Raw genomic sequence first — 142978 nt, forward strand, 5'->3', positions numbered from 1 at the left:
CGAACCAGTGTTTCCCAGTGCTGCCAGCTATTTACTCGATATCTTCCTGTGCGTGCAGTTTTTTCTGTTTCTGGTGTACCATCATCATATTATTGCCTGTTTGTCATGTTTTTGGACATGTATCATTGAGGGTGATTTATTATTCTTACATTATACCTTCCTCTCAGTGTTGTTGTCATGTTTTTGAACTAGTATCAGAGAGGTTGAACCCTTGAGCGTTTTATACACTCTCTTTTTAGTGTACAATATTAGTGATGACATGTTTTTACACATGTATTGTTGGGGGTGATCCTTTGTAAGCCCTATGAAGTTTTTCCTGCCATTGAATATTTAGGTTTAACTTTATCCCTTCTGTCAAATGACCTCGGTCTCGCTCCGAAGTCATCGAAAATCAAACAAGTGGGCATCACAAACCAATGAAAAAGGCGTCCTTTTACGCCGGCATGATACATGGCCGGCTGCCATTATACTTTACACACACCTGGCCGCGTCAGGGGTTAATGTGGGGGGACAAGGATGAAAGTTAAGGCAGCAAAAGTCCAAATAGGGTGGATGAGAGGGGTGGTGGATGGGTCAAACAAGCATCGACTTTCACCCAAGAGAGTGGTGTTTGTGTCCTGTATGATTCTAAAACCAAACTCTATTCTTTTTCCTAAACCTAACCATGTATGTTTGTTGTTGAAGGAAAAAAAACATAATTTTGCGGTGTTTTACTGATGTAGTGCTTTTATTTTGAAAGAGACTGTATGTTAACTTTACATTTCTGGTGATAACAGTCTATTTTAAGTTAGTGTATTTTGAAAGAAGACAATGCATGTAACAGGCAGAACTTGACACGGAGTCCCAGAACATCAACAACCAACGCACCCAGGGTACCTTGCACGCCTTATCTGGACGTGGAAAGTCCATGACCAAATGTCAATTTGTGATGAGGTCAGTGTGAGAATGTGTTGGTCAAATTCTTTTGTTAGTTATTATGAGTTTGCTGTCCAAACACACGTATTGTTGTTTGTCCTCGTCATGCATATCTTGTGTGTCACAATATATAACAATTCTTATTTTATTTCATTGTTGTTTTCTCTCTATTTATTTGGCATTGAACCTTTTTCTCTTGTCACTAAGTATGTTAATAATTAATAGTTAACATTTATGTCATTTTCATTTGCATTTTCTGTCAATGTGTTTTATTGTCTAGTAGGGCTACACTAATAAATCATATGACCTGTGTCACATGATTCACATGAGCTCTTAAATTGCACACTTGTTTCCAATGCATTTTACACCCTGATGAAGACTCTCAATGCACTGGTTTAACCATCTATTAATAAAGGATTTTAACTGGATGTTTTTTAGGACTGTCTGCCTGTACTATGGACTCCTACACTGAGTGAGCTGGCCAGTTGTTCTTTTCTTTATCTGCCAGCTATTTGTTTGTTCTGTTATTTGAAGGACCCCCATTAGGTGATGCCAAGGCAATCAGCTAATCTTTCTGTTGTCCAAACCTGTGTGTACAGTACGTAACACATTACATCATGGGAAGGTCTGGTTGTATAAGCCTGTGGCTTCTTGACCTCTCCTGACACATTTCTTATTTTTTTCTTTTTTTACTATTTGGATTTAATGCAGTTTAATGTGTGTGCAAATAAAAAAACACCCCAGACATTACTTATAACAATAATAATGTATTTTATTCATAGACACCTTTCCAAGCACTCAAGGACACTTTACGAGACACAGTTAAAAACAAACAAGCAGCAATGTATCCATAGATCATAAAGTCAAACAGAACAGCTGAAGGCTCTATAACCCATGGAAGTCAAGCGGGCATTATTGCATTAATACACATGAAATTACATTCATACACAAATCAAAGCCAGTTAAGCCCTGAATGTCCTCAAAATCTTAAAAACACCCCTGCGACACCTGGTCTGTGCAGGGCTGCTGGATCTGGATTTGCCTCTTGGCAAAGATGAGTAAGGACATGTGAGCAAACGCCAAAAGGTTGAAAGAAAGCAATTCATTTATTACACATAAATACCATTATTGTTCATTTATTACTGACCCCTGACCTCCTGTCACTTTGCAAAAGTGGAGTATCTCTGCACTAAAGCAACAAATGCTTCACAGCTGAACATATATCCTCAACATATCTATGATTTACTCCTTTTTAAGTAATGTTCAATAAAAACTACAGTGCCCAGCTGTAGGACAAACTATCTGAGAAATAATGACATTGAAATAACTAACATGGTTAACATTATGCCTCTAAAAATAAGCATGTTTTGGCAATATGAGCATGAACATAAAAAATTATCTCACTAGCTTTAGCTTGTGTTTGAGGGTTATAGATTGGGTGGTGAAATGGAGACCTTTGTGTAGAATTTGTTGACAATACCAAAATTATAAACCACATACTTGAGTATATCATTAACATAACATTAAGGTGTTTGTGGCGTGTCCTGAGCATCTGGCGCCCATCACTGCTCCTTGATTGATTTTCATATCAATTATAGGAGAAAAGGACGATAAGTGAGCAGAGAGGACCAGAGCAACAAAAACAGACCATGTCCTCTGCTTTGAATTGATGCATTCCAGCATCAGATTCTCTCTTGTCATGTCTCTTGTGTCCTCAAATGTTTTACCTCCTGTTTTTCAGACCTGAAGGTTTTCCTTCTTCAACAGGAAAATAAATACAATAAGAAGAGCAGTGTAAAAGCCTTATGTGACTGTCGTGTTATGTTTACACTAAACCCAGTGATCTCAAATATGATGTCCTCCCACCCTCCTTGTGCTCTGATCACCATGGGGACAAACTCTTTCATGATGCTGTTGCCATAGAGCCTATTGTGATGCTGCGTCTGTGCAGGCTTTTCATTTTCACTCTTTGAATATCAAACACACACACACACACACACACACACACACACACACACACACACACACACACCTTGTGAAGACGTTTTGTGACACAGACAGAACTCCTCTAACTTAAAAACTAAGAACATTCACCTTAGCGGTGTCGGCGATGCAACAAGTCACGGCTGCTTTGCAACATCTGAACACTGAAGTTTTAAATGTCTTTTTATAATCTGTGTGTTTTAGTGGCAGCTGACATGATGCTGAGATGTTTGGAGTCTGATCTGATTCTCCTGACCCTCCAGGCATCAGGGGCCCTCAATCTGGAACTGGAGTCCAGAATGAACTGGTTGGTTGGTTGGTGGAGGAGGGGGGGTTGGGGGTGCTGCTGGCGTGCCCCATTATGCCGTGGATTACCCCCTCCTCTCCACAGCAACTGTTAAACTGTTATCCCCCCTTTTGTGGGGCTAAGCCCAACTGTGTGAAGTGGGACGGGCGGGGGGCACACTGGAACCCGCTGGCGTGGGGAGTTTTCAGCCCCCTCCGCCCAGAGTGCTGACACTGACACAATTTCACACACACACAGAAATATACACACACTTGTACAAAGTGCCAGCTAAGGGATTTGAGGGAGCGACAGAGGGCACAGAGAGATGCGCTAAAACATTATATACTTTTTATTTTATTCTGAGTGTGTACTTTTTTCTGTTGTCTTTACATGCTTTGATTTAAGTGTTAGATTAGCCTGTAAGTGTGTGAATGTGTTGCACTTGAGTCTCCGTCACTGTAGAGCAGCTGGCAGTGATGGCAGGATGTTCCCAGCAGCATGTGCCTCAGACAGGACTCTCCACGGAGCTGCGGAGCCCCGCCCAAACACTTCAGCATATTTCCATCATGGTCAAGGGCTCTTTTTTCACTCTTAAAGGAGCTGCATACAACATTCACAGCACATCTATGATTGAGAGTCTGAGCTGGAATTGTCTGCACATGGCTCTCAACATGGAGGTGGCTGAGCTGGCAGCTAGCAGCAATGATGCTAACAGCACAAACTGAGCTAACAGCAGCAACAGTGCTGACACAGCTAACGGTGTTAACTTGGGGAGAACCAGAGGGTAGGTGTAAGGCTTTGGTGATGACGCTGTTGCCGTTAACAACAGCAACTTCCCGTAATCACCGTATGATCACAGTACAGAGCAGCGGCAATTAGCTAGCCAGCAGGAAACACACACAGAAGGACTCATATGCACTCACAGGCACGCATAGCCAGACTGTCTACCAAAACACGTCACAGCTTGGATTACAACCATAGACTGTATATGAAGATGGACAACTTAACAGCTCCCCAGAAATGAAGCCAACCTCTTGATCTCCCCCTGGTGGCTGGTTGCAGTATAGGTCATAAACCCCTCCCCCTCCAAAGTACATGTAATTTTAAATTGTACCCCAAAGTACAGTCTCTCTCCTGTTAAGTAGTTCTAATTATGCATGATGTATGTTTAAGTGTTAACTCCTCTGATAAGTTTGGTTTTAATTAGTCAGTTGATGTTATAAAAAGGGGTGTGGCATCATGATTGACAGCTGTATGTCACTCAGTGTGGTCTCGACTAAGTCAGGTAGGTGTACAGGTGGGACCTTGATACCACAGCTCCACTGCCTGATCACTACTGCGCAGACTCTGGCTCCAAATTACGTCATCAGCACAAGATGGCGGTGCCCATATCCTGAGTATTCTGGCTTCATTTTTGTGCAGTAGGAGGAAGAGGAGACACATGGTCCATCCTTATTTACAGAGTCTATGTTATTACACTACACACAGAGGTAGGATGCCATCACTTCACTGTATCTTTACATAGCAAATAGTTGTTTGCTGTTATATTAATTAAAGCTCTGAATGTCATTTACAGCTCCTTTAAATGTGCCATACTGCAGTGTGCTTATCTTGTGATGTACAGTGAGATTTAATAGAGGTAAGCAGGTAGCATGTAAAGAGGGTGTTTGTGGCTATTTGACAAAAGTTCATCTGCCAATAAGTCCAGAGGTGTTTAAACAGTGTGAACTTCTTTTCAGGTATGCTGCTGCTGAATCTAATGCAATTACATAATTAACAGGAATATTAAAGAACCTGTCAGCCTGCTGTGAATACATAAACTTCACTCTCATAAAGGGTTTACAAATGCAAGTGTTAAATTTAAATCAGTAAATGGCACTGTTTCTCTACTTCAACATAATGTTAGAGGTTCTCATTCATTTCCATATCTAGGGCTGCATTTTCATAATTCACCAATCTTATTTTCTCAGTTGATTGTTTATGCTGCGTTCACATGCCTTTTTGGATGGCAAAAAAAAAAAAAAAAAAAAAAAACAGTCCGACTTAACGGCAGGACAGTAAAATTAAACACGCCTGACAATATGTTGTGATGATGATGTTCACAAAGAATGGCATAAAATATATTAAATAAAATGATAACTGTCCAGATCACCTGTGTTTTCCCTTGACAGTGGAGACAATCAGATTTGGTGTTAGCTCTGAAAACAAGGACTTTGTTCTTAATACTGTCTTATTAGAGGGGACATTTTTTCATTCATAAATGTATTTACTTTAAGACTGAACCCAATTTGAACCATTGGAAGAATGAGGAAGAAGTGAATAATACTTGACGCCATATTTCTCAGAGTCTATCTTGATGCCTTTAAATGGCTTGTTTTGTCAGTCTGACTGACAAAACCAGAAAATGTTTAATTTACAATCATGTGTCTCAAAAAAGATAATCACATAGAATAGCTGAAACCAGCTAGTTTTTAGCAATTTTACTTGAGAAATACATAATTTCAAAATGATTAATTGACTAATATGTAAAATTAAAAAAAAAAAAAAGTAGATTTAGCCATTATTATTATTTGTGCAATCTTGTTTAAAATCAGGAAGTCAGGAGGGACTGAAACCAGCATGCACTACACAGATAAATCCACAATTTGGTCGCCATATAATCAAACCTGCATGTCTCTAGACTGTGGCAGGAAACAAGAACACTCAGTGTAGGAGTCCATAGTACAGGTAGACAGTCCAAAAATGTATCTAGTTAAAATCCTTAATTAGTACATGGTTGAACACAAAATATTCAGATATAAGACCAGAGGAAAAAAATACTCTCTACTAGATGTGGTTTTTATTCAACTCACAGTACATTCTACAGATGCACACGTGTTACATCACCTTAATACAACAGAGTCTTGTAATACCTCCTCTTAAAAATGATGAATTGGTCCTAAAAATATAAAGGAACAAATTTAAAGTCACCAAAACTGTACATTATTAAAAATTCACTTAACACCACATTTGGTTTTCATGTCTTTTTTTTTCTTTTTTGAAAAAACGTCTTGTCCCTTTAAGTGTAACAAGGAACATCAAAGTTTATTTTCCTATCAACGGATTTGAGTTCAGTGTAAGAAACACGTTTAAATAAAACCAAGACTGTGGAGTCATCCTGTCGCCTTCATAGTACACCGACCATGCCGCGCAACATCGTACATTGGCCCTTGTTCAGCAAAAATAAAAAGGAATGTAAGACAGAAAACCGGGCGGGAACGCGCCCAGTACCTCACTATCAGAGCTCCTTTGCAGTTCTAGTCTTTAAAATGGGAGGAGGATGTTCGCCTCGCACATAACCACCTTTCAATGTTTTCATCTGGTCAGACGAGCTACAGACAAACAGTACGTTTTCAACATGGATCAGTTGCTGCAAACACCATGTTGTCTTAGAGCAATTTCATAGTGTAAAAGAGAAACATTGCAGCCATGTGTTGCAGTAGCATCCTTTCAGTCGTACAGAGATCAGGTGAAACTAGCTGATAATTTACTCGTAACAAGAGGGACAGTGAACTATAAGAGCCTAAGCCCAGACTGACTGACCAACGCTAAAAAATCCCCCAGTTTCAGAACCCAGTGTCTTTCACACAGCAGCAGGAGGTGGGTATGTGTGTGAAACTGTGTGTATGTTAATGTGTGTGTCAGTGACTGAGAAGTGTGTGTGTGTGTGTGTGTGTGTGTGTGTGTGGCGTGCAAGACTTTAAGTGGAGGTTATACAACGTCTACTCGTGACAGTCCAAGAACAGATTCCTTTGAGTTTAACTGGCCTTTTCGGAAATCGTCTAGACATCTCTATAAGGTAATCTGTACACATTCACTACAAGCTATTGCTATTAAATAATCCCAGCTATTGTAATCTTTATATATATTTATATATAGAATATATAATAAAAATATATTGAGCAAAAAAATTACTTCTAGGCATAAGACCACGTTACATTACATTTCCATTGAACAGGTAAGAAATGGCCCAAGCTCAGTGAAGAGTTTTGATCCATTTAGTCGTCGAGCGGCGCTAAGCAGGTCCAGTATGCAGCAGTTAGGCTGCGATAGTGTGATCAGTCCCTGACCTTCAGTACGAGTCCGAGAACCAAAATACTCAGGGCCTGAGACCGTGTCATCGCCCCACAAGCAGGGCTTGACCGAAGGCCTCGCTACGACATGGGGCTCGTGAGAGGACGTGACAGGAGAACGCCAACAGGAGATGAGGTGCTGAGGTGAAGATGAGGAGACATAAAGGGAGGAAGGAAAAGTGAAGAGAGATGTGTTCTCACTCTGTGAGGGGAATGGGTACGAGTTCAAGCCAGTTCAGCTGTGGGCCTGGAAAAGAGTCAGCCGGTAGAGGAAACAATAACAGACAAATAGCCAAAATCTATACATATATACCTATACATGAGAGAGTACGCAGAGCTGGAGGAAACTCCAGACAGTCTTAGCAGTAATGGAAAGAGTGTGACTGGGACGGTGACAGCACCAACAGTTTGCAGCCCCACTACCAGGGGGAACGGCGTAGGCTCCTATTTGTCCTTGTTTGAGTAGAACTCCGCCCAGCGGCTCTCAAAGAAATGTCTCATGGCGTGTCCAGCCATTCCCACCTCCGACGTGTCCTCGTTGAACAGCTCACAGTTGTTGAAGATGAGCTGAGCGTCTGCCGCAAACTCCTCACAGCTGCAGTACCTGAGACAAGAAAATGACAGGAAGGAAAAAATAATGTCAGAACGCACAAGAGACAGAATAAGTACTAATGGAGAGGACTAAATGACCGAAAATCCTCTTTGGTGGGGCATGTGTATTTCTTTTACAAGATAACTAAATACAGAACAGTCTGGCGTAGGGGAGTTGGAGCAAATTCTCCTTAACTTGGTCAATCAAATAAGTGGATTGTAGATAAAGGTCAGACTAACAACTGACTCAATTAACATACTTTAGATCCAAGTCCTGCACAGGTCTGATTTTCAAGACCTGCTCCTGAACCAGAACCTGAACTGTGGCATAGATTATAACACCTGCCCCACTACCTGTAGATAAGATGAATAAATAACATAACCGACCCAACCCATCAACACAAGATCCTGATTCAAAACCACTATAATAACTCTGCGCAATTTAAATAATTTGGTTGTGATCAGGAGTGGTCATTTTGGGCCATTTCATTCAAGTGAAACTGAGGTAATATATTCTGAAACAAAGGTAATTCAGGAAATACAATTCAAAAGAACATGTTTTGCCTATTCTTATCATACAGAACATCACATCTTCACAGTTAACCTTGACTCTCATATGCCAGAGCTGTTACACAATGTCAGCAGACTTTAAATTAAATCGTGATTACTTTCATTTTATTTTTATATATCTATTATCCCACACTTGTAATCCGACCTGCATGTTCTTTGTTTAACCCAGAACCGAATGCTGAAATAAAATTTAGAGGGAAACAAGCTCCCGAAAAATTTGCATTTCTGTGTGTTACCTATCAGGTACTTGCCCTAAATAAGGACTTAGCTTTAGGTTATTCTGGCTACCCATAGCCTTTTTTATATATTTAGCTTAAATGCTTTATTAAAATACAATAGCGGAAAAATACACAACATCACATGATTTTAATGATAGCATTTTAATATAATTGACTTTAAAAAGATTTTGAAGATCCTAGAGGTATTTTGTGGGTCTGGTTATGAAAGCATTTTCTATCATTTTTCTTCACTTGCATTGATTTGTTCTAGTAAGTTGTGTTGAGATTGTCTGTAATTGTGTACTTAACTTTGTCCTATTTATTATCATTATTTTAGAATTAATGTTTCCTTTTTATTCTGCAGTTATACAGACCCTTTTAGGGCTGCCAGCTAGCATCTAGATAATGTCCGTGGAGAATTGTTTTGCCTTCAGCTAAGCCCCACCCACCAAAAACCGTCACACAGTAAAAGGGTCTATAGTCAGTATCACCCTCTATTCTGTGGACAATTTGTTTTGTGCAAGCTTAGTGTTAGGCCCACTGTTTCCTGTTTGCCCAGTAATAACTGTTTTATTGAGTATAGTCTGATCTGGCCTTACCCTCCCTGTAGCAGTCTTTCTCTCATAGTGAGGAAGTCCATGGGGTTTTTGATGATGCGGCGGTAGCCCGGCACCAGTCTGGGGTTGACAGGTTCAAGGAATGGCCAGGCGTCTGCGTGAGCCTCCATCTCCATTAGAATGATCCTGGCAGGAAAAAACAATTAATCATCACTCAAAACAAACATCACTCTGTAGACTTAAAAATGAGTTAAAATCCTGTAGTGGAACATTTATAACAACACTGTGCATGTGATGGAGGCAGGACTCACTCGCAGAAGGTGAGGTCAGGCTGGTTGCGGGTTGTCATGCGACGACGTTTAGCGCCACTTCCTTCTCCAGAGTAGCGGGAAGATGAGGGGGGTGTCACTGACTCCTTGTACCGCGTCGCCATGCCGCCAGTACTACGTCGTGCTGGCTTCTCATCTTCAGAGCTGTCGTCTTCATATCTTCTCTTCTTCACCCTGGTCCTCTTTTTGCACGCGCGCGGTGACTCGCCCTCCTCCTGAGAGACAGAGCGTATAAGAAGGCAGGTTGAGCTGTAAATTACTGTATTTTTAAGTTTGTGATTCTTGACTTTTCTAGGACAGACACCAAAACACTGAGTGTATGTGGAACCCTACTTGGCAGTAAACCTGTTTCTGATGCTCTTAGATTCAAAACAGCCCTAACTTCTTTCTGTACGTTTTCTGAAGTTGTTTCTTAGTCAAGAATCACAGGACGGGTTCTGACCTGGATGATGCAGGCAGGACAAAACCAGTCTCCCTCTGGCACCTGGGTGATTTTGGGCCTCAGACAGTACATGTGGCAGCCTCGATCACAGCTATCACACAGCAACAGGCAATCATCATTGTCTCCCTTTCTGCAAACCTGGCAAGTCTGCGATCACAGAGAGGAAACCCTCATGGTTAAAATGACAACAAATTTGAATTTGGTGTCGTTTTTTGTGTGACTTTGTGCAGCATGCTCCCAAAAAGTCAGCCCGTCAGAGCCCAACAACAATCTGAAGTTACTTACCACTTTAGTCACCGATCTCTCCCAAGCGATGGCCTTCTCCAGCTGAAGTAAACACAGACAGACCTGGGGAGCGCTGCGGCAGCGATCCAAAGCCTGTCGCCATGTTCGTAGTCGAGATGTGATCTCACTTTCCAAACTGGAACGCAAGAAAATTTCTAATAAGCATAAAATATAAAACAAATTCATCCTCTGCATTTTAAAGAAAGCCTGTTCTTCTCACCTGATGACATCCATAGGATGCTCTTCTCCTGGGGTCGGGGTGAGAGGAGCGAGGCGCATCACTTCAGCCGGGTTCCACAGCGGCTCCTTCAGGTAGCGCCTCTCAATGTTTCGCTCAAGGTTGGCCAGCCGCAACACGGCCAAGTCCAGCGGGTGCGTGGCGATACGTGGAAGGCCAGACCACTCCTTCTTGGTTCGCACAATCCAGTCATCACGTGGGTCGGCGTCATGTTCGTAGTACTGGAGGTCTTCACGTGTGGAGTCTGGATCTGGGATCGTGTAGGGCTGTAAGAGGAGGCAGAGTTGAGAGAGGGATGGTTAAAGTATCAGCAAAGGAGATAATGAAACAGGAGTCATGTGTATTTATAACTAAAGACTGAAGTATTGTGACGAAACATTTTATCAAGAGTTTTAATGGTTACCTGAAATTCTGCCATAGGTGTCTCTGTGTTAGACTCAGTCTCATTCACTGCGCTCTGAGGAGGCGCCTGGAGGAAACACAAAAAGCAGATGTAATGAGTTGTTACTGCTTCCTAGATGTTCAAATAGTGTTTTAAATGAAAATGGGGGAAAAAAGGGATGATAAAAAATACATTTTTGGGACAGTCATGAGATAACAGCGATGCCTTAAAATAATAAAAAAATAATAAAATAGAATACAACTGCAAAAAATACAGCGTTATTCTCTCATAAAGTTGTCAGAGTGAGGTAGAGTGAGGTGACGTCTTACCTTGAGAAGCAGGTCAGCTGCAATGACCCGCTGCTCCAGGTCCTCCACCCACTGTAGGGAACTGATGTCAGTCTCCATTGCTTTTTCCTGTACTTGCCAGGGCTGCTGCAGAGCCTCCATTAGCACGTCCTTCACCTCCACCTTCGACTCAAAGATAGGGTCTAACCAACAAGAACACAAGTGTGAGGAGAACATGGGGCGACGGGGGACACATACACATAAGCTGAGTGATAAATTTCACTACACAACTAAGATGATCCATTTACCAACAAGACTCACCGTCGATTGGTTTGGTGCACATCTCGGCTAAACTCTCCATGTGTTTGGCTAAATGCTTATGGAGCACCTTCTCCCTGACGCCCCTTGGATGGAGGGCCTGTAAGGTGCTGTACAGCTCCTCTGGATCCTTGATCCACCACCAGCCACGCACCATTGCTGCAAAAGAAACATGTATTACTCATCACAAATAAATAAGACACAGATGCTACTTGTGTTGTTCATGAAGAATGATTAATGTTTCCTGTTCATCCTAGTCCTAAACATTTATATCAACTGTATTATACTGCAGGAATTGTTAAATGTGACAGCAGTCAAACAAACCGGACACTACTTACATGCTGGTATGGGCTTGACCACCAGTTGTGTGAAGTACTGCTGCTCAAGCTCCTGGAACACAGAGTTGGGAGGGCGGCCACGGCGCTTGGCTGCAGCTCCTCTTGACCCCCTGCGGGCGGGACTGCTCCCTCTGCTACCTCTCCTCCGCCTGCGACCCGGCCTGGCGGGAGTGGTGAGAGCAGGTGCGGCAAGAGGCAGAGGAGCTGGAAGAAGCTGTGGGAGAGGTGGTACTGGGGCACCGGCAGGAACAGGTAGCATGGAGGGAATGTCCTGTGGTGGTGCTGGGGTCGCTGGGTCAGCTGGAGTCAGGCCAGGCAAGAGCGGGTCAGGCTGAGAGGAGGGGAGAGATTATTTATTTATTTATTTAACCACCACACAAAAGACTCAAACTGCATTATTACAGCATGATTTGATCTATTTATAGTTGTGATTGTGGTGGCAAACCTGCATGAGTGGAGCAGCGAGTGCAGGCAGGGCGCTCGGAATCTGAGGAAGGAGTTTAGGGGGCGAGCTGGGTGAGGTGGGCGTCTGGGGCTCGGTCAGAGAGTTATCGTCACATGGCTGTTTGGGGAGCAGGTTGAACCACTGTCCTTGTTTCTCTGCCATCTCCTTCACACTCTCCTCTGGTCGATTACCCTCTGGAGCATCCCCCGCTGCTGAGCATGTGCCGTTGGTCACCGCTTCCTGTGATTGGCTGAGCCAGCTCTGGAAAGCGGCCTGTGTGAGGTCGTGCATGCCACCGTTCGGCGATCCCGGCCCTTCTTCACCTGCCGACCTGGCACTACTTCGACGCCGGCGGCGAATCTTTGCGGTGCGGAGGTGAAGCTCCACTTCTGGTTTGATTTTTCGGGGGCGTCCTCGTCCTCTCGGCCTGCTCATGAGGGACGCAGTGCCGGGGAGGGGGTCCTCCTCTAGAGGCAAAGTCTCGGGCAAGGGCTGTGGCTGGGGCTGTGGCTGTGGCTGTGGCTGTGGCTGTGGCTGGGCAGGGGTAGCAGAGGAAGGAGAGGACGGGACAGTAGAAGGGGGAGGAGGAGTGGTGGGCATGGGGGTCTCCTCGACTTTGGGCTCCTTTTTGAGAAAGGTGACAGGAACCTCGGCTACAAGGACTTCTCCAGAAGCTGCATGATAGAAACATGAGGAAAATTTAGATGAAGACGGACGAGCCAGGGCTTTGTAAAGTCTACAAATGCAAGTGATAACATTTCTTCAAGACTTATTTTCAGACTCACTCAGCAGCTCCTCTGGCCCTTCGACCAGAACTCCTCCGAGGTGAGGTAGAGCCAAGTATCTGCGCTGGTAACGGTCCTGGCCGAGCAATACAGCCCGCATGGAATGAGACGACTGTAGCAGCTTTTTACGGAAAAACGCTTGGCGCTGTGGAGATCCGAAAAGAGAGGAATATTTGATATAAAGCAACATAAATGTATAAAGAACTGTGTCTGTGTAGCATCAAGCTTACCTTAGTTAGCTTATCTATCTGCCTTTCAAGCTCTGGAATGCTGGCATTGGTAGGACTTTCACTCTGTAACACAAAAGATCAAAATTAAAATAAAGGAATGATCTCTTTCTGATCCTGAAAACACACAACAGCAGATACAGTACGTACATCACTGAGTTTAGGCTCTTCTTTGCGTGCACGGCGGTTGCCTCTCTCCGGGATGAGGCCACTTTCCTCCAGACTGAGGTTCTCTTCCTCGGCCACTCTGGCACTGCGCCTCCTCTCCTCAAAACAGAGCTCTTCCTCTGAGCGTCCTGTACGACGCGCTAGTGCCGCCTTCAGTCTGCATGGCAGTAAAACAGTCAGGGTCAACATGTTGTGCGGCTCTGTGCTGCACTGACACAAAAGATCTGATTGACGTGGATTTTTCTGTATTTGAAGAGAGAAAATCTTACTTGCGTAGCTTCCCCTCAATGATCCACTTGTTCTTCCTGTAAGTTGCCATGTTTTCTAATGTGTTGTCAATGTCACTGAAATATAAAATGCATACGTTAATAAAGTAACAGAAATGAAGTGGTAACAAACTTTTAGGATCAAGAGCATCCCACAGATTAAATAATACGTCCTTGTTCTGACCTTGTGACAACGTTGCTGCTGTTAAGCTCGTCCACGATGAAACCCAAGATGGCTGCCTTGGTGTCAGGAGGCAGGGCGTGAAATGTTTTGGTCCTCAGCGTGTTGCACACTTCTGCCTCGTAACCATGGCATTCCAAGAAGATGCGGAGGACTTCAGAGACCGTGCTGCGGTTCAGCTCCAACTCCACCAGCTTGTCCCCGAGGATCTTTACTGACTGAAGGTTGGGGTGGAGAGGAAAACGTAGAGTGCAATGTTAATGTTGTTCCAACTTTTTATCAAAAAGAAAAGGTCACTAACTAGGGTTGGATATCAGCACCAGCCACCAGCCAAATACTTACAAAATAAGCATATGACTCTAGATTTGCTTCACTTACCAGCCAGAAATTAATGGTAATCTATTGAGTGGGGGGGTAGATTGATAAACAACCAAATGAAGGACAGTATATGTTTGAGATCACCCAGCGGATGGGACACTTGATGGTCACAGAACGAGGCTAGCCACAACAGCTAGTGTTGGCATCAAATTTGGTTTCTGATTAGTTTATGTACTGTGTAGTTTTCATTAACTCCCTTAGACATTCTTTGCCAGGTGAGATTTTTGTTGTGTGGAGTGGACATGGACGCTATTTAGGAGGGAATGCACTGGACCACATTCACGTTACCTATTTATTTATTTATTTTTTGAAGAAAATGGAACATGGGAATGCTGATAATTCACACCAGACCTGTTTTTTCAGATGTCATGTGGTGCAGGGATATGGAGAGTCTGCACACCGAATCTCCATATATCTACACCACACACGCATGTTTGCATCACACTGGTGACAAACAGCTTTTATGATTCTTTATCAGGAACTGTATTCATGGAGAAAAATGCTCTCACTGTGTCACACACCTGATAGAATGATGGCAGGCCTGGATCATGGAGTGCAGCCTCCATCAGCTTTATCAGTAGATCCTGGACCTCTCCTTGGCTGTCGCCCAAGCCCAAGAGGCCCTCCTGCAGGGTAGCAAGGCTGGGGATGTCCTTGGGTATATTGAGACCGATGATCTTTCCATAGCCATGCAGGAACTCGACCACAGCCAGGCAGTGTGCAAACGCTTTGCCAGAGAGAACCAAACCAGGGATACGGGACAGCTCTGGCAGCGGCTGATGGAGACAAAGTTTAAAGGTCACGATTAAAATCCCCTGCAATCACAGTGCTAATGAAGTAGACTTAAGGAATTACAAAACTCACTTTGTGGTCAGTGAGACACATGTCCTCTGTCGGCTTCTTCAGCTCCTCTGCAATCAACTGCTGCCTCTTCCGCTCCTCCAGACGTCTCTGGGCCTGCGCTCTCCTCTCTGCTGTCCTTTTAGCTGCCAGAGCAGCCCGAGCTGCCGCCTCCGCCTCGGCCTGGGCTTTAGCCAGAGCCTTGGCTTTACTCCGAGCACCCAGCACCCTCTTACCCTGCGCAATCCGCTCCTCGTCGGTCTGCTGTACAGGCGGAGGAGCCTCGACCTTGACTGCCCTCCTGCGGCCAGGCTTTTTGGGCTCTGCAGCGGACCCTGATGTTGGCTGTGTGGCGTGAGGGGCTGTCGGGTCAGCCTGTTCAGCCTGGGCCTTGGCCTCTTGTTCAAGCTGAACCCACAGAGGAAAGAAAGAACAGGTGGAGGTGAGGAAGAGGTGGCGCTGCGGAGTAAAATGCTGATAGATCATGTTGTGTTGAGAGTTTGTCTGTACCTTGGCTTTCTTCTTTTCGTCTCTAATCTTCTTGAGCTTGGCATTCTCCCTTCTCTTCATTCTTGCCTAAATAATAAACAGCAGCAACAAAATCAGGATGAAAGGTCGACAGGATCAACAGCTCAATATTACAGACCACATTCACTCAGCTACGTACCTTTCTCTTCATTTTCTTTTTGATTTTTGCAAGTTTCTCCTTTTCCTCCTCCGTGAGAGCTTCTAAAAATGGGAATACAAACAGTTAGCTACAGGACAAACTTCTTCATGTTATGTGCTGAGAGACTCATCTGGCTTTAAGACTAAACTACTACCTATAAACAAATCCCTGTACACTCATGCCTCCTCCGGTCTACATCCACTTACCCTTTGCTTCAAGTCGCTTCAACAGCTTGGCGTCCACTTTGCTAAGGAGGTCAATCATCTTGGGTTTGGGAGGTCTACCAGGGCGGCGGCCTTGCCCACCCCTTACGCCGCGAACCCTGCGGGGTTTCTCTTTATCAGGGTTTGGAGGTCGACCTCGCCGGCCAGTGATGGCCATGATCATTGAAGGAACCTCCTCATTGGCCAAGAGGACCCACTGCTTACCCTGTGACATATTGTAGAGAATGATGAGTCTTCAAAAATGTCTTCTACACATTTCTGTTTAACTGTGCATCAGTTTTGATCTTGTTATCCCTTCTTGCTCTTTGTACTGCAGAGTACTCAGTAAGAAGATCAATATACAGACCTCAGAGGTTTCTCTTTCTTCATAAAAATCTCCAACAGGCATGCGTGGGCTGAAGCTGAAGTGTTCTCTGCTGACCACACTGTCCGTGTGTCTCTTCAAGTACTGGAAGGAGCAATTGGAACAGGCAAGAGAGTAGGAAAATAATTAGTGTTGACGTTATCAATATCAATCTGTTTTTGATTTGCCTTAAGAAACTATGATTTTAATAAATTAAGACATTTATAATGTTGGATAGCCAGATAAAAGTTACCTTGACTATTTCTGGGAACTGCTTCATCCGCCTTCCACAAGGTGTGTAGTACCAGGTTTCACCCTTCATGCGGTTCTCCATTTTCCTCACACGAATCTCCCTCCTCCAACTACAGTGAAGAGAGTTCATTATTAAAACAGGACCATAGCGAACAAACTTCTCAAAGCTAAATAAAAAACACACAGCTCAGAGACCTCAAACTAGATGTGTTAAAGAGCGAAGCCCAACTTCTCTTTGGTGGCATCTAGTGGTGAGGCTGCACATTGCAATCAAATGAATACCCATCCTCTCACCTCTCCTTTTCCAAGCATGTAGTAGAACCTACTGTAACTTTCAGGTAATGTAAACAATGCAAATGGCCCTCCATAGAGCCAGTGTTAGGTTTGTCTGTTCTGGGCTACTGTAGGACAACATGGCAGACTCTCCACACTAGAATATGATTTGGCAACTCCTTCTATCACACCTTTCACAAAGAATTCTCCAATTGTACCCTATACTTTCACACTGTTTCACCATAATCATGAGTTCATAAGCGAGAGAGGGGTAGGGGACAGGGGAACAGAAGAGGTTTAGGTAGATAAGGAAAACTAAGGGGAAGGATCAAGAAAGGGAATCACTGTTTCCAGGCTCACTTATCTGAGTTAGGCTTAATATTCAATTCTATTCTAATCCCAAAATACAACCCTGTCTTCTACATCATCTTTTATTTTTTAACTTATTGTTTCAGAACTCTCTTATGTGAATTGAAATGAGCGTTGAAATAATATGATGTACTTAAATTTCCTCTTTGGATCAATAAAAATATTTGGAAAAAAATAAAAAATTTTATATTAAATCAGGCTTGAAGAAAAAAAAAATTCAACAGTGTAGATGCTGAAATTTTATGATTTTATGACAGTCCTCGAACACCTCGGTTTGCACACACTTTGCTTTACAAAAATATTTTTACATCTTTAGGGGCCGTACACATGCCGCATCTTTAACTGCCTGGAAAACTTGAGGTCAGGCGCTGGGACCTACTCATGCGTTTTCTGTGCCAGCTTTCACAAGCGTGGTGGCAGGTTGCATCTAAGGTTGCTAAGCAGCTTCAATAAGTACCATATCATAGCCTATTCACCTGAAATCCTGAGTGCAGAGTTGATCTTCTGAGACATATATAAAGCTCTGACAGCCATGCACTAACATGATCAGAAGAAGAAGGGAAAGATGTCTGCCGGCTGTGATTGGTTGTTCCTCATCACATGACATGTGGTGCATGCTGTTGTGCTCCAAAAGTTGAACTTTGTTTATGTCAGGGCGCAGCTGTTGCTCACTGAAAAAGAGTTTTCAGGAACGCGTGCACGCATTGACAGCATCGCTCTGGCGTTTGAGTGTGTCTGCTGTGAGTCTACATTGAAAAAAATTATTTGCCACGCAAAAAATGCAGCATGTGTACGTACCCTTAGTCAACAGTGATTTTTATTTGAAGTGTAAATTGATGGAATAATGGTAGGATGAACAAAACTCCACAAGGGAACATTACCCATGGCGCATTGGGAATTGAACCTGCTCTTCAGTTGCAACCCTCCTCTGTCTGCCGGATTCACCTGTTCAAGAAAAATGCACACAACCACATTTAACATTAGACTGTTAGATTGTGATATCATGTCTCGACAAAACACCATTACATTATGTGGAACAGCCCCTCACAAAAACATTACTAAACCTCTTCGTTACCTGCCATGGAGCTGTCATCATCATTTTCTTCAGCATCATCAGCAGCAGCTGTTTCGCCATCTTGTTTAAGTGTTTTTGCCACATTTCCGTCTTGGTCTTGTTTCCTGGACCTTCTTGCCTTCTTGGGTTTTTCCACTGCAGCCTTAATAGCTGAAGCCAGAACAGCTTCAATTGTGGCGGTGATGGGATCAACCTCCTCTGCGGGAGGCCCAGCCTCTCCACATGCATCTGACGCTTCTTTAGCATCCTCCTTAAGAGGCTTCTTCCTCTTCCTGCCCCTGGTTACCTCCTCTTTATTGCCTCCTTCTTCTTCAGTCTTAGGCTTCTCCACTTTAGGGGTTCGAACCCGAGGCTTTCGCTGGGCCTCGTCAGGAGCTTAAAAGACAAACAGAAATGTTTTGAATTAAACCCAATAATTTAACATTTATATTCTGTTGAATTCAGAATGTTTAAATACCTGGGGTTTTAATCCATATTGCCTTTGGAGTTCGAGGTTTGCGTGGTTTCCCTGGGGTTTTCAGAGGTCTACCAGCAGCTGGCACAGGTGGATCAGTTACTGGTTGGAGTGGGTGTACAGCAGGGCTCTCTGCTGGGGTACTGAAAGCGATGAAGTTCTCATCTCTCATCTTGAAACTTGGGGGGGTCATTGCTTCATTAACAGTGGTCTTAATGCTAATGCGTCCAGCTGAGTCTGGTGTGTCGTGTCCTCTGGGCTCCCACTCTGCTTCAGGTTCTGAGATGAAACAACAAGAAAATGAATTTGTGTAGGAATAATTCAGAAATAAAGAATGACATACAACACAGAAAGACGAGTAATCTGTTTTGGAAATAGATCTATCTCTATTTGGTGACAATGAAAGCAATGTCTATCCATGATCATGAACTTTAAGAATGTACCTTGAGGACCTGGCTGAGATGGCACAAAGGAGCGTGAGTTGGACACATCACTTGAGTCGACAGATGGCTCCTCCATCTGAGAAGTGTTGTTCAGAGAAGACTCCAGCATGGATTCTTCTGTGATATGACAGCTGTCCTTGGTCTCTTCTGCCTCAGATGTTTCTCCTTCCCTGGTGGAGTCCAGCGTGTCATTTCTGGAGTCCTCCACAGAATAGTTGCTATCTCTAGTGGTCTCAAACGCAGTCGATGGTTCCTCATCTGCATGGGAAGTGCTGTCAAACTGAGAAGTGTCCTTTCTCAGGTGAAAGCTGCTGTCAAAGTGAGTGGAGTCATCTACGCTTGAGCTGTCACCATCTAGAAGAGAGGTCTTTTCAAAGACAGAGCTGGCGTCGATTCTAGAGGGGGTGTCGAATGTTGAATTGCCATCAAAGCGAGAAGCTGTATGTGAAGAGTTAGCGAAACTTTCTTCATCAGTCAAATGTTCTTCCCTTGTGCTGTGAAGATGTGAAGACTTTCCAAGTGGAGACTGCTCCACCATAGTGTCCTTAGCTTCACAGCTTCGCATGTGGTGCTTTTCAGAAGCTGTCTGTTTATTCATGGGCTTTTGATCAGGAGCGACTGTGGTCTGCAAAGGTTTCTCAGGAAGATCAGTGAGGGGTTTGAGCGAGCAAATGTCAGACTTATTAGTATCAGTAGCGTCCACCCTCTGCGATGTCCTTATTGTGCCCAAATCAAGCTGAGGGAGGTGTTCCTGTGGTTCCCCATTTCTTTTATTGGCCAAGGCTTTCCTATCCTCACTATGACCATGGTGCTCTGGCTTGGGAGACAAAGGCTTCAGCGCATGAGGAGGAGTGGTGTCCGGAGGATGCTGCCCAGAGTCAAAATGTTGGACCACTCCAGAGGACGTACCCTTTGCAGAGGGCACAGACACCAAGGCAGGAGGGGTGGACAAGGGTGCAGTCCTGGAGGCTTGAGTGGTTAGAAGAGGTAGGGTAGACAGAGGTCGAACTGTAAGACTTTCATGGGCTGCTAGGGAGGGTAAGTTCACCGCCCCTGGTGGCGATGATGATGCAGAAGCAGTGGAAAGACCACGGTCAGCAGGCGGAGGAGTGTATGTCTGACGCTGGGGTGTGGGGTCGCAAAGTTTACTGACAACTGAGGGAGTTTTGGACACAGACATGAGAGAAGCAGATGTTGATATACAAGAGCCAGGTGGTGTTAAGGTTGAGGATATTAGAGGTGGAGCCACACCAGCAGATGAGGATTTTGCACCCACTGACGAAGCGGAAAACATTAATTTTGGGGGTCCAGGCTTTTCATGCTGAGCTCCAGAAGTATCAGGAAAGCAAGACTTCATCAGAGGTGGCTTGGACCCTTGAACCATCTGCTGAAGGGATGAGATGGGTGCAGTTGTAACAGTTAAAGGAGGCAATGAAGACTTGGCCTGATGAGCTACAGACTGCAATGAAGAAGAGACTGGAGGGACTGAAGAATATGCTGCAGGTCTAGACACAATATCAGCTGAAGCAAGAGGTGTAGACAACTTCTGAGGTGATGCAGGCAGAGGGGAGGAAGAGGACCCCACTGACAGATGCTTGGATACAGCAGGGGACGTCTCAGTCACAGCAGAAGTGGGAGGCCTGAGGCCTTGCTTCATTAGAGGAGGTGAGGAAAGTCTTGGAGGAGCAGCTGGAGAATGAGCAGAGGACACACTAGGGGGCGTTGAGACTTGTGGTGGAGCAGATTCTACGTCAGGGGATGATACTATAGGCGGCCCAGGGGCGGATGTGGGAAACTCAGAGACAGCAGGAGCCGCAGAGACCCGAGGAGGTGTTGAGGCCTTGCTGGACTCAGAGAGCTGAGATGACACAGACTGGGGAGGTGTATTAACGGCTGTCTCTCTAACAGGGGAAGCCATTTCTGGACGCTGAGGTGCTGGCTGTTCAGAATGCTGACGGTAATCAGGTCCCACGTGGGCTGCACTTTTGGGTAGCCTGTGAGCAACAGGTGCCCTTTCCATGCCATTATAGCTTGTGTCTACCTCCTTTACAGACTCTCTCGTGTGCCCTGAAAGAAAGAGAAAACACACACACAAAAAAAATCAATAAAAAATAAGGCTGTTTACTGTTTTTATAAGCTGAATTTGCAGTGAGCGTATTATGCATTGAAGCATTTGGTCACTGTTTTTCTTAATCAAACAGTGGCACCTGCTGGCTGAATCTCGGCACTATCCCACAGCTGTGCACCAGCAGTAAGACCGGCCCAACACCAGACATTCATGTGCAAGAAATAACTAGCAGAGCTGCAACTTAACAGTATCTTTCATTCTGATTCATTTGCTGAATCTGTTCTCAACTAAAAGTGGCCTTTACAGTTTCCCAGAGCCAAAAGTGGCCCATTTAAGCATCTGTTTTCATCTGACCAAAAGTACAAAACCCTAAAATGTTCAGTTTTATATTAAGTAAGATAAATAGATGATATTATAGCATAATGTGTAGGAGCCACTGAAGCACATGTTTAGATTTGGTGACAATCTGTATTGATGTAGCATATTATAAAGCTTCTGATGTTATTTAAGTTTACACAACAGTTTTTGTATATTTTAGTGCACATGACAAAAAGATTGTTACAACGTCCGCGTAGGTTTGGATTGTAAAAGGTTTTTGACCGTGTTATGCAATGTTTTAGTATGTAATGACATGTATCAAGTCTGTAGTGTACTAGACAAGAAGTGATTTTGGAAGGACTCTGCCTGCATTTTTTGTTTGTTTTGTTTCTCTATCCTCAAATAAACCTGGTTCAAGTTTTTCCTGCCTCATGTGAGTATCTTAGTTCTTCACAAAGGGAACTGGAACATGAGTCAAAACTGAGATACCTTGCAAACTAAGTGGAACTTGGGTATGTTAAAATGGCCACTATATGATGGAAATGATACTAAAATGAAAAAAAAAACCAAACAAATCTTCACATGCAGGAAGCAGGAGCCAGAAATTATTGGCATTTCTGCTTGAAAAATGACTAAAATGGTTAACCAGTAATGGAAAATAGTACTGTTATATACAGATGTATGTCATAGGAAACTAACGCAAGCAGGGAGTGTCATGTTTTAATACGATCAGCAGCTGGGATAGCTAGGCCAAGCATTGCCAAAGAGGAAGAAGACCATATGACTGTACTGACTATGTAGTATCACTCAACTGGTGGCATTAAAGCAGGAAATGCAAAGCAAAGGAGACATTTTAATTAATGGGGAAATAAAAGTTTGACAGATACCACAAATACACAGTAGCACCAAAATTCCAGGCACAAATGTGAAAGTAATTACTTTTTATGGGAACTAAAGAAACATAGACTACTATATATATAACTGTAAAGAAAAAGTGTAAAGTGGTCACCTTGCATGACGGCAGACAATCCCACATTGCTCGCATGAGGGCTCCGCTCCCTGCTGTGGCTCTTGGGTGATCCACTATCCTGCACTGTTGACGGTGACATCATTGGTGTTGAGGACATCCCCACAGGGAGAGGGCTGCCAGTGCCCCCTCTGCCTAAACTGTGGTGCTGTGGGCTGCCACGTGGAGGAGTAAAATTCTGGGCAGCTGGGGGCATCATCTGAGCCTGACCCTGGGGCTGAGACTGCTGTGACGGCTGCTGCTGGGGAGACGGCAGGGGCGGGTGCTGGGGTTGATGCTGGTAGTAGGGCATCCCATTAGGCATGAGGCCATAATGCTGTGGTTGCTGGTGCTGCTGGTGGTGGTGGTGTGGGTGACGATGGGAGTGGAGGTGCTGCTGTGACGGTTGATGTGGGGCCGGTTGTAAGGACTGCTGCTGGTGATGCTGTGACGGTGTAATTCCAGGATGTGCCTGACTCTGGTAGGTCCCATACATACTGTGGGAATTATAACTAATCTGCTGTGGGCCAGGGTTACTCCTGTTCCAGTACTGACTCCCAGTAAGAGGCATGTTCGGTGGGCCTGACACAGGGGGCTGGTGGGAGCTTTCAATGCCCCCGTTCAGCTGGTACTGTCCGTGACCCTGGAAGTGGTGCTGTGACTGAGGCTGCACCATCCCAGGTGTAGGCTGCTTCTGGTGCATCCCGTGCCCAGGAGAGGTGCCCATGGCTGGACTATACTGAGGGTGTCCTCCCCACAAGTAGTCGTAGCCCATGCTGCTCTGGTGGTGGTTGCTCATGTGTGGGTAAGGAGCTGTTGGTGGGTGGGAGCCAGGCACACCGGACCCGAGTACAGTAGTGACGCCATTCACATTCATTTCGCCATTCATATCTGTTACACACAAGAACATCAGTCGAGTTAAAAAATGAAAGAGAAAGGGAAGTGTTGCTCTTTAAAGTGATACAAATTTTCAAAATAAAGCTCAGTGCAATGGCTGAAAATACTCACTCTTCCCCTGCTGAGGAAAACTCATGGAGGACCCGTTAGTATAAAGAGAATCCCCTGAGGAGAGTTTCAGTCCTGAGTTTGCTGAGGAGTGGGTGCCATAGTTGAAATGATTATTTGACTCCATCTGGAAACCAAAGAGAGCAGAAAGAATAAACACACAGATTTACAATCTACTACCCAATGTTCATTCAGTAAAATGTGTAGAAGAAGACTGCTTAACGTGGCTTAAGTGCACGCCATGCATCGCCACATGAATCACAATTTTATTCTTTAATTCATCCCCGTGCAGCTTTGAAGACGCTACGTAATATGTACGACATTTCTTTCCCAAATGATTTTGGCAACTGCATCTTGTGACAGCACCATTTCGCTCCAACAACAACAACCGTCAAAATGTCGCAGCCAGCAACAGCAGATGCCAGGCCTCAGCGAGCCGTAATGGACAAACGGAATATTACGATAGAAGCTCATCACTGCCGCTGATGAGGCGCTGCTAATGTGAGCACATCCTCCTCGATCTACCATGATACGTTCACGGCCCAGGCAGCCACAGCCACACAGACTGTACCCAACACCCGGCGGCCTCGGCCAAGTAACAATGGAGATTAGCGGCGATATTTTACAGTCACTCCGAGGCCTGAAGCACTCTTACCACACCACTCGCTGTTCAACACTTCCACACCATTGTAACACCAAAGTAGCCCTCAATGGATACTTGATTTCCTAATTCAACAAGGCCGTCGCAAAAGCAGGCGCCGCGTTAGCTAAGTCGCGCTAGCTGCGTTCTCAAATGAACAATTCACTTTAAAGCGCTGCTAGCCGGGCTAACAACTCGTACTGTAAACGTTAAATATACGTTAAACTCATTAATAGGTTGGACATAAATGTTTACTTTACCGTGAAACATCGGGTAAAAATACCCCCCGCTCCTGCTCCAAGGTTATTTAGCTAAATCATCACAATAGAACCTAGCTAACACACGCTAGCTAGGTAGCTAACTGATAGCATCATCTACGTTAAGTACGGTACAGAAGCTGCGATGTTAGCTAACAGCCAGGTAGAAGGTACCGCAGCCACGCTGCTGTGGATCCATGATGCCCATCAGCGATAGAGAGCCCCGCGGATGGGAATAAATATCAGCCGGTGTCTTGATAACGACTCACGTTAACTCAGTCAGACTCGCTTGTTAACAGATGGGAGGCGTGCTCCCTTTTGTTCACGGGCTAACGTTAGCTAGCAGCCAGATGAAGTTACATTGTTTACGCTGCACGCACACAGACAATTTTTTTGCAGAGCATCATCCTCCCACACTGCCACCATCAAAAGTTTCTCTCGTAATTCAGTCAAAGCTATCCAACCTTTCAGTCCTTGGATTTCGGAGGCGTAGATGCCTCTAAACCTTCGTGTAAGCGGTTATGCGGGTGAAGATGGCACAGCGGTAAATAATAAACAACTATTCCCTAACCTTTGGGTTTTAAATTAGCAAACATGGCTGGTGTGGTCCAGTGCAGCCATGATCACAGAACAGAGCGAACAGTAGGAGTGTAAACGTCCCAACAACAAGCACACACACTTCCGGTCACATTACTTCACGAGACTTCACAAGAAAATACACAACAACAACAATAATAACAAGAAACACATATTTTTAAAAATAAAATATATTAATAATAATAATAATAATAATTTTAATAATAATTAGTTACCCCAAATAACGGTTAAAAAAAGTATAGAAAATGTTTTTAAAATACCAAAATAAAAATGCCTGTCAGTTTTTAATCATACAATATTGCATTATTAATACTGATGCATTAATATAACTTACTGTGGTACTTGTTTATATATGTGTGTGTATCTACAGTGTTAGTTTGTAATAACGCATCGTATTTTCAGTGGTCGGTCGGTTAGTTTTGACATGTAATAGGATACAGATTACTAGTTACCCTGTTGAAAATGTAATGTTACTGTAGCTATTTTCATTTCTTTATCAAAGTAAAGTCACTTATTAAAATGAAAAATGTCCAGAAATAGGCCATGCCAAAAAGAGATATTCCTGCACGGCGAAAAAATGCAAAGTAAAATAATGAATGTTATATTCTACATATAAATTTCACTTTTATTTTATTTTTTTTTACCATAGAGAATATATTAAGATGTAACCCCTTTGTAATCACCAACCTTTTAATTAGCAACTGGATTTTTTTTTTTATTTTAATTACATGTAACTATATGTAACTAGTTACTCCCCAATACTGTGTATTATGCTGATTATATATTAATATAAGTAGGTAACAACAGTCAAATTAATATACAAATAAATAATAGAGTTAAGAGTACAATCTCAAATGCAGCATTGACTATAAATACTCAAGTAATGTAGCCTACAAAACCTCAGAACTGTCTTTAAGTACTTGAGTACTTATACTTTCACCCACTGTTACACTTACTAAGGTGGTTAATTGTTTATGGCTATTCAACTAAGTTCAAGTGTGTTCTTTTTTTAATTAAATTTTCAAAATTATTTTTTTAAATTAGTTGTTTGACCAAGTAAGAGTATCATTAAAGAAGCTGGTTTGAATAAAAAGTTTAAAGTTTAAAGTATGTAATTATAATCCAATCATCAGTTTTCCTCTTCCAGGTAGAAAATGCCCATCAAATTACGCTTTTATTTTAATGTACTTCATAGTGAGAACAGGAAACTAGTAGTGCAAATTACAGTCGCCTTCTCGGAAACGACAGTGAGGAAATCAGGCCTGTAGAGGAAGTATGCTAATATTCTGGGCCAAGGAGCCTGCAGGTTTCTGGGTCCTAGCACCGAAACACGAGTTACAGTAGCATAAAAATCATACTCTAGTAAATACTGTATTATAAATATTAATAAATACTATAAATTCAAAAAGCTAACTATGTTTCAAAACCTACTTTTGATTTTGGACAACATAAATATGGGCTGTATTGAATCTTAAAATCAATTTCGTTAATATATAATATCAAACAATCCCTCCACAATATGCTGATTCTCTCTAAAGGTCACCAAAAATGTTGCTCAGTTGCTTCCACAATATGCCAAATAATTATGTATTATGTCCAAAATTAACAAATACAAAAAAACCCACTTTGTATTAAAGGAAAATTAATAAAAAACAAGTCAAATATCATTTAAGAACAAAGCATTTAAATGATTCTTAAACAGTTTATTAGAAAGATGTAGACAATAAAAAAAGAATTTCCACTGTAATTCAACATCATTTGTCTCCCCTTACATTTTATTGACAGTGCAAATATAATTTGGTCATTACATGTCGCCATTTCGTTCTGACACGCGCTCACTGAGAAGGGAGGATCATTCTTGATGAACAAACGGAAAGAACCTGGAGAATAGCAACAAACCACATGACGCTGAGGCTCCACCAAGCTTCAAGCCTCGCCATCAGCTGTGAAACATTTCACCTTGCTTCTGCAGTCTAACGTGAGTGTGTGTGTGTTAGTTGGGTATGGAGAGAGGAGCTGTTAAGATACTAAATATGTGGAACCCGTTCAGATTGCCAAAGTGGGTGATAAACTGGGAAGATGCTGCAATGATTTCAGAATATTCCAATTTTACGAACATTAAACAAGGAGTAAAGGGAAACATGTAAGCTGGAAGGTTAAGCCACAGAAACATAAGACTGGCTTCTGGATATCTAATTCACAGCACATGGAAGGCTTTAGAGGAACCCAATCAGTAAATTTATCTAATTCTCATGATGTACATAGCTAGTGTCTTTAAAATCAAGAGATTAACTACACTGGTCGACTTACTTAAAACCACGACATTGGGAATGGGTGGGCCTAATCCGTTTAAACCACATTTTATTTGAAAACAAATTGTAAATCTGTTAACACATATTGCTCAGTTGAGGACAACTATACAGCTTTTCCAACAAATAATGTGTGCTTACTTGTAATATTTAACAGTAAAACAAGATACCCAAAAGGTGCAGTACAGCAAATGGAAGTGGAGATAGCTGCTCTGTACAATACCATGCATATCAACCTTCAGTGTACTGATCGGTCAAGAGTTTTGGAGCTGAGGCTATGGATTTAAATATGGCTACTGACTCATATGTACAGTTGTTTGTCACTGCCTTCAATTTCAAGATATACATTTGTTATGATTCCTCTTGCCCACTGTTCTTCCATTTTCTGTCCAGAGTCTTACAGTCTTCTATTCCAAGTCTGGCAATTCTGAAACACAAAAGGAGAAATAACATTAACATGGTTCATACAGATTAAGGCATTTATTTAATGTTTACTTGTATGGGGACAAGTATGTAGAATACATAAATGGCCCACACCAGCATTTATAGCCTAAGCTAACTTGCAATGCCCGTCCCTAGCTGGACCTTGAAATACAAAAGACTCAGCAACAAGAACACAAGTGACAGTGCAAGGTACAAACAGGAATAAGTTCACACAGAACAATACACAGGCACAAACTGCAATACATAATTAGCACCATAGAATAGGAAGCGCCAAATTAGCAATGGCTGCATAACTGATTCCTCTTCAAAAACAGTTTCAGTTTGAGCTTAAAGTGATCGAAATCAGGATCCAGTTTAAGTTCTGTAGGTAAAGAATTCCACGTGTTAACTCCAAGGACAGAAAAAGCTGTTAGTCCAAATGAGGATTTACAAAGTGACCAACACTGAAGGAAACCAACATGTGATACTTTGGGTTAGGGCTATATTTGGCCCAAACTTCTTATATGTAACATAAAACATTTTTGATCAAGTTAGATGATCTACTTTTAATACTGACAATTTTATTTTTATTACTTGTATATCTCATATTAGTATAAACGTATCCATGTAGGTTGCCTTGGAAAAATAAAAAAACAACAACAAAAAAAAAAGGCCTGTAATTTGTCATTTGATGGGATGTAATGTATGAGTGTTGTTGGCTCCTCCATCCTAAGGGTGGGCGACCTGCAGCTCAGGAGCCACATCCGTCTCGAGTCCCTCTCTAATGGCTCCCTGTGACTTTGACAAAACATTATATGGAAATGAACAAACAGTTATATTTCAACATTTTATTTTTTATTCATCATTGTTGCAGCCCTAAAGTGATTCTTACATTTTTCAACTGTATAAATATGTAACCTATACACTCTTAAAAAAAAAAGTTTTAACATCTTGTCAGCTATGTGCATTAGACATCTACAGCCTGGCGCTTTTTCCTAAATTTGCCAAATCTTAATAGCAATGGCTGAGCTCGAGTCTTCTGAGTGAGGCTAGCTATTGATTTCAAATCCAAAAAAGAAAACGTTTCAGAGGAAAACAGAGAATTTCATAGTCAGTGGACAGATTTGTTTGCTTTCACTACTAACACTGCATTGTCCAAGTACCAAATAATCATCAGCCCACTGTAGAGCAGCTATTTTGTTGTGAGACATATTAATGAATGGCCATTTAGACCTATTAGGAATGTTTAAAGGCTAATTTAGATTAAACAGGCTGCGTTGCCATCACTATAAAGGCACAAATATGTATTGTGGCTCCAGACAGATTTTTAAAAATTTCTTTTTTGAGAGTTTGTTGACCCCTGATCTGTTAGATATTAATGCGAGAGACATTCAGTAAATTATTTAAAAAAAACAGATATAACCATTTTTTTAAGATTCTACAATGCAACTTAAGAAGAAAAACATTCATAAAATCCTACTTCCAAAATCTTAGAATTTTTAAGATGATTAAAAGATTGATTTAAGATATTTTAATACCAATTAAAGCCTTATTTTTAGATTAATAATTTCACTGCCTTTCAAAACTTTTTAGGGACCCACGGGACCGTGATGAAACCTCAAATCACAACAAAGGTATTACCCAAAAATCCATCATAAACAGATGTAATAATGTTGTTACAAAGGCTCATGGATACTTACTCTCATCATCGCTATCTGCAGAATCATCCTACAAAGACAAAAAGCATATAAGGTTAAATAATGTTACACATTAAACCTGATTTATTAGTTCTCTACAATGAGACAACAGCCTTCATCCTACAGACACTCATTAAAATCTGCTCAATGATCAGTTTTTATTTCTGCAAACAAACTTCTATAATGCTTAGAAATGAAGTCAAAGAAAAAAATATTCTTACATCATCTGCACCGTCTAGATCATGCAGGTCATCCTCACCCCCCATGTTGTTCATCATCTGTAAATATATCAAACCACAATCATTAACTATTAAAGTACTCATTGTTAAATGAGTGGAGAACAATATAACATTTGTAAAATCCCCCCCCTCAGTTTAAGTTTGGTTTATACATCAGTCTAATTTTTCAAAGTGGTACCAGAAATGATTCAATCACACAACTGTAGAGTTTAATTTTCCTACAGCACTTAGAGGAACACCACTTAAATTAAGAATTCCAATACCATATTTCCACGACCTAGGAAAGTTAATTTTTTTTTGACTAACAGAATGTATGTTTTCCTTTTTCTACCAAAATGAGCTTTATTCTATTGTAGTGTTCTCAGTTATAAATCAGAAAATATACTCATATACTCAGAACATTCCCCCTCAGTGTCATCTGTAACATCTTTCCCAATTTATAGTCTAAAGAGCAGTTCCAGACTTAATATGACATCACAAATTTGAGTTTTAGCACTCTAGTTTTTGGATTTTGGAGAGAGTTGTTCATGTTTACATATATTCTTGGACTGTTTAGATCATAGGAATAATATGTATGAATTCTGAAAATGGGCGACAACGGACATTGTAGAGATGCAATGTTCCTACAACGCTGCAGTTAACCATATTCCAGCCAGCGAGCGGCAGTTGGCTCCTGGGGATGGACAGTGTGGGAGGTGGGCAGTATGTTGGTGGATTAATGGAGTGGAGGATGAAGTTGTTGGAGGGTAAAAATTACACACGACAGGCTTTTTGGTTCGCTGCCAGGGGTCGACAAGCTAATGACTATAAGGGCTGTGCCTCTTTCACTCAAAAAGTGTAGCTGCAGGCTACTGGTAAACTATTCTATACTGTCTTTCAAGTGAAGTTGCTTTTTTCTTCAGACTAGAAGAAGAAGAAAGTGGGTGTGGAGAGGAAAAAAGAAGAATCACTGCCCCCAAGTCTTATAATTGTTGGGAAAACCCTGCTGTTTGTTCTGGCATCATGTTGACATACACATCTACATACACATACAGTACAGGCCAAAAGTTTGGACACACCTTCTCATTCAATGCGTTTTCTTTATTTTCATGACTATTTACATTGTAGATTCTCACTGAAGGCATCAAAACTATGAATGAACACATGTGGAGTTATGTACTTAACAAAAAAAGGTGAAATAACTGAAAACATGTTTTATATTCTAGTTTCTTCAAAATAGCCACCCTTTGCTCTGATTACTGCTTTGCACACTCTTGGCATTCTCTCCATGAGCTTCAAGAGGTAGTCACCTGAAATGGTTTTCCAACAGTCTTGAAGGAGTTCCCAGAGGTGTTTAGCACTTGTTGGCCCCTTTGCCTTCACTCTGCGGTCCAGCTCACCCCAAACCATCTCGATTGGGTTCAGGTCCGGTGACTGTGGAGGCCAGGTCATCTGCTGCAGCACTCCATCACTCTCCTTCTTGGTCAAATAGCCCTTACACAGCCTGGAGGTGTGTTTGGGGTCATTGTCCTGTTGAAAAATAAATGATGGTCCAACTAAACGCAAACCGGATGGGATGGCATGTCGCTGCAGGATGCTGTGGTAGCCATGCTGGTTCAGTGTGCCTTCAATTTTGAATAAATCCCCAACAGTGTCACCAGCAAAACACCCCCACACCATCACACCTCCTCCTCCATGCTTCACAGTGGGAACCAGGCATGTGGAATCCATCCGTTCACCTTTTCTGCGTCTCACAAAGACACGGCGGTTGGAACCAAAGATCTCAAATTTGGACTCATCAGACCAAAGCACAGATTTCCACTGGTCTAATGTCCATTCCTTGTGTTTCTTGGCCCAAACAAATCTCTTCTGCTTGTTGCCTCTCCTTAGCACTGGTTTCCTAGCAGCTATTTGACCATGAAGGCCTGATTCGCGCAGTCTCCTCTTAACAGGTGTTCTAGAGATGGGTCTGCTGCTAGAACTCTGTGTGGCATTCATCTGGTCTCTGATCTGAGCTGCTGTTAACTTGCGATTTCTGAGGCTGGTGACTCGGATGAACTTATCCTCAGAAGCAGAGGTGACTCTTGGTCTTCCTTTCCTGGGTCGGTCCTCATGTGTGCCAGTTTCGTTGTAGCGCTTGATGGTTTTTGCGACTCCACTTGGGGACACATTTAAAGTTTTTGCAATTTTCCGGACTGACTGACCTTCATTACTTAAAGTAATGATGGCCACTCGTTTTTCTTTAGTTAGCTGATTGGTTCTTGCCATAATATGAATTTTAACAGTTGTCCAATAGGGCTGTCGGCTGTGTATTAACCTGACTTCTGCACAACACAGCTGATGGTCCCAACCCCATTGATAAAGCAAGAAATTCCACTAATTAACCCTGATAAGGCACACCTGTGAAGTGGAAACCATTTCAGGTGACTACCTCTTGAAGCTCATGGAGAGAATGCCAAGAGTGTGCAAAGCAGTAATCAGAGCAAAGGGTGGCTATTTTGAAGAAACTAGAATATAAAACATGTTTTAAGTTATTTCACCTTTTTTTGTTAAGTACATAACTCCACATGTGTTCATTCATAGTTTTGATGCCTTCAGTGAGAATCTACAATGTAAATAGTCATGAAAATAAAGAAAACGCATTGAATGAGAAGGTGTGTCCAAACTTTTGGCCTGTACTGTACATCTAAACACAGTGGGCCATATCGGACCATTTATGGTACGATAAGTTGATCACATAATTATCATTACAGGCCTAACTCAAGGTATTGGCAAAAATCAAGTGCCAATTAAACACCAGTGCCATTTTCTTTTCTCTTTATTTTCTCTAATAATATTTTTTCATCCCATCAGATAGAGATAGAGAAAATGAGGTGAGAGAAAGGTGGGAAACTACGTGCAACTATTATTCTTGGTTGGACACCAATCCATTTTTACTTAAATTCTCTATCTAACTAGAGTTGTATACCAAGTGTAAAATATTCATGTGTTATATTGGAAAAAAAAATATAAATATCTTATTGCTTCTCTGTATCAGCAGATTATATTAAATGATCTATTCAAAAACACATTCCTAGGAGGAAAGACCTATAAAAATTCTTCAAACTCATTTTTTAAATAGACAATGTATTCATTATGTCATCTTCTACCCACGTTCTTTTAAGCATACATTTTGGATAGGCTGATTTGACTCTCACTGTATTTTAAGCTGATACAACAATTTGGGAAAAGCTTTTAATTGTTCCAGACACTGACCTCCTAAGGCCAGTCATGACTCACCCATACTAATCAATGCACAGTGTACTGACCTCTGAGAATTGATCGAAGTTGCCCATCTCCTCATCTGAGTCATCCTCCCAGTCCTTCCAGTTGTTGAAGTCAACACTGAGCCAACTCAGCTGTGAACACACAGGAAAGTGATTTCTCATTTATGACATTCTGATGCTGTTAACTGTTTCAGACCCTTGACGTACACTGTCTTTTACATTTAATGACTGTGTTTGTTTGTGTGAGACTGACCTTAGTCTTCTCTTTTGTTAGCCTCGGCCATGGCTTCCCTGGCTGTGCTTTTCTTAAATAGCACAACACTGAACGATCTGTGCGTTTATGTTTGGATTCCTGCGTTGAGGTGGGAAGAAAATAAAGAAACAGACAGTCAGTTTTAGTCTGCATTTTGTACAATGCAATCTGCAATACAGTTCTAATATTCTTAAGTAACATCCAGTGTGACTTACATTTTCATCGATGGCTTCAAAAAGGTCTATTTCATTCTCATGTTTGACATTGTCAGTTCCTCCAAGACAACTGTGCAAAAAGGGGAAATAACACTTTACTCATTTCTGGGAAAAATAAAACAAACACATCATCAAAAATAGATGTTAAAAGCACAACCAAGAACAATATATTTAAAATAAATTCATGGTTAAAATACAACTTAAGGTTTTTACTGACAACCAACATGAGACAAACGTACCTGAAACCACACTTTGTTTTATCAAAATTGATTTTAACATCTTTGCTGTCAGCTACACAGAACTCTATAAAAACGGAGTCCCTCCTATCGTACCACTTGGCAGTTGCTGGATGCCTGTGAAAAAACAGAGGACATCAAAACATCAACACCTGCAAAGAGTTTAAATAGGGAGTAGTTTCTATTAGGGCTGCCACAAATGATTATTTTCATTGTCGACTAATCTGTCGATTATTTCTTCAATTAGTCGACTAATCATTTCATCAAAAAATGTGTTAAAATGTTTAAAAGTGTCGGTCTGTCTCTGCCAAACCCCAAAATTATGTCATCTAATGTCTTGTTTCATACTCACGCCGAAGGGTTTTAGTTCACTGCCACGGGAGAGTGTGTAAAGCTGCCAATATCTGAACGTAAGAAGCTGCAGTAAGAGTAGTTTGGGGTACTTTTATAGTACTTTTCTATGAAAAATGACTCAAACCGATTAGTCGACTACTAAAATATTTCACCATGCCTCTTACAGCTCTTACAGCTCATACAGCTCTTTCTACCTTCAGACAGAGCTTTCAACAAAATGTTAAGATCCAGGCAATAAAAATTGCCAACTTTTCCAACTTGTTGTTTGGTAGTACAACTCATCAGCCCCACAACTTGCATAAAAAATACATAATACAGGGTACAAGTGCTGGGACAGGTGGGTAAGACTTCAGGCATCAAAAAGCCTATGTATCAGGTTTCCTCACAGCATCTAGTTACACAGTGAGCTCTTGTATCAAGAGGCTGCCAAAGCCAACGTTAAACACCTGTGCATGCAAAACATTAACAGTAAGATTAAAAAGATGTTTGGGATTGGATAATGGCAGGTTTCTCTATGTAACCAGTGGACTCTAGTGTTGTCTGCATTGTGTTGGTATGAGGAGGCCCAGACCATGGGTATCTTTGGAGGCAATCTCCGTTTATTCCTGACAACTGACAGCAAGAGGTAAAAACAAAGTCATATAAACTCCCCTCTCCCACAGCAACAGCAAAAGGGCGGCCATGTTGCATTCAATTCACTACAATAAAACACAGAAATTATACCTGACGGGAAGAGAGGGGAAGAGGGGAGAGATAAGGCAGGAGACACCATTTTAAAGGTGGGGTATCCCCAAAGGTGAACATAGGGGTACAGGATCTGAGTATCAAACCTTCCACATATTAACTATGGAGGCCTAAGCGTGTCTTGGAATAACACTTTTTGTGGACACATATTACTGCTGTATAATTGACACTATTACATCTATACACTATTGTAACCCCTTTGCCTTGTAGTTGTAAAGGTTATAATCATGCGCAATTAATTTCAAGAAGTCCTGTATTAGACTAATATCTCATGTTCACCATTATATAATTAGTGATGCTTAATTTAATCCAGTTTAATCTTTACAAGTGTAGTTGCAAGAGAAGAAGATGGAGGGATACGTTGTGTTTTACCACATTAGACACCAAAAACGTATTAAATGATGTGTAACTGTCCCCAGCTATTACATATGTACCGTGAACTACTCGTGTGGGACATGGACTTGGACTACAGATAACCGTTACATGCCAGTGGTTACCACTAACGTTAATGAATAACGACCTGTGTTTATCAGTTAATATATTTTCTACATGATCTACAGGAGTGTTAACGTTGGTGATTTCTTCATCTACATGTTTACCGACACGATATTGCTCTTGGCATTAAACTGATGCACTCATTAGCCAAATCCTCTTACACATTAACGTGGACCAACCGGGGCAGTGCTCAGGAGCTAGCGTTAAATACAAACGTTGATTAATCGTTGCTCACTCTTTTTAGCGATTAAGCCGCCGCCTATGCGTATGGCTGGTTTGTGGATTTAACACACAAATCTCACGTTTTCATTTCAGTGCTTGAATCATGCCTCCCATCACAGAGCTGATGCTAATCTAACGGTAGCCTCTTCACGGAGCCGTTCAATGACCACTCAGCTAGCCAGGCTAACACCGCTGACGTTAGCCACTACGTTAGTTAAGCCATGCGGTGCACCTGGTGTCATGCTAACGGCAAAAGTAACCGTTATTTTCAGCAAATACCGGGACACCGCTTTCAGCTGTAATAACTGTCAATGTATATTTCCTTCTTTTGCTCAAGTCTGTAAGGTTCAAGCTAGGTCACGAGTCACGGTTAGCTCACAGTTCATGGAGGCAAGGCCAACCTCCCGCCTTTGCAAAAGCATGTTGTCAGACGGCTAACGTTAGCTAGCTAAGCAGGTTGTACGTTACTATCGCACTTTCCCTCCGCCGCACCCTCACGTTTACTTTACACAACTTACATGTCTCGACGTGAATTGAGTTTCTTCTTCGCGGATAAAACAGCCTCCTCAGAAGAAAGGTAATGCCTGCAGAAAGAAGGAGTGCTGCCCACAAACAAGCAGTGCAAACGCCTCTAGCCTGTGGACTCTACTCCGGATCTTCTTGCGTATCCCAGGACGAGAATGGCAGTAGTGACGCAGATGCAGCGTAGTAGACGTTTCTAGAGTTTTCAGCCACAGCTGCGGGTGATGTGAAGGAGGCACTGTGAAATCTGATGTGGATCTACTTTAATGTGATTTGCTTTGGTTTCCGTACCACCCAGTACGATCACCCAAAATATCCGTGATTATGAGAGAAGAATTTACAGATGGAAATGGTAGGATATAAGGTTAGAGGGAAATACACGTATTTACACGGTCATTTGCAGGCACTATCTGAATAGGTGCGGTTACACATAGCACAAATAATAACACAAAAGAATGGAAGACAGAATATTAAAGATGAGATAAGCCTTTATTGATCCCTAGAAGGAAAAAATAGGTACAGCAACACAGGGACAGAAATAAATTCAGATATATTGAGGAGGTAAAAACAACAATAACAGCACATAAAACTAAATTAAGAATAGAAATAAAATTAAAAAAAAAATAAAGAAAGAAGAGGGCAGTACAACAAATCAAGCACATTTATGTTAATATAATTTTTTTTATGGTAAACAAGTAAATAAAATTATGTTAATATAATTTTATTTACTTGTTTACCATAAAACTTCAATTAGTAGCCTGGGCTATTATTTGCTTAAGTCATTAAACTCAACAGCCTTATATTAAGAACAGGTGTCTATATGGGACAGGCCTTTAATTCAGGAAATACAATCAAATTGTTTATGTAAACCAGTACGAATATTACTTGTATAAAAATTATGCTTTGAATAACATGGCAGTTATCTTATGACATTTGTTTCACAGCACCTGAGGAGGCCACCATTTTAATTCTGTTATAACAATATTCATAACTCTAATTGTTATGAAAAACATCTTTGATTGATTTTATGACAGCTTCAGAATAAGGAAGTCACCCAGTATTTTTTCGTCATGTTAGTAAATCTGAACGAATTAGTCTTCTCTAGCGCTCATGGTTTCAGTAAAATTAAATCAACCGAGCTAACAATGTGTAGCATCTCCACATTGACAAAAGTTTTAAAATTTATAATTGTATGTGCGGTCAAAGCAGCTAACCAATGTCAGCTCAAGTGGGTAGTCAACAATCCAGTTTTATACATCCAAAAAACTTCTATAAAAATAATCTGCATGGCAAACAGACCAGGTGTCTAATTGAGACAGGCCTTTATTTGTTAAAATGTGTAGCCACCTGGGGCTAGTAAAAGGGACTGGGTGTTTAATTGGGACTAGGCTTTTAATTGAAGATTTACAGTATCTGACGTGGACAAATCCATAAGACATAACTTCATATGAAAAATATAAAGTAGATGCGATGCATACAGGCTTTAAGATTACTTAGCATGGAGTAATTCCATGCAATTATACAACACAACATATACAGTAAAATACGAGCAAAGACCAAGTCAAAGAAAAGACCACAAGACAAAAAATAAATAAATAATTAAAAGCATCAATGATGAAAAGAAACTGTTAAAATGTAGAACACTAATCAGGTAAAACAGGGAGACCTAGAAGTAAAATATGACACAGTTAAAGATTTAAATGTTCCTATGGATAAAAATGAGGAAAGCTTTAAATTGTTTTGCGTTTTGTTCCACGTCGCAGGTGCACAATATGAAAAACTGGATTTTCCAGGTTCAGTAAAAACAGCCGGCACCTGGAGTCCAATCACTAGACCGAGTTTGGTACGAGCCCATACTAAAAAAAAGTATTGAATGTTTTGAGGGCCACCCAACTTTAGCATACAAATCACAGTGATGGGTGTTATAGATATCTCCAGTGATGTGAAAACAGCCCTCTAGTGTCAAACATCTGAGTCAACAATAAGCGAACATGTTTTTGGGTGGAGGGTGGCTATAAACTTTGTCCTCAGATTTATGGTGTTTATGCTTTTCATCCTCTCAGCAGTTGTGGCGGTCACATTTTAAAAGTGTATGTGTCTTTACAGTCACTGCTGTAGCTCCATTTTCCATCTGTTCAAATGCCACAATAAAAAGGACAGGTGGGCAGAGGGGTATTTAGTTGGTTGCAATCTACAACTTCACCACTAGATGCTGCTAAATCCTCCACACTGCTATTTCAACTTATTCAATTAAAAATTAAGTTATATTTTTTGCTCCTCTCCCCTGCCAACATGTGTCCAGCTGCGAGCGAGCGCAGACTGTCACTGCTTGCATACCTGTGACATCTCCAGAGTAGCCAGGATTTGCTAGGGTGTGGCATGAAGCAGCTCCCTGCACACCCACACAGGTGTTTTCAGTTTTTCTTTCTGATTGGGTGGACGTTCAGTGGCGCCATGCTGGGAGTTTGACAAGGTAATTAAACTCCAAACAACAGTAGTTATAAAACTCATAACCATACAAGCTGTCACACCTTAACAAGTGCAACAAAACCACATTCAAAGAGGCAACCAACCTAAATAAAGATGGGCGTGTAGTGCCTCTGAAGCGTCTTTAAAGGGCATATATGAGTCATCAGCCTGCCAAAACAGTGGGAGTGTCTTCTGTAGGTCTCGAAGGAGCTTTGTCAAACCTGATAGAGCAACTTAAGTAATATCACCTTGGTTCTCTGTTTACTTCCTGTCAGCTACTGTATTAACAACCTTTCCAACAGGATGTACAAAGGGACCAAATTAGAATGTTCGTGTTGTCACCTCAGTAAAGGTCTATCTCAACATGGACTTAGGGATTGCAAATTCTAACTGAAAGCCAGCTGGGGGTATGGAGGTTGAAATGGTTGCATCATAGGAAGTGTACGATCCGATTTCTTTAATTAGCTCAGCCCATACTATGGACCAAAAGTCAGGGGATTTTGGGCCCTGCTGCATCACTGCTGGAATGCATGTTTCTATGTCTCACTGAGTGACTCAACATCAGAGAATTGTGATACAAAATGGAGTTCTGAGTATTCATTCATAGTCTGCTTACAATGCAGCCAACACTAAAATGGCTGACTATCCTCATTCCTTCCTCTTAATTAGGTAACTGAGCTTTGGCATTTATTTTGGTCTTGATAGAGGGGCGAACTGGCATCTTTTTGTGAACAAAGTTTGTTTTACATTCAGTTAACTCACCAGAATGCATTAATTATATATACTTGATTAATTTTTGTGGTCAAAAGGACATGCTGAATTGCAGCAGCCTGGGTTCGACTCAGGCCTGTGGCCCTTTGCTGCATGACAATCCCTCTCTCTTCCCCCTTCTCGCTTGGCTTTCCTATCAATTAAAGGCAAAAATGCCCCCCCAAAAAATCTTAAAAAAAAAAAAAAATGCTGAATCTTATTTCCTTCCTCATATATTTTAAAACCAGCACTTTTTACACGCTTGTTCAACAGCTTGTAGTCCTCTTCTTCACTGTCTTTACTGACACATGGCTGCCTATCATGGGGTGTTGCAGCCACCTAGTGATCAGTGGAGTATTGTGACACCATCGATAGGACTGTGTAAGCGTCAAACACGTGCATACATGCCCAGAAAGTAAACCAGACAGACCAACTCATAAAGACAGCTCAATAGGCCACTGGAGGTCAAACTCCACAGGAAACCCTTAAGTACAACTTTGAGGTATTCATACTTTAGTTGAGTATTTCCATTCAATGCTACTTTATATTTCTTCTGCACTATAGTTCAGGGGTAAATCTTGTTCCTCCACTATTTATCTGACAACTGTAGTTACCAATTACTTTTCAGATAAAGATTGACATAAAAAAACCTTATATAATACAACAGAATAAATTATTGGGTCTCATTCCCAACCTTTATTAGCTTGTGACCTCTGAAAAACTGTCTAGCTGAAGCTGCTCGACACATTTCAGGTTTGTCTTAAAGCAGCTTGAACAATGATCTCTTCTAAAAACTTTTCAGTTTTATATTTTGACAAAAAACTAATCAACTCTGGATGAGAAAAATGTCTATTTATCTCTGCCCAGTGCGCTTATGGTCAAGTCTAATTCAAGACAATAAGCCTTGTCGCCCACATGCAGTTTTAAATTCATATTTGACACAGTTAAGCACTGTCACAGACTCAAATCTCAGTTTTAGTCTGAACCCTTGGTCTTCGTATGAGCTGTTGATCCAGTTCTGCAACCAGTTATTAGAAATATGTGAGAACAGAAAATAGATGGAATTATCTATATTAGAAATCAACATTTCTAGTGATTTCAGTCTCTCGTTTACAGATACCTGCCGTACTCCAGCCTGGACGAGGCTTCAAATAAATCCCAAACCAAACAATAACAACATGCCCCCCCCCCCATTTTCCCAATGAAGTGCAGAAACATCAAATTTTCATTTTATCAAGCCACAACTTTATTTCCATCTTGGGTATAAATTGTATAAATGAGCTTAAATCAGCAACCTTTCTTCAACCCTTTGTTGCCAGGGTCTCCCTTACATTGTCAACTCCTGCAAAAAGGAAGAAAATATATTGTTAATATGTGCTTTAATTAGTTTTTCCCACACTTAAAAGCATTTCTCTTCTCAGGACAGAAATGTTGGCTTCAGTGAACTCAGAAGAACGAAAGTCACTGTGTTAATCATCACTGAAGAGTTTATCTACAGAGATCTGAGCAAACATTTAGAAAATTAGTGAAAACTTACCATAATAGCATTGACAATGTCGTTGTTGTTGTTTTTCAGGGCGCGTACAGCCTTCGCCCGCGACACGTTGGCTTGTGACATGACGAGTTCAATATCCTTGACCTCAACTCCGGTCTCATCAACCTATAAAAGTAGTAAGGGCAATAGTTTGTTATATGATACGATAAAACAAAGAGTGCATATTCATTATGTGTCCATCTTCACTTGAACAGAACTGCATCTTACCTCTTCTTCTTCGCTCTCCTCCTGTACTGTTGGCGTCTGTGTGTTTTCCTGGATATTTGATACGGCTTCTCCCTGTACCTTGAACTTTTCTGCGGCAGCCAGCTGGGCTTGCTGGGACAGATCTTCGATCTAGAGAACAAAGAGTGAAATGAGATATCAATACAACTGTATTAGGCAGAAAATTATCAGACAGGAGCCTTTAAACCAGCAGGACAAGTGTAATCATTAGACTTGAAGACTAAGGCCCCATCCACACTACATTTCCGTTTTGTCTGGTGTCCACACCACGGGTATTTAGAAGCCCTAAAATGGAGACCTTTTAAAATGCCAATATAGTTTAAAAACTCTGGGGCTGTGTTTTACTTTGGACAGGCGGAAACAGACACTTTTGAGAACAAAGGCAAAGAAACCCTCATTTGCTTCTGGATTGGGTTTTATCAGTCAGTACGCATCCAGTACTACATACCTTAGCTTCACCGAAGACGATGTATGTGTCTGATGCAGGGCTCTTGTAGACGTCTGGTTTGGTGATGACAAACAGGATGTTCTTTGACTTGCGAATGGTGACCCTGGTGACCCCTGTTACCTGCCTGAGACCAAGCTTTGACATTGCCTGCAAGAAAGAAGTCATTTTTAAATAAATGTGGCCTTCACAAAGAAAGCAGAAAAGTGCCAGTTACATAAATCAAACACTGTGGGGTCATTACCTTTCGTGCCTTCTTTTCACTGCGGCTCTGTTTGGCTTTGCTGACAGGTTCCTCGTCTATTTCGGCAGCTGCTGCAAGCTGTGAGAGACGGAATATCCATCCACAATTAATATCAAGTAGTAAATGTAAACCGAGGAATTAGGCGAGTTTTATGTAATGGTAGTCATTGTGTTAACACTTTCTCTTCTCAGGACAGAAAGAATGGCTTCAGGAGGCTCAGAAGAACGAAAGTCACTGTATTAATCATCACCGAAGAGTCAAGGACAGTATCTGTTCAAAGTGTTTTACATTGTGGACACAATATTAAAGACCAGACTGAACTCTCACCTGAGCTTGCTGTGTCTGTGTCTGTGCAGAGTCCTGTTCCTCCAGCTCAGGGACTGAGTCATCGCTGTCTGACTCAGTACCGGATCCTACAGAGACCACCGACAGAGACCAAAATTTAGTTACAACATTCCAACTATGAATATAAGCAACAATACTTCCAAGTCATTGTGCATCAATCCTGGGGAATAAAATAGGAAGGTTAATAATTATCCAGAATACATTTGTTGTTATCTGAAATGAACAGACACCCACCTAACACACTGAAAATATTCATGAACTTAATTTTGCAAGTGTCACTGTGATTGGAGCTACTTGACTTTAAATATTAAATAATGTGTACTCTTAAGTTTGTTAGACATTGCCTTCCTATCCAATACCACATCTTCACTGACAAAATAAAACATGACTGCTAGACATCTTATAATTGCACACATAAAACTGCAAAACATGGCTGACAGTATGCAACAACAGAACTGACTGTCTCCAATAAGAAAAGCATCCAAGTCAACAACTAGGTAGCATCTTTAAGAAAGGATAGTTGAAAGTTTTTAATAGAGTGACATATCTAAGCATCTGAGCAGTTCCCAAACAACCCAGTGACAGTTGGGAAAATAGATGATACAAAAAGAAAGAAAGAAAGAAGAAAATACCCTTGTCGTTCTTGATCACAGGCTCCAGCTTGACTGGGGTTTTAGCGGGTGTGGGTGCAGGTTTGGGTGGTGAGATGGGCTCAGAGGGAGCTGTGCTGATTACTACAGGTTTAACAGGAGCTGGTTTTGCAACTGCCTCAGCAAATGTGAGTTTGTGGGGAGGTGGGGCAGGAACAGCAGGCTCAACTGGAGCTGGTTTTAAGGGAGTAGATGAGGGCTCAGCTGCTGGTTTGGCAGGCTTGGGGACCTCAGCAGGTGCCTCCTTAACCTCAGCCAATTTGGCCTCAACAGCTGGCGGTTTGGCCTCAGCAGCTGGCTTAGCAGCCTCAACTGGAGCAGGCTTGGCCTCAGCAGTGGGCTTAGCAGCCTCAACAGGAGCAGGCTTGGCCTCAGCAGCGGGCTTAGCAGCCTCAACAGGAGCAGGTTCAGCCTCAGCAGCTGGTTTAGCAGCCTCAACAGGAGCAGGTTTGGCCTCAGCGGCTGGCTTAGCAGCTTCAACAGGAGCAGGTTTGGCCTCAGTGGCTGGCTTAGCAGCCTCAACAGGAGCAGGTTTGGCCTCAGTGGCTGGCTTAGCAGCCTCAACAGGAGCAGGTTTGGCCTCAATAACTGGCTTAGCAGCCTCAACAGGAGCAGGTTTGGCCTCAGCAGCTGGCTTAGCAGCCTCAACAGGAGCAGGTTTGGACTCTACAGCTAGCTTAACTTCAACAGGAGCAGGTTTGGCCTCAGCAGCAGGTTTAGCAACCTCAACAGGAGCAGGTTTGGCTTCAGCAGCTAGCTTAACTTCAACCGGAGCAGGTTTGGCCTCAACAGCTTCAACCGGTGTAGGTTTGGCTTCAGCAGCAGGCTTAATAATCTCAATGGGAGCAGGTTTGCTTGGGGGGGCCTCCATAATGGCCTCAATTTTGGCTGGGGACATTTTAGGAGCTTCAATGGGAGCTGGTTTAGCAGCCTCAACAGACACAGACTTGGGCTCTACAGGGGGTACTGGTTCTGGCATTTTAACTGGTTTCTCAGGTGGGATGAGGGGAGGCAGATCATCATCAGTAGCTGCAATAACAGGAGCAGCTTTTGGTGAAGATGCCTTAAATTCAAATGACGAGGGAGGGCTGGAGGCAAGAGTATCTGAAAATGAAACTGGAGCTGCCACAGCAGGCTTTGAGGTAACTTTAAAAGCAGCTGGAGCTGCAATAGGCTTTGCAGCGGCTGGGAAGGGTTTGCTTGGCTCAACTGGAGCTGGTTTAGCTTCAACTACAGCTTGCTTGGGGATGGCCTCTACTGGTTTTATATTTTCAGGTGTGACCTTGCACTCCACAGGAGCAGGCACAAATGCAACAGGTTTGGCTTCAACTACAGTTTGAATGGGGACAGCCTCTACTGGTTTTTCGTGTTCTGGTATGACCTTGCACTCAACAGGGGTAGGGGCAGGCACAAATGCCTCTCCTTTCTTAACTTTTCCCTGTTTGCCAGCCTTGACAACTTTTGGGGTGAAGCGGTGAGCATGACCAGGAGAACTGCCAGGTGAGGCAGCTAGGGGAGATGGCACAGGGGACACAGGGGACACAGGCGACAAAGGCGACATGGGGGTATTGGAGGAAGCAGATTTAGGTGAGGTGGGAGAAGCGGAGGAGGCAGACATTGAGGATCGTTTTCTTCTGCCAGGGACAGCCTTTGGGGCAGAGGCACCCTGTGCACTCTTGGCATCTTTGCCTTTAGGCTTTGCAGGGCCAGAAGCTGCCTGAGGTTTCTGGGAGGTAGCTGGGGCAGGAGGTGTAGCTGAACAGAGAAATTGATCTTTAAAATCATTTGTTGGGAAGAGGGGATGTCTCACTCATGCGGGTTAAATGATCACAAACCGAGACACATTCTTCTTGCTTTGGTTAGGAAAAGGACACACCTGCCTAACTTGAGTTTGATTCAAAATGCCACTCAGAAGTACTCACTTCCACACAGAAAACCACTCTATATTTAGTAAGGATGCACTTAGGACAAAAAAGGAAAACCATATTTGCAATGCATACCACATCACCACACCATGATGAAATGCTGCACTTGCACATAGCAAGTGTATAAACACGTCTAAATAAACAAGCTATTGTACCACCCAACTGGTGCTTCAAGGTAGATTTAACCAATACCTGGCCTATTAAATGATTTAAGTAGATAGTGAATCCTATGTACTTAAACACAGGTACAATTAGGCATTTCCTCTTAAGTATTGTGTAAATCAAAATGTATGAGAATGGATGAAAGTTAAATTTTGTCAAAGTAGTCCCTGGCCTTGTTTTATTAGTGTAAATGAATAGAGCGAATAGCTATCCCTTTAGCAACAAATTTAGCATTTCTGATGTTCAATATAGAGCTTTCAATGAGCCATGACCCACCCTTGCAAAAACCACTGTCACAGAGGACGCAGAAGAATTGAACCGTTGTTCATTTATAGTTTTAACACTCATATTACTCCCTGGGAGAAAAATATGCTCAACCCGATCAAAAAGGTCATTTCAAAAGATCGCAATATCAAGCCGGGGGAAGGGCCTGCTTTTCATGATAAACCAACCTGACAGGTGGCGAGTGGAAAGAGATGGGCCTTCACATTTGGAGGACTCCTTTGACTGAATGGCTTTGGAGACGAGTGTAACAGCTTCTTTAATATCAGGATCTTCATTTTGAGTGGCCACATCTACGTTCACGTCACCAGGCGATGCTTCCTCTTGAGGTGCATCCTGGTTATCCTCAGTCTTTGGGGCATCGGTTGTTGTGACATCTTCACTGTTTACACTGACGTCTTCACGAGCAGATGGCTTCAGATCACTGGGAATTTCTTCTGCCACTGCATCGGGCTTGTCTCTAGAGACCTCTGCTTCAACAGAAATCTGCTCCACCTCTTGGCTGACCGTTTCTTCAGCACAAACAACAGCCTCCTGACTTTGGACCTCTGCAGTTGGAGCCGCTTCTTCATGAGCGTGTGGCTCTTCTGAGGGAGCACTGGGAGTCTCAGCAGAAGGCACAGATTCTTCAGGAACTGGTAAGTCAGCTGGTGCCTCTGTTGCAGCCTCTGCTGGGTCAGCAGTCGCCTCTTGCTGTGTGACAGGTGTTTCCGCCAAACCAGTCTCGTCAGTTTGCTCGGTCACTTTTTGAGTTTCTTGAGTTGCAGCTACGCCATTTGCTTGATCAACAGTAGTCTGAATGCTAGCTTCTTCTGGGGAGCCTGTCTCTGGATCATTCTCCAGTGGGACTGGCTTGCCCACAGGGATGGCCATCTCGGGAACGGCCGTCTCAGGGGGAGCAGAAGAATTCAATACTCCAGCAGCTGATTAAGGAAAGGCAACAGGAGTGACGGGAGGGAAAGCAATCACAGTAGTTGTTTCGGGAGCCATTTCACTTCAACGCAAATTTCAAGAGCCTCATGAAGACACCGTGAAGTGAAAAAGAAATGTGCCCAACACGTGAACAAGAACAATGAGATTTGTGAGAAGTTAATCAACGTGTTATTGGCTCTTGGTTTGCCAAAGTATAAAAAAGGGAGGTGTTAGGTGCAGTAGGTTAAAAGAAAAAAAATATTCCCATGTCCCAAACTCCATGCAGAGTTTAAATGTGAGATAAACACCAGACGATCTATGCACAACTATGCATGAAAATATGCTGAATTCTGAACAGTTAACATTTTACTGCAGTGAAGACATAACACTAATGCAAACACAACCAGCGTGACAGTCTTCAACTAACATGAACAACAGACAAAGTAATTACTCGCTTTATTAACCAGTTATTTTTATCAAAAGAGCACCATGTACAGTATTATGACTTAAACCTTATCTGTTATAACATTAACTATATTTTGATGCCAATATAACAATGCAAACTGTTGAACACATTTATTGCCCTGAAAACAATATCTGTTTAGTTTATATTAATCAGCTACAAAGGGGAAAAACTATGCTACATAAAGTTTTAAAGTCAGGCAAAAATAAATATGCAATAAAGAATGATCCGTGCCATCGCTAACATGGCTACTTTCAATCTACAAAGTTGATTTTCAAGGCATTTATTGTGCACAGGGAGAACTACACACAACACCATGCATTGTGTGCTAAATCCAGTTGTCAGTGCAAGTCACCACACACCATTGTGAGTTTGTGTAAATAAAAAGAGGGGTCCTGGATTACTCTTTTCAAACTGAGCTCGGCAATATCCCCACTGCCGATCCCTCAGTGGGAAAACTGTTACAAATGTCCCAACACATGGCCAGTGACAGCCAAAATAACCACCTGTCAGCCGTTACATCAACTCAGTGTCCAACCAGCTGAGTCAACTTCCCTGACAAAATAAACATCCAATGATGAAATATTGTTCCCGTGACCTATTCCAAGTACCTCTCATACATGGTCATTTGGTAAACAATTCACCCAGTCTGTGAGTTCCAGGACCCCATTGTTAAATATGCATTCTTGCATGCACATTTATAGAACAGTTAAAGTATACAAACCGGTCTCCACTTGAGGCTGCTGCATCTCCTGCTCGGTGACTGGGACCGTTTCTGTGGCTTCACCAGGCATGGTTGCTGGGGAGGAAATGAGAGTTTATTAGCTCAAACCAAGTCTTAATAACTGGGTCACTCATGTTATGTATATATACACATATAAAAACAGCAGCTTGTTTAATACACACACACTGACCAATCTCAGGCACTGTGGGCACTTTTTTTTAAAGTTTAATAGTTTTAATATACTGGCAATGAATGTACTGCTTACCATAGCACAACATGGGACAGATGCAATGGTTTTTTTTTGTTTGTTTGGTTTTTTTAAATCAGTGACAACCAGATCAACATTGTGAAAAGTGAGACAGAAAATATTTGTAAAATTTTATGCTCTATTAGTTTTTTTTTTTCCACTGACAGGGTGGAAAATAACTTTAGGGACAAACAAAATGATAAAAAAAAAATAACAACTATAGTATACATCACTATATGGTTTATGGTTGACATTATACTTTACAGAAATCGATTGCTATGCATTTAGGACATAGACATGCATGAAGCACATATAACACCACAAAAGCATGCTTAAGGTTTTCTTATTTTAATATACATTATTCTGTGTTGTTGTGTCAAAGAAGACACTGATCTATAATTAAAGATATTTATTATAAATGTCACATTTGAGAAAATATGAGGAAGTCATTGTTGGGGACGAATCACAGTTTCCCCTCAGGGATCAATAACGTATTGGCGATTATGGGACAGAAATGTTGCTGCCTAACTAACAGAAAAAACAAAGCTACTAACGTCACTGGTGTAATACGTATGTAACGTTAGATAAGATAACCTCAATTCTGTGGCACTTATTGGCTCACTAACGTTAGCACGGACTAGTTAGCCTGTTCAGACCCTGACTTGCAGTTGTCACTACTGGTTGAACAGGTGACGGAGCCCATGCTTTAGCTCAGTCTATATTACTATCAATTGAAGCAACATTAGCTAACGTTAGCTTCGGCTAGCTAACTGCTACCAACAGTCCCAACAGGAGGAAAGCTAACGGCAGGTAACTGAAGTCTACAGTCTCTTTTCACAATAATTCAAACTAACTATAGTGACCAGCTAGTTGTCACACACATAAACCTCACACCACTTGTCACACAGCTCCCGCGGCCCTGACAGGCTGCTAGTAAACTGACTGTCATGATGTCCCCCCATTTTGAGCCGGTAACTGTTGGTACAACGGGACGTATATCACTGAACAGAAGGACGAAACAGGACAAATATCTCTACCGGCCTGACGACGCGACTTTACTTAAACATATCAAACCTCCAGTACAGACGAGATTAGGTTAAAAATGACTAGATGATGTTGGATTATCAGCAGAGACACTCACCGACTTGGGACGCTATATCCAAGATGGCTGTGAGAGAGAACTCCTGACCTCAGTTTCACGGTAATATCCTGTTTAGAGGAGGGGTTTCTACTTCCGGGTTATTTAAAGGCACAATAAGTCATTTTTAAATAACATTTTATAGATGATGATCACATCCACAGTAAATAATGGAGTTTAACGTAAAGAAAAAATATTTTACCAAAATAACCCACAATACTACTCGACAATTTTGAGTATTTGTAGCCTATTCTCATTTAATGCTAATGCTGCTACTTCTAATGTTAGCCTACAAATGTCTGTCAAAATAACCTCATGTATACTTTATGCAGAGATATTGGATGACTTTATCCAATATCTCTGCTTTAAGTACAATTATGAATATTTTTTACTTGTGCATTTTAATTTTATACTACTTTATATTTCTAGTTTTATGAATGTTGGTCAAAATAACTGTCAGCTGTTACTAAAAAACAGAATTTACTCAAGTACAATTTCGAGTGTTTGTACTTGTGTATTTTTATTTTATGGCACTTTATATTTTCACATCAGTCAAAATAACAGCCACCTGTTACTGAAAAAATATATATATAGTATAATTTTGAGTACTCCTATCTGTAGTTGCCTATTTTTATTTTATAGCCCACTTCTTTATACTTCTACTTTTTTGACCGTCAGTCTAAATGACAGTTGCCTGTTAATAGAAGAAAAAGCATTTTACTGAAGTACAGTTTTAGTATTTGTACTCATGTATTTTTATTGTACGCCACTTTATACTTCTTGTATGAGTGTCACTCAAAAGAACTGTAACCATTCACTAGGAAAAAAAACTATATTTCACACAAGTACCTGAAGTACAATATTTAGTATTTGTTCTTGCCTATTTTACATTTTGTGCTACTTTATACTCCTTCTTTTTACAAATGTCAGTCAAAAGATACTGTCACCTATTACACAAAAAAAAAAAACACCAAACATAATTTTACTCAGGTATAATTTGAGTATTTGTGAACTACTTTTAGTTTTGTTTTGTTTTTTTCATTTTATGCTACTTTTGTAAATCTTGGTCAAAAGAGCTGCCACATCTCTCTACAAAAAGCAGCACTTTACTTAAATATGATTTTCAGTATTTGCACCTATTTTTGTTTTATGTTTCATTTAACGTAACTGTGAGCTGTTACTAGAAAAAAAGCATGATTTTACTCAAGTACAATTTTGAGTATTTGTACTTTGGTTTTCTAATTTTATACAACTTCTACTTTTGTGAATGTTAGTCATAAAAATGTTCCATTCTAAGAAAAAGACAAGCTTTTTCTCAGCATTTCACTCCAGTATAATTTTGAGTATTTATACTTTCATTCATGCCACTTCATAATTCTACTTTTATGAATGTCAGTCTAAATAACTATCACCTGTTTGAGTCCAGTCAGCTAAGTCAACTTCAGTCTCAATTCAACCAATTACTGGCCATAATTGTAAATATCTAAAAGTTTTAGTTTATTATTACTCCACTACTTTCATCTGACAGATGTCATTATTAGTTACCTTGCAGATAAGGATGTAAGAAACATATAATCAGCTTATTAAATGTAATTTAGTGTTATAGATTAAAACGATAAACCAGTCTACAAAGTAGTTAGTAAAGTAATAATATAATTATAAATGTGTGTAATTAATAATTTCACTTTGATACTTCATATTTTTCTTGTAATATTTCTGTGCTTTTGCAAAAAACAAAAAAGGGGATGAAACCTCAAAAGTAGCATTAACAGGCCTGCTACACACAGTATACAGTGGGGACGTCAACAAAACCTGGACAACTGAACGCTACAGAATTAAAAATGTTGAAAAGATATTACAAAGTGCTACAGCTATGAACAGAGTGCCTATCCTACATAATGTTTATTAGTGAAAATGTAGGCTTTTTTTTTTTTAACTTGGTTAAGACATTTTTTTCAAACTTGTGCAACAGTGTTGGTATATATTTCTCATGCTGTTTCTCACAATAAATCTAAAATGAACTAACCTAGCTGCTTGCAATTTCAGATAGAAAAATTGAATCTGCAAAACGTCTGTTCTTACTAAAAGTAACTTGAATACAAAACTTGAAGAAGTTGAAATACCAAATTTATTTTCATAAATGACTGTACAATAGAAAAATGTAGGAACGAGCAATGAACAACATAAAATTGTCACTGTAGTATGAACATCCTGCTGTGTTTTGGTTATAAATGTATCATTGCTGAGTTTCATCAGAGGGTGATAAAACTGATTGGGATGAAACTGACAGTTTGTATCATCACCCACATTAAGAAACGGGAGCTATAAACAGTTTGTCTTCTGTCTCACTTCCTGGTCGTTGATCCAGCTCAGAAGTCTTTCTGAAGATCTAAAAGAATAAAAGAAAAAATTATTACACGAAAACACAAACTCCTTAAAAGTCGCTCTGCTCTCATTTCATCTACTGAGAATAAAACACACCACTTTTCTTGAGAAGTTCTCCTTTCCGTGAGCGAGCCATCCCATCCAGAAACCGATCAAAGTATTTCACGTACTTCGCCAGACTTGTTCTCTTGTAATCTGTCAAGAAAAATAATCATTGAGCTGAAACTTTCTTCAGTTGTTCAGATCATTTAGAATAAACCAAAACTCCATCCTGCTATTGATGATACAATTGTAGAATAAATACAGTGATTTCTATTTTAAGAGAGGCAGATGAGGCCTTACGCATCTGCTCCGTGCCTGCCACGTGTCTGAATTTATTTTGAGGTTCACTATGTCATAGTTTAAGTTCCACATTTTCTTTATTTAGCGCAAAAAAGTAGCCAGATTACAGTTTTGGCCCACCTGTGTTTGACATAATATGCCTGAAATTCAGATTTGAGTATTTCACCTCTGATCTTTCGCCTCTCTGCTGCATCCATCTCGTTTTCCTTCTCCTTCGTGTCTTCTGTCTTCTCTTCCTCCTCACCCGGCCTGGGTCGATCCAACTCCTCACAGATTTGACTAAAGAAAAGTATCAATAAAAATAAACGTGACAACATCAGCTCTGATGAATGTCAAACAGCGCACACAACAGAGCACGACATACTAAAAGGGTAAGTTCGCTAATTTTACAACCTGGGCCCTATTTTCTTGGACTGATGGGAACAATTTTTGAAATTGGTCCAGTATGGAGCGAGAGTGCACCCAGACTGCAGCCAGCAGCAGTGAAACAGGCTGCAATGTTACATTAATGGGCAACTGAGCATCAGCCATTTACATCCACTAAACGTGCTTCTTTTGCCACTGACAGGCTCAGTTATTCTAAGGGTCTGACAACACTATAGAAAGGATCCCTACAAAGACAGATTTTGTTTTAAGAGTAAGATTCTTTTTGTTTAACCAGAAACAGCCTGAAAATCACTTTCAACAAACTCACCAGACTCCATTTAAATAAACAGTAATTTTATCAACGTAAAACACAAGTCATTCAAAGTCAGAAGTAACAAAAAAAACCCTCCAAAAACCATGATGGTTTGTCTTTCCACTGTTCCAACAATCACCAACTCTGGTTTGGTTGTAAGATACTCTTAATGCTCCCAGTTAGATGTGAAAATTTGCTGCCTCTATACATGCTAAAATCACCATTTATTTAAATGGAGTCTGGTGGGTTTGGCAATAGGGATTTCAGGGCTGTTTCTGATTAATCAAAAAGGTCTATCTCTGTTGGGATCCTTTCCATAATGTTGTCAGACACTTATAATAACAATCTGAGCCTGACAGTGGCAGAACAACACTTTAAGTGGACATAAAAACCACCAGTGGTTATATGCTGCCAGCTGCAGAGCTCTCACTCAATACTGAACCAATTTCAAAAACTGTTCATTTCATTAATCACATATTAACAAAAACATGAGCAAATAGGGTCCAGTTTAAAAAAATACCAAAGTTCTCTTTACGTGATTGCATACCTGATTGTGGGCACAGAGAAAGGATCGAACGTCTCCAACTCTTTCAGGTCGATGGGAACAGAAATGCGCCCTGGTCAGAGTTCATAAGAGAGTCAATCACAGTGAGATTGTGCCAGTGGGTCATTCATGATGCCATCTTGATTAAATCTCATTAGATCTTTGCTCACCTGTTTTGGGATGGACACTAAAGGGGCTCTTTAGCAGATGGTTCACCCCTTTACTGACGTTCACATCGAGCCGTGGGTAACAATACTGCAGCATGATTTCTTTCTCAAAGTGCTGGCCCTTTTTGGCAGTGGCCTGGAGGAAGACAGATCATATCATTGTGTATGTGTTTATTAAAGGCTCTCGTGCTGTAGTATATAAAAATCAATTCAAGGTTAAACATTTGTCATCACGAGCAGAATTACAAACCTGTTTCCTGGTGGCTTGATCCCTCAGCAGTTTCCAACGGGTCTCTGGTTTCCTCTCGTTTTGGAAGTGCTGCTGTAATTCTTTTCTCACATGTGAGGGCTGAGTTAAGGTCAAGGTCAATTATTCTCACAAAGGTTTTAACCAAACAGAAAAAAGATCATTCTCTAGCATCTGAATCCCATTTGAGAGAAAGAAAATGCAGTTTTGTAAAAAGGATATCTTCAGGCACGAGTGCCAGCACTTTGTCTACAGATTCTTTGCGGCCCAGTACGTCCTGTTCCTGTAGTGCGTACCGAGGGAAGTATTGCTCTACCACCACCAAAGACTCTCTGTTGAGATCACAGGTACAGACTCTTACTCAAAGTCACAACATGGACGACCTCAGTAACAGTCAGTGTAACTACACACAAACATCACAACAGAACAAACACATCCACAGCTTCAAACTGTGACTTCACTCAGAAAATGATCTGATTCTTACCTGATGAATGGATGAATTGGATCTGTGAGCACAACCTTCTTCACCGTCTCGTCACCTCCCTATAAAACAGCAGTGAGTTGAACATCACAAAAGTTCACTTATTGGTTTCATACATGCAAATCATTCAATAAAAATAAAAAAATTAAGTTGCAGCAAATTGTTAACTGATGTATTGTTGATTCCCTAGGTGGGGGGAAAGAAGACTTAGCAGTTCAATCATTATTAATTAATTTTCTTTTTGCAATTTATCAATCAACAGCTTATAACATGTCACAAAAGAGTGACAATGCCTGTTTTAATTCTTCTCAGTCCAAGGTGATGCATTCATAATGGTTGACCAAATGCCCAAAACATCTAAGATATTCACTTTATTATCATCATATATGACAAAGAAGCCTCAGATCCTCACATCTGAGAAGCTTAAACTTATTTTAATTATTCAAAAGTCTGCCAATAAAATGTCTGTTATTCTAATCAACTACTTAACTAACTGTTGCGGTGACTAACTACCTGCCATTAACTTCCTGCCATTCGAAACACTGTACTAATGACTAACAAACCAATACAGTTGAATACATTTTCTTTTTTTTTTGCAGCTGAGACAGTCGACAACAGCAATCTGAAGCTGTGCACATCCAACATTTTGTTAGTTCATAGCTTTAAAAAAATTCATTCATTCATTTTCTGTAACCTCTTATCCTTTTGGGGGTCGCAGAGAGGCTGGAGCCTATCCCAGCTGACACTGGGTGAGAGGCAGGGTACACCCTGGACAGGTCACCAGACTATCACAGGGCTGACACATAGAGACAGACAACCATTCACACTCACATTCACACCTACGAACAATTAGAGTCACCAATGGACCTGCATGTCTTTGGACTGTGGGAGGAAGCTGGAGTACCCTGAGAAAACCCACACTGACACAGGGAGAACATGAAAACTATGCTAAGCACTGCAATGCTAACTAATGCACCACCATACCACAAAATACAGTGCTTCTTCAAGTGTGCTTGACTGATACTGGATTTATTGAAGGCTGAACTCAATCTCTGTATTTGCAGTATATTTTATGATCCGATGATGATACACAGGCCATACCATTTTATAATTTATACATAAACAATTTTAATACCGTGATACCATGAAACTACAAAAATTTCTGAGACGGTACGGTGAAAATCTTATACCGTTGCAGCCCTAATATATCTGAGACAACACAGATGATTCATTGGTTGGACACTAGCCTGGATTACCTCACTGATTACACACTGATACACAAACACTATAATGAACACGGAACCATTACTAAAGTAAAATACAATTAAATCACTGTTACCTTAACCAGGCTGAGGTACTCTGCAACAGCAGAGCGAGCTGCCACAGAGAGCTTCCTGGCAGCCTCATCACACACCCAGCAATGCACTCCTCTTCTGCCAGAATAAACCCACAGCAGGTGCTGGAAGCCAAAGTCATCTAGAGGATCACGTATCAGAAAAAAAGTGTTGGATGTTAATTCTGCAGAAGATAACGTGAGCAAAGGCTTGACTCAAAATCCACGAGTCTCGAACCTCGAAGAGCTCTATCCAGGATGCGAATGGCGATGGTCATCAAGGTCCAGCACTTGCAGCAAATGTCTGCAGCACTAAAATTAGAGTTTGTGTATTCTTAGTGACATGACTGAGAGGATGTACTGAATTGGAAAACATGAACTACATAATTATTTTACCTGCAACAGCTTCTGACATCATCATAATCTGTCATATCGATATCAAACACCAGCTCCTTCTCCAGGGCCTGGAAGGTTCCTGACTTCACTGTGTTGTGTTGATTGGGCTGTGGGTGACAAGCAGGAGAAACTTAACCCATCCATATCTATCTGTCTGTCTGTCTGTCTGTCTGCCTCAGTGAGAGGAAAAAAACAGGTGCATGCAGTCTCACCCTGTGACTGTATATGGCTCCAATGTCAATCTTGTAAGGGTTCATCTTCTGCATTTCCTTCTCCAGCTCGGACTGAGTGCTGAAGGACTGGTAGCGGACGTAGATGTCATCTTTGAGTGTGAAGGAGAACTCTCGGTTCTGAAAGTAGTTCTTCTGCACTGAGGTTGAAGAAGAAACAAGTAACAACGCATTGATTCATCAGTGTTTTGGCTCTTTGACTCAGGCATGGAGGAGAATTTGACCGTTTGTACAAGACAAACAATATGGTACGGCGTCACCAACACAACGCTAGCTAAGTCGCTAATAACACTGGTTGAAAAAACTTGCTAACATAACTGTTACGTTAGCTCTCCCGGCCTGTGTAATCAGGACACTCACCTCCTCCATAGTTCAGCCAGCGATAGTACTGTGAGAAGGGGAACAGCCGTCGGTAGTACAGCGGCAATAAATCCGGCAGACAGGCCGAGTCATAATCTGAGGACGGCATCACCTGACGGTACACTAACAGCTCCGGTACCGATGTAAAAGCACGTTAAACTGTCACAAAGACGCTACCTTGCTAAAGCTACAGGCTGACAGCTCGGTGTGTTGTTTTACACCGAGTAGCGCGGGAAATCGCTTGAGCGGAGGAGAAAACCAATGGGACAAGGAAGAGTCAGTGACGTCACTGACATGCGGAAATTGTTTTTGTAAGTAATCGATACTTTCCCAAATTATCGTTTCTGTTAGATGAGCCTAAAGAAAATTAAAGAAGAACATTAGCAACGAGAGAGACGGAGGAGAATGACTGCTGAGCACAAAAAGACGTTCTCAAAGCTTTACTCAACCTTGTGATTCTCGTCCTACAACGGAAGTGTCGCCAGGTGGGGAGAGGATCATGGGACGTGTAGTCATTTGACTCAGCCCAAGGTTTAACTTTAATTTTTTTAATCAACCAATAAAATAAATACAAGAAAGAAGGATAAAAAAAATACAGCAAAAAAAAAGGCTAAACAAGGCTAAAATAATAAATAACTTTTAATAAATTATTAATTTTAATAATGCAGCATATGAAAGAGAAAAATTGAAAAAATTGGGGAGGGGGGTTACATATTTACACTTTAGTTTTCTTAGAGATCTAGTCTCAATTAATTCAAGTCTCAATTAATTTTCTAAATGGGGAAAAAATAAGTTTTTGAATCTTAAAAATGACATTTTTGGTATGATATATCAGAAAAGAACAGGAGACATTTAATTTCTTGCACCTAAATAACACCTAGGTACGCTGTGATATAAAACAAAATGCAAAAATCTTTGTCTTTATAAAGAAACAAGAGAATTGTCTACATTTTTTGTGTTCCAAAAAATCCATACGTTATTGAAACTCAAATAGATGCTGTACATGCTGTAAATTTAAGGAAAATTGTCAAGACTTTTGCTTTATGTTGTAAATGCAGAGTTCCTGATCTGCTAATCACCAGCCACATCAATACTTTTGTTTTAGAAATCTGTTGTTTAGGAGAAGTATACCTAAATCCCTCCAGCAAAAAGTTTGTTGGATCCTAAATGTCTTGGGAGTAGTTCAGACTGTAATTCTTTTCATGCACCTTTAGAGGGCAGTGAAGTTTAATGAGAATATTTACAGGGTTGCCACACTGAGCTCTATTTCAGGGAATGTGATGGTAATTTTCATTGTCAAAAAACAAATGGTACTGAAACACTCATGAAAAAAAAAACTATGAAAACAGTCCAAATAAAACTGAGGACAGAAAGATACTCTCAGGAAAGAGGTGACAAACAAAATGGACATTTGTCCTGGTTTTACAAATGGCCTGGGATGCATGGTCCAGGTGTGTTTATATTTACACACAACTGTCTTTTTTGTTTTGTTTTGGATACATTTCTGTAATATATGCCATCCCCTCCACATTCAGACACAGTTGTAGGTACAAGCAATGTGCAAGGACAACCTTTGCTTTGACATTTGAAAAGGGCACCTTTGCTTTCAAGACAAAAGGAGCAGAGGTGGCGGTGCCCCTTTTTGTCTTACCTACTAGTCACACAGTCTAGTGGCAGCACTGACTGCTTCTTAACAATGTGGCTTCACTGCTGAATTTCCAGCCAGAGAGTCTCAAACTCCATCTGACTGAAGTGGCGCTGTTCACACTGAAGGTTGAGGGCTGTGCAACGATAAGAGCTCTTCTCAGTTATTGTACTTCTGATATAAAATACCAGTCGCCCCTTTCTGCTGTGGCTGTACATTAAATATGAGTTGCTCTACAATTTTATTCACTATGTCTCATCTCTTGACTTGTCTATTGTTGTCATTAAAACCTCTCTGTATAATTTCCCTCTATGCCTCTGTCATTCTGTCTTCATTTCACACAAAAAGGAAAGTTGACAGGATGTAAATGGAAAGACATTTTGCGTATAAACCTTTTTAAATACAGTGCAGCAGCTGTCAGATGTATTCAATTCTACACTGCTCAGATCTTAACTTGCAGCATGTGAAATGAAAGAATGAAGCTTTTAAGACGCAAAATAAATATATTAATGTCGCACATCAATATTTTTTTCTGCACATCTGACTAACCAAGACACCTCCATGGTTACGCACTCCATTTAATCCATTTACTTGTTTCACAGTTGTCAGACAGGTAGCTGCTGACAGTGAGTGCTACCGTCCACCACTGCAATTACCCAACCGTTAGCATAATATGCTACAGCATGTGAAATACATGTGCACTGGATTAATGGTAATGAACTACTTTCTCCTTTGCAGCATCACTGAACTGTGTCACGTTCAAGAGCAATTATTAGACAAGCATGCCAATACATTTCCACTTGATGATTGCACTTGTTTTTATGGTAATATTCTTTAATCATACCCTGATTTACATAATGCAAAAGCTCTCAACCACGTCTTACTTGAATTATGCAAATGATTGCGCTTCAAGCCATAGGGATGTGATTGGTTTTTCTTTTCTGAGTCCTTTCTTAGAAATTATTTTAAATGGATTTGGGATTAATGCTAACTGTGTCCACCAAAACTACCACACTTTGGCTGCAAATGAATGCACATTGCATACAGCAGCTCCTAACCTAAAACATTATTGGCTATCTCTAAGCTGATATATTTGGGCTTTCCTGAGGCTCATTGTGCAGATGTAAGCAGACAAATTTCCACTGACAAACACGCACACGGAGACACAACACTAAATGTCAGTGGGTCGAGCTAGGTAAGGTGAAACACCGGGTGAATATGTAACTTTCAGCAGTGTCCACAACAAATCTAGGTCAGCCAGTTGTCAGGTGGCCATGGATTTTTTTTAGGTCATTGTGTCAGCTGTACACGGAGAGTCAAAGTTGGGGGATAATATAAAAGTCACTGCATCTTCAGATGACCAAAGTGTTGTCACCTTTCATCAGGACACATCGCCTCGGTCAGTAGACATCCTCTCAAACACAGTCTGCAGTGATCATATGACAAAACATTGTATTCAGTGTCTAAACTCTGTTATTCCCATCACCAGGAATGTCCTTGACATGAGATTATCCTTAGTAAAGAAGTAGTTTGACATTTTGGAACATGAGATGACATGATTATAATACTGATACCGTTCTCATGTCTGTGCATTAACTATGGGGCTGTAGATGGAATCTATTAGATTAGGCTTAAATCAACATAAAGACCAGAAGCAGACAGAAACAGCAAGCACGGCTCAATTCAACAATCTAAAACACGCCAAAAAATATTCACTTCCAAGGTTACTTTCACGATATGCGTCCCACCCAATATGCGCAGTAACATTTCTCCTGCTGGCCCCGCCTGCACCCATAGACTTTACATTGTGATGACATCACAGATTTTTACATTGCGTTTCTCGGGGGTGCCTACTGGCTCACCTGGTAGAGCAGGCAACCCGTGTACAAAGGCTACGTCCTCACTGCAGCAGCCATAGGCTCGATTTGAACCCGTGAACTTTGCTGCATGTCATCCCCCTCTCTCTCTTCCTTTCACTCTAATAGCTGTCCTGTCTTATACAGGCAAAATAACAAAAAAAAATCTTTAAAAAAAACTGCATTTCTCAGCTTGAGGAAAGTTTTAAATATAAAACCTCAATAGATTAAAAATGAATAATAAAAAGAGTCGTAACTGATCTTGTTTGCAGTTCGAGGTGCCCTGTTAACAGTTTTACAAACTGGTCTATGGGGAAAATGCTTTTTGAGCTTTAGGGGACTTTGTTGATGCAATACTACGAGTGGCCAGTGGGAAAAATTTAAGCCAGAACTGAGTGGCGATCCTGGGTGCCTGATCTTAGTTCAGTATGTAACCATGCTAACATTCTCTAATCAGCAGTAAACATAAAGTACAGCTGAATCTGATGGGAATGCCAATATTTTTGCAGGTATTTCATCAAAAACAAAGTATTGGACAATTTAAAAATATTACCTGATGATGATGATGGCGTTTGATAGCATGTTAAAGGATCACCAGAGTTACATACCATCTGTGACTCAGTGTTTGGAAAGCCATACAGAGATTTACAGTGAGACCAGTAAAGGGGGGAAATGGAGCATGAGGGAGTCAAGCATTAAGTGCAAGTTAATGTTTGCATGCTATCAGTGTGTGTGCTGTACGTATGTGTAATAGCAGGAAGATAGAAATTTCAATGAATCAAGACAGAGAGGGACATGGTTTACTTTGTTTCTCTCTGCACCAGGCAGCAGGTGCAATTCATGTCCCCATACACAGTTTATACATCAATGGCATCAAAGAGCCGTCTGTGACAGTTGTTTCCATTTACGTTCTGCACAACTAACCACGCTCCACTTCCTCTCCAAATGGCTGACACTCCTGAATTCTCTGTTATACTTCAGATTGATGAAGCCATCTGTCATCTGTTTGAGGTTGGGAGGCAGCGCCCGGCCCTGTACGCTACACGCTACGTGTTATATAAACATATAGTATGTGCACATACAGTCACACATACAGTATGTTTCATGTAAAAAATAATTGCATGCATACTCACATGGCTGTGTCCCAGAGCTGGTTGGAAGCACATACACAAAACACACTGAAACAGACATCAGATAGACATTTAGACAACATCTGACGTAAATCCTGTGTTTGATTTCTGTGAATTGTCCTCCTTCAAACCTTTACTGTCATTTTCAACCATTTCATTTTATTAAAATCACATGTTGTTGAAGCACTGACTTGTGAACTGACACACTAAAATACTGTAAAACTCCATAAACATATGTTAATGTAAAAGAGATACTGCCAGAGCAAACTGCTAACACAAGTCAGATTAAAGATGAGATCCCTTCTGATGACTTCTGGTCATGTGACTTAACATAAGCTACATGCACATGTCTGCACAAAAAATGCTCACAAAAAGGAAAACAGTATTTAGATTAATCAGATTTAAATATATCTTTGTGAGTATTTGTTTCTGTTGCAGTTGTGAACAAAATTAGATTTCAGGCCTATAAACAGAGACTCATCAGGTTTTCCACAGAGAGGACATGTGAGGACAAAAATCCCCTTCAGCTGTCATCAGGTTCTTAGAGTTTACTTAACAGAAACTAAAAAGTACAATATCTCTCTGTGAAAATGTGGAGTAAAAGTATAAGCATAAGCATAAACGTAACTGTCACAAAACCATTTAAGCCCCGTTCCCGACAAACATTTTCGGTATGGACCCTTATGTTTCCACCTCAAACAGTACACTTAAATGTGGGCGAGGTTGTTGTCAGTCACTGCTCCGTCCAGCACTCACTCATCACCTCATCACTGGTGACACATAGAAACATCTGCACCGCTTTATCATCCACAGAACAAGGCTGCACACCAATATTTTCAGAACAAAATAGAACAGGCTGCAGTGAGAGTCTCTCTTCATGAGATATTTAAAAATAGCAGGTTTATGCATTTAGTCCTTCTCAGGCAAGCTCAGGGGTTTAATGTTGCTGGAGCCCGCAGGAACAACACTCCACAATGGGTTCTTTTTTTTTCTCCAAGTGAGGATTAGTATATATGGAGTTCACATAACCTGGCTGAAATTAATATATATTAAAGCATGAAGATTCACTCATCACTAAAAGTGTATGTCATTTAAAAACTAAAGTGATGGTCAAAGTTGTCACAGTGATATTTAAGGTGTGTTGATTGATTCATGTCATCAACTCATACATTGAGTAACATTACAAGTTAACGTTCCACCTTAAAAGTTGCAGGCAGTCGGCCCAGTGAATTAAGTTAATCTATCTCCGACTCCAGCTGCTGTGAGAGGCAGCAAACCATCCTTTCATTTTATAGCTACAGTAATAAAACTCTCCATGGTATGAATAGTGGTTACATGAGCCTCAAAACCAGCCACAACTCAGCCCAGAGCAGAGTGACCGTCCTCTATTGACCAATCAACAGACTGCAGTGTTCACAGCTCCACCTTTTAGTACCTGATCTGTGTGCTAGGTACCCCAACAGAGGGGGGACCAAAAATGGCGACGGTATGAAACGGCTCCATTGGTACCATCCACAACTTTTCACAGTGGAAACAGGAAAAGTGTACTGAACTGTACTGTACTGTTTGGTGGAAACAGGGCTATAGTAATAAGAATTATTCCAACAATAATTGGTATTTTCAGGCAGCTATATAACTATACTATTTGCCAATAGATGTCCCTAAACCCTCCACACTGGACCTTTAAGTAAAGGATCTGAGGACTTCTTCCATCATACTGCCAGTACTGGTAAAAATAAGAAGTTCAGGGTGGTGTATTGTGCACTGAGGGGCCATCAGTATCTCTTAAACCATATGGTGTAGCCCAGCAGCTCACCATCCACCATTACCACTAGATACCAAGATGAGACCACGTGCACTGCCCTCCTCCTCCTCCTCCTCCTCCTCCTCCTCTTCCTCCGGCTCGCGCACTGCGCAGCGCTCATTGGTTGGCGCGACAATATAAAGTTCCGCAGTGATTCCCTCACTGACCGCTGCTGCTGTGCTTCACTCACTCACTGACTGTCTGGGGAAGAGGAGCAGGGAGAACACAGTAACACAGTCACTGAGAGGATTTACAAAACTTTATCGTTATTATTCCCCCTCGTGTTTCTGCCTAACAGTCTGATCCACCGTCACCATGAAGGAAAGGAGACTCACACAGCCGTTTGTAGCGAGGTGTAAACTCGTGCTGGTCGGAGACGTCCAATGCGGTAAAACTGCGATGTTACAGGTCCTGGCCAAAGACTGCTACCCTGAGGTACGACATATCTGTTATAATAAGGGCAACAGTTATTTTTCTTATGTATTCTGATAATGGAAATGGATGATTTAAAAGTACGGGTTTGTGCAATGAATTTCCCCCTGAAGAAGAATAAATATCAGGCTACTTAAATATCCTCAAGGACCACAAGACTAGACAAGAGTTTTACTTGACTGTGATATAAGATACTTTTAAGAAATGTTCAGCACTGTATACAGTAAATATATAGTAATCTTATTCATCATTGAAGGTCTATTATTATTATTATTATTATTAGTATTATTATTATCAGTCTCACCACTGTCACTTTACATCATCATAATTTTATCTTTATTTATTGCTCTTGTATTGTTCCCATTTTTCTACTTTTGTTCTTTCTTATAAACCTCTTATTATTTATTTTTACATTCTCTGTGGATTTGTAGCCTACTTATCTCTGTCCTTGCGCTGCTGCAACGACCACATTTCCCCTCTGGGGATCAATAAAGGCCAACCTTTCCTTATCTTATTATAGTTACAAAACTCCCATGGTGTCACAGAGCTGGTAGTGCTACTGGATTGACACACATGTGGTGAAGGATATCTGACTGTGGGCTATATCTTCACAGGTTTAGCTCAGACAGGTCTAGTGATGATGTAAGATCACTGGATTACTGCAAGTTAATGTTTGAACACTGCTGAACTTGTAAATTGATTTTAAAGGAATGTTAGTCACTGCAAATTTTCCCAAATGATTGTTAGTCGATTAAACACAGTAGTGTTTTACAGATATGGAGATTTGTGTTTTATTCAACATTTGATGGACTTTAATTCTTGTTTTGACATTTTACACTCTAAATCCTGAGTCTTCAACAGGGTGCCCGCAACCCCTAGGGGTCGTCATAGGTACTGCAGGGGGGGCTGCCAAATTATTGTTTGATTTTTTTTCTCCCAAATATTCAAATATGGCTGAAAATATCAACATGAATCCAACTTATTACAAGCCAAGATAAAAAAAAACCCATTTAATTTAGTTCATAACATTGATGATAGGCTAACTATTACATGAATCTTTATGCAATCATGTGAGCTAGCTAATGCTAAATCACTGTGCGGCAGCTGTCCTTAACACCGAGGCAAACTAGTGAGCTAGCAATTAGGTACTACTGAAACATATTTGGCCAATTCACCCTTCACTAAGTCCCACCCCCGGATGCAGACTGACTAATCATACTGTAGCATCAGGGCGGCTCAGACCAGGGTCCGACAACAACACATCTGTGCTCCATTGATTCAGATTTCCTTCATCTTCAGGCTGGTTTTGTGGATTTGGAGCTAAATGTTGTGCCTGGGGCACGTCGTGTATTAATGATACTCGTTACCTGGAGAGGTTGGAAAAAGATATACGTTTCTTCCCTGTTCCAAAACCAAAATCAGACCTTGAAAAGTGTAGGGTTAGCTAGCTAGCTACTGAAGATATAGACTACTGAATGTATACACATGTTGCTTTTACTTTTTAATGATTATAACAGTGAAACAAAGACCAACCCTGCTGTACAGGAACCAGTTGGCTCATGCCACACAGCTGGTTCAATATCAGCACAGTTTCCCTTTATATTCATTGTCTTGTGTGGCGATCAGCAGTGATGTGGTGGTTCACTTTGACACTGTGATCTGTAGCCTATAGTTCGGCTTTAGCTTCTAACTATCTTTGTCTTTTTAACCTGTTGTTGCTGCTGAGTCAGTTTGACATCCTGGACATATCCTTCAAACACAGACTGTAGACCCCTCTGTCTGCTTCTCTCTGGAATCACTCTTTCATTTCTCCAACAATATGATTATCTTTCTTCAGGGAGTGCAGTTAGTCCAGTTTAATATGCAACTCAATTTTAAACAACATATACAGCAGGGGGTTCCAGCTCCGTTTCTCTTTCATCTAAGGGGCCATTGGCTTGGAAAACATTAAGATTCCCTTCTCAACATGATGATATATTCTACTTTGACATTTTCACGTGAATAAATGAATTTGTGATCGATGCTCCTGAACCCGCTCTTTAATTGTCCATTTGCAGACTTACGTCCCCACTGTGTTTGAGAACTACACGGCCTGTCTGGAGCTTGAAGACCAGCGTGTTGAGCTCAGCCTCTGGGACACATCAGGTGAGGTTTATGCTCTGATTTTCATTATCACCACAATTTAATAAAACGAGTAAATAACAAGGTTGTGATCTTCTCTCAGCTCCAACGTTGACTCACTGCCAATTTAAAATTCTCCCCAAGCTTTTCTTGTTTGTTGAGTCAAGAGCTCAGTTCCAGTAACTGTATTCATGGGCTGATTTGTGGGACTTGTTTACCCTCCCAGCAACATCACAGTCCACCTGGATTCAGGTTACTGTTACTGTAAATGAAGCTCCAGCTCAGTCATTGTTTTACAAAGTGTTGTTGCTGTTTACCCAGACGTCACTATCTGCTGATCCTGTTTTGATGCCGTTAAGCAGCTTTTCACTCGTGTTAAATCTGTTGAGAGATCTTCCTTGGTGGATTGGTGCAGGCAGTGAACAATAGGCCTGAGTCACAAGGCTGTTTGGGCAAGTGGGCCCCAAAATTCACAGTTTAGCATTAAAAACAAACAAACAGAATAAAAGAGGAACCCAGTTTGAGAAATACAGTTATTACCATGAATGTAAAAACGCTGGTTAACTATGCAGTATACTGAGTTCTATACTTTCTTAATGCAAAGTTTGTAGTCCCCATATATTGTTCATATATTCACACATGCATTACGCCACTGCTTGGGTTTCAATATGACTGGTTTGATGTTAAACTTGTGAGAGATTTTACAGCATCATTGTATCTCTGAGCAGTTTATATTATTGATGAATCTATACTGGAGTGGATGGCTTTTCCTATTGATCCTATTTACGTAATTCCTCTGTATGTTTAAGGTCATTATGTCAGTGGGCCGCAACAATTAACCACCTCACACGCCGCCAGAACAATTTCATAACAGCGAGTTCAAACTGTCACAAACATTTCAGACATCTTGGATTCAAAAACCAAGAGGCGGAGTGTCACTAGTGGTTCTTTGAGCTGTATGTACAATGGCTGTGAGCAACAAGTAGGGTATTTACATTATTGATGAATCTGCATTTTATTTTTTTGATTAATCAATGAAAAAATGTTAACAACCTGTAAAATGTTTAAAAAATTGTGAAAAATGTCCATCGCCAGTTTCCCAGAGGTCACGGTGACATTTTCAAATGTCTTGTTTTGTTCAACCAACAGTGAAAAAGCAACAAATCATCACATTTTAGGTTGCTGGAACCAAACTGCAACCTCCAGGGCTGAAAAATGAGGCCAATGCAAAATGTCAAAAACTGCAGTTCCTCTAATGGCCACTTGGGGCTGGCTGCAGAAGGGATTTTATCCACATAGACCCCATTGTTAAAATGCCCAAACTTACAGCAGAAATAAACATGTTTGCAGCCTGGTACAAAAATCAGTTTTGGCCTCAATAGCTTATTTACCCATTTATGACAGCTGATGTAAAGTAACTCCATAATTTACATTACGAATTTACATTTCATTGTGGCCTAAAGTTATGCATCAAATAAGGGTGGGGCCACTTTCAGTTACAGGCTGTCTGCAAGGCGTCGCTGCAGTCTGTGAGTCAGATCCATCCTTTGCTCTTCCACAGCTCCACCCTCTTGTCCAAATATGGCCACTTCTGACTCCAAAAAATCCAAGATTGTTACAGCCAAAATGCCGTCCACAAACCCCTAGGTGACGTTACAGTAGCTATGTCCACCTTTTTTTCAAAGTCTATTGCTGAAACCATAAAATTGTCTCACGGCATTTCTGCTTGAAAAGTACATCAAAAAATGATTCAGTTGTAAAAAACAGTTGCTGATTTATGATGCAGGTGATTCATGCGTCCCACGTTATTTACCTAGTTTTGCTTTTATAACTTTGTTATCAAATGTGTTTGTTAAGTTCTGAAGCCAACTTTCTTGAGTTTCTGGAATGTATGACTTTTTTTTTTATGATTTTTAACTTTTTCCACATAGAGCTCAGAGGTCAGAAGCGTTATGTAAATGTTGTCTACTGACTATAAAAAGAAATAGCAACAATCATTTGAGTCGTTTTTCAAGCATGTGTCAAAGATTTCTTGGTTCTACCATCTCTAATGTGAGGATTTACTGATTTTCTCTTTTTTTATCTTTGTAAATTGACTTTCTTTGAGTTCTGGACTGTGTATAGATGAAGGAATTTGAAGATGCCACCTTAAATGAAATGATAATTGGTATTTTTTCACAATTTTCTGACATTTCATAAACAAAAAGATTAATCAGTGGGTCAAGAAAACACTTTGCCATAATCTTAGTTGCAGCCCTACATGCAGTTCAGAGAACCATATGTGTCCCACTGACATAATGACCTTAAACATATAGAGAACGTATGTAAATAGGATTGATGAGAGATCCACTCCAGTATAGATTCATTTCATAACAGCATTGGCTGGGGCATTGTTTTCAGAGGAAGTCGAGCAGTGCCAGTTGGCCTGCAGAGGGTTTGTTTCACAGGGGAGAGGGGGATGCCTCGTCCATGCAGGGGGTGGAAGTGTGCACGTATGTGTGTGCGTCCTGTCTTACTATGTGTGCAACTGTGCATGTGTGTGAGTGTGTGTGTGCGGCATACAGTCGCTGTGAACAGAAGGCACAAGTGAGGGATACTGAGTGAAAAGATATGCATGACCTCCCCACTGCCTTATGGTGTGAGCTGCCTAAAAAAAAAAGAAGGTGTTATGTAACTGAAACCAGCGCTGAACTGATGTAGGATTGTGTATTTATCTCCCACGGAGTAAAAACTTTCTGGACAGTCACCCTTTCCAGAGGAAACATTGCATAAGACCTATTTACTTTTGCAACACATACAAACACAGTTCCTGCCAGTCTTTACCATAGTTTATTATCTTTATCTATAACATTTAGGACTGTAACTTAAGTATTTTATTATTGATTCATCTGCTAATTTTTAAAGAAAATATCGAAAAGTTGACATCTTCACATCTTTTGTCCGACCAACAGCCCCAAAAAATAGACTGTATATGAAGATGTACAAAACGTCACCACTTTAAGCTAAAATATCCCAGATACGGGCGCTGCCATCTTGCACTTTTGGGGCCACAGTCTGCTCAGTGGTGACTGTGATGTGGTTTGGCGGTATCATGTTCCCACCGATATAACTGCCCAACCAAATGGCGAGCAGTGCCGTTGGTTGTGAGCAAACTGATTGACACAAGAAAACAAAGACGTGAACATAATTCAGTTTGATAAGAACCACCTAAAACAACAGAAACCACCTTTGGGAAAAATTTATTTGACCTGTACTTTGAGTTTTTAGTTTGGCTCATGTCCCATCTGCTAACATTGAGAGTGTTGGTTTTATGACATATGCTGCAGCCAGCCACCAGGGGGTGACGGAGATGTTTTGGCTTCACTTTTGAGGGGGCTGTCAAGGCCCTGGGCAACAGCACCGAGCTTTGAAGCCAAATTTCATAGTGGCCAAAAGTGGAATTACAACTCTGAGGTCCTTCACATGATGCCATTGGGCCCAAAAAGATTTTATACCATACACATACATTGTGAAAGAGACGCCCATTACCGCTCGAAATGACATGTTTCACTATCAGGATTTGATCCATTTGGTCCGATAACATTTCTGAAGTCCAGAAGAGCAGCACGATTAAATCGTTTTCATTCCCATTCAGGTGAGCAGAGGGCTAAACCTGAATTTAGCTGTTTAGCCGTCTTAAGTCTCTAGTTCACTTGCTCTGTGGGCCAAATGATGCAGAAGCTCCGGGTCACGTCATGCCATGAAAATCAAAGTTTTTTTGGCTATGCTCCACTGAGTAGCTTTTATAGGAATGAATAGGGCCCCTCCTCCTATGCTGTATCCTGTTCTCTTAATACATCCGTGGAGCTGTCATGTCATCTATCTTTATCCGTCTTTATATACAGCCATTGGTCCAAAACGGAAAGATATTCAGTTTACAATCGCAAAAGATCAAGAAAAATGGCAAATTCTTACAATTTAAAATCAGAAACTAAAGAAAGTTTGGTATTTTTGCTTGATAAAAAAACACAATATAAAAATAGTCTGTTAATTTCATGGTGATCTGCTAATTGAATAATTGAATTTCCGTTTCCGCTCTACAAGTATTGCTCCAGGCATCTAACTCTGATATGAAATGATCTTTCACATGCAAAACATGTGAGAGGACACATGTCACCACAGCTCCATGTGCACCACATGCTCTCTGGCAATAAAAAAAAAACCTCAGAGTATTTTTCCAGTTCACGTTGCATCTTTTGTCGAGACACACACAGTCTTGTCTTTTGAGACCAGATCTTTCCATTCGCTTTCTTTGTTTCTTTGAGAGTAGAGAGGGAAGTTTCATAATTGTATCAACTGTTTGCTCAACAGAAAGGGTTGTGTGTGTTTGGTGTGTGTGTGTTTCTGTGTCCAGGCAGGGGGCTGCTAATGTGTGGGAGGTGGTAGGTGCTAGAAGTTGTGTCCTCTTTAGATCTCTCTGCCTCCTCTTTCTCAAGCCTTACATCACCCTGGATAGTTATGTGATGGGCGCTTTGATTCCCTCTAAAAAAAAGTTATTGATAGGTTGTAGTTGTGTAAGTAGGCCAGTCAAATATTCTGATAAACTGAGTAAAGCAGAAGCTCTTTTTGAATGTCAGTGCTTTAATATATTGTTATAAAAACATTTAATTAATGCCTCGGGAGAGAATTCATCCAGGCAACGTGATTGTTGGTTAGTTCCGGTAGAAGCTTATTAGAAGTATCTATTCCTGATATAATTATATCCTCTTTTATTTTCAAGGAAAAGCTTCTGGTGCACATTTGGCCCCTGAGGACAGGAGTAGGAAATTAAATCTCAGCGCTGCTGTGTGGGGAGTGATTAGGTGGCAGAGGGAAGACAATAGAGAGCGGACATCCTGTCAGACCGTTTTTAGCACAGGAGCCTTCCTGCGAGGTAAAGGAAAGGTTCCACATATAGCCGCGCTGTTTATGGAAACGTGTGTTTCCTTCACACCATAACTCACATTCTCATAACTGAGGTGTCGTATATATGAGACAACAATCAGGGTAGACTGTCAGAGTGAGGCGATGAATAGTGCAGCCAATATCATTTTGAGGATTGGTTTATTCGTGGCTCAGAAGCGATTTGTTGGAAAGTAAAGTCACTGCTGGTTAATAGAATAGAATAGATAGAATAGAAAGCCTTTATTGTTATTGTACAAAGAGTATACAACAAGATTAGGAATGCTACATTTGATCAGGTGCCAACAAGTCATTGAAACAAGAAAGTAAAAATCAGATGACATCAGAAATAAATAGTGTAAAAAAAAAAAAAAAGGCTGTATCAAGCTGTTACACATGTAAAATAAATAATGGATTGCACTTAATAAATCGTGGATTCCACTGATTATTTAATATGTTTAAATCTATTTGTGCATGACTTTAAGCTCCTGTATCTCCTATCAGAGGACAGGAGAGAGAAAAGTTTGTGACCCGGGTGGGAACAGTCTTTAATAAAAGGGCAAAGAGCTGCTGTGACTTTGCGCGCCTCTGCTATCTATTCACCTTCAATAAGGTGCATTTTCTGGTTTTCACATACAAGGAATTTGCCTCAGATATTTGGTGCATAAGTCTCACAATAAAGAAAAAACAAGTACAAGTCAAGAACATAGATTGTTTAAAGTAATGGATGTAGCCATTGTGACGTCACCCATTGGTTTGTGGACTTCGGTTTTGAAGCCTTGAGTTCAGCATTTTGTTCATCAGCATCTTGAAGTTTTGGGTCAGAAATGACCATATTTGAATAAGAGGTTGGAGTTGTGGGGGAGTGAGGAGCAGATCTGACTGGGAACACAAGGTGACGCAGACAGCCTGTCAGTGAAAGCATCCACACCCTTAATTTTGTAGAACTTCAAGCCTTGATAATATGTAAATGGGTGAGTTATATAAAAATTCACCAATGGGAAAAGTAGCTACAGAGACACTAAAATGTTTTTTTTGGTAACAGGCTGTAAACACATTCAAAGTTGGGCGTTCAAACACGGGGGCGTATTGGGATTGACTCACTTCATGAGCCAGCCTCAAGTGGCCATTTGAGGAACTGCAGATTTTGGCACTTCCTTGTTGGCTTCATTTTTCAGCCCCTAAGGTTGCTGCTTGGTCAAGAACAATAAATATAAAATATACATTAACAATAAATATATGTAAAATAGATCTGTCTTAGATCCATCCTTGTACAATTTTCCTATATTCATTCATTATCTGTAAATGTTTAATCGGGACAGCGTTTCAATCCTACTTGGATCTCCATCAGCTGGTTTTTGTTAGCCTTGTACATACGTGATGAATGAATAATTTACTCTCCTTCATCTTGTAAAAAGCCTTCAACCATTAATTTAACAACATTAGAAATGCTCTAACAGTACAGAATTTGCAGCTATGTTCAACTGTGGATCGCTGAATACGGTATAAAGTCTGGGAGGGACTGGCCTCAGGGGGGCGTTGCAGTTGTGATTCAAATGTTTGACTTTTGAAACAATGGAAAATCTAGCTGTAACTCTTCCAGAAGAAGCAGCGACTGACAGCTATCACACGCACTTTCTCCAGAAAATTAGTTCTGTTTCAGTTTTGTTAGTAGAAAAGGTATTATGTTGTGATTTTGGGGAAATATGCTTATTTGCTCTCTGGCTGTAAAACAACAAATTGTCATTGCAGATTTTCTTTACATTGGACATCACCAGGCTGGCTGTGCTAAGCTAAGCTATCCTCCTGCTTGCCGTAGCTTTATTTTTAACCCTCCTCTTTAAAGCAAAAGCAGGTTTTAAGAGGAATATTTTTCAATGACCTCGCTGTCTTTGAGAAATAATTTGTTTTTCAATGCAGACAGACTCTCTTTAACAGACAGATTATAATTGCATAATTTTGCTGAGACATAGCGTCTGTATTCTTGCACTTTATATAAGCCAAACAAAAGATCTTAAGAGAGTTTATGCAACAGTATGATGATTTTTCTTCACAGGACATCTGGTAGTTGTTTTTTTGTATTCAAAGCAAAGTCTTTTAAATTAAGTTTGTTACTGACTAATAATGGAAAGCTGTGATTGGTGCAGAGTTGCACTGACCGTGACTCAGAGTTATAGTTTACTGGAAAGATTTCTCTCAGTGGGAGGCATCAAGCCTGGTGAAATGATTTGCTCTCTTATCAGTTTGGCAGGCGTGTATGTGACTGTGTTTGTGCAGTGTGAAAGTGAGGAGGACGACTGTGATAGAACATTATAATGGTGTCAGCTGGATTCAGACCATAGAAAGAGATTTTTAGTCTCTGTTTCTGCTGACGAGGGGAAAAACTTCATTAAAGGTTTCCATTTTTAATTATGTTTTGAGCTGTGCCCACCCTCCTGGATCACATTAATAAAATTGTGTTGTCATGTTTTATCTTTGTCTCTTTAGGTTCTCCGTACTACGACAACGTCAGACCCCTCTGCTACAGCGACTCAGATGCAGTGCTCTTATGCTTTGACATCAGCCGACCAGACATAGTAGACAGTGCACTGAAGAAGGTAAGGTTAAGATTTTCAACTTGAATACTTAATTCATCAAGACCTGATATGCGATTTAAATGTTCCCTCATTTTTTTGAGCAGCTTAGTTGCCAAACTGTGGAATTACAACTTCTGGGTCCGTCACATGACGAAAAAAAATATTTTTCCCATAGACTTACATTGTGAAACAAACATCTGTTAACCAGTAGCTACATATTTCTGAGTGTCAAAACCCCCACAAAAAGACTCCTTTCACTGTCAGAATTTGATCTATTCGGTCCCATAACCTTTTTGAAAGTCCACAAGAGCCACATGATGAAATCATTTTATCCCCAGTCAAGTTAGCAGAGCGCTAACCGGAAGTAGCCACCAAAAGTCTCTAGTGCGCCTGCTCCATGGGCCCAACAATACGGAAGATTCGGGTAATTTTACACCTGGGAAATTGAACTTTTTCGGCTTCTTGCACCACTGAAAAACTTTCACAGGAATGAACATGGCCCCGCCTCCAACACTTTATCCCTCTCTCCTTACACATCCATTGTTGTATCATTTACTAAAAGACTCTTAAGTGAAACCTGTTTCTCTTCCCCTCGCAGTGGAAAGCAGAGATTCAGGACTTCTGTCCCAGCACACGGATCCTACTAATAGGTTGCAAGACAGACCTGCGCACAGACGTATGCACGCGCATGGAGCTGTCCAATCAGAAACAGACTCCCATCTCTTATGAACAGGTTTGTTCCATGACTTCTCTTTCTTCCTCTGTGTATCTATTTAGGTTTCTGTCTCCTGTCTAGACTGGACAGTCACAGAAATCCCCTTTTGTTTTTAAGGAATACTTAAACGAATACTACTTAATATAAATTATTCATCCTGTGTTAAAATAAACGTTACATTTGTGAAGAAAACTGTTTTTCTCACGTACCTCCACAGTGAACGGAGAATATGAAAACTGAGAAAATTCTTGATTGATTAAATGATGAAATCATCCATTCACAAACTGTCATACAACTTGTGTAATAAGATAAGATAAGATAAGATAAGTAAGATAAGATATATTTTATTGATCCTCCAGGAGGGAAATTCAAGTATCACAGCAGCACAAGACAAAATCAAAGGACATTAAATAGAATAAGATTAAAGAGAAAAAATAAAAAGTAAAAATTAAGATAATAGATAAATAAAAGATGAAATAAAATTGCTACATCAGATGAATAAAGTGACTAAAAAATGGCAGACAAAGAGTTGAATGAAATAAAGTGATAGGTGGCAGATAAAGTGTCATATTGGACAGATGCAAGATAAGTCTGTTCAGAGCTGGATGTAGCTTAAGCCAAACCGCTGTTGGACAGTCTGATGGCGGTGGGCACAAAAGAACGTCTGAATCGTTCAGTTCTGCACCTGAGTGGGATAATCCGCTGGCTGAATGAACCGCCCATCAGCCACAGCTCGTTGTGCAGGAGGTGAGAAGGATTGTCCAGGATTGCACAGATTTTGTCCTTCACCCTCCTCTCAGCCACTGTCTCCAGACTGTCCAGGTCCAGTCCCACCACAGACAACAACAACAACAACAAGCAACAACAAGCTTGTTGAGCCTGTTGACCTCACCAGTCTTAACTCCACCCCACCAGCACATTACAGCAACATAAAGAGTCTCACACACAGACCAGTAGTGTGCCTGGGCAGGTGCATGCTTTCACCTCTGCTAGTAAGCTTTTGGCAAAAATGCATGCATTTGTCAAGTACACAGCACACAACTGGATAAATGAGACTTGGATTATACTGCACGAGTTGTGTGGGAGTCTGGAAACAGTTCTGCTCTTGTAAACATGGACCCCTGTGACTTAAATTCATTAGGAATTTTCTGTTTTTTGGATTCTTTGTTCACTGTGGAGGCAGTCCATAACACAGGATGAGTGCTTGATGTATTAATTATCATTTTGTGGTTTAAGTATTCCTTTGATCTACCTGAGCTCAATGTATATATTTTTCCTTCACATCGCAGGGTTCGTCCTTGGCCAAGCAGCTCGGAGCAGAGGCTTACCTGGAGTGCTCAGCCTTCACATCCGAGAAAAGCATCCACAGTGTTTTCCGTACTGCGGCGCTGGCCTGCATGAACAAACTCCAGGCTGCCAATAAACCCAGCCCTGTCCGCCGCCTCTCCAAGAGACTCCTACACCTGCCCAGCAGGACAGAGCTCCTGTCCTCCACCTTCAGCAAGGACAAGTCCAAGAGCTGCTCCATCATGTGAATACTGCTGAGCTCATGCAAAGCAAGGACACACAGGTGGTTCCAGCGAGGGGTTTGGGGTGTGCAAGGGAAAGAGAGCACTGATCTCTACAAAGCGTCTTTCTCCTTTGCAGCATCCTCCCCAAACTTCCTGTCAACCACTTCAAAAAAATGTGCTCCACTCTCTATATTCAACTCTGACACTGAACTTTTGATCATGACATATCACCAGCACACAGTGCAGAGACAGAGTGAAATGTTTGATGTTGAAAATATTTCTGATGTATTAAATATGTACAAAGAGAGAGTATAACAGGCACTTTAAAACCTGTTAGATTCATCACATAAAGGTTGCTGTCAGAGCTTAAATAAGGTCATACCTCCTCTTCTCCAAGTGGTTGTAAACGCTGCATTTGACTGCATTACCCTCATTTGAAATTCTGATAGCAGTGCCCTTTCCCATCCATCTCTTTATCTGAATGTCTCTTTAAGGTCACGCTATGGGCTGAGTGACGTGATGAAATGTAAAATCTGACAGTGACAGGAAGTGGTACCTACAGAAATGCGGCTTGGGGAATTTAAAACAGCAGAAATTACTCCCCCGTTGACCCCTCACGGTATTTCGTTTGGAAATTAAAGCTGACAGTGGAGGAAAAAAGGGGTAGAGAAGGGAGGGATTTGGCAAAGCAGAGTGTTCATTTGCAAAGACAGTCGAAGGACGAACCAAGAGCACATCTGAAGGAACGCAGTGTGACTCAGCACTCACATGAGCCACCAAACAGTCAAGGGGTGGACACACTGGGACAAAAACAAACACACAATCCTGGGCCATGTAAAGACCAGCTGAGCATGTTTTTGTCAGATCTCCTTTCATCAACCAGTACCACAGCAGTCTTTAATTTTTCAGTGTTATTAATCCTAAGGCTTGATTTTAGTGATATTACATTAATGATGCATCATCTCACTGTTCCCTGTTACTTATACTTTAAGAGCTGTTTAATAGATACCAGCGATTTCTTCTTGGTCTTTAAAAGATAAAACATAAAAGATTTCTTTGCAAAACTGTTTTTATACCAAAAGGAGTCATAGAAGTCTTTGTTTTTTTTAATCCTCTGCCTCATGGATATATAGCTTTTAACTTTGTGGACTGTAAATATGTAATATGGGCCTTTTAAACAAGCTCCACAGTGCTTTGTTAGGCTGATTATTGTTAAAGGGAGAGTTCACTCTGTAATCTAAAATACATTTTTTTTCTCCTACACGTAGTCCTATTTATCAGTCTAGATTGTTTTGGTGTGAGTTGCTGAGTGTTGGAGAAATCGGCTGTAGAGATGTCTGCCTTCTCTTGAAAGGCAAAAAATGCATTTGAAAAACTCAACAGCAATGTCTCCTTCCAGAATTCATGACCCAGTTAATCCACAGACCTTATTGTGACCAGTTTCATGTAGGAACTATTTTCTTTTTACCGAACTACACCCAACGACCGTATCACTGCACAGAAGGAAGTGTGCATCTACTCATGGATGAGAGGCTTGTATTTGTGACAGCGCGAGATGTAAACATTAATCCTCAGCTGAGCTGTGACGTTAGCTAGCTCAGTAGTGCTAGGTGAGCTAGCCTTAACGGTTGATCATCAGCTAATCTCCGGAAGCTAGCAATGTCGGACTTCTGCGCAGTGATACGGTTGGCAAGTGTAGTTTGGTAGAAAGAAAACTGTTCACAACAAGGTCATGATTTCTGGACAAAGACTTGCTGTTGAGTTTTTCACATGTATGTTTTGGCACTTCCATCTAGTTCCATTATATTGGAGAGAACGCAGACATCTCTACAGCTGATATCTCCAACACTGTGCAACTCACACCAAAACAATCTAGACTGATAAAGAGCACTACAGGTAAGAGGGAAAATATGTATTATTGATTTTGGGGTGAACTGTCCCTTTAACAGTTATCCAAGATGCACCTGCTGACATTTCCAGCCTCGATAGCTGCATTAACCCTAAATGTCCCTGAGATGATCTGTGATTGGTGGGAAAGGTTGAATTGAATCACACGAACAGGCTGGACCTGTCTGGAGAAAGATTTTTCTTCCTTTTTATGCTTTAAAAAATATTTTTATTTTTCAACTTCCCTAAAAAAAAGTATTCTTGACATTTTCCATTTCTTAAATAGATTTTTTTCTGGATGTTTCTACTTGCTCGTGGCCGCCTTTGGTGTTTCTATTTTTTTGTAGCTGTTGATGTTGTTCTTGTATTCACTTCTTCTGGCATTAGCGGCTGTTGACAGCTCAGCTAATGGAGGACTTGATGATTTGTAGGTCTGCACCGAGAAGCCCGGAGTTCTCTGGATGTACAGAACACTGGAATTTTGCGTGTTGCCTAGCAACAGTGTGAGCAGGGGCAGGCGTGAGCGGGGCTCCTGCCTCACAGAGAGACAGGGAGGGAGGCAGGGAGGGAGGGATGGCTCTCCGAGAGGGCGCCTCACCTTTTATTTGTAGCATTAGACGAGGAGCCACTGAGAAGGTGACGGCTGGACATTTCAGGGAGTGGCAGACTGCTCGTGATCTCCACATGGTTTTAAAGACCCCACGCTGGTAGCAGCCACGTGTGGGTTGTTGGAAACAACAGGCCGTCTAAAACACGTCTCTGTAGCTTTGCTTCAGTCGTTATTTCAAACAAAGCTCTGTTTGGTTCAATATAAAGCTGTCATTTCACTTTTTCTCTCTTGCTCATTTTTTTTTAACAGACTTGTTTGGTTGTACATATCCTTCTTAATAAAACTGTTTATTATAAATCACTAAACAGAATGTTACTGAGGCAAAACAAAATGGTTGTGTCAAGTTGCCTATTACGGCTTAAATTATTGACTGGATTCTGTATTTGTTATTGTTATATGCTTTCTTTATATCTTTATTTAAAATAAATATGTCTGAAGATCATTTACAAGTCAGTGTTTATTTCTGCTTAAGTTCAGGGGTGTCTAAAATTTGTGTGGGCCGGACCAGTAAAACCATTGCATAACAACACCTCCAAATGTTTCTTTGAAGAAAGTTGTGAAAACAGAAGATGAGCAGCCTGAGGTGTCTTAAGAAAAATAAGTGCAACTTCATTGTCGTTTTTTTTTAAAAGTCCGTCAACTATTCGCTGTTATTACGTGTGCATTTTTCTACTCATTTCTATTCCTGTGTAATGCTGACACCAAACTAAACTTAAACCTACTGAGTAAGCAGGTTAAATGATCTTTATAGGACCACTTACAAATCAAAGGTTTTTTGTATGTAATGTTTGGATGTCTATAATGTAGCCTACATATTTGTTTATTCAGAGTCCAGTGTGTAAGATTTTAGGGGGCTTTAGTGGCATCTTGCAGTGAGGACTGCAGATTACAACCAGCTGAAACTTCTCCTGGTTATAATTCCCTCAGTGTTCATTGCTCAGGAGGTTTTTAACAGGAGCCAAAATATATCCAGAGGTCGTTTCCTCTCCATAAGGACAGGATAAGATAGATTTATATTGTCCCAGAAGGAAATCTGCCTTGGACTTCACAGTGTCTGCAGTTAAAAACAGTAAAAACAACAATAAAAACAACAGATACACACCCAGCTTCATCATCATGAAAAATGCACACATATTACAATGACACTGTGCTGACAGCAAAATAAGAAATATAACCATGGCATATACACATTCCAGCCTAGGTGGGGTTGAGGGCTTTAATGGAGTTTTTGAACCAGTGGTGTCTGCTTAGAGGGACTCTGTACCATGTGCCTGAGGGGAGGAGCTGATATTCAGGTTGAAGAGTATGAGTTGGATCTGAGATGATTTTTTGTGCCTGTCTGATAATGGTTTGTTAAAAAATGTCTTGAAGACTGGGATTGTTGATGGACTCCCATAATCTTCATGGCTGTCTGTATACGTTGGACCTGGGGTCTCATTGATAAAACAGCGTCTAGTATCCATACTAAAAATATAAGTACAGACAAAAGCCAAAAATGTTTGACAATTTCTGCAATCAGGCTTCCACCTCATCATCTGTGTCACCTATCTCCTGTCTCCAAAATGTTGGTGAGCATTGGTCAGTTTAGCAGGAGCCATATTATCCACAGAGGTCCCCTTCTCTCTAGAACACATAGACCTGGTGATTCAAACCAGGAAAAACACTAAAATAAAGCATTGTCACATCTAAGAAACTGTTTTTCCGTCTCTCGACACAGAGGCGTCAAGAACTATGATGGTTGATGGGAAAACGTGAATGGTCCTATCCAAAGCCAGTGTTCAGTTTGTCTGTTCTGGGCTACCATAGAAACATGGTGGTGCAACAAGGTGCTCTCCATAGACGAAGACCTGCTCTCTTTGTTAATATCAACAGCTCATTTCAAGTTAACTAAAACACAACAACTCTTATTTTCAGGTGATTATACACTAAAGAAAACATACTTATTATTTTGTATTCCATTTCTGCCAATATACTCCCTAAATTCTTAACACTGGACCTTTAAACCACATGTGATTTACGTGTTTGACCCCAGGAAGACTAGCCGATATCAAGGCATTAGCTAATAGAGTGCCCCAAGAAGGAGTCCTAAAGCCCAGAAATTAGTTAGCATTTTAGTACTCCTGGTTCCCTTCCCTTCTCGAAGTCAGTGGGGTTTTTGGTTAGATGCCTGATATTAGGTCTATAGTTAACATAAGCTGAAAGGACTTTTACGTTTTGTTCTACGATATACGTTGGTAATTACCCCATGCGTGAATTTTGAAGCTTTTATGTGTCTTAAGATGGCAATAGGTTGCTAAAAAGTGGCTTAATGACACTACATAGTGTCATCATTCCAAACACAGCTTTACAGCCTTGTTGTGGTAGCGACCTTGAAGTCATGCAACTGTGGTGTACGTTTTAACTAAGGCTTTTTATTTCCACTGATTGCATTTAGGCTTAAAAAATCATAAAAGTGTAATATTATCTTGCTCAACAAAACATGTATAATTCCAAGTATCATAATGTTCGTTTGCCACAGAGCTTTACAATTACACTTGTAGCCCTAATTTCACCACCTTACATTGCAACACCTGCACTGCCAACCACCAAAATTTGCACTACCATCATAAGCATATCTACTTTAGTAATAACTCTCTGTAGTTGTCCCGAGACTAACACTAACTTCCACGTGGGCCTACAGGAAATGTTATCCCTGGAGCACTCTATGGGGATCCTAATAAATGAACTAATGTAAAAGTTTTGGCAGTGCCTTCTTAACAGGGTTTCACCAACATTGTTTTAAGATAGAAGTCTGATACAGACTTTTGTACTGAAGCCGCTGATTGACAATATTTTGTACAGTGTTTAATATCGTTAAATATATCTACAATACTTATGTTTTTTCAGAAAGCTGTGGTCAGAGTGGAAAATCCTCTGAGGCAGCACTTTACATGAAGAAGGCCCCTCCCTGTTTAACTTGCTCCTGAAACCTGGCACATTTCAGCCTTCGTGAGTGCATCAATATTAGGTATGCAAAGGTATCCAGTGGGCCAGTTGTGGCCTGCAGGTCGTATGTTCGGCATCCCTGCTGTAGGCCATGAATGGATGTACTGATTTTTTCGTGTAGATGAGGTCAAGGAGCTGTATCATATTAAAACAAGATTATTTTGGTAACTTAATCAAATTCAAGGCTCCCTGAGAGAAAAAAGGACTGATAGCTTGGCAGCACATTGTCTATTTTGTCTTAACAAAGAATGATAACATACTTATTTCTCAGGTCAGGGACACAGCAGTTCACTTCACACTAATAATCCATGATACAGAGAACACATTATTTTCCTGTATGTGTTAAGGGGAACTGATACTGACTGCTTTAGCTCTGGTTTACAATGAAATGCAGTCAGGTTTGTATTCATAAAGATTTTTGAAGATCAAACTGAACTTTTTTGTTCAGCCTCTATAGACTGTGCAGCCTACAACTAAACAATGACGGCAGCTACACAGTATGGTGTCAAAACAAGCCTGTGGATGTTATACCACTGAGGCGTGAACACAGCCTTAAGGGGTCATCCCATCCCCCAGCACACATACACACACTCACATGTCCAATGCCACATGCATACCTCACGTTACATACATGATTACTTTTGAAAACTTGCCACTTTGTGTTGTTTTGTAAAAGGGGGTGCTGTTGTTGGATTTCGATGTTGTCCTACTTGAATAGCCCAGTGGAGCCACAACTTCATGAAGTTTGTGTGTTAAGTCCTTCAAGGTCTTATATAGTGATTTACTGAATTGTGTTGGACCTTTAGAAATTTATTGAATTTATACTTAAAGATCCAGTGTGTGTGATGTAGAGGAAAATATTGGAAGGAGATTCCTTGTGTTTTCGTTACCTTAGAATGAGCTACTGATATCTACATACAGTCCTCTTCATGGATGTATAAAGAGACCTGGATACAGCATGAATGGCGGGGCCCCGTTCACTCCTATGAAAGTTGCTCAGTGGATCATGAAGCTAAAAAGGTTCAACTCCCGCGTATAAAATTGCCCAGATGATCGGCACTACTTCTGCAGTAGAGCAGGCACACTAGAGACAAGTCATTTCACAGGGGTTGTGACATTCAAAAAAATGTATCCACTGATTTGCAGATGTCTCTTTCACAATGTTAGTAAATAGAAAAAAAAGTATTTTTGGGCCACACAGCACCATATGCTGATATAATTACAATTTGGCCACTACAGAATTAGCTTCAAAGCCTGAACAAACACCCAAAAAACTTTATAGCTTCCTGCTTTACTTCTGCAGTATGCCGCCAACTGAATATGTACACAGTAGTGTAGTACTGCAAGTCTTCTCTGGGCTCAGTTCGAGGTGTCCTGTCAACAGTGTTACAGACATCTCTCTTATAAATGTGGCCTATGGAGAAAATGCTGTATGGGCTACAGGGGATTTTTTCGTTGCAATACCACAAGTGGCCAAGGCTGAGATGCTTTCCTGTGGGCCTGGCTATAACCCCTTAAAAATATGTTGTAGGAGGACAAATTAAATATAAAAGTATATGAAGAGATACTGTGTGTGTGCTTCAGAATTAGTTTTATTCATGTGATTTACAGTGAGAGGGAAACTGGATTACGCTAAAGTTATTTGGGAATAACATTAAATCATTTGTAGTGTCAGGAAAGTGTTGACATATTACTACTGGTTAAAGTGATGTTAGCCTAGCAGCACACTACTGTTTGTGAAAAGTATCATCAGTGAAAGTGAAAGCCCACCTCATCTTGTCCACATGGCCTTTCACCTACATTTACATATAAAGCTTCCTATTGGATGCATGCTGCTGACGTTCTGGCTAGTCGTCGCTACGTTTGTATTAAGTTCTGCCCTCACCTGTGGTCACCTCACCTTCAGGAACCTCCTGAAAACAATTATAAAAGAGGAAAATGTAAAAATACAGGCAGAGGGCAGAGTAACTGCACATAAATACATCACCACACACTTCTAGCAGGTCAAATGTAATAACTGAGAGAGATTATTTTTGTTTGAGTCTATATGTTATTTTTTTAAGGAAAATCCTGCATAGTATACCTTTAAATTCCTCTTATTAAATACCTGCTTTGGTCTAATTTGAACAAAGTACATCAAATAGATTTATTAAAACATTTCCTTTTCTCTCCACTGTCCCTGCTGTTTTTGCAGCTTCCTTTTCCCTTGCTTTTTCTTACGTAACCAGCCATCCTCCCTGACCTCCATTACTGTATTTGCTTAGTCTTTCCCTTGACTGATATTGGCTCTTATCAGGATCTCCGTGGCTGCGTCCTGCTGTCACACTCTGCCCACTGATAGTACGACATGGTTGAAGTGGCTGAATGTTTGCCATTCCTGAGCTATCACACACAGGATACAGCACTGACTCCTGACCTTCTTATCCATTACCTCTGTACAATAGGAGACAAGGAAATTGTGAGAATATACTCTGCATCACCAGACTCAGATAAATTTTGTCTGCTCCAACATTGATTTTCTGCAACTGGAAATGGACTCGTGGTTTGATCGTCTTTTGGATAAACACGGCTGCCAGCCCGTCTGTCTATGATGCTGCACACTCTTATCTGTTTCTACAGTTTCCCCCTGTCTCTCTCATACAGATACATACACACATTTATCAAAAAATTGGCCCATGTACATTACATGTCTCTGTAAATCAGATTAAGCTCCGACAAAGGCGTACTGAGCCTGTCATCCATGGCAGATTGCTCCAAGGCATGATTATACTGCACGATCAGTGGATGTGGAACTAAAGCGCTGCCATGGTCCTCTGACAAAGACTGCACCTGTTTGGAGGAAGCTGTTTGGCTTTTGTGCTGGTTTTGCTGCAGACTACGTTTAAAGGGATAGTTCAACATTTTCAAAATACACGTACTGACTTTCTTGAAGAGTGTTAGATACAACTCAGATATTTGTTTGGTTAATACAGTGACAACCAGCAGCTGTTTAGCTTAGCTTAGCATAAAGAAAAATGTCTTAACTGGGAGGAGAGCTAGGCAAGCTATTTCCTCCTGTTTCCAGGCTTTATGCTGAGCTAGACTTTACGGCTGCTGGCTGTAGCTTTTTATTAACCGTTATAGAGTTTTATCCATTTTCTTATGTAAGTCTTGGCAAGAAAGCAAATGGGTGATTTTCCCATAATGTCTGTTCCCTTAAAGTTGCTCTTTAGCATATGTACCCATAGTACCCTGTCCGTTTTCATCCCCAGGTCATTAAATATCAACGCTTTATCACGCCCTTCGTTATGTGACATCAATGCGAAGGGCAACCTTTAGCACCAGGCTTTCAACTCACCCAATATTTCTGCAGCAAGAAACTGACATAGTATAGAGAGCATGGAAATCTGCATTAAGGAGAGGATGTGGATGAGACCGTGTGAAACATCACATGAAAGAGTCACTTGTTTCAATATAACGCTTAAGTTTGGTCATCACACACTGATACTATTACATTATTGTTACGTAACAAACGCTCATATTTTAACCCAAGATGTGTTGTTTTTTTCCCAAACCTAAGCGAATTGTTTTGTTGCCTAAACCTAACTGCGACCATTTCACAACATTGTGTTACAATGTGTTTCAGCTGTGTGTTACATAGAGATGCTAAAGGGCACCCTGTGCATCGCTATGAGATGCTGAGGGGCGTAACAAGGCATAGGAATGAGAAAGGGTCAATGGACTGCACTTGTATAGCACCTTTCTAGTCTTCCAACCATTCAAAGCACTTTTACAGTCTGAATCACATTCACCCATTCACGTACGCAGTCACACACTGGTGGTGCCACCTGCGACTAAGTAACTATTCACACGCAATACTTCAACATGTGGATTGGAGGAGCCAAGGCTTGAATCTTGCTTCAACAATTTGAGAAATACACTTACCCTTGTTAAAGGTAGTAGTTGGGGAGTTTACACGCAATGTGTGTATAAAAAAAGTGGGGTAATTCAGGGGTTACATGTTGAGCTAATTCCTGGTGGGTCATATACTAGGCAGATATGAGTAATGCCTATCCTCTCATTTGTATTTTCCAAAATGTGAAAATATAGCCTCTTTTACAATGCCTCTTCAAAGCGGGAATTTTTACACCATTATGCCACCTCGCTGTTCTGTATAGAAGCTACAGTTGCACAGTGGGGAGACAGAGTTGTCTCGTCATTCAGCCAGCATTGTAGGTAGTAACAGAGTTGAAACTACGTCTGTATAAATGGATGGGATCATGGGCAGCACGGGTGTGAAGTTTTGATGATGTGCTATGTGTGCAACCCACCATGGGAGACTCAAAAAGTAGGTGGTAGCAGTTAGCAGCTGAGTCAAAGTGTCCACAAATTGGGAAAACAATGAGGTATGGAAGCTCCTTAGCCTCTGACTACATCAGCCGCCATATAACAGGGATGGTAAATGATTGTTATTGCCATGTTAATGCCATTATTATTGTTTATAAAGCACTGCTGGTGTGCTATCTAAAATCACAAAGTGGAGCAGCATGATGGCACTGTTATTTGGTTCTGTGTAAAAATGCTAAAGTGGCATAGAGAAGGGACGTCGTAGCTGTCCTGTAGTGTGATCTCTGTGTAAAAAGGGCGTATGCCTTTCAATAAGATTCAGTTTCCAGAAATAAGAGATTTTTCTTTGCTTTTAACTTGAATCACAAAAAAAGAAGCAGGCAGCTGGTCATTTATTGATAACATTACCTCCATGTCCAGAAGAATTTCTGAAAATCAGTTCATGCTTGAAAACAGATTTGTACAGGCTAACAAAGACACATGTATGACACTGACATATTTGATGTAAACTAATGACCAGGTCAGCAGCAAGTGATCTGTGCAGTCTTGACATTTGTCCCTTGCGCCCTTGATGGATAGGTGCCTGCAGCGGAGACGGTGAGACCGTTGAGGATCAGGATCAGGAAACAGAGGGAGGATGATTTAGGGAGGAGTGCTGCCATCTGAAACCCTCTCAGGGAGTCAGAGAAAATGGTTGCAGTGCAGTGTGGCTCATTACCACGTGAGCACATCATCTATCAGACATGGCAGCGCAGACACACATGAAAAACACGCACATGATGCAAGCTCACACACATTCGCACAATCAACCTATCAGACATCTCCAGCAGTACCGCAGCGGCAGAGAAGGAAGCAGAGGGTTGATGAGAGGATGGGGGGGTTGCAAAGCTATGCTGCCTGGTTACTGATGAGCTATCTGCAGACTGACATATAGGTTACATTCCTGTATATGCCCGTGCACATCGAACACACACACACACACACACACACACACACACTCATCCACTGTAACACTGAGCTTTGCCACAGCTGCTCTGACAGCACCATAACTCCTGTCTCTAGATGGAAAATGGGGTTGTATGTCAAAGGCTCAGCTGGGTGAGGAGTGACATTCTCCAGTGTCCCATATGAGCATCTGCCTCTCTGAGGTTCAGTCCAGCACACATGGCCACTATGATGTCTCTCCACATACTGTTTTTGTATGATTTCCCACCTACTGTATGTCTGCATGTACAAGCAATTATTAGACATTTTAGGAATTACCTGTATCTGCTTTCTTGCTGAGAGTTAGATGAAAAGATCGATATCACTCTTACACCGTACAATTTATATAACATAACAGCCAGCAGTCAGTTAGCTTAGCATAAAGATTGGAAACAAGGAGAAACAGGCTGGCTCTGTCTGGTAAAAAAATCCACCTAAGTGTACCTCTAAAGCTGTAGGTTTAAGTGTTAACAAGACAAGGTCAGAACCTGGTATATGACCAGACCGTGTATGTATGAAACACTACAGGACTTTCAATTTGAAACAGGAGGTGGTGGCATTCACTCAGTCACAGGCTTTGCCCCACGGTTGTCGTCCAGTCCAAATAATCATGTTAATACAAATAAAATAAAATAAAGAACAGTCAACAAAAGTCTATGTTACAAATTTTGTTCCGCAAGATGATCTTCACAAATGAACACCACTTTTAAGTTTTTGAAACGTAAATGTAATCGCCAGAGGTAAAAAGCTAACATTAGGCTATAAATGACACGACGGTTGCATGACTTAAACAACGCCACCATAAAGGGGTTGTAAAGCCGTGTTTGGCATGATGACATTCTGTAATCTTAATTAACCCAACACATTCTCACTCCGACCTTGTCACATATTGACGTTTGGTCACAGACTTTCCACGTCCACATACGACGTGCAAGGTATCCTGGGTGTGTTGGTTGTTGACGTTCTGGGACACCGTTTCAACTTCACTCTGTTACATACATTGTCTTCTTTCAAAATACACTTCTGTTTTCACACAAAATTTAACGTTTACATACAGTCTCTTTCAAAATATGCACTACCTCGGTACAACTCTGCAAATTGACATTTTTTTCCTTCAACAACAAAAGCACATGGTTAGATTTAGGAAAAGAACAGAAAGAAAGAACAAGGTTTGGCTTTAGAGTCTTACGGGACGCAAACACCACTCTCTCGGGTGATAGTGTTTGTTGGACCCATCCACCACCCCTGTCGCCTGCCCCAGTCAGACTTTCGTTGCCTTAATGCCGCTGGGTGCCCTTAAACTATACTATATACAACTAGCCGCGTATCATTAAAGGACGCCTTTTTTCGTTGGTACCTGATGCTGCAAGTCACTGCCAAAGTGCCGGATTTCGACGACATCGGAGTCTTTACAATTTCTCCTTTAACCACTTGTTAGCAAGTGTCTGTTTTAAGACACATAAACGCTTCAGAATGTATAAGTGGGACATTTACTGACATGTAGAACAAAATGTGAAAGTCCCAAAAGCTTGTGTTAACCACAGACCTACAGTAATTTCAGGCATCTAACCAGAAACCCATTCAAATGACTTCATGCTAACTCCTTAATGGGTTTCAGGACTCGTTCCTGCACCACTCCATTAATTTCAAAAGAGCAACAGCCAGTGGGGAAACACCAACAACTAGCTACTTCATCACTCACTCCAACCAATGGTATAACTTCATCATTCATGGACAGACTTTCACGGCTGGCGTTGCATGCTGCGGTCCAGCCAAAAAAATCATGCTGTGGTTTTAAAGGGAATGTCAAACTATTCCTTTAAATGTGCCATCTGGCTTTTCAAATACAAGCTGTCATTCTATATTCATATTACAATTATGTTTATTCTCTAAAAGATTTTTTGCTTGTGTCTGAATTGCTCTATTGTCTCTCTTCAGTAGAAAAGACCAGACCATAGCAGCCAAAACCAGCTCAAAACCAACAAAAATCAAAGCTGAATTTCTCTGATTGTACCGGACTTATTGAAGTGAAGTTTCTTTAAATCAATCCGTCCCTCTCTGTCTGATTGCTCAGTCCAAAGCTGTTGTGATGTGACAGGTTCAGGCAGCAGGGCAGCTCTCAGCCTGCGTATGTCTGTGTGCTTTGGGCGACTCAATGAGGCACACAGACATCACCAGACAGCAGACACCACAGCCTTTCTATAGCTCTGGACCCTGAGGACTGACTCACATTAATATTAACCACGTTAAGCTGTATTACCATTAGCATACAGTGCATAATTTCCTGGAAATCAAATCAAATATTCAATAAACATGAGGCTTCATGTGATTTTTTTAAAATTAAATCTGTTAATCACGGCTGTAAATATGTTCAGCCAAGTTTCTTTGTCTCGTCTGTGTGTTATTCCCTCAGTCTCATTATCAGTTCATGTATGTGTCTGTGAGTACTGTATTCACAGCTAAAGTCATCCATGCGAAACAATGTACATGTGAATTGGTGTATGAATGTGTGTCAGCGTGCCCTGTGTATACTAAGCAGTTTATCTCGTCTGCTCTGCATATTTTCTCGTTCCCCACGTGCAGCGAGGTGAGCCAGGTTCACACACACATACACACACCGGCGCTCAGCTCAGGTCTGCTGGAACGATAAGACCCCCTTTTGTCCCTGCAAGAGGTAAATAGACTCCCTTGGTACAACTATCCTGCCCTCCCTTCCCCCATGCAGTCTGCTATATCATATCACCCCCAGAAACCCTTATTTACCCACACTGCTCACCTCCACTACATCCAACCCCCCTCGCGATGCCCACGTGCCCCGTGTGGCACACCCTGAGGGCATGTCAAGAGTCAGTGCTCTTCTAGCAGTTTAATTAGACTGCCACGCCTGGCATCGGGGAATATGGGGGGAAGGGAGCAAAGGCTGGGGCACATGAGGTGCTTGGGATGGGGGTCGACTGCAGTTAGGAGTTGGGGGAGACGGTTACAGTTGGAGATGTGATGTGCACATCTGGATAACAGCTAAACACAGTCATATCTGTGCCATCCAATCATGAGACCCCGGCAGAAGTCTGTTTCTAGGGCTTCAAATATTTGCTGATCAGCGCAGCCGTTTCCATGATGTATCTTTGAATCGAAAGTGTTTTAGGCACAAGATTTGACCCTAAACAACACGAGTAATCAGTACTCTAATATTGATGCCTTTGCTTGCATAAATTAACCTTATCTGTTATCAATAGTCAGCTGTTGGTGATCAGAATTAGGTAATCGTCATCATTACACAACACAGACCAGCTTTGTGACCTTAAGAATCATTAACGGGCCGTGACGCAAGCAAAACATGTAAAGCCACAAACATTTTGGTGGTAAAATGGTTATAAAAGTTTCATCCTAGCATTTTTTTGTCTGTTTAAAGAAATAACCTGTTATTTCTTCCCTTAATAATAAATGTTCTCCTCAAGCGCTTTTAACACACCTAATTATTTGAGGATGAATAACAAAATAGTTGAATCGACTTCTGTGGTGGAAAGTTATCAGCTGTGCCTGTGTGTTCATCATCTAACTGCCTTTTGTCACTCTACTTCTGCTGCATCTTCACTGCAGAAACTCCAAAATAACACAGCAGCATGTACATTAAGGTAAACAAAGACAGAGTGATGCTAATAAGTATATTTTTGAGATTCAGCTGGTGTAGGCTACTAAATCCTCACTGTATGAGGATAACTAGTGAGGGGCAACTGTGGACTTACAACTCTATAGGACAAGCTCCTAATAGCAAATGTAGGGTAGTCATGGCAACGGCGAAGCACAGAAGTATCAAGACAGTGCTTTTGTGTGTGAGTGAGTGTTGTCAGCACTTGGCAGAAACAAAATATCATGAACTCTGAATAGAAATAACACCACCTTGATATTTTTCTGGTGCAGTTTGGTGCAAATAAACTACACTGTTTTAGTCCACGTTATTGTTCTCATTCAACTTTAAAATGACAACATTATATTTTTGCAACTTAAAAGCACCGCACACAGACACAGTTGTTTTATTCTGGCTCATTAGACCCCTACTGCGGTTAAAGTTCGGCATGAAATCATAAAGGAACATTCATTCATTATTTTTTTTATCTTTGTGTCATGCGAAATCACTTGACCCATCCCACACGAGATTATGAAACATTATTTTTCAAATATCGAAACAACATCCCAAATTAGCATGATAAACTACTTAATTTCTAAAGAGTATCTAATAAAGGGCTTTCTTCTCTTCTCTCAGGCTTTCTTCAGATAATTGGGTATTTTATAAGCTTCATATGTGAACATCCATCTCAGTGTTTGTGCATCTCCCATATTTAGAAAAGCTATTTTTATCTCACTAAACAAAGCATTGTCACAATGAAAAGGACAGTAGAAAACAAACTGCCACTGGTTCCCACCCCCCAAATGGTGTAACAAAACTGGAGAGTGGAGGAGATGTCAGTCAAGCTCTCTCTGTGCACGCTCACTGCCTTGAAATCAGGCAGAAAGAAAGTGAGTGGTGGCATAATGCACCACAATGGTATAATGGTATAACACAGATGCACTTGACAGAGATGGCAAGCTAGCTCAACGACATGGCCAAGCGCAAGTATGACGCTGAATATATTAAACTGTGGGACCTTGACTAATGACTATGGAGAAATCTGGACTCCCTGGCTGGACCAGTTGGGAACCACTGGTCTTGATTACTGTAATGCCTGCCAAAAATTATAGACCATTCAGAGTGCTGCTGCCAGGAGTTTAACAAAAACTAAAATGAGAGACCAACTGACTCCCATTTTACGTTACCTATACTGGCTCCCAGTATCTTTTAGATTGATTTTACAATACTCTATTGGTTTTAAAGGCTCTTAATGGCATCACCCCCTCCTATGTAATAGATTCCCTATCACCTTACGTTCCTCCACAAACCATGAGATCCTCTGCAGCTGCTCTTTTAACAGTTCCTAATGTCACTACAAAAACCTTTGGAAATGCTTCTTTTAGCAATTACACCCCAAAAATATGAAACACCCTGCTTTTAAATATTAGACTTGCTGGCTCAGTGGACAGTGTTAAATGACGATTCAAAACATATCTTTTTTAACATAGCTTATAACTAGCAGCTAACTGTTTTAACATTTTCAATATGCATTTTTTTATTAATTAACTGACTGGTTGATTAATTAATTAATTAATTAATGTATTTGTCTCATTTCTCCTTGAATGAGTGTTGTATAATTGTATGGTTTTATTTCTTTGCTGTTTGTCTCTGCCGCTGAATTGTAAAGCACTGTGTGCTGCATTCTGTGCATGAAAGGTGCTATATAAATAAAGTTCATTCATTCTCCAGTTATGCCTGCAATTCCTCACGTGCCCACCAGTTGTCTGCACTATGTCCTCCCACCAACTTGTCAGTTGAGTACCTGCACCCCTGTGCGTTTTTTTTCTTGCCACATCAGTGCTATATGAGCCTCTATTCCTTCAGACTATCTACAGTTCTGTTCTTCCTGCCTTAGCAGGAAAAAAGTCTGCCTGACTTTTTCATAGATGACATTTTGATATGTTAGAGCAGGAAAAGCAACAGATGTAAAAACAACAGAGATTAAAGGAATACTTCGCCCCCAGAATAACCATTATTATATCAATTACCCACCTTGTGATACCTCCAATTTGTGGGGAAAAGTTTTTTGTTTTTTTGTTTGTTTTTTTGCATGCCTTTGGTGAATGAAGAAGCCAAAAATGGAAAAAATCTTAACAAAATGAAGTCATAGATGACCACGTTTACAAGGTTAGCTTGATTTCACCAAAGTCCCACAATAACAGAGACAAACCCAACTGATTGAGGCAATGTCAGGCCAGCAGCTCCCCTGTTCAGTGAGGTAAAATTACTATTTTTGTCAATAGAGTCTGGCTTTGAAGAGAGCATTGGTTGGTGTGAGAGCAAAGTTTCACTTTTAGTTCAGTTCCCTGTCAGAATGGGTCTGTTTGGGAAGTACTGAGCCTACGACTGGATAAATGAGACTTGACTTATACCGAACAGGTTGTGTGAGAGTGTGTAAACAAATGTTTTGATATAGATTTGATGTTGTGAAATGCAGACGTCCATGACTTTAATTTGTCAAGATTTTTTTTTAGTTTTTGGATTATTCGTTTATCAGAGGCACGCGAGAAAAATAAAGTCTTCAAACAAGAATTCCATGTGATGTGGTGAGTCTCGGCTGATGATGCCTGCATTTGGTTCAAAGCCTGTTAGATAGTAACACAATGTTGGTTAGTTGAAATGGTAGTTTAGAGACTTTAGGCTTAGTGTTCAGAGGCCCTCAAAATTATTAAATATGTCAGACAAAAGAACAACAGTTGATTAACTGTGGAATGAAGAAAAAGATTAAAAAGGATTCGCAGAATGGACCCTTTTAATGTCATATAAGCAAGCAAAGCACAGGTGTAATCAGTAACATTAATCATGGCTGCATGACATTTAGGTGTGGTAATATGCATGCTGGTTTACTGGCATAGCTTACTGCCTAAATGGAAGTCATCCTTTATGTTACACCTGTGATGAGAATAACCCTACACAGATTCCCTCCAATAAAGAACATAATCATTTGCACAGTAGTAGTTAGTGTATGAGGCAGAGGGAATTCATTATTCATGCCATGTGTAGCTTTAATCCTCAGACTCTTATCCAAACTTGTGTAGAATTATTCAATAAAAGCTTATCAGAGAGGACAAAGAAATGCTAATGACCACAGTTCAGTATATGAAACACAAATCTGACTTTCACTGTCTGACAGTCTATTGTTTTCTTCCCTTGTATCTTTCCCTTTGTGTGTTTTCTTTTTATTTATTTATATATTTTTATACCATCAACTTTGATCTATTTCTACTGAAACTGTTTCACCTTCAGAAGGGCTCCATAAATCTCTCTTGATCTCCCCGTGGATGAAAAGGCAGGTCCAGAATATGAATCAGCACCGGGCCAATCCGGACTGTAGTCAGGCATAGCAGCATCTGAAACGTCTTTTATCTGTCTGCAGGAACACATACATACACATACATACCAGAGGATGGTTTAGATTACAGGAAAAACATAGTCTGGTCTCTGCACTAACATCACTTCTTGAATGTTAATCTGCTGCAGAGGATGGTGATTTTAAGTGATACTGAGAAGGCAGACCTATTTCATCATGTCTGCACTATGGGCCATGGGCCACAATGGGCTGACAGGCCCTTTAGTCTTTTTCTTTTTTCTTGTGATTGCATTTCACAGTTTTTATGGTTTTAAAGTTTTTGTATTTCTGTGGAGTTTACAGAATGTGTTATTAATTCTTCATATTGTTATAGATAGATAGATAGATAGATAGAAAGAAAGGGCTTTAATAACAACTTAACATTAACTTTACAAAATCTGATAAATAACAGAAGACATTTTAATTTAACTTACCAAGCTCACTTAAGACTGAAGACAGAGTCAAAAGTTACGCGAAAAATCTCATAAAACCTAAAACATAACGTTAATCTCTCCATATCAAACTGAAAAAATGCACCAACGGTTAACCGTTAGTCGTTAACTGCCTAAAATACAAAGACTAAACGGTGGTGGTCGTTTAGTGTATATCGAATTATTATTCTAGTTAATTTGTAAAAATTTGACCTATAATGTGGTGTGAGATTCTGCTTAAAATATATATTAACAAATATACCGTACTAACTTGTAACACGGTTGCCACCTTGTGCCTGCAAGGACATACAGTCTAAAGTTATTTTTGCTCAGGCACTTTAGGTGTTCATGTACAAAACAACCGGGGCCCTGCGAAAACCCGTCCGCTTTACTGGGAAATGTAGTGTAAAAAGCCGTTATCTCCACTCTGTATGTAACCCTCAGTACTACGACTCCCACAAACCCTTGCTGGCGCTCGCTCGTGTGGAGCGATATGGCGTCTTCTTGAAGCGTACATACATCGCAAGTATTTTGTTGACAAGTGATTTAAGGTAAGTTTTAAATGTTATTAGTCGCGCATTTCACTGCAGTGTTTTATGTAGTGTAGACGTTTAACTCGAGTCAGGTTCAGGTGTTGCTTGTTTCGGCGGTTTATTGAAGATAGTTAGCATTTTTGCTAAGTTGTTAGCTAGGAGCTAGCTTGTTCCAAGTGATATGCATTGATTCTGCAGAGTGACTTGATCTTGTCTTGTTGTTCACGTCCCATATCACTAGTTAAGTTTACTTATTATTAGTGGTGAACTTTGATATGTTAGTCTGTTAGTCTTATAATGTACTTTAGATACTCGCAGGAGAATTACATTAAAGTGGTAAGGTAAAATAAAACCGCACAAGCCAACGACGCATGGATAAGAGCTGACATGCATTTGTCATAAACCAATCGTTTGTATTTGGAAGGCTGCAGTGTGTTGACTGTTAACAGCATCCTCAGTGGACATTTGTCTTGCAGTCTGATAAAGCATGACACAAAAACATTAACAGAAAACTAAGTACTAGTCATATATGCTAAATTATGTAAAACATGATCAAACTCACAACACAAGCAATTACTGTCAAAGAATACTGTCGTTGGTGCATGGTTAGTGACCATTGTTTGTTACACTTTTTGGCTTATTATGAAGTTTTGACTGGAAATCAATTATCACCCTGGTTACACTGAGGTAGATCATAACCACTGGGATATTTCCTTGTACCAACCTGCTGTTTTTGGCTGAAAAGGTAATAAGTATACCATTTTAAAAAAGTACAAAAATGTAATGTAATTTTGTTTTGTGAGTGTTTTTATCCTCTAATTTTTTTGAATCTGTGCTCAAATAAACTTAAACGTGTATAAATTAAATATCCAGTATGCTTTTACAAGTTACCTGAACCTCTCATACATTTAGTGCATCCTAGTTTTATGTTCTGCAGGTAATCTGTGTGTTTATCTGTTGTAGAACTTGCTTTGTGTTTTCTAGCTATCATTTCAGCTCTGCCTTTTTTGTTGTATGAACTTAAGAGTTTGATGAAGTTGGAGCATAAACAAAATTAATGTTGCATTTGGGATGCTTAGCAGTATAGTGAATATGATTGGTGGACTACAACAAATAAGTTCTGTGCTGTTGAATAACCAGATACCAACTACTATATTGCATTATGCATGACCTGAATTATCTGTTAAAGGTTTACTCAAAAATTACCTTGTGAGTAAATACCTTACAGTGCTGAATACCTTAAGAGCGTAACTGTGAGCTAGTCATTAATTCATGTCCCCTTAAAATGAATAAAGTACAGTTCATTATTAAGACCTACCCAAGCAAATGTCAAATAACTGTTTTTAACAGTAACAATGTGCTGTTTTTGGATTTGCAGATGGCAGCCGACTCCACAGACAAGAAGGATGCTGAATCCTCAGGGACCAAAGACAGAGAGAGGAAACGTAGCCGTTCACGAGAACGAGATCGTAAAGGCTCACCTTCTCGCAAAAGCCGTCGTTCTCGTGAACGAAATCGCTCAAAGTCTCCAGATAGGTAACTGAAATGCACCACAAATCTAGATTTAAATTTGTTTGTTATAATGTCTACATTATTATGTACGTTGAATTTATGTTGTGTTATTTATTTTGCACTTAACTTAAGTTTGCATGATGTTGAAATTTAAAAAAGAAATTAACCATTTGTATCTGATTTTTATTCTTATGACAGAGAACGACGCAAAGACAAGGACAGAGACAAGGAGCGTGACAGAGATAAGGACAGAGAGAGAGGCCGTAAGGACAGAGACAGCCATCGACGTGATAAAGATCGCAGCAAGAGGTCCAGGTATGTAAACGCTGAAATACACAGCTTTGTGAGATGGAGAGATGGAGGTTGTTAACAACACTTTTTCAGAGCAAAACAAAGACTATGCTTTGCCCATTACTCTAAAGATTATTTATTCTGTGTTCAAGTCAAAGAGTTGTTGTGATTAACAGTTTCCAACTTGTAAACAACATTCAAGCCAACGTCCAAGTTGTAATTGTGACTAAGAAACTGACAGCTCCAACATATCTGACCTGGCACTTTATGTTCCAGAACTGTTCAACTGTATCCATGTTATTTTTTCGTATTTAAGAAATTATCAGTTAAAATAAGATGTTTCTTTTTCTGGCTCCTTTGGGTTTTTGGACGTGTAAGAGTGGGTTAGATTACAGTGAACATTTTGTTTTGGAATCATACATTGAAATGACTGAATGTTTGTAATTTTGAAAGCGGTTGATCACACCTGTGTAAATTCACTTTCCTTTGTAGAAGTCTTTCTCCTAAGTCGAAAGATGTCAAATTAAAGAGAGAAAGGGATATAAAAACAGAAGAGGAGGAAGATGAAAAGAAGAAGAAAGAGAAGGTAAAAATCTGGTTTTCCTGAATCTTTCATGCCATTACATCGTTTCTGAAGTCGTTAATCTGGGCGTTTAAAAACATGTTGCTTCTGTTCAGGTCCAGCCTTTATCTTTGGAAGAGCTTCTCGCCAAGAAGAAGGCAGAAGAGGAGGCAGAGGCGAAGGTGAGAAGCTTCCTGAGGTTCTCTTTATCTTTTTCTTCTTAAACCAAAGGTTATTTTTTCCTGACTTCTGTTTTTGTTTTGTTCTTTTCAGCCCAAGTTCCTCTCCAAGGCAGAGCGAGAAGCTGAGGCTCTGAAACGGAGGGAGTTACAGACGGAGGAAAGGAGGAAGATGCTGGAAGATGAGAGAAAGAAGAGAAGGGTATTCCAGGACATGGGCAGAAAAATGTTGGGTGTGTATCAGCCTCTGGGTTATTCAGTTCTGCATGCTGTTTACAGAAGCATCAATGATTGTTAACTAAGAATACGTATTTACAGAGGACCCTCAGGAACGTGAGAGGCGAGAACGAAGAGAGCGAATGGAGCGAGAGAACAACGGGAATGAAGACGATGACGGACGACAAAAGCTGAGAGAGGAGAAAGATAAAAGCAAAGAACTTCACGCCATCAAGGTTGGTCTTTAGAGAAACTGTAGCACAGATGAAACGCTGTATTTGTAAATATAAATTTGATTTGTATTGAGTCTGAAGCCCTGTTCAGTCTGGGTATATGTTTCTAGGGGAGGTGGGGTAATTTAAAAATGACCTGCGCTGGTTTAAAGTCAATGGAGTGGCCATGGAGCTCCCTGGTTTGCTTCCTGGCTTTGGGGTGCTTCTGCTTCCTGCCTGAAGTTGAACCCAGAGGCTCTGCAGAGCTCTATTGCCACCCTCAGTGCTCTGTGGCTGGCTTCCAGGCCTCGCACTTCTTTCTCTTGTCTAAACCTGACATTCTCACCCAGATGCTTTCTCAGACACTGATGGATTTAACATGAATTTGTACTCCGTAGTATGATGATATTCTGTTAGTACCCTTAACGGTACTGATTTGGTGCCCAATCCTACAACAGACACCAAATATCGAATGAGTTTTGTGGCTCCTTGCACAAACATTCTGTCGTGTCCAAATCAAACAGTAAGAAAGATTTATGTAACAGAAACCTACATGAATGATAAAAAAAAAAAAACATCATTAAACAGATGAAGCCAACAATGTCACATATTCTGTGTTGTAAAAGTAAAGCTGCTGTGTGTAGCTGACCTTTGAACTTTTGTTTTCTAAGAGCTTTCCTAGCATGATCAAATTATGTATTAAAATTCAATATCTGAATGATGTAATTTACTAAATTTAATATCTCATCTTTACAGGAGCGTTACCTGGGTGGGCTGAAGAAGCGCCGGAGAACTCGTCACCTGAACGACAGGAAGTTTGTGTTTGAGTGGGACGCCTCTGAAGACACTTCAGTCGACTACAACCCGATGTGAGTAAACACAAAGGCACCGTCTCACTAACCCTCCTAAATTGAAGTAGCTCTTTTGTGTAGTTTTGAGTGTGTACCAGTCTGAACAACATGATGTTCCCAATCTGTGTCCCAGTTACAAAGAAAAGCACCATGTGCAGCTGTACGGACGAGGCTTCATCGCTGGCATCGACTTGAAGCAGCAGAAAAGAGAGCAGTCACGTTTCTATGGTGACCTGATGGAGAAACGGCGGACACTAGAAGAGAAGGAGCAGGAAGAGTGAGTCAAACAGATAATCTGCTCTGTTTGTGGCTTTAAGGAGCCACAAGAGAAACTCAAAGTTTTGAAGTCTAATCCAAAAAATTAGGACAAGTGTATATTAAATAAAACTGACTGGAAGGTAGAAAATCACCCTCAACATGTGTTTATAAGACACACAAAGTATACACAGTTTGTAGTGCTTCAACAACTTCATGATGATATCTTTACTGTCTCCTCCACTCAGGACGAGACTGAAGAAGATGCGTAAGAAGGAGGCGAAGCAGCGCTGGGACGACAGACACTGGTCTCAGAAGAAGCTGGACGAGATGACAGACAGAGACTGGAGAATCTTCAGAGAGGACTACAGCATCACCACCAAGGGAGGAAAGATCCCGAACCCCATCAGAAACTGGAAGGAGTATTCGCTGCCTGCACACATCCTGGAGGTCATCGACAAGTGTGGCTACAAGGTCGGCACCCTGAGTCTCCACGTTGAAGCTTTCATGAGAGGAATATGACTTTTTGTAACTTTGATAAGAAGATAAAGCTGTTACTTAAGTTTCAGTTTTTATTTTCTTCTAATTGTCCTACAAACTGACATCTTCACACTGTGTATCACTGTCTTTGGACCAAAGTAAATTTAATGACTAATTATGACTTTCCCTCTTTAAAATCCAGGATCCAACACCTATTCAGAGGCAGGCCATTCCTATTGGTCTACAGAACCGTGACATCATTGGTGTGGCTGAGACAGGTAGCGGTAAAACAGCTGCTTTCCTGATTCCACTGCTTGTCTGGATCACCACCCTGCCAAAGATCGACAGGTAACACAGTCCAGTCTCAAATAGTATCAAGTAAACTCAAAAATAATTTCTTCATTTTTACTGAGAGAACCATCTACTATCCACCATTGTTTTTTTACAGGATTGAAGATTCAGATCAGGGTCCCTATGCTGTGATTCTGGCCCCAACTCGTGAGTTAGCACAGCAGATCGAGGAGGAGACCATAAAGTTCGGTAAACCGCTCGGTATCCGAACAGTGGCTGTGATTGGAGGAATCTCCAGAGAGGACCAGGGCTTCCGTCTCAGGATGGGCTGTGAGGTGAAGCATTCAGAAATTTAGATCTTTTGTTTCTTTTGGAGAAGCAGAAAAGCCTCTGAAACAGTCACTAGATAATCCAAGTGTCTAAAGATAGCAGCAAATGTCACTAAAGTCTGTTCTCTACTTAAATAATTAGTCTTGATTCATTTTCTTTGTAAAAAAAAAAATGTTGAAAAAGTTCTTCATTATACTCTTAAACTCTAAGCCATATCTGCCCCACTTTAATGCAAACACTGAGAGATGTCGCAGTGGAGACAGAGAAGTGAAGATAACTTGTGCCTGGACTCAACATGTGGTGACTCTGCTAAAAGCCTGTTAATCAAGGGAGTAAAAACGTTATGAAACAGCCCAGGGTTCAAAGGGGTTTTGTTGGCTTAACTTTTAACAAAAAAACATAATATTAGCCACAGTAAACACACAGACTGTAACGATGCTTTGTACACAGAACACACACACATATTCACCAGCTGTGCCTTTCCTGTTTTAACAGATTGTGATCGCCACCCCCGGTCGTCTGATCGACGTGCTGGAGAACAGGTACCTGGTCCTGGGCCGCTGCACCTACGTCGTCCTGGATGAGGCTGATCGTATGATTGACATGGGCTTCGAGCCCGACGTCCAGAAAATCCTGGAGTACATCCCAGTGACGAATCAGAAGCCAGACACAGACGAAGCAGAGGACCCTGAGAAAATGATGATGAACTTTGAATCTGGGAAACACAAATACAGACAAGTATGTTTATCTGCAAACATCATTTATAAACCAGCTGCTCTATCTTTTTGTTTGTTATTAAGCTTTGTTTTTCCTGTTTCAGACGGTCATGTTCACAGCCACTATGCCTCCAGCTGTGGAGAGACTGGCCAGGAGCTACTTGAGACGTCCTGCTGTGGTGTACATCGGGTCTGCCGGCAAACCTCACGAGAGAGTGGAACAGAAGGTGTTGCTGATGTCAGAGGGAGAGAAGAGGTGAGACAGACACAAACATATGTGACTGTAAACATGGTACATATAATTTATCTCTGTCAAGGTGTCTCACTGAGTGGTTTTGGATTGTGTGTGGTGCAGGAAGAAGCTGCTGGAGGTGTTGTCACATGGCTTCGAGCCTCCCATCATCATCTTCGTCAACCAGAAGAAGGGTTGCGACGTGCTGGCAAAGTCTCTGGAGAAGATGGGGGTAAGTCACTGTAGACTGCACCAGTGGTCCAAAACTTTCTTCAAAGCACCTGAAGACTTTTTTTGCCCCTACTCCTTACTTTTAAGTGCCCCTTTGCCCATCAGAGCAGAGTTAGAAGAGGTAGTGGTTGAAATCTTCCACTATAAAATCCGCCGTCTGTAGTCTTGAATGGTGCTTACGTGAACAGACACAACTATGGCGATAATAGTATTTTCACAATGACATTTGGCATTTATCTGATGGAGACAGAAAAGCAGCAGGCACCCCACATACAGAAGTTACACCCTTGCCCCAGTGACCACAGGCTTGAATCCGACCTGCAGCCAATACTACCACTGTGCCATCAAATAAAGGCCAAAAAGCCCCAAAGAAATCTTAAAGTAAAGCTGGATTTTTTCCTAAAGTACAAAAAAAATAAAACAAAGTTTAACTTCTGTTGTTGTCTTCATCACACAGTACAATGCTTGCACGCTGCATGGTGGCAAAGGCCAGGAACAGAGAGAGTTTGCGCTCTCCAACCTCAAGGCAGGAGCCAAAGATATCCTGGTGGCCACAGACGTTGCGGGTCGTGGTATCGATATCCAAGACGTTTCCATGGTGCTTAACTACGACATGGCGAAGAACATTGAAGGTAAGAATCCTCATTCTCACTTTTTGTTTTCTCTTTATTACCTTAATTTTCCTTTACCTTCAACATTGAACTTAATATTTATTTTGTGAAAACAGTTGTGTAGAATTCATACACATGAATAAAAGTATTCACTAAGCTATCTTTGTGTTCTCCTCTTGCAGACTACATCCATCGTATTGGTCGTACGGGTCGTGCTGGTAAGAGTGGTGTCGCCATGACCTTCCTCACCAAAGAGGACTCGGCGGTGTTCTACGACCTGAAGCAGGCCATCCTGGAGAGTCCCGTCTCCACCTGCCCTCCAGAGCTGGCCAACCACCCGGACGCTGCGCACAAACCTGGAACCATCCTGACCAAGAAGAGGCGCGAGGAGACCATCTTTGCCTAAAACTGGACCTTATATTCAGAACACAAACACACATCAGGGTCTCAGACTGTTTCACCGTGTTGTATAATTCATGTTTTTGGTCTCTAGGTAATTTACGCCCATTTCTTTTGTTCCCTTTCCACCTTACCTCTGTCGCTGTCTGTCTGTTTTTGTCTTTTCACCCAGTCTGTTGTTGTTACCAGGTGCAGAAATAACCACAGCATCAGTTTTGAGATTTTAAGGCTCAACCGTGGGCAGTTTGTCATCAGTGTGTGCAAGTTTTTACTCACAGACATGTAAATGTGGACTCAGTGTGAGATGTTTTGCTTCTATAAACAAGAAATGATGCTATAACTGATCTGCACTGTATAAAGGCTACTCTTCAGATATCAGATGTGATAATTAGCAGCCAGGATGTGAGTGTAGACAAGTAGTTATCACTGTGTTTCATTCATTTTCTGTTAGTTTGAGTTTCCTGACTGTGACCAATGCCAGAGGTGACAGCCATTTTCTTTTTGCTTTAGACTCATCCTCTGACTACGTTGAAATCCATCATTTTAAATATAAACATTTGTAATGAAGTGAAATACAGAAAATTTGAGTGACGTCTGGCTCATAATTGTCTTAAAAATGTATGAAAGAGACACTTATCTGTCACAAGGCTTTTCTTTGATTTTAAACAATCGTGCTGTGCTCAGTGGATAAACTGACTGATGTTTTTTAAGGGTTAGTTTGAACTCAGCAAAGTCACACAACACAAACTACTGATACTGCCTGGTTCAATGAGGTGAAAATTACGGTTTGGCTTCGAAGAGAGCACAGATGAGTTTCGTTTTTAGTTCAGTTCCCCTCTGAAAATTCTGTTTGCTAAAGTACAGAGCATATGACTGGGTAAATGAGAAGTGAATTATACCGCACAAGCTGTGTGAGAGTTTGTAAACAGATGTTTTAATGAAGTTGTGATGTTAAACATGCCCTCCTTTGACTTAAATGTATTAAGAATTTTCTCAGTTTTTGGATTCTTCGTTCACTGTGGAAGCATGAGAGAAAAACAAAGTTTGCTTCATGAATTCAACCCAACACAACATGAGTAATATTAAACGATGTTTTGAGGGGTTGAAGTATTCCTTTAACTTTAATTTTGGCTTGTATTGCCATGAAAATTAAATGAAATGATGAAATGAAGTGAGGGGAGTGAGGAGAGATGTTAGCATAATGAAAAGCGCCCAGAGTCTAGGAAATACACACTCACCAGCCACTTTATTAGGTATACCTTGCTAGTACAGGGCTGGACCCCCTTTTACTTTCAGAACTGCCTTAATTCTTGGTGTCATAGCTTCAACAAGGTGCTGGAAACATTCCTCAGAGATTTTGGTCCATACTAACATGATAGCATCACACAATTGCTGCAGAATTGTCAGCTGCACATCCATAACGCACATCTCCCATTCCACCACATTCCAAAGGTGGTCTATTGGATTGAGATCTGGTGCAAAATTCTGACCCCACCATCTGAATTTTACAGCAGAAATCGAGACTCCTCAGACCAGGCATCTGACAGGAGTGGCACCTGGTGTGGTCTTCTGCTGCTGTAGCCCATCTGCTTCAAGGTTGGATGTGTTGTTGGTTCAGAGATGGTTTTCTGCAGACCTTGGTTGTAGCGAGTGGTTGAATTACCGTTGCCTTTCTATCATCTTGAACCAGTCTGATCATTCTCCTCTGACCTCTGGCATCAAATGCTCACTGGATATTTTCTCTTTTTTGGACCATCCTCTGTAAACCCTAGAGATGGTTGTGTGTGAAAATCCCAGTAGATCAGCAGTTTCTGAAATACTCAGACCAGCCCATCTGGCACCAACAACCATGTTTAAATTCACTTAAATTACCTTTCTTCCCCATTCTGATGCTCAGTCTGAACTTCAGCAGGTTGTCTTGGCCATGTCTACATGCCTGAATACATTGAGTTGCTGTCACATGATTGGCTGATTAGCTATTTGCATTAACAAGCAGTTGATCAGGTGTACCTAATAAAGTGGCTGGTGAGTGTATGTCTGTAGAAAGGTTCACAACACTGCTAGAGTATATTTAATACTGAGTGTATTATTATGAAACAACAAAAAAAGCACCCAAACCATTAAAAGTACATAAAATGTCATGTTTATTTTAAGTCATATTTCACTTAGCATTGTAAATCTATTTTCAAATAGAAAGCATTCTATACAGCATCAGGCAGGAAATGTCTCACTTTTTACACATTTGCTGTCTCTTTTTGATAAATAGAGGGAAGAGGCGTGTTGGGTCACGCTAGCACGCTGTGGTAGTCTGGTGGATACACGGTTATATTTAGTGCAGTTATTGCATTACAAAGCAACCATCCCAAAAAAAAGTAGTGCAATTTTTTTTTTTCATCTACTCACACAAAAAAGAGGAAGTCCAGATGGTCTAAGGCGTTTAAAGTTTTTCAATGTTAGGCTTAGTATTGCATACAGAATAAGACAGAGGAAACTAAATTATAACCCTTTGTAAAAATTGTGCTTCATAAATTGAAAAACCTCAACTGCTTTATCAGTTGCTGAATTGGTCCGCTTTGAAAAACATACTCTGCCAAAATATGATGACAATAGCTAATTGGTGAACTAAAACATGCAGGGCTTTAATAATAATAATAATAATAATTCACTCATTCATTTTATCACAAATTAACAAAAATTGTAGGCCTGATCTGGGACCGGGACAATTTTTAAAGTGAGTGACTTTTTAAAAGTGCCAGTGTCCACCCGATACTGTGGAGAAGAAAGAAAACAAATGTCCCCAATATTAATGTTTGTGGATAAATAAAGTGATGCATTCTGATTTTTTTTTTTTTAGTAATAGTGTTGTTAGTGGTGTGAGGAGTGAGTAGCCCCAAAGACAAGACTATCACTACAAGACAACGAGGAGAATCAGAATCAATGCATTACTGAAATACTTAACTGTAAAAAGAAACAATCAGATTTCATGCAACACTTGCATAGATTTTTTTTTTCAATCATGCTGATTTTTTTTGTCTTCAAAATATACAGAACACTAGATAGAGATACCTGTGAGACATGGAAGCAGTAAACCAGTAACTCCTAAAGCCATCTGTCAACAGTATCGACCCCCCCCGCCCGCCTCCTTCTCTCTGCTTGTGAAGCGGGTCACTGCTCGTCAGCATCACGTCCAACTTCATCATCGGCTCATGGACTAATAATGGTGCAGGAACAGAATGACATCGTGTCACGGGTGCTACGAGTCCTTCAGGAGCACGACACATTCGTGGGAGCTGAGCGCGACGATGAGTGTGTAGGACTTACACCTGAGGATCTGCTTTGATAATCAAACTGCAGTATGTAACGCAACGTTATGTGGCAAAGACACACAGGGAGGGGGTAGGAGGAGTGAGATAAGTGTAGAAACTGTGGATGCTACAATCAATAACGTGCTACAATCGAATTACAGGGCGATCGGTTGGGTTTTTTGGAGACACCGGGTGGTGCTGGAGGTGCAAAAAGGCATGCAAGCTTTACATTCTCTGAAGATTTGAAGAGGAGCTGCAGCGTGTCGCAGCGTGTGCTTGATAATATGTGAATGATTCAATGTAAACAAGCAAGTTTGGCAAATAATTCACCCTTTGAAAGATAACATTCCCTTTTCTTAGTTGTGTTTACATTCTCTGTGCGCGTTTTTTAGATTTTTTTTTTAAACCGTAGAGGTGTTAAGAGTGATTGTGCAACAGCAAAGACGGGTGATGCCCAGAATGCACTGTACTGTAGGTGACACTGACGCTGTACTGCAGCTTCTTAACTGAAACTGAACAAAAACTTAAACGCAACACTTGTTTTGACTCCCATTTTTCACAGATTTAAAAGTGCAGTGTGTAAGATTTAAGGGGATTTAGTGGCATTTCGATGTGGCTGAAACATCTCCCGGTTAGGATTCCTTCAGTGTTCTTTGTGCAGGAGGTTTTCACCAGGAGCTGAATTATCAGCAGAGGTCTCTTCCTCTCAAAAACAAACAGACCAGGTGATTAAAACTGGTAAAACGACTAAATAACCCAATCTTGGGGCGGCAGCAGCTCAGTCCATAGGGACCTGGGTTGGGAACCAGAGGGTCATTGGTTCAAGTCCCTATCCAGAGAGGTGCCAGTCACCTCCTGAGCACTGCCGGTGCCCTTGAACAAAGCACCAAACCCCCAACTGCTCAAGACGCCTGTCCATAGGCAGCCCCCTCACTCTGACATCTCGATATTTAATGCATATTTGTGTGTGTGTGTGTGTGTGTGTATTTCAGGCCTGGATGTATGTGAGTGAAAAAAACCTTAATTCCTCTCAAAGCAGCTTCTTGTTAGAGTCGTGTTTTTTTTGGCATGTTGCAGACAGGCCACTAGCCCAGCACCTGCTCATGAGTGCTCACCTGTTTTCTCTAATAACTTAAGATCCAGACTTTCAGAGGCCAAATTGTCGACAAAGGTCTCTCCAAAACAAACAGATTTGGCGTTTTAAACTGATAATACACTAAATAAAGGAATTTTATATTGAAAAAATCTGTGTGTTCCTGACACGCTCTTCGTGCAGGGGTTGTTAACTACAGTGGCTGACGCGAAAACACAAATGGCCTTATTTTAGAGCCAGTGTTTAGTTTGTCTGTTCTGGGCCTCTGTAGTAACATGGTGGACTTTGTGGATGAGGACCCTCTCCATATGTAGATACTAACGGTTCATTCTAAGGTAATGAAAACTCAATTATTCTTATTTTCAGGTGATTATACACCGTACATTCCATTTCTGCCAATACACCCCTTTCAATCCTGCACACTGGAACTTTAAGTTAAAGATCTAAGACTTTTTTTATGCACACAACAGACTAATTTATCTCAAATTCTGGTTGCAAATTTGTTAAAATCAGTGTTAGTGAGGACCTCTCTTTTCCCAAGAAACTCTATCCACCTGACAGGTGTGGCATATCGAGATGCTGATTAAACAGCATCATTACTACACAGGTGTGCCTCGGGCTGGTCATAATAAAAGGCCACTCTAAAGTGTGTAGTTTGATCACACAACACAGTCCAGCGACACAATCTCCAGTTTCTTTTCTGTGACTTTGGCAGTACATCCAACCATCCTCACAACCTTGATGAGTGCTATCAGCAGCATGGGACACACCTGCGCCTGGTGTACTCCATGCACGTAAAAGACAGAACAGTGGTCGGACCAGGTGTCATCAGACCTCCTGAACATGCCTCTTTGTTTAGTGTGTTTTTCAGGGAGTGTCATTCACCCCCTACACTACTGACTCCGGTGCATCAGTACCACATGTCCAGAGTTTGTAGTAAACCTTGCAAGTTGCAAAAAGTGTGACAGGGAGACACTTTTGGACGGGTATAAGCTGCTTTCAGTAAGTATTGTCGATGTTCTGGTTCTGACACTGGAGGTTTCTGTGGGTTTTGGATTTATGAACTTCTGTTTTCCACCAGATCGGAGGTGTTCTGGTGATTTTTTTTGTGGCAAGGACATGCTGTCCATAGCACATTTAATATTGTATTTTGGAGCTTATACCCTGGCTATGCAACTAGAGAGGGCTTCCTTTGGAATTCATCCGAGGGGTTGTTCATGTGGTGGTGAACATGGCTAAGGCAGTTGTCTCGGTGGCACGTTTGAAGCTGCAGGAGGGTTGCCAATTGCCATGACACCATCATTTGCCACATGCAGCGTGGCACATCTCCTTTACATTGAGCTGATCAGGTTGTTGATTGTGGTTTGTGGAATGCTGGTCCACACCTCTTCAATGGCTGTGCGAAGTGGCTGTATATTGGCAGGAATTGGAAAACACTGTTGTACACGCCAGTCCAGAGCATCCCAAACATGCTCAATGGGCAACAGGTCTGGTGAGGATGCAGGCCATGCAAGAACTGGGATCTTTTTAGCTTCCAAGAAATCTGTATAGACCTTTGCAACTTGTTGCCATGAATGATCATGTTGCAACATGAGGTCATGGCGGTAAATGAATGGCATGATGATGGGTCTCAGAATCTCGTCAATGTATCTCCATGCATTCACACTCCTTGTACCATAACCCCACCACCACCATGGGGTACTCTGATCACACAATTGACACTAGCAATCCGCTTGACCACACAACTTTAGACGCAGCGTCTAACATTTGCCCGATATAGTGTAGACTGGGATTCATCTGTGAAGAGAACCCTTCTCCACAGTGCCAGACGCCATCAAAGGTGAGCAGTTGCCCACTCAAGTCGGTTATGACGACTAAGTGCTGTCAAGTCAAGACCCTGGTGAGGACGACGAGCACGCAGATGAGCGTCCCTGAGACGGTTTCTGACGGTTTGTGCAGAAATTCTTCAGTTGTGCAAACCCATTGTTGCATCAGCTGTTGGTGGCTGGTCCCGGACTATCTCGTAAAGTGAAGACACTGGATGTGGAGGTCCTGAGCTGGTGAGGTTACACGTGCTCTGCAGTTGTTGGCTGGTTGGATGTACTGCCAAATTTACAGCCTTAGAGACAGCTTATGGTAGTGAAACGAAGATTTAATTTAACAGCTCTGGTGGACATTCCCGCAGTCAGCATGTCATTGGCGTGTAGGTGTGACCCTACCATGACACACTTGTGTAGTAATGATGCTGTTTGATCAGCATCTTGACATGCCACACCTGGCGGATGATTTGTCATGGAGAAGAAGTAGTCCTCACTAACATGGATTTTAACAATCTTGCGACCAAAATTTGAGAGTATATCTTCTGAGCGCATAAAAAAAGTCTTAGATCTTTACTTAAACTTGTGAAAAATGGGAATAAAGGCAAAAGTGTTGCATTTAAATTTTCGTTCAGTGTACATTGTGACCGTTAAGAGACTATTAAGTGTGTGTGTAGGTGTGTGTGTCTCCATTCACCGTCTTCAGAGTAAAAACTGACTGAACACATGGGTGGCAACATTTCTCTGAAACAACGAACAAGTCCATATTTAACATAATCAAACAAATATAGTAGCAATGAAACAAAACCAGGTGCCCATTCAGTATATACATTGTAATCAAATGCATTACTATTCCCCATAAGTGGATTCAACAGTAGACATTCCTACATTAGTTTATCCGTAAGGTTCATTCAGTTCCTGTTCTGACGTCAATGTGCAAATAGTCTTAAAATAATTATACTCATACATGCAATAGTAAAGATAGTTAAAAGTCTTAGGAATTTTAAGGCCAGTATATGAGACATCCTACAATAGAGAAACCTTAGGCAAAGCAGCTAAAGTTTGAGTTTGCGTACAGCTGGTAGCCTGAAACCTTTCCATTGCAGAGGTGAGTAGCCCTGTTGACTTTAATCTGAATGACGTGACCCTGGAGAGGTCAGTGCATCCCCGAAAGATAAATTAAAACTGGGAGTCTGGAAGAGAGCGACTGTTAATACTTTAAAAATAGACCTAAAGATGTCTACTTTATAAACTGGGCATCTGATTTTGGGGCAAGTGTTTCATCTGTAAATCGTTTGTTTGGGAACGTACGACAGTCGTAGGGCTCGGTGCTGATCTGGAGGCCGTGTGGGTGGGAGGGGGGGCTTGTTCCTCAGTAGGTGTCTCGGGGCCAGGGGCGGCTGCGCTGGCGGTTGTTCCTCTGGTTGTGGCCTTGCTGAGCTTCGCGTTGGAGCAGCCTGTCCTGTGACTCGTGCCCGTTGGCACTGTGGGCACTGCCGGTGTGCCCACGGTGAGGGGGGTACATGTCCCTGTATGTGCGAGCATGGCAGGGGGAGGCATACTCATCCTCCTCCTCCTCTTCCTCCTCCTCTTCCTCTTCTTCCTCCTCTTCGTCCTCCTCGCCCCCCCTGTGGCACGGGCTCCCCCTCCGGCCGCGAGACAGGGAGTCGCTGGCCTCGTCAGACGGCATAAGACTGTCCTGCTCCAGGGGGGAGTGGGCCTCCTCACCTGCCTCCTCCTCCTCCTCACCCTCCAGGCCCACCGCCTCACGAGGCTGCGGCTGGTTCTTGTTCTGGTTTTGGAGGATCGAGTTGTCACGGACAGGAATAAAAAGAAAGAATGAGAGTCAAAAGAAAGCTCTGAAACTGAAAGTAGCCTCACACTTTCTGGTAACAGTTTCCATTGACAGCAAACACACAGAGGGTCGACAAAATAATGCAAACACTACATCAAGAAGGACTTTGAAGGAAAGGTTCAGATCCATCTTAAAGCAACACTCAACATGCCAACACGTACACTGAAAAGTTACTGGTTGCTGCACTTGTTCCTTCTGTCCACACCGGCTGCATCCTTTCCAAAAGGGTTCATAAAGTTCAGCTAACATGAGGCTTTGGCAGACAACCAGTTGCTCACCCTGTGGTGCAGGTGTCCCATGTACAAAGGCTATGTCATTGCCGCAGCAGCTGCAGATTCCAATCCAACCTGCAGCCCTTTGCTGCATGTAATCCTCCCTTTATCTCCCCCTTTCCCACTTAACAACTGTCCTTTAAAATAAAGGCATAAGCCACCAACAGAGTGAGCTTCCTTGCTGAGCTGCAGCGAAGAAATATTTACATAAATATTTAATTTTATCATTATTTTTATGATTTTTTTTTTTTTTACCATCTCTTACATTACACTTTAGGAAAGGATCCCTTTACACCCAATGCAACCAGTAGGAACAATTACAGCGACCAGTAACTGTTTCATCCTGTGGGCATGTCAGTGTTGTTTCAAGACAGACTTGGGGAAAAAATTAAACATATCCTAAGTAACTGTGAGAATTACAAACACTGCAACAAAAACCACCTATGATGCCAATTAGCAGCATTTGTCAGCTATAAACAGATCCGAGATACCAGCACTTGGTATTAAATTACAAAAAGAATCGAAGCTCTCTTTATTTTATTAGTGATTATTAATAAAATTAAAGGCAGCTGTGATTCCAGTCAACGGGTACTCCTTATAATGCAGTTTATAGATTTTATGGTAACCAGCACCTGTGTGCACATACTCTGACTACACTACTCTAACTTATAGTATAAGAAACATAGGCTAAAAAATATTCAAAGAACAGTTCATCCCAAATCAATAATACATATTTTTCCTCTTCCCTGTAATGCTGTTTATCAGTCTAGATTGTTTTGGCGTGAGTTGCCGAGTTGGAGATATCAGCTGTGAAGACGTCTACCTTCTTTCCAATATAATGGAACTAGATGGCACTCGGCCTTGGTGCAAAGTGCCAAAAGAATACGTTTGAAAAACTCAACAGCAATGTCTCTTTCCAGAAATCATGACATGGATTCATGTAGGAACTATTTTCTTATGAGCTACACCCGCAAACCGTATCACCACACAGAAGGAAGCGTGCATCTGCTGCTAGCTCACTTAGCACCACTGAGCTAGCTAAGCTGAGATGGATGGTTGGAGGGTGTACTTCAGTAGAAAGAAAATAGTTCCTACATGACAACTGCTCTCAACAAGGTCTGTGGATTATCTTGATTAACTGGGTCATGATTTCTGGAAAGAGACATTGCTGCCGAGTTCTTCAACTGTACTTTTTGGCCTTTCGAGAATGAGGTAGTAATGTGCTCCAGGACTGTGTTTTTGATATGAGACTCAAGAAAAAACGCAGGTGCTCTTGAAGACAAGGGTCAGCGCATGGGAAGAAAAAAACAAACTTCATGCACACATATGTAATTTTTGTCTTTTTTTTTCTGAGCACTTGTGGAGACGTGTGACCCTAAAAATGATTGGGTGACACATCCTACCGAGTTTATAAAATGTTTGCTTGACTCCTGTCCACCCTTTTGCACCCTGATGAAGACCTTAGGTTTGAAACCGGTCTGTGTTTTCATGTAGGCAGCCACATTTTTTGGATAAAGACTATAAAGATTATTTTTTCTTCCCATATTTTTTGGCGCTTTGAGCACCACAAGCTGAGTGCCATCTAGTTCCATTATATTGGAGAGAAGGCAGACATCTCTACAGCCAATATCTCCAACACTCTGCAGCTCACACCAAAACAATCTAGACTGATAAACAGCACTACAGGTAAGAGTAAAAATATGAGTTTCTGATTTTAGTGTGAACTGTCCCTTTAAACTATGTATGAGTGCTGTCTTTATTTCTGGTATTCAAAGCCACGTGAGACAGCGAACAGAGCAACTAAGAGGACGGATCATCTGAATCCAAACTGCAGGTGCACTGCTAAAAAAAAAAGAAGTTTCTAACTGTACAATATATACAATATATAGGGGGTTGAGGATGTTAATAATTGGCATGCAGCAGTGTTTGCAGTGTTAGTAAAGTCTCTTCAGAGTCCTTTTTCAGTTCACAGTGTTTTGTCTCCGTGTACACAGATTAATAGTACAGACACCGAACAAAGGAAATGCCAGTGAAACGGCTGAATGGATGGTCAGGAGGTTATTCCAGAATATGAGATTGTTACTGTGCTGATGTTATGGTCTCAGTTTATTGTTGTGTAAATTGTGCATTATTTAGTTACCAGTGAATACATTATTTAAGCATTAATCATATGCCTTTAATTGTCATTCAACAGAGCATTATATGCAACTGTGAGCGGGGGAACCATTCACAAAGCATGCTTAGAAGAGGATCAGTTTGAAAATAGAGACAGAGGGTCAGATTTTGACTTTACACACAAACACTTTGTTATTTCCAAACATGATGTTCTCAGTTATTAAACTGAAGCTGCTCTGTGAAATTTCCTCCCGGAAAGCTTGTGGAGTGGTGATTCACCTGAGACCATCAACTAAAGGAAAGGAGGCAGGATGCAGTGGAGAAAAAACACGCCGTCTTTTCTGTGGTGAGATCTGAATGAATAAAATGCTGTTCATTCACTGTCTCAGCCGCCGTGTCGTGTTCAGGTGTGTCAGAGGGGACTGTTGGGGTTTAGAGTGCAAATATAAATATATAAAACTATATTTATATACGTATATAAACCCTACTACTCACCCCATTTTGTAAGCGATCATTCAATTAATTCCTGTGTTTCAGAAAACTGCAAAAATGTTAAGCATGGATGAGTGAGAGGACAGACAAGACAACTGGAGACAATCACATCAAAACAAAGGAGTGAGAATCTGAGATGGGAAGAGCTGGTAAAGACAGTGACAACATACAACATGTTCAAAACTACTTAAAGAGTCTTATATGAGTATTTAAACAGTGCTCTTTAAACAGATGGAGACGAGCTGACCTGGAGGCTGGAGATGGCAGAAGGCGGGGTCATCAGACTCTGCTCCAATAAGGGGTTGAGAGGGGTGTTTCCTGGGAGGTGAGTGGCACGCCAGTAGACCTCCAGGTATTCAGCCAAATGCTCACATGCATCTTCAAGCTGGTTCTCATCCAAAATGACATCAAACATATCCTACAAGGCAACAAAAGAAAAAAAATCAAGGCTCTTGTGGGACCACAGGGTCATATCATTAAAAAATAACAACATAATTTATGACTGACTCCCAAGGTCATGTCATTGGTGCACCTTCCCAAGCCTCGAGCAAATATACAGTATACAAACTGTATATATACACATAGAGTTTCCATGATAAAATTATCCCAGTGAGGACAGCTCAAGCGCAAACACTGTGTTTGTATGATTAAAACAAGACAGGCTGCGGTCGAATACTCTTTTTACTGACGAAGGTTCCTAACTGAGTCAGAGAACACTGAAGTATCTAAAAGGCAGCCATGATAGCTGGTCGAACTCTCTACATCATTGTTGCTCAAAGTGCGGCCCGTGGGCCAGTGGTGGCCCTCAGCAACATTTTATGTAACCTCCAAACATGAAATGAAATGCATGAATTCTATTTAAATCAATCACAGTCCATTTCCTTCCTTCCTTTTCTTTCACTTTCTGTATCTTACATTTTATGCACCGCTAGGAGACACTGACATCTTGTAGAAAACTACCTCTTGCATGACAGCTATTGGCACCTCAGGAGTGTCGCAGGAATGTCCTTCTGTCTTCAATGTTAGTACCGTCAACCAAAGTTAGTGATTTTGGTGGGCAACTCGCAAATCCACTTGTCTTGTGTCGCTGTCAATCATATGCCGGCTCCATAAACTGGCTCTGAAACTTTGAGCACTCCTGCTCTAAATGCAAAGAAAAGGTTCTTCAGTGCTTCTTTTCTTATCTTTTTTAGCATAGGATACACTGTATCATCATTTACATAAAGAAAGGAGCTAATGTCGTCCCACAATTCATTGCGGTGGCAACATTTAAAGTGACCAACATCAATAACATCCAGTGTTGCGTAATTACAGAGCCTTGTGTAACTGGAGTAACACTGGTTGTGTTTTCTTAAGTCCTAATGAATTGTCCGTCACATCTTTCCTTGACCTCATGACATTTTCAATCAAGGTTGAGAAAAGTGTTTAAGACATAAGATAATTTAAGACATAATTTTTTTGACTATTTGACCGCAGACTAAGAGTCAACAGCCCTGCTAGCAGCTCTGTGAGACTGTAGTTTGACACGGCTGTATGTTGAGCTAACATGCTCACAGTGACAATTCTAACATGATGATGTTCAGCAGGCGTAATGTTTACCATGTTCCCCATCTTAGTGTAGCATGTTAGCGTGCTAACATTTTCTAATTAGCACTAAACACAAAATGCATGTTCTTCCGCCATCATGGAGAATCTCACTATGCATTAAATGCACCTCAAAGAGACAAGGAGAGAGGAGGCTTCTAGAGGAGCATAGAGTGAGGGGACACAGGTCTATCCTACATGACAGTCTTTTATAAACTAGCGTGACTTGTAAATGCTGCACCTCAACATGTGGCACATTAACTGACGCTGCTTAAGACTGACACTATGGAACTAACAAGTTTCTCATTTGGCAGCTTCAGCTCCTTTGTCCTTGTGTCTTTTCCTTACATGTGTCTCTCACACCCTCACTGGGAGGAGCTAAGATGCGAGGAAGAGACACAAGTGAGGACAGTGAGGAGACAAGCGCCTAATGTTCGTCACAACCTGCATCTCTGTCCTCCAGCCGCATTCTCACTTCCCCATACCTGTTCACGGCCATTCTCTACCTGTCCACTCGATGCCCTCAGACTTTCCCACCCTCCCTCACCTGTCCTGTAGTAACCCCTGCCTCTACAGTCACCTGACCTTCCACAGCCACCCGCTCACCTGTTTCCACTTTCACTCATCAGACCTTTTTCACTCATTCCCTGTCAGATCGTCAGTGTTGCTTTATTTTGTTATTTTTGAGCCTCTGTTATCTGAACCTGGACGTGAAAGTACATCTGGTACATTGTTACCTGGACGTATATCTGAATCCTATCTGTACCTGCTGGTGGGCAATTTTCCTGGACCCATTCCTGCTGTCCTGTGGATTCAACACTTTGGACTTTTCATCATATGCCTGTAAGCTTATATACTTAAATTTTGGCAATAAATCCCTGAACTGTTTCTGTTGTTCTGCATTTGGTTCCTTTCCTCTGTGTAAATCAAATTTCACAGCAATCCATTCAGTGATTATTGAGTTATTTCAATAAAGACCAAAAATGTGAACCTCATGGTGGTGTTAGAGAAAAAGTCAGAGGGTCACCAAAGACAGAAGCCTTCGTCCTCTGGGCAAATGTCTGTATAGAATTTAATGGCACCTGATAGTTGAAGTACTTTAATTTGGACCAAAGTGAAGTTGGTGCTTCACACACAGCCCATCTCTTCCTCTTCTTCACCTTGTAAACATCTAGATTAGGAACAACCAAACATTCCAGCACTAAGAAGAAATCCCACACTCACAGGGGGGCACTGAGAGAGTTTGTCTGCAGCCATCATCTGCACATTCAGGTGCTTGCTCTGAGACTTCCCCCTGGATTTGACCAGCCTCTGGAGCACCTGAGAGAAAAGAGGTAGAGGTAACATTAAAGGTGGAGGAACACGAGGCAGCCTGAATCTATGAGTGAGGTAACCTGCTGTACCTTTGGTGAGGAAACTTTCACATAGACAATGATGGGTGCGAGGGAGGTTTTGGCTAGCTGTGCGGGATGGTTGATGGTGTCCGCGTCCAGAACCACCAGCTGCAGCGTTTTGGCAAGTTCGAATATCCTCTCAATCTCACTCTGAACCTCCGCTGCACAGACACATCAGGTTTAAGTTTAAACTCATTGTTTATGTATAAGATTTCAGGAGTTTTCACGATGGAATTAGTCACCTAGGCTGGAGCGCGTGTTGGATCTCTCCATGATGGGTCTTTTGTTGAGGACAGATCTCTTGGCTAAAGACAGGTCGGCAGTTACACGGGTGATTGAGATTCTGCAGCAAACACAGAGAGAAAAAATATGTTGTTAAACTTTTTGACCAAATTATCAAAGGCCTAACTTTCCACAATCACAAACATCATTCTGTAATCTCTCCATTTTACTGACCTCCCCTCAAATCTGTGTTTCAGGAAGTCAAAAAGAGCTTTCTGCATCATATCCGTCACCTGGGAGGAAGATAAGAGGTAAGAAACATAATGTTTAAAAGCAGAACACAAAACCCTAGAAGAAATTATGTTTCGCTTAACATCAGGATGCACATTATGAACTTCTTTCTACATTCTCTGTTACTGTACACATACATGCATACAGAGGCGGGTAGAGAAGCCAGCAAGTGCACTTAAGTTAAAGTAGTGTTACTTTACAAAAACGAGAACTTGGGTAAGAGTACTAAAGTATTTATTGATATAAAACAACGCGAGTAAATTAATGAGTAACAGAAAGAAAAGGTAAAGAGGTGAACATACACTTGTATTTGTAATCACTGACTACATTTACACGCACACTAATATTCCACTATTTTTCAGAATATGACGATATATGGGTCATGTAAACTGTTTAGATGTTCCGAATTGGGCCTCATTCCAAATTTTGCTTTTTCAGATTATGACATGTGGGATAGGCCAGTATTATTTGGGTTTTAGGAGCATTCTTTGGATGTGTGTAAAGAAGACGTAGAATCTGCACCTCCTGCCTCTTGCACACGTTGTACACAAACCACTTAGCCAACAGTTTGCAAAGCTTTGAGGTAGAGATGCATGCCTGAAAGACAAGTCCACATTTCTGGTCAGAAAGAGAAACGCACCTTCTTTTAAACATTTTGAAAGACTTGGACACCAACAGGTTTTTGGATATGTGCAAATAACGTAACAATGACCTTTTCAAGAAAGTGGCTTCAGGAATAAAAGATTAACAAGTCTGCCAGTGGTGGAAACTTTGAAAGAATTCTATTTTGATGCAAAGAAGCAAAACGGCACAAGCAGCTCCAGCTGCATTTTGACGTGATAAACAACATGTTACGGCAGTGGTTCCCAACTGGTTGGTCACAATCCAAAAGTGGGTCGCAGGTCCATTCAGAATTGACCACAAGTGACTAATAAACGTGTCAAGTTTGTGAAAAATGCACTTTATTTTTAAGTACAGTGAATTTCTGGCGCATGAATTTTATTTTGAGGTGTCATTTCCTGCTGTAGAGTAAATGACTATTGAACAGCTACTTAACAGAGACAGCAAACTAGCTCAACAACATGACCAAACACAAGTATGACACCGAATATATTAAACTGTGTGGACCTTGAACTAATGACAAAGGAGAAATCTGGACCCCATAACTGGACCAGTTGGTAACCACTGTGTTAAGGCACGTTGATCAGAGTATACACCGCTACATGTTACAGGAATATTAGTAAAATATTATTTTCATTAGCAATGTAAACAGCTTAGTAGGAATATTGTCTTTTATAGAATAAGGGCAAAAACAGAATATTTTTTGCATGTCATTGTAGTCTATGTGTGATGGAAGTTCCCATTGTAATTTTCTAATAAATTTCACATTTTTCTAGTTTTAATCTCTTGAGGGTGATCGTTAAAATGTCCACATACATTTTAGACTACATCAGTTTAAAAAAGGAATAACAATGAATAATACAAATGTAATTTAGTAATTTAAAAGAGTAAACTGTATGCTGTATTAAAACTACTCCAACAAGTATAACTGACCCCAAAAAGTTACTTGAGTACATCTAACATCTAAAATTTAACATCAAGAAAACTGTTTGCTTCTCTTCCAGGGACCTTAACAAAGATAAGACGACATTAAGTTAAATTAAAAAATTAAAGGACAATGTATTGAACAGGTTTCAGAGGTAAAATATTTCCGCCTTATTTTAGATTCCTCAGTTTGAACAAGAACATGCAGGAACAGAGCAGGAACAGTTTGAACTGTTAAGAGTCAGGCAGTCGTTTTGTGTGTGCTGGAGGTGAAACGGGGAGAGGCTGACCTCATAGCCCTTCAGCGATGGTCCCACGAGGACCACCGGCCTCATAGAGGGCACCACGTCGTAGGGAGGGACGTGTTCCTGCCAGAAATAGGGGAGGGCGAGGGGAGGGGGACGAAGAACAGAGAGAACAGCGGTGAGACATGATGGGGGTTAGGTTTGTTTGTTGTGAAAAGCTGAAAAAATAATATCAGGGTTTCTGCAGCTTACTAAATTAAACAGAATAATTTTTATTATCCCATAATATTAAATTTAATGCCTTTTTCGTGACCATTAAAAAGAAAATCAGTTAGAAGACCTAGTGTGTAGAAGGCCTACAAATATCTATTAAGACCTGCAGATACCCTGATAATGTTCCTTAAAGTCAAACGTCACAAATTTTGTATTATAAACAAACACTATGTCATCACAAAGTACCAAACCTACCTGTTTTTGCTTCTGTTTGGCTTGTGAAACAAGAAAATAACAATCAATGAAAGGAAAAAGAAGACAGCAGAGGGAAAAGTTGTTTTTTATTCCAGCACTAATAGGAGACAGATTTGTAGTACTTACATTCACCTGCAGATGGCGGTGTGGTCCTCCAGCTCCCAGTCACCATGTCCCCTAAACTGGAGGAGTTACCTCCTGTTTTCCTGCAACAGCACCACACTAAATTATCAGACTTACATTGTGGGAATGAGTCCTGTGAGACGTTTGATACCATTAACAGACCTTTGTTTCTGCTCCTGTTTGAGCCTCATGGCCTCGAGTCGCAGAGGGCTGGGGATGAAGGTGATGTCTGCACCCTCTTTTACTAGCCGGCCGATCCACCAGTCATTATTATACTTCTGTTGAGTTCAACACGACACAACAGAACCGTGTCACACATATCTTGTTTTAATGTAATGGAAAGGGTTCATCATCATTAACAACACATCACCACTCACTTCTTTGATGTGCAGGAAGTCTTTGGCATCGAAATTAACTGCAGCTCCTTGGACAGGACAGTCCTCATCCAGAGCTCCGCAGTAACTCACATTCGTCTTTACTGCAAACGCTACAGGTTTGGACTGAATGAGAAAACACTTGTTAGTGATGGAAACTGTGGTATAAAGGTGTGAGACTGTGTGCACCAGAGGTTTGGACTCCAGTCATGTGTCTGGTGGCTTCAGACTTGACTTTTGATTTGACTTGACTTGATGTTATCCACAAACCCAAAGATGAAAGTTTACGTTACAAATATAGAGTGCAGCAAATCAGCTCCTTATATTCCTGAAAACACATATACATTGATTCAATCTTACAGCAGCCAATCACGTAGCACGAGCAGGAGGGAAAGGTGCACTGGACAGATGAGAACTTGGATTGTCACACTGGGCTATTGGGACAGTTCAGTGACCAACAACCATTGGACACCATCATGCCAAACATGAGGCCCAAAACTGAAAAGTTCAATGAGCTTTGTTTGACATTTGAGGCCACACAAAGTTGGTTAAGTTGAGTTTGGGACACCCTGAAATCTTGGTTTCACCCAAATGGGCAGGGTTTTGCAGGACCTAGCAGTACAAGCATTCGTAGGCTCTGTGACCATCTCAGCAGCCGGTGCTCTGAGTGCATGTTCGTACTTTATATCATAACCTGCACCTTTGTGAGAATGCAGAACAACAATGCTGAATTATTTTTGGTTTGAAAATTAGAATCTGGACTGTGTGTCAATAGATGGGCTATTTTTCCCCCCAAACCTTGCAAAATTAGGTACGCTAGACTGAATAATACACACTACAAGTATGAAGGCACACAATATACTGTAATATTTGTATATTTGGTCTCATACCTATATACATGGCAATTAATAGTCTGCCCTGTAAACCCTTTGGGCAGGACATCTGTTGATGAAAGGTGCTACATTGATATTCGAATACAGACCCATCCGAGTAGATTTTTGTTGTTAGACATAAATAAAATATTAAATGCCGGTATATTTTAGCATGTAATTAGTTGTACATATTTACCAGTGTAACATTATAATGATCATTTTAAGGCCACGTAAAAGTCATCTGCAGGAAGGTCGAGTTGTGGTTGTAGCAGCACAAGAAGCAAAAAATCTAAGCACCTTCATAAAATAATGATCACAAAAAAACAACAAAATGAAGTTAATAATACATTTTTTAGGTTACGGTTTTGCTTGCTTATCCAAAATGTCATGAGACCACCCAGTGTGAGCTGACAAGAATGTACATCAGATGTACAACACTTTGTGTGACGCAGGAACTAAGGCAAAGCCCTGTGGGAAATACCGAGTTTTAGGGAGTCCTAGTTGAGTTTAGCATTTATTCTTTGGCTGTGGGCCAAAATGGGTCATCCACTAATCAGAAGATGAGCAGCTCGATCCCCAGCTCCTCCAGTCTGCATGTCGAAATATCCTTGAGCAAGTTGCTGCGGATGACTAGAAAAGCGCTATGTAAGTGGAGACCATTTACCTGTGGCTGAGTCAGTGGAAGATTTGAGTTAGTATCAAGGCTAGCACAAGATTTTTGCATCCAAGATTTGGTAGTTAAAAATTTGTCTTTTAAAATCAATAAACAATCACTAATATCTAACATTGGCTATCTGTCATAGATGTCATAATTCCATGATTACCTGTTTAGGACTTAAAATAGAAAATGTAGAACTTAACTTGGGACATGTTGGTCTGGATTTGGGGCTTGACTCTGGACTTTATACCCAAGACTTGAGATTCATTTGAGACAATTTGTCTCCACCTCTGGTTTGAACTAAAACCACCATTTTGGCAATAGCTGTACTGTAGATTTAACTCAATTTTAGTTTTGGTTTATAATCCTTTACAGATAGTGCGGTTTGAGTAGAATTTGTTTCATAGCAAGAGTTTAGAGACAAATCAATTACACACTGTTTTTTAATGGCAGGTGACACTTCATCATCCTCTAGTCCAGTAGTTCCCAACTGGTCCAGCCACGGGGTCCAGATTTCTTCTTAGTCATTAGTTCATGGTCCGCACAGTTTGGTATATTCAGTGCCGTACTTGCATTTGGCCATGTCGTCCAGCTGGTCTGCTGTCTCTGTCAAGTAGCTGTCCGTTAGTCACTCATTTTACAGCAGGATATGGTGCTTCAAAATAAAAGCTCTGTGCCGGAAGTTCACTATACCTTAAAATAAAGTGTGTTTGCGTTCCATTCAGAATGGACCGTGAGCCACCAGTTGAGAATCACTGCTCTAGTTTGTTCGACATCTGACCAGATATGTCCTTTAGGGGCAGAAACTGGTTGATATATAACGTGTGTCTGCAATGCTGTGATTAAACAGATCATGTTTTAGTTGTGTTTACATGCAAGTTGCTGGTTGAGCACTAACATGCAATAGGAGGAGCTCAGTCTACACCCAGTATGTTTTGAGTGGGTTTAATACTGAATATTGAGAGAAGAATATTTGTTGTCTTTCATCTGTTAGAGGATCTGGTGTATGGTTGGTAAGAAATATCTGAGGGGGCGGGCGACCCATTAACTAGAGTGGTTGGGCACATACCACATGGGCGCATCAGTGAGCAGGGAGTCCCTGGCTTGATTCCCAGTTGGCCGGACCGTTTGCTGCATGTCATTGTCCTTCTCTCTTTCCCCCTCACTACCTGTTTCTTTCTACTTTTACTACTGAAGAATAATGAAAACAAAACAAAACAGACAATGTGGAGGTGGTGGTGGAGGGGAGTGGCTATATACTGAAGTTCTTCTGGAGCAGTAGAGGCCTACATGTGGCTCCAGACCTCACCTCTACATATTTTGACTCATGAAACCGTTAAAACACTACACTTTGTAGTTGTGTATGTCGCCATATGACGTACCTTAGCTCTGTCGAGCTGCAGTTGTGCCTGGCGCTCGGCTTCACGCCGATACGCCTCGCGGTCCTCCTCTGCTGACAGGTCTGAATCCGACGGTCTACTGGTGTACGAATCAGCCGACCCCTGTTGGGAGACATATTACTTGTAATTAATCATTTCTTACATGACGACCAACAAGTCACGTGAATATTGCTGAGGTGTAACACTAAGAGGTGGGGAAGGTAGATCTACTATTCCTGTTCATGCTTTCATCTGTCTCTCTGCTCTGCAGTCTTTGTGTGCAGGTGTGCATGCAAATACGTGTCTGTATTCATGAACACATTCATGTATCTCTAACACAATGCGTTGCTCTCCCACACCAGCCATCCTCTGGTAGACCAAATATAGCACAAAGGAGGCAACTGCTTCCTCTTCTTTCCTGCTTGGCCCCAATCCATTCCATCATCCCCCACAGTGCAGCACATATACATCCTCTCTTCCCCATGTTTATTCTCCAAGGACGTCTCCTCATTAGGAATATATATGCTAGCTATCATTTTTCATTGTAAGAGGTTTGAGGACACATGCTAGGGGTGGCTGAAAGCGACAGATACAAGTACACAAAGAGACGCTTTACACAAAATAACTGGTGAAAATGGCTCGACAGGTGCTGCTGTGAGGCTTTTACTCAAAACCTGTAATTATTTAATGAAATGTTTACGTCATAGCCTGTAGAGCTGAAACTATCAGCTATTTAACTGATTCTGATAATAATTTAAATCTTTTCTAAAGCCAAAATGGCAACATTTCCCTGATTCCATCCTCTCATATGTGAAGTTATTTCGCTTATATTTATCTTATATAAGGGTAAGCTGAACATAAACAGAAAACAAAACAACAGCATGGACTCTGGAAAATTATTGTGGACATTTTGTTTTACTATTTTCTGACATTTTGTAGCCAAAACTACTAATTATTTAATCAAAAAATAAGATGAAATCAATGATGCTGAATTCCAGAGAGAAAATCGTGTGAAGGAGAGAAATATGAGGTGGTGATCTCGATGCAGTTCGGATACTCTGTGTGTGTGTGTGTGTGTGTGTGTGTGTGTGTGTGTGTGTGTGTGTGTGAGAGAGAGAGCTCTCCTATATTTGGTATCTATTTGGCTTCTCTGAAGGAACTCAGTCCTGAATCTGTCAGTAAAAAGAACCGCTGCAGCAAAAACAAATCCAAGTCAGGCAACACAGAGAGAGGTGAGACAGAAGGCAAACAAGAAATGAAAAGCATAAAAGGAGTGAGACGAACAAGAAAACACTCACGGATAAAGGTAACCAGTATTCATGACAACACTTATATGTGTGACAAGATGATCAAACATATTCATCCAGAAAAAACCAAGGTGTTAAGAAACTAAAAAGCAGCACATAATACAGTTTTCCCTTTGGTTTTCCTCTCCTCCAGAGTGCAGTGACTTAGTCCTGGTCATCCATCTTGCCAACATATACAAACGAATCCTCTGGAGGACCAATTAGCAACAGCACAACAAAAGGAAAATCAGGCTGGAAATACAACAAAAAAAGTGCCCAGACATGAAAAACAACCACCACCTTTAGCTTCCTCTGCACTTCAGAATGCATACATATAATCCAAAATATTTTTTTACCACCTCAAGCCCCCGAGAAAACGGCAAGCGAACACCTCTCCTCGTTTATTTTGTGTGTGTGTGTGTCTATGTTAGATAACTAGATCTGATTTCTAGCACTCACAAGCTCTGCAAGGCAACACTGCACCAGTGCCAGAGCAGCACCGAGAGAGAGAAAAGGAGGGTGAGGAAGAAGAACGGGATGGATAGAAGGAGAGACAGAGAAAAGGAGGGGAGGGAGGATGAGGAGGAGGTGGAGGAGGGGGGTGAATGTCGTTGACAAGATATACTGAAAAGAGAAGGATGTTTACGAGGACGGAGAGTGACTGAAAGATGGTTGGTGAGACGAGAGAGTGTATAAACGATTTATACGACAAGATAAAGCGAGGCTATCTCGAGGGGAAGATGAGATTAGAACATAATAAAATGCTATGAAGGAGTGGAGTGAGACCTAGATATCTATCCTCATCGCAGATAGAAGAAAAGAAGGGAAACACAGCAGGAGGAAGGACCATGAAGAGACAGAGACACACAGATAGAGACGGTCAGAGAGTTGCATACCTGGCTGATTAGGAGGACGGCGCTAGAGCCTGATAAAGACATGAATCTGATATTTTTTTTCTCACTGTAACGGCTTCCCTGTCTTCACTGGGAACGCGCTCAAACACACACAGACATAAAAGTGGAATAAATATGGTGGTGGGCGCGAGGGAAAGGCGTTATGTCAGAGAGCTGTTTAATGATGTTAGAACACAGAGAGCTGCCTGGGCTGTGATTGCTGTTCATTATTAATGTTTGGACACGAGGCTGTGGACCTCTGCTGCTACCTGTCAAATCCTAAAACAAAACAGTGTTGCCACCGATGCAACTGAGCAGGAAACAGTATGTTTTGCAGGTGAAGCTGAGCTGCAATGCAGAGTGTAATGATCTGAGTACATCTTTATCGTCTGGTCTGAGGGTGTCTTGTTTTTTGTGGTTTTTGTTTTTTTTTTTACTGCTAATGTCCCCGTCTGGGGGCTAAATTTAACTCTGTTCTTTCCTATTCTGCTTCTGTGATTATTCTTCACATACTGCAACACTGATGGCCTCAACTCCACAGGGAGGGGCCAACAAGGAAGTGTGTCATCCAGCTAGTCGAGTCCTCGAGAGGGCCAAGTCATCCTACGGTCTAGGGACAGAACAGCGGGGGATTTCTACAGTAATTCTATCACGATTTTACTGATACTGTGTTCGCTGGTTTCACAGTTTGCATTCAAATGGTGTCCTAGTTTTCTTTTGGAAAGACATGTAGAGATGTCGACTGATTAGCCATGCTAGAGTATGCCAAAGAGCACCTTTTATTGCAACAATTATTGATTGAATTGTAAACAAAAGCTCAGAATGAAATACATTGATGGGTCTTTTAACACAAGGAATAACACGAGACCACAAATAAACCTGTTATTAATGTTACTAGCGCCTGTTGGGAACAGGCCTGCTCCAATAACTTGGCCTCCTGTATTGCTGCTGGCAGCTTTCTCGAGAACTGCTCATCCACACGACTTCACACTCAATGCTGTGCTTCTTTGGGTCCTGAGCAATACACCTGCCACGACACAGTTGTGTCCCGTAGCAATGCTAGAGTACACGCATCATTTGTTAAAAGCTAACTATTTGGGAACAGACTATTCCTGGGAACAAAAGCGTTCTCAAAGTTACACTGCTGATGCTTAAAATGTTTGAGTTTGCTTCAGTGTAACATCTCTGGTCTCTCCTTTATCATCTGTTTTTGAATGTACTGTAGCGAGCAACGTAGAGCGAGCTGTTCGGCGGTGTAACAGTTAACAGGGGTCCCCAAACAATACACTTCAACAGTTGTGCTCAAACTTTTTCAATAATGCCTGCCTGTTCAAAGCGGGAATATAGCGCCATAATGCCACCTCAACATTTTTTATAAGTATGATTGGGTAAAGAGAGGAGCCGGGAACGGAGGCAGTAACAGCCCCAAAACGAGGTCTGTATAAAACGTAAAGCCAGAAGGTTGTGACCATTGGTCGAACGGTTGTGACACATTTGATTTGGCATTATGTTGGTGACCACCCATGGGAGATTTAAAAAGCAGCTGTTAGCAGTTAGCGGCTATAAATGTCCACAAATCAGGACAACAATGAGATTTGTGAGCTCCTTATCCTCTGAGCAGAGGAACAGATCAGCTGCCATATAACGGAGAAGGTAAATGTTGTGATTGACATATTATACCATTGTTTTTGTTTAGAAAGCGCTGCCAACATGTTTGTTATATGTCACGCTAGAGGCCGACGCTGTTGTGTTACATGTATACGCCTCCTGTGATTGTCGATTGTTGCTGTGATGTAGTGTATAGTCACACACAAGACCGAAATAATGGCGCCGTCATTTGGTTCTGTGTAGAAATGCACAGGAGACAAAAAGCAGGGACTCTGTAGTGGCCTGATAGCGCTATCTCTGTGTAAAAGGATGTTTAGAATCCATCACTAAATTCATGGCAAACCAATCTTTAGTCATCATGCAATGCAACACTTTGACAGCACTGAAGCTGCACGAAACTGTATCTTTTCGATAAGTTGTTCGTCTGTCATTCAATATTGTAACTGGCTTTCCAACACAGTTCTCACATTAAAGCCATATTGCATTTGTTACGGCAGATAATGCTTGCATTAGAAATATGAATACTGAACATAAATGTGGTTTGTCAAACTTTTTTTTTTTTATTTAACGTGTTGAAAAATAATTATTTTACGAATCATCCATGACTGATATATTTTTTTAAATAAACTTAAACAAAAGTTCACATACCCCCTGCAGTACTCCAAAGTACTCCTAGGGTACCTGTACCCACACAGTTATTTGATCTATTGTTAATGTAAATATGTGTTTGGATTTTTTTTTTTATAACTCAAACTATTGATTTAAAAGTAAGCACCTCCAGTTGTCTCAATCAAACTGTTACCTATTCAACCAGAAGTAGCAGATGTCAACAGGTTTGGATTGTCGTCATTCATTTACTTTAAACTCACTTAAGTTTGATCTCACTGTGAAACTGCAGATCGTCATGCAGCATTACATGGAAATTCATGTTTTCAAGTCCTGTTGTGCCAGCAGCACAACTTTCTGAACAACTTCTGGAAAATATGAAAGAAGGAAAAAACTGGAGTGCATCTTTGCTTCATAAACAAAACGTAAAAAACAAAAGAGTCACACTCAGTAAACAAAGGTGTTTGCTGGAGTCAAAGGCCACGTCCATTCTTCACTCGCAAATAGATAATGTCAAACTATGGACAACACATTCGCTTTAACTTATCTTAACATCATCAGCATTTATATTAGTTCCCTATAAGCCTCACCTCCACTACGTTGTTGTCTGTCCCCGCGTACGATCTCCCAGAAACATGAAGGCTCAATTTACGGCACAAAGGAAGTGCATGAACCATTACTCAACCAAAACAGACAGAGGACAGCGCTTTCATTTCCGATAGCTATCCCCAGTTACCAAAGATTATCAGTGTAAAATATTTGCAGTCACTATCCCAGGCGCAGAAATGGTGGACGGTGGAACAACTGAAGTAACTGTGGAAAACAAAATGTGGCATGTTCTGTGTTGTTGGTAGCTGCTATAGGGTCTGAATTTAACTTGAGCCTTATCAGCAAAAAACTGCAGATACGATGCATCTGTTCAGTGTTACTATCAGCCGATAATACCAGTGAACCAATAACTAGGGCTGTCCTGAATACCAGCTTTGGGGCATTGAAGAGGTTGGTGGTGAGGGGCAGTGACGAGAGGACGTCTTTTTGAAACATCAGTCAGTTATTGCATCTAAAATAATGTGACAATAGGCCTCTTTGTGAGCATGCAGGTCACAATAGCATTAACCATAATAGCTAGAAAAATAATACTAAAGAATGCTAAACGGCTAAGCTGTTAGAGTTTTCAGGTGAATTGCCAAGCTGGTTGTAGATTTGTGATATCCCAGTTTCCTTTGAAATATCTAGCACTTGACTTTTTTGGGGGCGTCATCTTTATAACTCTTAAACCTATTCCAGACGCTTGATCTTTCTAGCATATCCGTAAACCTGCCACTGGTGGTCAAACCATCTATCATTATCACTAAATGTCCTCATCTGAGAATAACTAATATTAATGTTGATGCATAATGAATTATGGTGGAGTGCTATTTCTTAATTTATGGGCTATTAAGAAATGTCAGGGTAACTGTATAGAAAAACATGAATAATGATTTGGACATTGATTACCTTGGCAACGATCAAAGCTTCGAAGCATTTGGGACAGCTCTATCAATACTTCCTCATATTACAGACATTTTACAAACACACACACACACACACACACACACACACACACTGGTTGAAGATATTTGACCATCCAACAGTTGAAGCATACAGCCCCTTTAGGCCCACCTGTGCTTTGAGCTAAATGAATGCATACTACTGTATGAATGCTAATTTGCTCACAGTGACAATGCTAGCACGTTGATGTTTAGCAGGTGTAATGTTTACCATGTTCATCATCCTGGCTTAGCATGTTAGCATGTTGCTAATTAGAACAAAGCAAAAAGTGAGTTGTGTTTGCAAATATTTGGTAAAAAACCAAAGTACTGGACACATTTTTTGACCTGATGATGCTACTTAATGTACAACTAGATGGTCACTAAATTAACTTCAATTCATCCTCCGGAGGTCATGAACATCTGTTCAAAATTTCATGGTAATCCACCACTTAGTTGTTGAGATATTTCAGTCTGGACTGAAGTAGTGGACTGACCGACACTGCTGTAACTATTACCATCACACTAGCATGGCCAACTACAATGGGTACCTGGAGTGCAGGAAAAGCACGACTCAGAAATCCACTGCAAGCCTTAAAAATGGTTGGTAGTAACGCTGTATTTATTGATTTGTAATAACTGGATTAAAAGGCAAAACACAGCATGTTCCTTTAAAATTGTGTGAAAGAGTGCGGGGAGTGCACACTAAAGCTAAAATCAAATTTCTCTGGCTTTATTTGCAGGATGGAGATTCTGCACAACAGCAGAATATATTATTCAGGAGGCTGAAACACCAAAAAAAAACCCTGCAAGCTTCAGTGATTTGGAAATCCAGTAGCCAAATATCCAATTTCAAAAAGTGTTCGATTAACTGTGCGGTCGTAATTCAATGTCAGCAAGTTACACATGCACAGAGCTCTCTTGATACACAACGCAATAAATCACTCTGCGGTTACATCGATATCAAAGTCAAGCTCAGGCATACTGTATGTCAAATTGATCAATCACGAGAGTCGGCGAGGAACTGTGAAGAGCGCGCACGGGGCGACGGCAATCAAAAAGTAAAGCAGGTGAAGGAATGAGAGAAACAGAAGCGTTGTTGGAAGAGGGGGAGGCGAAGGAGGAAGACAAAGGAAAACAGAGAGAGGAGCGGCAACAATGTGATGGAAATGCTGTGAAGAGATGAAGGAGGGAGATGTGAGGAGAAGGAGTTTCAGATGGAGGAGAAGAAGAAGAAGAAGAGGAGGCTGACTGTCCAGAGTCATTTCTACTTACTCAGTTAATGTGGTGATGCTGCTGCTGCCGGTCCCTCCCTCTCCCTCTATACACTACATGCTGTAAAATGCAGACAGACTGTACTGTGTCCCGTCCCCTAACCAGGGACGACCTGCACTAGAGCCGGCAACACCTTCTTTTCTATTCTTAATCCACCTCATTCCATCCACACACACACACACACACACACCTCACACACACATAACACCTCACACACACATAACACCAACAACCAACGCAGCTTTTTGCGTCACTTGATCAAACCACCTCTCTAAAAAATCATCCCCTTCTTGGTTAAATTCCAATTCAACATGCACAGGTAGAGAGGGAAACAGCTGCTATGATCACAACACACAGCTGTAGATCTCTCCTCCTGTCTCAGCCCCTCATGTCCTACATACAACACATATATCCACACTTATGGCAGCATACTGCTTATTGTATCCTGCTGCAGAAATGAGTCATACTCCACTGCTCCTCCATAGACACCCCACCCCTATCACAGACAAGAAACTATCTGCTCTATTTGTGAAATCTACTACTCCTGCATAAAACCCTTCATCCTATCATTTGGAGCTGGCTTTGGGGGGGCGGGGGGCTGTTGTGCGTGCGGAGAGAAGGTATAATGATTGAAAAGAAGCTAAAAGGTGCTCGTGTGAACAATGAACCCACACATCACATCGCCCGAGGCCTTCAAAATGAGCATCATGAATATTTTAAGCTGTGCAATATTCTCAGGGAATCTGGAGATTGTCATTAAGCCCCCCGATCAGGATAACTAATGTCCCCGCCTGAAGAAGATGTCTGCTCAGCCCTTTTTTTTCTCCCTCCTTAACGTCTTTCAGATAGACTGCTCCACATTCCTTCATGCTAATGGTGCTGTGCATGAAACTGAGGTATTCTTCATAATGTTTGCACTGACTCGTTCCTGTAAGAGAGGGATATCAAGCCTCTAGTCCTTAACACCTCATGAGGGATTGTTAATATGGGGCTTTATTTTAATTTATGAAGTGTTGCAACTTCTTTCTTTTCAACCGTATTTTGATTTGAGCTGCAACGATCAGTCGATCAAAAGAAAATGATCTGGCTTCTGTTTTGATAATCAATTAATAGTTTGGGTCAAGCAGGAATGCTAAATATGTGCTCAAATATGAGGATCTGCTGCTTGTTTGTGTAATATATTATTATATTTTATTCAGCAGGAGACCTCAGTGCGAACTGTGAGGAAGCGATATCTTACCTCTGAAGTGGCTGCAAATTTTACTGAAGTTTTAGATAAATGTCCTCCAGTTATTTTACCTGCTTCCTGCAATTTTATTGTTGAAAATTTTAACAGTAAACTAAAGTCAAGTCTTGATTTGGTCACTCCACTAAAAACAAAGCTGGTACAAGACAGTCATATAACCCCATGGATAAATGAAGAAATCAAAAAAGTGAAAAGAAATTGCAAGATAGCAGAAAGGAGGTGGAGGAAAAACAAATTAACAGTTAACTACCAGATATTCCATGAGCAACTTAAAATTTACAATAATGCACTCAGACATGCAAGAAACACTTACTTTGCCAATATAATCAATAATCATAAAAATAATCCCAGAGTCCTCTTCTCCACCATCGACCTTTTAATCAACCCTGATTTTAACAAGTTCCAAAGCACTTCAACAGATTCCCTTTGTGAAGACTTTGCAGTCCATTTTAGAGATAAAGTTGATGGCATCAGATCTGATATTTTATCACATCAAAATACAGTTCTTAACACATCTGAATGCTTGTTTTTACCTGAGGAAGCACTGGACAGTTTTGCCGTGGTTCATGCTGAGATGCTTGGTAGAGCTTTCTTCCAAGTGAAAACAACAACCTGTCTTTTAGACCCAATTCCTACATCACTTTTTAAATTTTATGGATTCTTCGAAGATGAGCTTTCAAACATTGTGAATTCTTCTCTTCAAATGGGTACTTTCCCCGATGCCTTTAAAACAGCAGTGGTGAGACCCCTTTTGAAGAAGAACAATTTAGATCCTAATGTTCTTAACAACTACAGACCGGTATCCAACTTACCATTTTTAAGTAAAATTTTAGAGAAAACTGTTTTTATTCAGCTTAATGATTTTTTTAAAATAATAACAATATCTTTGATAAATACCAATCTGGATTTAGGAAGAATCACAGTACAGAGACAGCCCTGCTGAAGATCGTTAACGATCTCAGGTGTAACTTGGACTCACGCAAGTTATCAGTCCTGGTGCTACTGGATCTGAGCGCTGCCTTCGACACAGTAGATCACCCTATTCTTTTAAACAGACTCCAACAGCTGGTCGGCCTCTCTGGCACGGTTGACTTCCTATCTCACAGATAGAAAATTCTTGGTAAGTATGGATACATGCTCTTCAGAGATCCATGAAATTAAATGTGGTGTACCCCAAGGCTCAATTTTAGGTCCCGTACTTTTTAATTTGTACATGCTGCCTCTTGGTTGTGTCATCAGGAGACATGGTATTAACTTCCACAGTTACGCTGATGATACACAATTGTACATCTCCATGTCTCCTGATGACACAGGGCCAATTGATGCCCTTTAACTGTATCTTGGACATCAAATCCTCTGCTGCTCAACTCTGCTGCACGTGTGCTGACGAAGACCAGAAGGCGGGCCCACATTACACCGGTTTTAGAATCACTCCATTGGCTCCCCGTGTGTTTCAGGATTGATTTTAAGGTTCTTTTAATGGTTTTTAAATGTCTTAATGCACTCTGCCTTCTTGGCGGTGGTGTGGGCCCCTCTATCTGCCCATGTTGAGGTGGACTCCGTGTTGGTGTCCTGGTGGCCACAGGCTGTGATCAGCTCCCGGTGCAGACGGCTCCCTGTGGTATTGTTTCCTCACCTGGTTGCTCTGCGCTCTGCCACATGTTTTTATGTCTACATCATGACTGTGTTTGTTGGTGGGTGGGTGTGTCTGTGGGGGTGTGGGTGGCTGGGGGGTGGATGGGAGGGGCATTTCTTCTAACCATGTAAAGCACTTTGTGCTACATTTTTTTGTATGAAAAGTGCTTTATAAATAAAGATTGATTGATTGATATTAGTAAATGAAATACTGTTTTTGGTTTGTGAATGTTGGTCAGATAAAACAAGCAATTCACGGATGTCACTTTGGAAAGCCGTGATGAGTGTTTTCCACTATTTGTGTCCACATCTTATACGTTAAACGGTTAATCAAGAGAATGATCTGCAGATAAATTAATGAAGATAATAACAAAGAAAATAATCGTTAGTTGCAGTGAGCAAAGCATTAAACAAACTGTTTAAATGTTATTCCACTGAGATAATTTATGTCATCAGTTTCATCATCATGCATCATCAGGCTTGCTTAAAGGCCCAGTGTCTAGGATTTAGGGTCATCTATTAGCAGAATATGGTACATAATATTCAAAGCTATTTTTCATTAGTTTATAATCACCTGAAAATAATAATTGTTTTGTTTTTGTTACCTTAAAATGAGCTGTTTATATCTACATACATAGCAGGTCCTCTCCTGTCATGTTTCGACAGTAGCCTAGATCAGACCAATTAAACACTGGCTCTAGATGGGGTCATTTGGGTTTTTGTGTAGGCCTCCATAGTTCTCCTACCCACTTGGCACACAGGAGAAGTTTCAGTTCTGCAACCTCACCACTAGATGTCACTAAATGATACACATTGAACCTTTAAAGGTATGCTAGCCAGGACTGTTGGTTACTGATTATAAACACAGTGAAAGTGGAAGTAAAAGCCAATCCCAGATTCACTCTAGTTTGGCATTTTGCCTTGATATATTTGTGTCTTTTTGGTGTTGTGTCTCTTGGATGCCTGCTGCTTACTGTCTGGCACCTGGTACACACCCATAAATGTCCCAAACACAGGCAGAGGGCAGAGTCTCTGCATAAAAATACACCACCACACACTGAGAGTGGGTCATAAGTGATGATTGAGGGGGGGATTACTTCTGTAGGAAGGAGGAAAATCCTGCATGGTATATCTTTAACTTTTGTTTTGTTTTGTTTTTTACTAGAGATATATGACATCAAATATAAATACAGCAGTTGATGTGAGTTTTTAATTAACAACAGCAAACAAAACATTCATTATTGATTGATCAACCAATAACTGTTTGGTTTAAAATCTATATATATATATATTTATAAAAAACAAAAACAAAAAACAACAACTAGAAAATGCATTTCCTGCCGAAAATGTAGAAATATATATAAAAAAAATGCCTGCAAGAGGCTCAACCGTATTGACTATGCTGCTGAAAAAACCTGGAAGCTACAATGTAAAGCATGCAGAATTGGAAGCTGAACTGTTTTACAAAAAGATACTGAGAGCTGAAATACATTAGTAGAAAAAAATGTTGTGCTGTCAAAGGTTAAAAATGAACTGAAAAGGCTAAAAAAGGAAATTCTGAAGCAGTCGTTCCTTTTTTAGTATAAATTGACATATGGGATATAAATACGGGTTCAATTTATAATATATTAATTGGTGGTAAATTGACTGATAACTGTCTGTTTTATAAAATGAAAAGCAAGCAATACAAGGGTGTCACACTGGGCCCTGGAGCTTGTGACAGGCATTTTTCACTGATTTCTAAAGCTTTATATACAATTAAGGGGCAGTTGCTAGAATTTTCTGTGAGTCTGTATTTCAGTGTATCTATCTAATGTTTGCTAACATTAGCTAACAAGTGAGGCTGGAGCTACAAAACATCTGAGTGTGCTGACTGTTTTACCACTTTTTTTGTAAGAGGAAGGTTGTACAGTGCTTCGCAGAAGTATTCACCTCTCTTGGCATATTTTATGTTTTTATTTTGTTGCATTGCCACCTGTCATTAAAATGGATTTTTATCTGGATTTTTTGTAATGTACCAACATGAAATAGTCAGAATTAATGCAGTGACATGGGGAAAAAAGTTTAAAAAATGCACCTTAATGGGTAAATATTCTACTTTTGATAAGATATGGTGACATTTTATGACGTTTCTAGACGGGGCAAAGGCTACAGAACTTCTCTTAAAGGGCCAGTGTGTAAAATAGGTTGAAAACAGTGACATCAGTGGTCAAATTCTAGATTGCAGGGCTCTCTCACTCATCCCTCCCGTCGGGTAAATGACGGTGGCCTCGTAGGGACAAAAAGCCTTGCGCACGACTTTTTCAGGAGTAGGTCTATCTAGGGACGAGGTGAATGTTTCTTTAGAAATCTAAGCCATGTTACTATATTGTAATGAATCCCTACGAGCAGGAGACCAGAGGAGCATTCGGGAAAAAGGCCCGTTTATTTGAGCACTCCAGAAACAGTAACACTCCACTCCGTCCCAAACTCTGACTCTTCTAGCGTAACAGACACACTTCATAACTTTACACAAATACTCGTTTACCATACCGAGTGGGGACCCCTCCCCTCTCTGCTCCACCAATCTCCAGTCCGCACACTGACTGACAGCGTAGCCTGTGAACAGAGCTCAGCTGTTTATTTAGCCTAGCAATATCTCCGGACTATAGTAGCTGCAATGGACAACTTTGAATGCAATTTTGAAGAGTTTCTTGTAGTGGACACAGACCCAGAGCCATACCTGTTTGAGCCGGAGCATACAGATGAGGAACTCCATGTGTTTGATGCTGAGCGGGCGAGAAGAGAGGCTGAATGCACAGAATGGGATTCAGTGCTACTGCTGCTATCGTTGGGGAGATATATCATCAGGAGGAAAAGCGCCGCAGAGAGTGCATCACAAGGAGTGAAGTTGCGTCTTCTTTTCCTCGCAGATGACGGTTCGGGTTCATTCTCTCCTGTTGCGTGGTAAGTGTGGTCCATTCGCAAACTTTATAACTAAAAAAACTTTTCACTACTCTCTATCGACGAACTACTAACACTCTCTGCTGTTTCCTCCTCCTTCTTCCTTCCTTCCGCTGTCTTCGTTGGTTCATTTATACACGCGAAACGAATTCTCTGGCTGGCTGGATTGTCCGCTCGGACTGCCGTACATACATGGCAGCGCAAGATGGCGACCTCTCTAAAGCAAGGCCCTTGCTATATATATATATATATATATATAAAAGCATAATTATAAGGCTACGAAAACCAAACGAATTTTATTTTATAGCGATTATACACTTGTATAAACATATTAATGGGTAGAATATTCAGATTCAGACTGACAATAAATCATGCCAAATATTACACACTGGCCCTTTAATTTCTTGAATGCAACATAATTATGTGCATTTTTTCCTCTTTCTTTCCTTTAGACTGTCATTAATTGAATAGGCAGCATTTCTGATTATTATTTTTATTTTTTTTATTATTATTATTTTTGAACCTTGGAGAAGTACTCATTGTATTGCCCTGTCGTAGCAGCTGATATTAAGACCATGCCTTACTGTGAATGTTATATTTCATACCTTACTTGTTTTATGTTGTTGTATTTGATGTAATATTTGAAGTATATTAAAAATCCAATAAACACACTTGATCAACTTGACTATAAAGCCTTTAAATAAGACCTGGTGCTACCAAATACATTAGTCATACAATATTGTCAATAGTCAATACAATATTATTGCGATTTTAAATGTGTTGCGATATGCTGAGAATAGCAATAAAATATATTACTACATGTTGGGATTTATTACCTGTTTTCACCAGCAAATAATGTCCCCAAAAAGACACTTTGTCAGCATCTGTATTATCTAATAAGACAGTTTTCAGTCTGTTCATCTCACTTCAGTCATTTTCTTTTGAAGCAAAATGTACTGAAAAGGCAACTGATTATATTATTGGAGTAGGCTACCTAAAGTTTAATTTGTATTTGTAATATTAATAATTAATATAATAAAAAAAAATTATACTTGGCACTGTGTGACGATAGGATGTTGCCACATAGAAATATTGTAATACTATGCTGTATCAGTTGTTTCCCCCCACCCTTACTGATTACCTTCAGAAGTCACATAATTAGTTAGATAAAGTCCACCTGTCAGCAATCTAAGTGTCACATGATCTCAATATATATACACCTGTTCTGAAAGGCCCCAGAGTCTGCAGCACCACCACACAACAGGCACAATAAAGACCAAGGAACTCTTCGAACGAGTCAGAGACAAATTTCTGGAGAACTGAGAACTTACAGTAACTGATATGTTCCTGCTGAGCTCGGTTAAATTCAGTTTTACCAAATGGGAAAAAATGTAGCACCGCAACAAACCTGCCAAGCAAGGGCCGCCCACCAAAACTCAAGGACCAGGCAAGAAGGGCATTAATCAGAGAGACACAAAGAGACCAAAGATAAACCTGAAGGAGCTGGAAGGCTCCACAGCAGAGACGAGAGTATTTGTCTATAGATAGACTTTGATCTGTACACTTCACCGAGCTGGGCTTTATGGAAGAGAGGCCAGAAAATTCAATTTTAGGCCCATATGACCCAAGTACCTTCTTCCATATATTCAGGGAGTCTCGTACATGCCTACTGGCAAAACTCCAAACATTTTTAATTCTTTTTTTATGCATTGACTTGTTTCCTGACCACTCCTCCATAAAACCCAGCTCTGTGGAGTGTATGGCTTAAAGTCAACCTATGGACATATACTCTAGTCTCTGCTGTGGAGCCTTTCAGCTCCTTCAGGGTTATCTTTGGTCTCTCTGTGTCTCTCTGATTAATGCCCTTCTTGCCTGGTCCTTGAGTTTTGGTGGGCAGCTCTGTCTTGGCAGGTTTGTTGTGGTGCTGCATTTGTTCCCATTTTGTAATAATGGATTTAACAGTGCTCAGTGGGGTGTTCAGATTTTTTTAAACCCAACCCTGACCTGTACTTCTCTAGAACTTCATCCCTGACTTGTTTGAAGAGCTCCTTTTTCGTCATGGTGCCATTTGCTTGGTGGTGCCTTTCACAACAGGTGTATACTGACATCATATGACACTTAGATTGCACACGGGTGGACTTTATTTAATTAATTATGTGACTTGAGGGTAACTGGTAGCACCAGGTCTTATTTTAAGGTGTCATAGGAGGTGAATACATATACACACACCACTGTTTTTCGTTTTTTATTTTCATGTCACTTTACCAATTTTGACCATTTTGTGTAGTCCCATTACGAAAAAATCTAAATAAAATTCCATTTAAATTACAGGTTGTAATGCAACAAAACAGGAAAAATGCAAAGGAGTGAATACTTTTGTAAGGCACTGTGTTATTTCCTCTTTTAGATGATACGGTCATTTTAAATGATTGAAAAATGTGTTTTCTGACAATCAACTCATCAGTTCATGAGCACTACTTTATTCCACTGAAGAGGCATTTCCATTTCCTTCCTCACCCATATTTTTAGTTTTCCAGTTTAGGATTTAGTTGATTAAATCCAGACAAAAGCGGGATTAAACACTGTAGGTTTTACACTAACAAATATTTTCATTTTTGAATGATCTGCTGATTAACTGTCTCTATTCATCAGTGCATTGTTTGGTCTATAAAAAGTCATAATATTGCTGACAACCCAAAGACTGATCAGTCCATCAAATGACAAAGAAAAGCTGCAAATCCTAACATCTGAGAAACCGCCTATTAATTGTGTTTTATTATAGTTGCAGATTCATTTTCTGTCTATCAACTTATCAATTAATCAACTGCATCATACTGTCAGTGTTGTTGTGGTTCGTATGTGTATGTTTTAATGTTTTAATAAACTTCCAGGTGGGCCAAAGACAATTTTCCACCGTGGTGAGCGATAAAGTTTCATTCAAATCTAATCCATTCTGTCTGATTCTGTTCTAATCGTTTCAGCTCTAGATCAATTAATCAGGACTAAACAGATACTTGAGACAATGTAAAGCCTGCAGGAATATGGAGAGCCTTGTAGTTTCTGTCATTAGTACATCAGGCTCCTTTTGAGGGAGGATATTTGAATCTTTCCCAACTCCTGACTCTTTGATGTATGGAAGCTCGTGAACTTCAGGGATTCAGGATGAGCTCTGCATGCACAGTCCGTCTGTAGCCTGGTGAAACCCCTTGACTCGTCACAACCTGATTTGTACAGGGATCAAGTTCTCCCCTCTGCTGGACTCTCTCAGACACTACAGCCAGTCCAAATGCATCTTCTAAAACAAACACAAGGAGGTCAATTAAAAGCGTCTTGATCACACAGCTGATCCAGATGAGAGGGGTTTACGACAGCCCTGCAGTAATACCACGAGGCTCAGAAATCAGTTAGAGTTTTGTCTTGAATAACACCAAATCTCCATCTGAGTCTTCCACACATGCTTGACCTGGAAGCATTAATTAAAAAAACTGGGCTGTGTTGGGATTTTGATGTGAGACACTGCCACTTTTCAAGCATTTTGCTGCTCTCTACTGGGCAAAACAACAACTGAACCTGAGGTGGCAGGTCTCAGGATGGAGATGCAGAGCAGCTGCATTAATGTATTGGATATATGGATAATAAATACAGATGTAAATGTCTTTTTGTAGCTGTTGTGAGTCCAAAAGACGAGCCTTGATTTCTCACCAATAGCTTATACCTGAAACAAATACTAGGCACTGCAGCACTGCCAACAAAACAATGCAGAGACACCTCTTCTGTTGAAAAAGCAACTTCACCCCCTTATAGATTTACTCAGACTTAAGAGCACAACATGGCCTACATTTTCTATAGAAGCTACAGCTCTCTCCTCCCACTGACAATGAGTGTGACTGTGATGTACCAGTGCATGATGTAGCCTACATTGCATGCATAAATAAGGAAAAAGGAAGCCAACAAATGGCTCCAGGAGCTCTTTCTTTCTTTTTTACCTGCCGTTTGATGAAGCTGGATGTTGTGTCAGAAGACGTGCTGCCATCTGAGCGTTTGAAGCGGCTCTTGCGTTTAGGCAACTTCCTGGGCAGCTGTGATAAAAGAGACACACAGGTGAGGGAATAAAGACAGACAAATAGACAGATAGCATGAAACCAGCCTGCAGTATGCTGATTTTTAAGGCTTTTTCTTGGATTTTTGACAATGTAAAAGCCTACATTGTGGGATTAGAGGTGTAAAACCAGCTGTAGCTTTGCCAGTATCACATATATTCCAGGACTAAATTAATCCAGCTGCACTGCTGGTCTGTGTAATGCAGGAGACAGATTTTCCCCAGGCCTCTTGTACACAGTCCATTAATAAGAGAGCATGGTGGATGTTGCGGTGAGTGTGCTGACAGGCCCTGTAGATTCAGGCTACAGGTGAGTCAGAGTCATGATCTGCCTGTTGTGTGCCAATAAAATTCAGCATATATTCACGTCACTGCTTTGTGCTGCTTTACATCCATTGAAATAAATAATAAAAAAAATATCATTTTAAAAAAGGCCCGATGAGACTCAAGCTGTAAATGTATGAACACTTAAGATTTCATCCTCTCATTGTGTGTGAGTGTGTGTGGATGACAGGCATAATAACCATATGTGAGCCCACCTAATGATCGCACCCACTGGCTTTCCACCGATCAAGCATCAATCTGCAGTTTCAGTGAAGGCGGAGGTGGAAAAAAATGTATATAAATAAATAAATAAAAAAGTAGCTCGCTGCCAAACCGCGACGCCTCAATTGCAACAACAAGTAGCAGGACATTAGCTAACCATTCCCCTCCTCCGCCCGCACTTTGCTCGTTAGATGTGTGTGAAAAGTGTGCTGGATTTACCTGGAAATAGTGCGACTGGGAGCCTGTTTCCACAGCAGACAGAGGGTCTACGGGCGATTTGGACATTTTGACTTGCACCATCTATTGAGAGCGCAGGGAGGCGGGATGCACACAGACATGGGTTACTGGAGGAAACAAGGGACACAAAATACATCTAAAATGCAGTAAAAGACAGCGAGGGAAGCGGCATAAAGGAGCGGGGGGGAAAGCGGTTAATATCCGAGCTCAGATGAAATGGAAAGCTAAGCTAGGGATAAAAAACAAAATGTGTGTTTTAAGCTACATCGGGGGTAAAAATGTAAAGCGAACAGGAAAAATACCGGAGCTAAAATAAACCGTTAGGACTGAAGCGTCATCGCTGGAGCAACCGTACAGGCCCGTACTAAGTGTGAGTCTGTGCCGGGGGTGTCAAGGTTGGCTTAGCCGGTGCAAAAATCAATTCAAAAGAGGATACAGGTATACAGTTTTAACATTTCTTCATTTAGAGGCGTGTTGGTGTATATACACATCGTGTTACCGCTCGTTTGTGTGTAATATCTGTTTGGTAAAGGGGGGCTCAAACAGTAAACCACAGTCAAATGTATGTGGAATCTTCAAAGAGTGGATCTTTGAATTCATAATACAGGGGTGATTTTTGGGGGGTATCACATATAAACACAGTATGTGATAAACACATTTTTCTTTTCTTTTTTTTTTACACATTGTATTAACAAATAGTACCAGTGTCTTTTTTTTTAATTTTAAATTAATCTCCACTTTTTCACAATCGTGTTCAAGCTGAGCTCAAGAGCTACAGACTGTAGGGGAGACTGGGGTTGGTTGTCACTTTTTACTCTTGTGTGAATTGCTCATCATCGAAGCATCTTTCAGTAGTCATTCCTGCATTAACCTCCTGAGACGCCAAAGTCCCAGTGTCCTCAAATGACATGATAATAAAGTCCCAATGTCCTCATACAAGACGATAATAAAGTCCCAATGTCCTCAAACGAGTAGTCTACTTCCTAACAGTGTCTGACCTTGTTACTGTCACTTAATTCGGTCAAATGTGTTGCCATATCAAACTACAAATTATAGTCATTCCTACATTAGATGGAAGCCTATGGTCTTGGTTTGAAATGGGTATCCCTCTCATTTTTAGAAGTTATTGTAACAAGAAGTTATTAACCACCAAAGACACTTACACATTGTGATGACCAACCCCATCACGGGGTTGGTTGTAGGCTACAGTACAGATGGGAATATGCTGGTATTGTGTGATCCCAATGATACTTTAAGTGCAACAAAACTAGCAGGGGTGTGACGGAGATGTCATCCAGCACTGTCTGATCTGCACACACCCTCACAGTCTTAAGGAAAAGAGGTCTCACCAGGAAACATTATGTGGAAACATCTGTGTGGAACGGGAACTGCCCATTGGTTCGACAGCCCATTGTTCCGACCATATTAAACTCATTGTTCCGAAGTCTGTTCCAAAATCATCATGACGCCCTGTGGTTAAGGTCTGGTTAGGTTTAGGCACAAAAACCACTTGGTTAGGTTCAGGAAAAGATCATGGTGTGGGTTAAAATGAAAAAGAAAGTGACAAACACATAAGCCGTGAGTCTGCTCTGTCTCAAGCCAGTCGCAGCGCACCATACGCCTGCCGCGAGCCGTTCAGCACCGTGGACAGTTGGACTAATGGGCTGTCGAACCAATGACATGGGCCCTGTGGAACCTGGTTTTCCTGATTTTTTATTGCAGACAGAAAGTCAGCAGCTGTTTAGAAAATTAAATGTCCTGGTAAAGATGAAGGTATTTTCTAAAGAGTGTTCTTGGAGACCAAAAGGAGGGTGAATATTGGACTTATAACTACATTAATCAGGTGACCAGAAAGAAGATGAATATGTTGCTTGGGATTTAAGTTACCTTAGATAATGATGTGCTAACACATTAGCATAGTAACTTTAAAGGCTATAACATACGTCAGGACATATCTGTTAGCTGGTTTTGGTGCTCTGATGCCCCTTGTGACCAAACTTGTATAACATATAACAGTTAGGTTGTGCATTAATACTCCAAACTGGACTTGCTTAGCTGCTTGTCGGTTAATTGAGCCCAACCATAATTGAAATAGCACCAGTGGATAAGCTAACTGCTTGTCAAAATACATCTGGATTTCCATCTATACACCTATGAAATACATTATGTAACTTAGAGTTGTTGTTGCTTTGTGTACTAGCTTGACTATGGTAGCTGTTCAGGATTTCATCCTAACGATTCTGCTAACCATGTCCCAGACAGGACAATATTACTAATAGTCCAGTCAATCTAGTTCCAAAAAGGGCCAAGCCTAGGAAAAAATGCAGTTACATTGTTTTAGAGTTTTTAGTCCTAATACCCTCCTGTATGACATATTAAAGTATACCTTCATGGATATAGTGGAACAAATTTTTCAAGTCAAAAGCAAAGTTTCAGCGTTTTAGTGCAACATAGTCTAGGAAAAATGGTGTTAATACTGGAGGGTCATATGTGATGTTTTGGGGGTCAGTCTTCCCAATAAAATCCATTTTGAGACAGTATTTTAATATCTTAAGCCTGTATTTGGGGTACTACTACAACAACACTCATTTTTTGGCCAAAATTTCTTCTTATACTCAGTGCCACAGGGCTCCTTTCTAAACTACATCTAAATTGTTCTGTTAAATCACTGTAAACACAACAATAATTGTAATAATATTAACAACACACACTGAAAGTACTCCAATGTCTTAAGATGGTACAGACAAAATTTGAAGAGTTCGTTGACGCACGACCCCTGGAAATGGCCAAAAGTGCACAAAAATGACTCTGAAAATTCAAAATGGCTGACTTCGTGTTGGATTTAGTCCAAGAGACTTTTTTGTTCATCTTGGGGCGTGACATGTGCCTACTAAATTTCATACATGTAGGTCAAACCAGCTAATTGTTAGTGTAGGGTCAGCTGTGATGATATTTATTCAGTGGTGGAAAAAGTACTTAGAAGTTATGCTAATCTACATAAGTAAAAGGAGCCATACAACAGTGTAAAGATGATGTTCCTAGTAAAAGTCCTGCATTAAAAATTTGTCCTTTCTCACATACTTACTTACTTGTAAGTTAAAGTACAATAATATTAGTGTCAAAATACACTTAAAGTACCAAAAAATGAAAGCACTCATTATGCAGAATGGTCGATTCCAGGATCATATATATTATCGGATTTTATTATTGATTTTTCATTATCATTCATTATTCATGTGTGAATTAAATGTTGCTACTGTGAGGTGGGGCTAATTTTTGTTACTTTCCTAGCTTGTGAATTTCCTCCCTGGGGAATCACTGAAGTCTTATCTTTAGTTTGTTCTCTCAGTGCTGACCTGGTGTATCCGCTACCTTCTTCCTGATCTCAACAGGGAGAAAAGGCTGTTATCCGGGTGTTTGGGATCCTAAATGATTTTCCTTGCCTTATTCTAGCACCTGGTTTAAATATCCACTGCCTATTGTATTTTCAGCTGAATGAACCACTCTTTGCAGGGCCTTGTGCTCCTGTTTGGTGCTGTTTCTATACCAGACAGGGATATTCCATGTCAGGACGCTGAGGATGGATGCAGGATTTCAAATTCCTCACTATTTAAGGGGATCCACTGAATTTCCTCAGGTGTATAAGGTGAAAGAAAGTTGCCTTTCTCTCTGAGTATGCAGCAGCCAGGTCAGGCATTGTGTGTGATGTGGAAACCCACGTATTTGAAGCTGTCCTCCCTCTCCACGAGGACCTGTTGATATTAAGGGGGTGTGGTTCCTTCCCTGCTTCTTCCTCAAGTCCACTATAATCTCCTCACTTTTGTTGATGTTCAGGAGGAGGTGGTTGCCCTGATACCAGCAGGTCAGGTCCTCTACTTCTTTCAGGTAAGCCTCTTCATTGTTATCTTTGATCAGGCCCACCATAGCTGTGTCGTCAACAAGCTTGATGATGGTGATGGAGTTGCAAGGAGTCGGCTATACAGACGTGTGTGTACAGGAGTACAGCAAGCCCTGGGGTGCTCTGGTGTTAAGAATGAGGGTCGAAGAGGTGTGTGGCAGAAAGTCCACATGCACAGTGAGGTGTTTAATGCTAGGTTCCTGAGCTATTTGACGGGCCTGGAGGGAACTATGGTGTTAAACACTGAACTATAGTCAATGAACAGCAGTCTCACATTGCTCCCTTTCTTTTCCAGGTGAAATAGGGTGTCTTCTGTTGATCGGCTGGGACGGTAGGCAAGCTGTAGTTGGTCAAGTGTGCTGGTTAGTGAGGAGCAGATGAAATCCTTAAACAGCTGCTCAAAGCATTTCATCACTATAGGCCAGTGCCATTAG

The 142978-nt window shown here is 41.0% G+C and overlaps 7 protein-coding genes and 2 non-coding genes across 20 annotated transcripts; 2 read left to right on the plus strand and 7 right to left on the minus strand.

Moving 5' to 3' along the window:
* Positions 1-6006: 6006 nt before the first annotated feature.
* On the minus strand, positions 6007-25183 carry baz2a (bromodomain adjacent to zinc finger domain, 2A). 5 transcript variants are annotated; one of them, XM_049581146.1, is made up of 30 exons: positions 25000-25183; positions 23642-23765; positions 22637-23524; positions 19242-21308; positions 18802-19077; positions 18345-18719; positions 18151-18214; positions 16629-16737; positions 16379-16480; positions 16015-16237; positions 15809-15870; positions 15652-15717; positions 15166-15549; positions 14823-15077; positions 13927-14141; positions 13746-13820; positions 13459-13633; positions 13312-13374; positions 13082-13226; positions 12297-12970; positions 11852-12182; positions 11517-11672; positions 11238-11398; positions 10930-10995; positions 10509-10792; positions 10289-10424; positions 10004-10150; positions 9544-9776; positions 9275-9418; positions 6007-7900 (listed from the first exon to the last, which is right to left on the minus strand). In XM_049581146.1, exons 2-30 carry the CDS (start codon positions 23763-23765, stop codon positions 7741-7743), a joined length of 8160 nt encoding a protein of 2719 aa, XP_049437103.1. In that variant the 5' UTR covers positions 25000-25183; the 3' UTR covers positions 6007-7740. The 5 variants fall into 5 exon arrangements, with proteins under 5 accessions (XP_049437103.1, XP_049437104.1, XP_049437107.1 ...); XM_049581147.1 differs by having other exon boundaries at positions 25107-25181; XM_049581150.1 differs by lacking the exon at positions 25000-25183 and adding an exon at positions 24805-24901.
* Positions 25184-26820: 1637 nt separating this feature from the next.
* ptges3b (prostaglandin E synthase 3b (cytosolic)) lies at positions 26821-36240 on the minus strand. Of its 2 annotated transcripts, none has more exons than XM_049581167.1 (8): positions 36083-36240; positions 33753-33866; positions 33514-33583; positions 33299-33397; positions 33088-33177; positions 29783-29839; positions 29565-29592; positions 26821-27868 (listed from the first exon to the last, which is right to left on the minus strand). In XM_049581167.1, coding segments are annotated over exons 1-8 (480 nt in total). In that variant the 5' UTR covers positions 36085-36240; the 3' UTR covers positions 26821-27848. The 2 variants fall into 2 exon arrangements, with proteins under 2 accessions (XP_049437124.1, XP_049437125.1); XM_049581168.1 differs by lacking the exon at positions 26821-27868 and adding an exon at positions 27875-28662.
* Positions 36241-40527: 4287 nt separating this feature from the next.
* On the minus strand, positions 40528-48714 carry naca (nascent polypeptide associated complex subunit alpha). 4 transcript variants are annotated; one of them, XM_049580249.1, is made up of 10 exons: positions 48626-48714; positions 47238-47312; positions 43385-44524; positions 42752-43342; positions 42102-42187; positions 41775-41852; positions 41534-41680; positions 41068-41196; positions 40843-40965; positions 40528-40647 (listed from the first exon to the last, which is right to left on the minus strand). In XM_049580249.1, the coding sequence occupies exons 2-10, from the start codon at positions 47305-47307 to the stop codon at positions 40633-40635; spliced, it is 2379 nt and encodes a 792-aa protein (XP_049436206.1). In that variant the 5' UTR covers positions 47308-47312; positions 48626-48714; the 3' UTR covers positions 40528-40632. The 4 variants fall into 4 exon arrangements, with proteins under 4 accessions (XP_049436206.1, XP_049436205.1, XP_049436207.1 ...); XM_049580248.1 differs by having other exon boundaries at positions 42752-44524; XM_049580250.1 differs by lacking the exons at positions 42752-43342; positions 43385-44524 and adding an exon at positions 45309-46061.
* Positions 40718-40791, minus strand: LOC125892468 (small nucleolar RNA SNORD59). The gene has a single exon (XR_007449750.1). It is a non-coding gene; the product is annotated as a small nucleolar RNA SNORD59 (small nucleolar RNA).
* LOC125892469 (small nucleolar RNA SNORD59) lies at positions 41957-42030 on the minus strand. The gene has a single exon (XR_007449751.1). It is a non-coding gene; the product is annotated as a small nucleolar RNA SNORD59 (small nucleolar RNA).
* Positions 48715-50721: 2007 nt separating the features above from the next.
* On the minus strand, positions 50722-55940 carry prim1 (DNA primase subunit 1). The gene is made up of 13 exons (XM_049580747.1): positions 55787-55940; positions 55409-55566; positions 55197-55303; positions 55039-55112; positions 54807-54943; positions 53471-53529; positions 53207-53318; positions 52990-53079; positions 52743-52875; positions 52576-52645; positions 51516-51628; positions 51104-51202; positions 50722-51011 (listed from the first exon to the last, which is right to left on the minus strand). Exons 1-13 carry the CDS (start codon positions 55893-55895, stop codon positions 50992-50994), a joined length of 1281 nt encoding a protein of 426 aa, XP_049436704.1. The 5' UTR covers positions 55896-55940; the 3' UTR covers positions 50722-50991.
* A 6371-nt stretch (positions 55941-62311) lies between these two features.
* On the plus strand, positions 62312-77425 carry LOC125892149 (rho-related GTP-binding protein Rho6-like). Its single transcript, XM_049581941.1, has 5 exons — positions 62312-62656; positions 64711-64798; positions 72182-72291; positions 72869-73003; positions 74275-77425. Exons 1-5 carry the CDS (start codon positions 62537-62539, stop codon positions 74518-74520), a joined length of 699 nt encoding a protein of 232 aa, XP_049437898.1. The 5' UTR covers positions 62312-62536; the 3' UTR covers positions 74521-77425.
* Positions 77426-93176: 15751 nt separating this feature from the next.
* ddx23 (DEAD (Asp-Glu-Ala-Asp) box polypeptide 23) lies at positions 93177-101230 on the plus strand. Its single transcript, XM_049581532.1, has 17 exons — positions 93177-93289; positions 94650-94807; positions 94982-95098; positions 95567-95660; positions 95753-95818; positions 95910-96048; positions 96134-96267; positions 97000-97112; positions 97228-97371; positions 97598-97823; positions 98032-98177; positions 98278-98455; positions 98946-99188; positions 99271-99422; positions 99522-99630; positions 100087-100261; positions 100423-101230. Exons 2-17 carry the CDS (start codon positions 94650-94652, stop codon positions 100644-100646), a joined length of 2418 nt encoding a protein of 805 aa, XP_049437489.1. The 5' UTR covers positions 93177-93289; the 3' UTR covers positions 100647-101230.
* Positions 101231-107313: 6083 nt separating this feature from the next.
* On the minus strand, positions 107314-138994 carry cacnb3a (calcium channel, voltage-dependent, beta 3a). Of its 4 annotated transcripts, XM_049580870.1 has the most exons (15): positions 138629-138994; positions 137751-137843; positions 120747-120866; positions 117838-117960; positions 117623-117738; positions 117464-117543; positions 117338-117357; positions 116915-116992; positions 115023-115081; positions 114809-114909; positions 114576-114727; positions 114397-114492; positions 111836-112006; positions 111592-111637; positions 108537-108646 (listed from the first exon to the last, which is right to left on the minus strand). In XM_049580870.1, the coding sequence occupies exons 1-14, from the start codon at positions 138707-138709 to the stop codon at positions 111608-111610; spliced, it is 1320 nt and encodes a 439-aa protein (XP_049436827.1). In that variant the 5' UTR covers positions 138710-138994; the 3' UTR covers positions 108537-108646; positions 111592-111607. The 4 variants fall into 4 exon arrangements, with proteins under 4 accessions (XP_049436825.1, XP_049436826.1, XP_049436827.1 ...); XM_049580868.1 differs by lacking the exon at positions 111592-111637 and having other exon boundaries at positions 107314-108646; XM_049580872.1 differs by lacking the exons at positions 137751-137843; positions 138629-138994 and adding an exon at positions 122926-123084.
* Between the last annotated feature and the right edge of the window lie 3984 nt (positions 138995-142978).

Source organism: Epinephelus fuscoguttatus, linkage group LG7 (assembly GCF_011397635.1).
Source record: "Epinephelus fuscoguttatus linkage group LG7, E.fuscoguttatus.final_Chr_v1".
Taxonomy (NCBI): domain Eukaryota; kingdom Metazoa; phylum Chordata; class Actinopteri; order Perciformes; family Serranidae; genus Epinephelus; species Epinephelus fuscoguttatus.

Excerpts from the sequence above, each read along its gene's own strand:
- baz2a (XM_049581146.1), bottom strand. The coding sequence starts at position 23,765 with ATGGAGTCAAATAATCATTTCAACTATGGCACCCACTCCTCAGCAAAC. Across the intron at positions 16,481-16,628 it reads AGTTCCCAGAAATAGTCAAG|TACTTGAAGAGACACACGGA; the intron begins GTAACTTTTATC and ends TGCTCCTTCCAG. Across the intron at positions 10,793-10,929 it reads CACCTATGGCAGAATTTCAG|CCCTACACGATCCCAGATCC; the intron begins GTAACCATTAAA and ends CTCCTCTTACAG.
- ptges3b (XM_049581167.1), bottom strand. Across the intron at positions 33,398-33,513 it reads TTGAAGCCATCGATGAAAAT|GAATCCAAACATAAACGCAC; the intron begins GTAAGTCACACT and ends ACCTCAACGCAG. Across the intron at positions 29,840-33,087 it reads ACTTCGATCAATTCTCAGAG|ATGATGAACAACATGGGGGG; the intron begins GTCAGTACACTG and ends ATATATTTACAG.
- naca (XM_049580248.1), bottom strand. The coding sequence starts at position 47,307 with ATGCCTGGTGAAGCCACAGAAACGGTCCCAGTCACCGAGCAGGAGATG. Across the intron at positions 42,188-42,751 it reads TGTGATCAAGAACGACAAGG|GATCCGGTACTGAGTCAGAC; the intron begins GTATTTTCTTCT and ends TGGTCTCTGTAG. Across the intron at positions 40,966-41,067 it reads AGGAGAGCGAAGAAGAAGAG|GTTGATGAGACCGGAGTTGA; the intron begins GTAAGATGCAGT and ends CTACTTTTATAG.
- prim1 (XM_049580747.1), bottom strand. The coding sequence starts at position 55,895 with ATGCCGTCCTCAGATTATGACTCGGCCTGTCTGCCGGATTTATTGCCG. Across the intron at positions 54,944-55,038 it reads CCTGGATAGAGCTCTTCGAG|ATGACTTTGGCTTCCAGCAC; the intron begins GTTCGAGACTCG and ends GTGATCCTCTAG. Across the intron at positions 53,080-53,206 it reads TGGCACTCGTGCCTGAAGAT|GTGAGAAAAGAATTACAGCA; the intron begins ATCCTTTTTACA and ends CAGCCCTCACAT.
- LOC125892149 (XM_049581941.1), top strand. The coding sequence starts at position 62,537 with ATGAAGGAAAGGAGACTCACACAGCCGTTTGTAGCGAGGTGTAAACTC. Across the intron at positions 62,657-64,710 it reads CCAAAGACTGCTACCCTGAG|ACTTACGTCCCCACTGTGTT; the intron begins GTACGACATATC and ends GTCCATTTGCAG. Across the intron at positions 64,799-72,181 it reads CAGCCTCTGGGACACATCAG|GTTCTCCGTACTACGACAAC; the intron begins GTGAGGTTTATG and ends TTGTCTCTTTAG.
- ddx23 (XM_049581532.1), top strand. The coding sequence starts at position 94,650 with ATGGCAGCCGACTCCACAGACAAGAAGGATGCTGAATCCTCAGGGACC. Across the intron at positions 98,456-98,945 it reads GTCTCAGGATGGGCTGTGAG|ATTGTGATCGCCACCCCCGG; the intron begins GTGAAGCATTCA and ends CTGTTTTAACAG. Across the intron at positions 99,423-99,521 it reads ATGTCAGAGGGAGAGAAGAG|GAAGAAGCTGCTGGAGGTGT; the intron begins GTGAGACAGACA and ends TGTGTGGTGCAG.
- cacnb3a (XM_049580868.1), bottom strand. The coding sequence starts at position 138,709 with ATGGTGCAAGTCAAAATGTCCAAATCGCCCGTAGACCCTCTGTCTGCT. Across the intron at positions 137,844-138,628 it reads CCCAGTCGCACTATTTCCAG|CTGCCCAGGAAGTTGCCTAA; the intron begins GTAAATCCAGCA and ends CTTTTATCACAG. Across the intron at positions 115,082-116,914 it reads CATCGCTGAAGGGCTATGAG|GTGACGGATATGATGCAGAA; the intron begins GTCAGCCTCTCC and ends TCTTCCTCCCAG.